At 37.7% G+C, this 144,179-nt stretch overlaps 5 protein-coding genes, 1 long non-coding RNA gene, 1 other non-coding gene and 1 pseudogene across 10 annotated transcripts; 4 read left to right on the top strand and 4 right to left on the bottom strand.

The window, feature by feature from the left end:
- Positions 1–23,212: 23,212 nt before the first annotated feature.
- LOC131941515 (U6 spliceosomal RNA) lies at positions 23,213–23,314 on the bottom strand. The gene has a single exon (XR_009386652.1). It is a non-coding gene; the product is annotated as a U6 spliceosomal RNA (small nuclear RNA).
- Positions 23,315–27,548: 4,234 nt separating this feature from the next.
- Positions 27,549–29,693, top strand: LOC131941498 (uncharacterized). The gene is made up of 3 exons (XR_009386650.1): positions 27,549–27,651; positions 29,142–29,233; positions 29,616–29,693. It is a non-coding gene; the product is annotated as an uncharacterized LOC131941498 (long non-coding RNA).
- Positions 29,694–29,926: 233 nt separating this feature from the next.
- On the top strand, positions 29,927–30,800 carry LOC131941480 (uncharacterized). Its single transcript, XM_059300755.1, has 2 exons — positions 29,927–29,942; positions 30,376–30,800. The coding sequence occupies exons 1-2, from the start codon at positions 29,927–29,929 to the stop codon at positions 30,798–30,800; spliced, it is 441 nt and encodes a 146-aa protein (XP_059156738.1).
- A 7,301-nt stretch (positions 30,801–38,101) lies between these two features.
- On the top strand, positions 38,102–45,653 carry LOC131941479 (pre-mRNA-splicing factor SYF2-like; annotated as a pseudogene).
- Positions 45,654–66,632: 20,979 nt separating this feature from the next.
- On the top strand, positions 66,633–75,169 carry LOC131941495 (uncharacterized protein DDB_G0290587). The gene is made up of 5 exons (XM_059300767.1): positions 66,633–66,747; positions 69,536–69,612; positions 72,311–72,398; positions 73,366–73,584; positions 74,192–75,169. Exons 1-5 carry the CDS (start codon positions 66,681–66,683, stop codon positions 75,049–75,051), a joined length of 1,311 nt encoding a protein of 436 aa, XP_059156750.1. The 5' UTR covers positions 66,633–66,680; the 3' UTR covers positions 75,052–75,169.
- A 12,028-nt stretch (positions 75,170–87,197) lies between these two features.
- Positions 87,198–96,761, bottom strand: LOC131941478 (uncharacterized). The gene is made up of 5 exons (XM_059300754.1): positions 96,701–96,761; positions 92,833–93,153; positions 90,685–90,783; positions 90,104–90,181; positions 87,198–88,156 (listed from the first exon to the last, which is right to left on the bottom strand). The coding sequence occupies exons 1-5, from the start codon at positions 96,759–96,761 to the stop codon at positions 88,107–88,109; spliced, it is 609 nt and encodes a 202-aa protein (XP_059156737.1). The 3' UTR covers positions 87,198–88,106.
- A 3,708-nt stretch (positions 96,762–100,469) lies between these two features.
- LOC131941477 (uncharacterized) lies at positions 100,470–105,245 on the bottom strand. The gene is made up of 3 exons (XM_059300753.1): positions 105,185–105,245; positions 102,965–103,285; positions 100,470–100,573 (listed from the first exon to the last, which is right to left on the bottom strand). The coding sequence occupies exons 1-3, from the start codon at positions 105,243–105,245 to the stop codon at positions 100,470–100,472; spliced, it is 486 nt and encodes a 161-aa protein (XP_059156736.1).
- Positions 105,246–112,649: 7,404 nt separating this feature from the next.
- Positions 112,650–143,083, bottom strand: LOC131941502 (uncharacterized). 4 transcript variants are annotated; one of them, XM_059300771.1, is made up of 9 exons: positions 142,986–143,083; positions 139,184–139,296; positions 129,586–129,658; positions 122,232–122,428; positions 120,159–120,366; positions 118,883–119,188; positions 117,924–118,017; positions 117,292–117,320; positions 112,650–115,941 (listed from the first exon to the last, which is right to left on the bottom strand). In XM_059300771.1, the coding sequence occupies exons 2-9, from the start codon at positions 139,211–139,213 to the stop codon at positions 115,886–115,888; spliced, it is 993 nt and encodes a 330-aa protein (XP_059156754.1). In that variant the 5' UTR covers positions 139,214–139,296; positions 142,986–143,083; the 3' UTR covers positions 112,650–115,885. The 4 variants fall into 4 exon arrangements, with proteins under 4 accessions (XP_059156754.1, XP_059156756.1, XP_059156755.1 ...); XM_059300773.1 differs by having other exon boundaries at positions 118,904–119,188; XM_059300772.1 differs by having other exon boundaries at positions 139,184–139,283.
- Between the last annotated feature and the right edge of the window lie 1,096 nt (positions 143,084–144,179).

Here is a 144,179-nt window from a genome sequence, read left to right as displayed (position 1 = left end):
AGCCCAGTCCCACATATTGCCCCATATTGCCCAGTCCCACATCAAGCCCAGTCCCACATATTGCCCAGTCCCATATCTAGCCCAGTCCCACATATTGCCCAGTCCCATATCTAGCCCAGTCCCACATATTGCCCCATATTGCCCAGTCCCACATATTTCCCAGTCCCATATCTAGCCCAGTCCCACATATTGCCCCATATTGCCCAGTCCCACATATTTTCCAGTCCCATGTCTAGCCCAGTCCCACATATTGCCCCATATTGCCCAGTCCCACATATTGTCCAGTCCCACATCTAGCCCAGTCCCACATATTGCCCCATATTGCCCAGTCCCACATATTGCCCCATATTGCCCAGTCCCACATATTGCCCAGTACCACATATTGCCCAGTCCCACATCTAGCCCAGTCACACATATTGCCCAGTCCCTCAAATTGCCCAGTCATACTTATTGCCCAGTCCCACATCTATCCCAGTCCTACATATTGCCCCATATTGCCCATTCCCACATATTGCCCAATCCCACAAATTGCCCAGTCCCACATCTAGCCCAGTCCCACACATTGCCCCATATTGCCCAGTCCCACAAATTTTCCAGTCATACATATTGCCCAGTCCCACATCTAGCCCAGTCCTACATATTGCCCCATATTGCCGAGTCCCCATATTGCCCAATCTAGCCCACTCCCATATATTACCACATATTGCCCAGTCCTACATATTGCCCAGTCCAACATATTGCCCAGTCCCAAATATTTCCCAGTCCCACATATTGCCCAGTCCCACATATTGCCCAGTCCCACATATTGCCCAGTCCCACATATTGCCCCATATTGCCCAGTCCCACATCTTGCCCAGTCCCACATATTGCCCAGTCCCACATCTAGCCCAATCACACATATTGCCCAGTCCCACATATTGCCCAGTCATACATATTGCCCAGTCCCACATCTAGCCCAGTCCCACAAATTGCCCAGTGCCACATCGAGCCCAGTCCCGAATTGCCCAGTCCCAAATATTGCCCAGTCCCACATATTGCCCAGTCCCACATATTGCCCAGTCCCACATATTGCCCAGTCCCACATATTGCCCAGTCCCAGATATTGCCCCATATTGCCCAGTCCCACATAATGCCCAGTCCCCCATATTGCCCAGTCCCACATCTAGCCCAGTCACACATATTGCCCAGTCCCTCAACTTGCCCAGTCATACATATTGCCCAGTCCCACATCTAGCCCAGTCCTACATATTGCCCCATATTGCCGAGTCCCACATATTGCCCCATATTGCCCAATCCCACATATTGCCCAGTCCCACATATTACCCAGTCCCACATATTGCCCAGTCCCACATATAGCCCAGTCCCACATATTTCCCAGTTTGACATATTGCCCAGTCCCACATATTGCCCCATATTGCCCAGTCCTACTTATTTCCCAGTCCCACATATTGCCCAGTCCCACATATTGCCCAGTACCACATCTAGCCCAGTCCCACATATTGCCCAGCCCTACATATTGCCCAGTCCCACATATTGCCCAGTCCTACATATTGCCCAGTCCCACATATTGCCCAACCCACATATTGCCCAGTCCCACATATTGCCCAGTACCACATATTGCCCAGTCCCACATCTAGCCCAGTCACACATATTGCCCAGTCCCACAAATTGCCCAGTCATACTTATTGCCCAGTCCCACATCTATCCCAGTCCTACATATTGCCCCATATTGCCCATTCCCACATATTGCCCAATCCCACAAATTGCCCAGTCCCACATCTAGCCCAGTCCCACACATTGCCCCATATTGCCCAGTCCCACAAATTTTCCAGTCATACATATTGCCCAGTCCCACATCTAGCCCAGTCCTACATATTGCCCCATATTGCCGAGTCCCCATATTGCCCAATCTAGCCCACTCCCATATATTACCACATATTGCCCAGTCCTACATATTGCCCAGTCCAACATATTGCCCAGTCCCAAATATTTCCCAGTCCCACATATTGCCCAGTCCCACATATTGCCCAGTCCCACATATTGCCCAGTCCCACATATTGCCCAGTCCCACATATTGCCTCATATTGCCCAGTCCCACATCTTGCCCAGTCCCACATATTGCCCAGTCCCACATCTAGCCCAATCACACATATTGCCCAGTCCCACATATTGCCCAGTCATACATATTGCCCAGTCCCACATCTAGCCCAGTCCCACATATTGCCCAGTGCCACATCGAGCCCAGTCCCGAATTGCCCAGTCCCAAATATTGCCCAGTCCCACATATTGCCCAGTCCCACATATTGCCCAGTCCCACATATTTCCCAGTCCCACATATTGCCCAGTCCCAGATATTGCCCCATATTGCCCAGTCCCACATATTGCCCAGTCCCCCATATTGCCCAGTCCCACATCTAGCCCAGTCACACATATTGCCCAGTCCCACAACTTGCCCAGTCATACATATTGCCCAGTCCCACATCTAGCCCAGTCCTACATATTGCCCCATATTGCCGAGTCCCACATATTGCCCCATATTGCCCAATCCCACATATTGCCCAGTCCCACATATTGCCCAGTCCCACATATTGCCCAGTCCCACATATTGCCCAGTCCCACATATTTCCCAGTCCCACATATTGCCCAGTCCCACATATTGCCCCATATTGCCCAGTCCTACATATTTCCCAGTCCCACATATTGCCCAGTCCAACATATTGCCCAGTACCACATCTAGCCCAGTCCCACATATTGCCCAGCCCTACATATTGCCCAGTCCCACATATTGCCCAGTCCTACATATTGCCCAGTCCCACATATTGCCCAACCCACATATTGCCCAGTCCCACATATTGCCCAGTCCCACATATTGCCCAGTCCCACAAATTGCCCCATATTGCCCAGTCCCACATATTTCCCAGTCCCATATTTAGCCCAGTCCCACATATTGCCCCATATTGCCCAGTCCCACATCAAGCCCAGTCCCACATATTGCCCAGTCCCATATCTAGCCCAGTCCCACATATTGCCCAGTCCCATATCTAGCCCAGTCCCACATATTGCCCCATATTGCCCAGTCCCACATATTTCCCAGTCCCATATCTAGCCCAGTCCCACATATTGTCCCATATTGCCCAGTCCCACATATTTCCCAGTCCCATGTCTAGCCCAGTCCCACATATTGCCCCATATTGCCCAGTCCCACATATTGCCCAGTCCCACATCTAGCCCAGTCCCACATATTGCCCCATATTGCCCAGTCCCACATATTGCCCCATATTGCCCAGTCCCACAAATTGCCCAGTCATACATATTGCCCAGTCCCACATCTATCCCAGTCCTACATATTGCCCCATATTGCCCATTACAACCTATTGCCCAATCCCACAAATTGCCCAGTCCCACATCTAGCCCAGTCCCACACATTGCCCCATATTGCCCATTCCCACAAATTTCCCAGTCATACATATTGCCCAGTCCCACATCTAGCCCAGTCCTATATATTGCCCCATCTAGCCCACTCCTATATATTACCACATATTGCCCAGTCCTACATATTGCCCAGTCCAACATATTGCCCAGTCCCAAATATTTCCCAGTCCCACATATTGCCCAGTCCCACATATTGCCCAGTACCACATATTGCCCAGTCCCACATATTGCCCCATATTGCCCAGTCCCACATCTTGCCCAGTCCCACATATTGCCCAGTCCCACATCTAGCCCAATCACACATATTGCCCAGTCCCCCAAATTGCCCAGTCATACATATTGCCCAGTCCCACATCTAGCCCAGTCCCACATATTGCCCAGTGCCACATCGAGCCCAGTCCCGCATATTGCCCAGTCCCAAATAATGCCCAGTCCCACATATTGCCCAGTCCCACATATTGCCCAGTCCCACATATTGCCCAGTCCCACATATTGCCCCATATTGCCCAGTCCCACATATTGCCCAGTCCCACATATTGCCCAGTCCCACATCTAGCCCAATCACACATATTGCCCAGTCCCACAAATTGCCCAGTCATACATATTGCCCAGTCCCACATCTAGTCCAGTCCCACTTATTGCCCCATATTGCCCAGTCACACATATTGCCCAGTCCCACATATTGCCCCATATTGCCCAGTCCCACATATTGCCCAGTCCCACATATTGCCCAGTTCCACATCTAGCCCAATCACACATATTGCCCAGTCCCACAAATTGCCCAGTCATACATATTGCCCAGTCCCGCATCTAGCCCAGTCCTACATATTTCCCCATATTGCCGAGTCCTACATACTGCCCCATATTTCACAGTCACACATATTGCCCAGTCCCACATATTGCCCCATATTGCCCAGTCCCACATATTGCCCAGTCCCACATATTGCCCAGTCCCACATATTGCCCAGTCCCACATATTGACCAGTCACACATATTGCCCAGTCCCACATTTAGCCCAGTCCCACATATTGCCCAGTCCCACATCTAGCACAGTCCCACATATTGCCCAGTCACAGATATTGCCCAGTCTCACATATTGCCCATTCCCACATATTGCCCAGTCACACATATTGCCCAGTCCCACATATTGCCCAGTCCTACATATTGCCCAGTCCCACAACTTTCCCAGTCACACATATTGCCCCATATTGCCCAGTCCCACATATTGCCCAGTCCCACATATTGCCCAGTCCCACATATTTCCCAGTCCCACATATTGCCCAGTCCCACTTATTGCCCAGTCCCGCATATTGCCCCATATTGCACAGTCCCACATATTGCACAGTCCCACATATTGCCCAGTCCCACATATTTCCCAGTCCCACATATTGCCCAGTCCCACATATTGCCCCATATTGCCCAGTCCCACATCTAGCCCAGTCCCACATATTGCCCAGTCCCACATATTGCCCAGTCCCACATATTGCCCAGTCCCACATATTGCCCCATATCGCCCAGTCCCACATATTGCCCAGTCCTACATATTGCCCAGTCCCACATATTTCCCAGTCCCACATAATGCCCAGTCCCACATATTGCCCAGTCCCACATATTGCCGAGTCCCCATATTTCCCAGTCCCACATAATGCCCAGTCCCACATATTGCCAAGTCTCACATATTGCCCAGTCACAGATATTGCCCAGTCTCCCATATTGCCCATTCCCACATATTGCCCAGTCACACATATTGCCCCATATTGCCCAGTCCCACATATTGCCCAGTCCCACATATTGCCCAGTCCCACATATTGCCCAGTCCCACATATTGCCCAGTCCCGCATATTGCCCCATATTGCCCAGTCCCACATATTGCCCAGTCCCACATATTGCCCAGTCCCACATATTGCCCCATATTACCCAGTCCCACATATTGCCCAGTCCTACATATTGCCCAGTCCCACATATTGCCCAGTCCCACATATTTCCCAGTCCCACATATTGCCCAGTCCCACATCCAGCCCAGTCCCACATATTGCCCAGTCCCACATATTTCCCAGTCCCACATATTTCCCAGTCCCACATATTGCCCAGTCCCACATATTGCCCAGTCCCACATATTGCCCAGTCCCACATATTTCCCAGTCACACATATTGCCCCATATTGCCCAGTCCCACATATTGCCCAGTCCCACATCTAGCCCAGTCCCACATATTGCCCCATATTGCCCAGTCCCACATATTGCCCCATATTGCCCAGTCCCACAAATTGCCCAGTCATACATATTGCCCAGTCCCACATCTATCCCAGTCCTACATATTGCCCCATATTGCCCATTACAACATATTGCCCAATCCCACAAATTGCCCAGTCCCACATCTAGCCCAGTCCCACACATTGCCCCATATTGCCCAGTCCCACAAATTGCCCAGTCATACATATTGCCCAGTCCCACATCTAGCCCAGTCCTACATATTGCCCCATCTAGCCCACTCCTATATATTACCACATATTGCCCAGTCCTACATATTGCCCAGTCCAACATATTGCCCAGTCCCAAATATTTCCCAGTCCCACATATTGCCCAGTCCCACATATTGCCCAGTACCACATATTGCCCAGTCCCACATATTGCCCCATATTGCCCAGTCCCACATCTTGCCCAGTCCCACATATTGCCCAGTCGCACATCTAGCCCAATCACACATATTGCCCAGTCCCACAAATTGCCCAGTCATACATATTGCCCAGTCCCACATCTAGCCCAGTCCCACATATTGCCCAGTGCCACATCGAGCCCAGTCCCGCATATTGCCCAGTCCCAAATAATGCCCAGTCCCACATATTGCCCAGTCCCACATATTGCCCAGTCCCACATATTGCCCAGTCCCACATATTGCCCCATATTGCCCAGTCCCACATATTGCCCAGTCCCACATATTGCCCAGTCCCACATCTAGCCCAATCACACATATTGCCCAGTCCCACAAATTGCCCAGTCATACATATTGCCCAGTCCCACATCTAGTCCATTCCCACTTATTGCCCCATATTGCCCAGTCACACATATTGCCCAGTCCCACATATTGCCCCATATTGCCCAGTCCCACATATTGCCCAGTCCCACATATTGCCCAGTCCCACAACTAGCCCAATCACACATATTGCCCAGTCCCACAAATTGCCCAGTCATACATATTGCCCAGTCCCGCATCTAGCCCAGTCCTACATATTTCCCCATATTGCCGAGTCCTACATACTGCCCCATATTTCACAGTCACACATATTGCCCAGTCCCACATATTGCCCCATATTGCCCAGTCCCACATATTGCCCAGTCCCACATATTGCCCAGTCCCACATATTGCCCAGTCCCACATATTGACCAGTCACACATATTGCCCAGTCCCACATTTAGCCCAATCCCACATATTGCCCAGTCCCACATCTAGCACAGTCCCACATATTGCCCAGTCACAGATATTGCCCAGTCTCACATATTGCCCATTCCCACATATTGCCCAGTCACACATATTGCCCAGTCCCAATTATTGCCCAGTCCTACATATTGCCCAGTCCCACAACTTTCCCAGTCACACATATTGCCCCATATTGCCCAGTCCCACATATTGCCCAGTCCCACATATTTCCCAGTCCCACATATTGCCCAGTCCCACATATTGCCCAGTCCCGCATATTGCCCCATATTGCACAGTCCCACATATTGCACAGTCCCACATATTGCCCAGTCCCACATATTTCCCAGTCCCACATATTGCCCATTCCCACATATTGCCCCATATTGCCCAGTCCCACATCTAGCCCAGTCCCACATATTGCCCAGTCCCACATATTGCCCAGTCCCACATATTGCCCAGTCCCACATCTAGCCCAGTCCCACATATCGCCCAGTCCCACATATTGCCCAGTCCTACATATTGCCCAGTCCCACATATTTCCCAGTCCCACATAATGCCCAGTCCCACATATTGCCCAGTCCCACATATTGCCGAGTCCCCATATTTCCCAGTCCCACATAATGCCCAGTCCCACATATTGCCAAGTCTCACATATTGCCCAGTCACAGATATTGCCCAGTCTCACATATTGCCCATTCCCACATATTGCCCAGTCACACATATTGCCCCATATTGCCCAGTCCCACATATTGCCCAGTCCCACATATTGCCCAGTCCCACATATTGCCCAGTCCCGCATATTGCCCCATATTGCCCAGTCCCACATATTGCCCAGTCCCACATATTGCCCAGTCCCACATATTGCCCCATATTACCCAGTCCCACATATTGCCCAGTCCTACATATTGCCCAGTCCCACATATTGCCCAGTCCCACATATTTCCCAGTCCCACATATTGCCCAGTCCCACATCTAGCCCAGTCCCACATATTGCCCAGTCCCACATATTTCCCAGTCCCACATATTTCCCAGTCCCACATATTGCCCAGTCCCACATATTGCCCAGTCCCACATATTGCCCAGTCCCACATATTTCCCAGTCACACATATTGCCCCATATTGCCCAGTCCCACATATTGCCCATTCCCACATATTGCCCAGTCCCAAATATTGCCCAGTCCCACATATTGCCCAGTCCCACATATTGCCCAGTCCCACATATTGCCCAGTCCCACATATTGCCCAGTCCTAAAACTTTCCCAGTCCCACATATTGCCCAGTCCCACATATTGCCCAGTCTCACATATTGCCCAGTCCCACATATTGCCCAGTCCCACAACTTTCCCAGTCACACATATTGCCCAGTCCCACAACTTTCCCAATCACACATATTGCCCAGTCTCGCATATTGCCCCATATTGACCAGTCCCACATATTGCCCAGTCCCGCATATTGCCCCATATTGCCCAGTCCCTCATATTGCCCAGTCCCACATATTGCCCAGTCCCACATATTGCCCAGTCGCACATATTGCCCAGTCCTACAACTTTCCCAGTCCCACATATTGCCCAGTCCCAAATATTGCCCAGTCCCACAAATTGCCCAGTTATACATATTGCCCAGTCCCACATCTAGCCCAGTCCCACATATTGCCCCATATTGCCCAGTCCCACAAATTGCCAAGTCATACATATTGCCCAGTCCCACATCTAGCCCAGTCCTACATATGGCCCCATATTGCCGAGTCCCCATATTGCCCAGTCCCACATATTGCCCAGTCCCACATATTGCCCAGTCCCACATATTACCCAGTCCCACATATTGCCCAGTCCCACATATTGCCCAGTCCCACATCTAGCCCAGTCACACATATTACCCAGTCCCACATATTGCCGAGTCCCAAATATTGCCCAGTCCCACATATTGCCCAGTCCCAAATATTGCCCAATCCCACATATTGCCCAGTCCCACATATTGCCCAGGCCAACATATTGCCCAGTCCAAAATATTGCCCAGTCCCACATATTGCCCAGTCCCACATATTGCCCAGTCCCACATATTGCCCAGTCCCACATCTAGCCCAGTCCCACATATTGCCCAGTCACACATATTACCCAGTCCTACAAATTGCCCAGTCATACATATTGCCCAGTCCCACATCTAGCCCAGTCCCACATATTGCCCCTTATTGCTTAGTCCCACAAATTGCCCAGTCATACATATTGCCCAGTCCCACATCTAGTCCAGTCCTACATATTGCCCCATATTGCCGAGTGCCACATATTGCCCCATATTGCCCAATCCCACATATTGCCCAGTCCCACATATTGCCCAGTCCCACATATTGCCCAGTCCCACATATTGCCCAGTCCCACATATTTCCCAGTCCCACATATTGCCCAGTCCCACATATTGCCCAGTCCCACATATTGCCCAGTCCCACATCTAGCCCAGTCCCACATTTTGCTCAGTCCCACATATTGCCCAGTCCCACATATTGCCCCATATTGCCCAGTCCCACATATTGCCCAGTCCCACATATTGCCCAGTCCCACATCTAGCCCAGTCCCACATATTGCCCCATATTGCCCAGTCCCACATATTTCCCCATATTCCCATATTGCCCAGTCCCACATATTGCCCAGTCCCACATATTGCCCCATATTGCCCAGTCCCACATATTGCCCAGTCCCACATATTGCCCAGTCCCACATCTAGCCCAGTCCCACATATTGCCCCATATTGCCCAGTCTCACATATTGCCAAGTCCCACATATTGCCCAGTCCCAGATATTGCCCAGTCCCCATATTTCCCAGTCCCACATATTGCCCATTCCCACATATTGCCCAGTCCCACATATTGCCCAGTTACACATCTAGCCCAGTCCCACATATTACCCAGTCACACATATTGCCCCATATTGCCGAGTCCCACATATTGCCCAGTCCCACATATTGCCCAGTCCCACATATTGCCCAGTCCCTTATATTGCCCAGTCCCACATATTGCCCAGTCCCACATATTGCCCAGTCACACATAGTGCCCAGTCATCTTCACATTTGGTACCATCACACCCCCCACCCTTTCTCCCTTTCTCTTTTTCTCTTCGAAAAGTCGCGGAATATATCTCGTGTCTATAATAACTAAGATATTTTACAATTTCATTGCCAAGAAAATCTTTTTAAAGGCCGATTATTTTAGTAAATGTTTTACATTCTTCTGTGCAGACATCAGACATCAGACATCATACATCAGACATCAGACATCAAACATCAGACATCAGACATCAAACATCAGACATCAGACATCAGACATCAGACATTAGACATCAGACATCAGACATCAGACATCAGACATCAGACATCAGACATCAGACATCAGACATCAGACATCAGACATCAGACATCAGACATCAGACATCAGACATCAGACATCAGACATCAGACATCAGACATCAGACATCAGACAACAGACATCAGACATCAGACATCAGACATCAGACATCAGACATTAGACATCAGACATCAGACATCAGACATCAGACATCAGACATCAGACATCAGACATCAGACATCAGACATCAGACATCAGACATCAGACATCAGACATCAGACAACAGACAACTAATTTGTATGACCCGTATCCGGAGGTCTTTATAAATATCTAGAAAATACCATAAGTGTATGACAAAAATACATTGTTAAGCTCCTTTTCTGCTATATGTAGCTTGATTGCCATTATAAGAAGAAAGTTTAACACTCGAAAATTTACAAAAAGATATACTTCCCGTTTTAAATATATATATAAATAAATTTTTGAATCTTTTTTCAAGTGTCCCTTAAGTGGAAAGCTAGCAGGATAGAAAACTTCCCCATGAATCACCATGTCCTAAATGTAATTTTTACATATGCAATCAAGTTAGGTAAAATATTTTAGTCGTAGCCTATGTAGTGGCAATTTAATTTCAAACAAGTGAATGAAGGTTTAAAATAAAACATTTTAAAAACTTCTTTGTAGCAAGCTTTTACACGCAATAAAAATTAGTAAAAAAAAACATACTTTCTCTTTTTAATACATGTTTGGTCCCTAAAATATATAAGCGGTCTCATGAGCGTCAATAAATCAAAATTGTTTTCCTTTCTTATTTTCCCACGTTTTCTTTAACATGCTTTCGCCTCTGTTTGTTTGATTGTTTGTTTTTCCAATCAAATCTTGCGATCGAAATTTCGGGCACTTCCCAGTTAGCTAGCGCGCTGAAATTTTCAGGGAAGCTTTGTTTCCGATGACAATAGAATATTCAATTGTTATTTACAAGCTTTTATTTAGGGTGCGGCTATTCGTAGTGAACTACAAATAGCCCTACTCTGACCAATCAGCGTGCGACATTTTTTTTATTCTTGAATTCCCTTTTTCATCTTTTACAATCTGTATAGATATAGAACTAATTATTTTTTTGATCTCCCTAACCATAACCCTAACCCTAACCCTAACCCTAACCCTAACCCTAACCCTAACCCTAACCATCTCCCAAATTTGTTGAAAGGCAGAGCCTGATTTAATTACTTCAGCAACTAAATGCAAACTGCAATTAAAAAATGTAAGCACTTCATTAAGGTAGCCAATATATAACTCTAGTTGCGCAACCATCTCTCCTTCTCACCTATCCCCTCTCAATTCTCGCTCTGTATGTCAATGCCAGTGACCACACCACCATGACATAACTATATGAGAACCACAAACCTAGACACCCTGACGGCCAGACAAGTAAACATCCCGATACCTACACACATACACCTAGATAAAAAGTTGCATAGACAGTCAGAAACTGAGGAAATCGAAGTATTAGAATTAAATGGGCCTATACAAATACAAAAGAACACCCATCATATAAAGTCCACACGCGTAGATACATACGACTACACCAATAAAAGCCTACATACTAGCACACCAAAAAAAAATAGAAAAATAGAAAGCCAATCGCCTATACACCTACACATATACAAATATCCTAAAAAAAACTTGCTATAACAAATCTAAACCGGGTCTACGACAAATGCCCGAATGCCACTTGCCCGAAGTCTGTTTGCCCGAGAAATGTTAATATTAGATAACAAATAATATTACTAAATAGAGATTCTTTATTAATTTAAGTTTAAAAATGTTGATAATAAACACAATTCTAAGCATAAAAGCAAAGTTGTTTATAATTTTAAAAGTTTGATTTTTTTTTTTTAAATTGAGAAAGTGCAGTAAGAAAAACTCTGTTCTTTAATAAATGTAAGGTGATGTTGGTGGCGGTGTTCTAACATTCTTTTGATGAATGTTTTGAACACCTTGTTTAGCCGACGTGTTGCGGTGGTTATATTGCGCTTATGACACGGTGTAGGCGGCGCGGCGTCTCGCAAAATTGAACAGAGGCGCGTTTGTTTAATTTTTTTGTTATTTTTCTTGTTATGCTAAACTTGTGTGATGATAACTTCACAACAGAACGAGGTGTGGTGTAGGCGGCGAATTTAAATAAACCGGGAGTGATCTCCCCTAAACTTTCTCGAATATTCTTATATAACTCGGAATATAGACATGATTTTAAATTACTTAAACTTTTAAAAATAGAATAGAATCTCGTAGACAAAAAAGAATATTATTAGTACTTTATAAATTTACATGCGTTTTTTGAGAAATCGGAAATAGCCTAAAGTAGTACTTCCGTTCAACAGAAATTACTCAAAATTGAAAGAAGGTAGAAAATTAGAGCTTTTACTTACATGTGAAATTTGATTTATCTATCTGATATAGTACTCAAGTTATAGGCTTTTTAAAAATTCAAAGTAGAAAAAGTACCACTTCCGGTTATCGGAAATCGCTCAAAAGTTGATACGGATCTACGATTTTGATAAAATACTTATATATGAAACTTCATCAACCTAGCTGTAACGGTACTCAAGTAATCGTGTTTACACACAGACACACAGACACAAAGACACACACACAGACACACAGACATACGGACAAGATTGCAAAATTATGTCTTTCCGTATCAGTGAGGTGCACGATTACAATACTTTCTCTATACTTCGTATATACGAGAAAGTAAAACTAAAAGTAGTCAAATGCGTTTGATCTTCATTTAATGCACCTTGTTTAGACAATGTTTTGAAGCGAATACTTAATAAAGAAAGCAAAATTCATTTTAAAAACTTGTGATAAACGGAAATGGTATTTTTTGTCTTGTTTTATAGATGGAAGACAAACTATGTTTCTACACTTTTTATAGAGCAAATACAAATTAATTTAAAATATCTGCGTGGTAATATAAAATATTATTTTCTCCGTTCTTTTTTCGTAGATATGTTTTGTTTATCAATATTTTTATTCAATTTAAATTGATTACGAATGATTATTAGGTAATATATAATGTTAACCTTTTTCGGGCAAACGGCCCACGGGTAAGTGGCATTCGGGCATTTGTCGTATTCAGGCAAGAGTTCATTCGGGCATTTGTCGCATTCGGGCATTTGTCGCATTCAGGCAAGTGTCCATTCGGGAAATCGGCCTTCGGACAAACGGCATTCGGGCAATTGTCTTTCGGGAAAACGTCCGGCTCCCATCTAAACCATACCTTTTATTATGCCAATAGACAAACGTTACAAGAACTTGCCAAACTTAAGACTGGTGTGTTGTGTGGCAAGACTGGTGTGTTGAGAGAGGCTGGTCTCTTGTGTGGTAAGACTAGTGTGTTGAGAGAGGCTGGTATGTTGAGAGAGGCTGGTCTGTTGTAAAGCAAGACTGGTCTGTTGTGTGGTAAGACTAGTGTGTTGTGTGGTAAGACTGGTCTGTTGTGTGGTAAGACTAGTGTGTTGTGTGGTAAGACTGGTCTGTTGTGTGGTAAGACTGGTGTGTTGAGAGAGGCTGGGCTGATGTCTGGCCCACCCAACCCACCCCCCATTCACCTTTTATTTGGGTGACTATTCTACAGACTTTGGATCTGATATTCAACAGTCGTCGCGGCAGGTAAAGCACACGAACATCACGGCAGTCAGGTCACGCAATGGACAATTGCCCGAATGCGACAAATTCTGAAATAAACCGGGAGTGATCTCCCATAAACTTTCTCGAATATTCTTATATAAAACAACAAGGGACGGGAACTCGGAATATAGACATGACTTTTAATTCATTTTAAATACTTAAACTTTTTAAAATAGAATAAAATCTCGTAGAAAAAACAATTGCACACCAATTGAACGCCAAATAAAATGTGCATAATAGTGCGCAATATTTTTAGTACTTTATAAATTTATATTAGTTTTTTGATAAATCAGAAATAGCGGAAATTAATATTTCCGGTCAACGGAAATTACTCAAAATTTAATAGAATGCAGAAAATTAGATGTTTAACTGACATGTGAAATTTCATTTATCTATGTGAAATAGTACTCAAGTTATAGGCTTTTGAAAAAATCAAAGTAGAAAAAGTACCACTTCCGGTTTATCGGAAATCGCTCAAAAGTTGATACGGATCTACGATTTTGATATAATACTTATATATGACATTTTATCAACCAGGCTGTAACGGTACTCAAGTTATCGTGTTTACACACACACACACACAGACACATACAGACAGACACACATACACACAGACATACGGACAAGATTGCAAAAATATGTTTTTCCGACTCCGAGAGCCCTAAAACGTCGAGATTTGCAAAAATCTCGGTTTTTTTTTTTTTTTTTTTTTTTTTTTGCACGATTACTATACTTTCTCTATACTTCGTAAATAAAGTAAAAAGCATAAAATTGGTTCATTCATTATGTAATTATGCACTTTAAAAGAGAAAATAATTGGTTTTCTTACAATGTTATAATATACTAGCAAGTAAATTACTATAAAGAAAAGCGTGGGTGTCTTCCTAAATATTAGTAAACGTATCCAAGCCTAATAAGTAATAGCCGATGTGTGCACTTCTTTCTCTCTCTCTCTCTCTCTCTCTCTCTCTCTCTCTCTCTCTCTCTCTCTCTCTCTATCTCTCTCTCTCTCCGAATGTCCAGAGCCACAGAGATGAGTATCTTCAGTAGTATATGGAAAACTTAAAGATACAAACTTTTGTTGAAAATAATTATAATAAAAATATGATGGATTCTTCAACTATATAAACAAAATTTTATTTGAAGAAAAAAAAATGTAATAGGCGATGTTCAAATGCAGAAACACATTTTTTAAAATTATACAACCGGAAAAGTGTTTATTTTTGTGACAAGAATGCTAAAAAAAATTACGTTATATGTCACATATTTATCTACGGAAAATACACAACACTAATGGCAACATTTTCCAATTTTACATTATGAAGAAATGAACTATCTCATTCAAATTTAATTCAGATCTAGATCTAGATTCTATGAGTCTGCTTATATCTTTAAGCCCGTAATTATTTTCACGTTTTACCGGAAATATTTTTTTAACTCATTTTTTTCAGCACCCCTGCGGCTAAATGACCCATATCTTTTTACCCGTTAATTTAAACCCCACACATTATTGATAAAAAATAATCATAACTGAATACCCTACACACTGATATAAGTTTTAGGAAATTATTTATTTACTGAACAAAGATAATTGCTTAGTTTTAAAGAAGAAAAAATAAAAAGCTGATTTTTTCGTGCAAAAATTACGCTTCTGTCGGAAAAATTAATAAAAAGAATTAATTTTCATTAGTTCTTATTAATAGAAAACGAAAGTATGTCCATTTTTCTACAAAAATCATGGATCGGATTAGTCTTAGTATAAATATTTTAATTTTGGTTAATTTTATAATGCGGAGACGTAAACGTATAGACGCGGCCGCTGAACGGCATTCCGCAGTGTTAAAAATGCCGTTTTTCGAGTTGTTTTACAAAATAAATTCTATAAAATACAAAATCAATCTAACGAGAAAAAAAAATGAAGCAAATACAACGAAAAAATGGCCGCTCTAGCGTTATCATGACCTAGATTTACGATTAAAAACTTGGATCCCGAAAAACAAGGAATTAAATAGACAAAATTTGATCGAACGCTCGGAGCGTCGTTAGGGTATGGCAGGCCGGCGGACCGACCGCTGGGAGCGTCTTACAATGACCCCACTGAGAGTCCTGAGACTAGGATATTCAAACCGTAACAAGTAACAATTCACACATTCAAAATGAGATTAAAATGAATTATACAGTGGCTTAGATTAATTTGCTGAATAAACCCCGTCGTGTACTTTATTGAATAAAGCAATTAAGTTATTGATAATTAAAGCAATTAAGACGGGCGTCTGGGGTTAAGGCATTAGTAGGATCAGGATATCAAGCATTATATAGATCTAGTTTGTTTCTATACGGTCGAGGATTTTAGAGTGGGTGACAGGACAAACAAATGGTTTCAGATAAAATATCCTAGATCCAATACCCCAGACAAAATGCCCTAGATCAAATATCCCACACAACATACCGTAGATCAAATACCTCAGACAAAATACCTCAGACAAAATACTCAAGATAAATACCCAAGACAAAATACCCAGACCAAATACCCCAGAAAAAATACTTTAGACAAAATACCCCAGACAATATACACAGAAATAATACCCCAGACAAAATACCCCAGACAAAATACACAGAAATAATACCCCAGACAAAATACCCCAGACAATATACACAGAAATAATACCCCAGACAAAATACCCCAGACAAAGTACTAAGACGAAAATACTCGAGACGAAAAACCCATGCAAAATACCTCCGACAAACTATCCCTCACAAAATAACCCACACAGAATATCTCAGAATCACCTATCTCTGACAAAATATACAAAAACAAAATATCTCTAGGATGATCACATGACAAAATATCTTTAAAAAAGATGTCATGAACAATCTACACATAAACGTTTACAAAATTATGTCGTGTACAAATCTCTATAAGAAACATGTTTGGAGAAATGACTCACTATGGTTGTGCGCAGCGTAGCAAGGTAGTTATGTAACCTTTGGTATTGTTTGTTTAAGTGAGTAAGGTGCAAGAGTTAGTAAAACAGAAAAATAAGAGACGCAAAAATAAAGCGGTCGTTAACTTTATCACGCCAGAATAAGGAAATTGTTAACTTTAACATGCCAAAATAGAGCAATCGTTAAATTTAGAACGGGTTGCGCCCCTACAGTGTGCAATATGGCGGCTCGAGCTATCCCGTGAACGCTAAGGCGCCTACGTTTGTTTTAAGAAGTGCGATAGACTATGAATACAATAGGGCGTTATAGTCTTTTACTAAACTGAATTAGACGCGTTCGAGGACGACCCGGTAGTGTGCGATTTGGTGCACCAAATATAAGCAAGTAGCATTATAGTCCTTCACAAAATTGAATCAGGCGGGTCTGACAGCGCACAAGCAGGGTGCGATTTGCCACTGGCTATCTGTGATGACGCAATTTTAGGTTATAGAGGTCAATTAGAAGATAGCAGAAACAGAGCATAGCGTAGGTAGGTAGGCCAATAGAAATACAGGAGATGGCCGGTCACGTGAGACGGTCAGATGACCAGTGAAGCGTGGGTCAGAAGTCGGTGATAGGTAGCGGTAGGGAACGGTCAGAGATATGTTCGGTTAGGTGGAGTTAGATAGAGGTAGCGCTAGGGGAAAGACGTAGAGAGTTAGATAGAGGTAGCGCCAGGGGAAAGACGTAGAGAGTTAGATAGAAGTAGCGCTAGGGGATAGACGTAGAGAGTTAGACAGAGGTAGCGCTAGGGGAAAGACGTAGAGAGTTAGACAGAGGTAGCGCTAGGGGAAAGACGTAGAGAGTTAGACAGAGGTAGCGCTAGGGGAAAGACGTAGAGAGTTAGACAGAGGTAGCGCTAGGGGAAAGACGTAGAGAGTTAGATAGAAGTAGCGCTAGGGGAAAGACGTAGAGAGTTAGACAGAGGTAGCGCTAGGGGAAAGACGAAGAGAGTTAGACAGAGGTAGCGCTAGGGGAAAGACGTAGAGAGTTAGACAGAGGTAGCGCTAGGGGAAAGACGTAGAGAGTTAGACAGAGGTAGCGCTAGGGAAAAGACGTAGAGAGTTAGACAGAGGTAGCGCTAGGGGAAAGACGTAGAGAGTTAGACAGAGGTAGCGCTAGGGGAAAGACGTAGAGGGTTAGACAGAGGTAGCGCTAGGGGAAAGACGTAGAGAGTTAGACAGAGGTAGCGCTAGGGGAAAGACGTAGAGAGTTAGACAGAGGTAGCGCTAGGGGAAAGACGTAGAGAGTTAGACAGAGGTAGCGCTAGGGGAAAGACGTAGAGAGTTAGACAGAGGTAGCGCTAGGGGAAAGACGTAGAGAGTTAGACAGAGGTAGCGCTAGGGGAAAGACGTAGAGAGTTAGACAGAGGTAGCGCTAGGGGAAAGACGTAGAGAGTTAGACAGAGGTAGCGCTAGGGGAAAGACGTAGAGAGTTAGACAGAGGTAGCGCTAGGGGAAAGACGTAGAGAGTTAGACAGAGGTAGCGCTAGGGGAAAGACGTAGAGAGTTAGACAGAGGTAGCGCTAGGGGAAAGACGTAGAGAGTTAGACAGAGGTAGCGCTAGGGGAAAGACGTAGAGAGTTAGACAGAGGTAGCGCTAGGGGAAAGACGTAGAGAGTTAGACAGAGGTAGCGCTAGGGGAAAGACGTAGAGAGTTAGACAGAGGTAGCGCTAGGGGAAAGACGTAGAGATTTAGACAGAGGTAGCGCTAGGGGAAAGACGTAGAGAGTTAGACAGAGGTAGCGCTAGGGGAAAGACGTAGAGAGTTAGACAGAGGTAGCGCTAGGGGAAAGACGTAGAGAGTTAGACAGAGGTAGCGCTAGGGGAAAGACGTAGAGAGTTAGACAGAGGTAGCGCTAGGGGAAAGACGTAGAGAGTTAGACAGAGGTAGCGCTAGGGGAAAGACGTAGAGAGTTAGACAGAGGTAGCGCTAGGGGAAAGACGTAGAGAGTTAGACAGAGGTAGCGCTAGGGGAAAGACGTAGAGAGTTAGACAGAGGTAGCGCTAGGGGAAAGACGTAGAGAGTTAGACAGAGGTAGCGATAGGGGAAAGACGTAGAGATTTAGACAGAGGTAGCGCTAGGGGAAAGACGTAGAGATTTAGACAGAGGTAGCGCTAGGGGAAAGACGTAGAAGTTGAAAATAAATGTAGTGTTAGAGTTTGGAAGTGTAGTTGAAGTTAGATAGTGTAATAAACAATTAGATCTTAAGACGTAGTTAGGGTAAGTGGAGGAGATTGATTTGTGTTGAATAAAGAAACATTATAGAATATCTTGAATTGGCCTTGTATTGATTTCACTAAGCTGTACCAGGCGAACGTAAGAAAGGCGATCCCAGTAGAGAGTATATATATAATTTATAGAATACAAACTTTACACAACCTGCACTACATTTTGAAGAGTTATGGTTTCCTACAATCACCACCCTCACAACTGGTGTTTCTTCGTAAACCCACCCTCAGATTGTCCTCAAATTTTCTTCTAACCCCGCGGCTATGCGCGGAAACGGGCACACTAGTATAATTATAATAATCATCACTTTTAATAATTTTTCACACTTTGTGTTACGGAAAAAAAATATTTTTGTTACATAAATTATCGATTGTCGCAGTTACTTCCCATACTTAAATACTTTACATTGAGGGGAAATAGCTAATAACAATTCATTTTAAAAGCTAAAAAAGTTAGAAATAAAGATTTTGATAAAATTTTAGCGTATTTTTTGTTTTATAGATAATATGCATACATATACGCATAAAAGTTTTATATAAATTTATATAAGTCTTGTCAATCATAGAATAAAAATATATTTTTTTACAGCAACTTAAAAATAAAAACACTGGCTATGTAAAATATGTAATTGCTTTTGAATTTAAACATTCGCTATCTGTCATTATGTTCAGGAATGAGACCAAAAACGTGGAAAATATTTTATTTCATTAACAATTCTGCCATTTTATTTTCTCCTTTTGATTATTAGATTTTCAATTGATGTTCATTGTTCATGTCTTTGATGCTGTGTAAAATCTATCAAATATATTATTATTACTGATTTAAATGTTTAAAACAATTGAGTTAATAAAAAAAAAAAAAAAAAAAAAAAAAAAAAATTAACAATTCTGGAAAATAAAAACAGTGTAAGAAGACACAAGGGAAATTACTGCTTAAATATTCCACAATAATAAAATCTAAAATTGTCTCTTACCAAATCAACATAAGTATTGTTCGTTGTCGCTCAACGTCCTTAACGACCAACGATCACAATTTCACACCCACGCACACACACACATATACATACACACACAAACACACAAACACTAACATACACACAAACACAAACACAAACACAAACACACAAAAACACACACACTCAAATAGTATTGCCAGAAATATTAATTATACAAAAAAAAAGTTCTTTCATTTTATTTTTAAAAAATACTTTTATATTCCATTTTAAAATAATTAAATCAACATGCTTTTAATATTTACAAACAGGAAAAAAACAAGTTTAATTATGGCTTATCATAGCAAATGTGATGGACAAGAAGTGATGTATAAATAATTAAAGAGGAGTAAACATAATAATCAAGACATGAGATAAATTGTGAGTGAATACAATGTTAGTAACCATAATACCAGAAATCTAGTTTGGCGATGAGGCAACATTTTTTCGCGGTCTTGTCCCTTTACGTGGATAGTACTTGACATACTTGATTTGATCCTTTGTGGCCCCTGGGTAGCCAAGGGCTGCAATCACACTCGGTTTTGGGCTGCTCCCCTTATCTGCGCCCACGTGGGCCCAGCGGCCTTTTACCTCTTCTCCTACCGTTCTTCTCAGAGTTTCTTTCAGGCATCTCCGCCCCCCTTCCCCCGAACGAGAGTTAATTTATATAGTAAACATATACTTTTACTAGTGTCCGCTCCCCCCCCCCCCCCCGGAAATATCAAGTGCACCGTGCACCCCCGGAGAAAAAAGTCTGGAAGAAACACTGATTTAAAAAATAAACCGGGAGTAATATCCCCTAAACTTTCTCGAATATTCTTATATAAAACTAAAGGGGATGGGAACTCGGAATATAGACATGATTTTTAATTCATTTTTAATTACTTAAACTTTGTAAAAGAGAATAGAATCTCGTAGAAATTGAATTGCGCACTATATGAACGGCAAACAATATGTTATAAAATTATTTTCTGTACAAGCCTACGAGAAAGTTAAAATGACAAACATCGATGAAAAAAAAAGCATCAAACAGGAAAGTAAAAACATAATTATAAAGGTAAATGACGATGGAACTGGTTACTGTTAGTGTGTTTACATTTCTCTCTCTAATAATAAACATTTTGTTATTAGCATTTACGCAATGTTTATAACACTTAAACCCAGAAATCTATCTAAAGTAAAATATAAATATGTCGGTCCAAAGTTGAATCCCCCTCCCCTTCCCAGTTATGCCCCTTTCTGTTGATATTTTAGATTGTCGTTTTTTTAGGTTTTATAATCAATTTTCTTATAATACGAAATAAATGGCCCGTTGAGGAAGGATACAACGGGCGCTAGGTTTGAATGTGTTGTCTCTTTTCTCTAAACCAAAACCAAAACTAAAGACACCACTTCAACTTCAAATTGAACCGGAAACGAAAAAAATCAGTATTTTAATCGGATTTAAGCTTGATCTTCACGCAGTTACTGCACATTGGCACATTGAAACTAAATATAGTTGTAAACACCCCCCCCCCCATTCTTGCAATTAATCGCAATCATTACAAACTTCGCATTTAGATTTTCTTTTAGGCGACCCGAAAAACACCCACACACACCCCAAAACACGTCTACAGTCCCATTTAACGAATTAGAATTATAAATTTTTACCAGTGTCCCCCCTCTCTCCAGAAAATTTAATCCACCACCACCCCCGACAATTTTAAGAACCCCCCCCTCCCCCCTCTTCCGGGAAGGATAAGGTCTGAAAGTAACACTGGTCGCATTTGTAGATCATACAAACTTAAGTTAGAGCCTACTTCTATAGTATGGACCCGTTTCCAACTTTTTGCCGATAAACCTCACTCTCGCAGACAGTGTTTATTTCAGGGGCGAATACAATTATCCGGGGCATGAAAGAAACTCTGCACGCAAAACACTTTTAAGAATAGCCAAATGCATTAGTCGGTAATGCCAGTTTTTTTGTTATAAGAGTATCAGTGACGTCATTAATTTCGGCATTAGCTTTTTAATTCATTTCTTACTCGAGAATAAATGACGTCATATTAATGAGTGCACTTTTTTCCGGCTTTAGACTATTTGCTACTATATGTTCCTTGTGACGTCACGTTTTGATTTGCGTATGACTGTGCTTGTTTTAACTTTGCTTGTGTTTTCTCTATAGTAAAAGCGTTCCCAACAGAAAGATACATACAATGACAGCGAAATTATTATTATAGATCAAGGTGGAATATTTAGGCAGTTATTTCCCTTTCGTCTTATGCAATATATTTTTCTCTGAGTTGTAAATAGGTAGGAGATAGTTTGTTTATATAAATTTAGGGTTGGGGTCGTAGAGGGGGGAGTGGGGCTTAGCCATTAATTAAAGATACAATGGGATGAGGGAGAGTACGAGGGAGATAGTGATGTGTATCCAATTAGAGTCATTTAATTATTGTGTATGTTTGAAGACAAATTTTCATGACAAGAAATGACAAGAAATGACAAGAAATGACAAGAAATGACAAGAAATGACAAGAAATGACAAGAACTGACAAGAAATGACAAGAAATGACAAAAAATGACAAGAAATGACAAGAACTGACAAGAAATGACAAGAACTGACAAGAAATGGCAAGAAATGACAAAAATGACAAGAAATGACAAGAAATGACAAGAAATGGCAAGAAATGACAAGAAATGACAAGAACTGACAAGAACTGACAAGAAATGGCAAGAAATGACACTGTTTTCACCACACAACATTCCTCCTTGTTCACACACCTGCCCTCTCCAGCACACCACTTTCAGGGGGAGGGCACTCTCGCAGAGCGGTAAAATACATCGAATGGGGGGGGGGTGGGGGATGGTTGATGTGGGGCAGTGATTTGTATTCTAGTACTACCAGTAGAGACAATGTTTATGTTTGTACGGTGCATGACTTTTAAGCGAGAATATTTGTATCAAAGTGTTGACAGTGTTTATATTTGTAGAGTGTTTGACTCTACAGTGTGAAAGGGGAATGCTAGATCGCGGCGCAGGGGAGAAGATTGTTCCGCTGATTTGTTTTATAGAGTTTTGTTGCTTTTGGGGGAAGATGGGTGTGTTACAGTATGTGCGCAGAATGTGAAGAATTTTCTATTCTTTAAATTTTGAAAAACTTCACGACTCTTCGAGTCGTCACCCGCGAGGGCCATGCTAATCTTCTCTGTATTGTTCCAATTTATGTGTATGTATTTCGTGAACAGTGGAAGAAAATATTGTATTCGGCATGCATTCGGGTTTCATTACAAACATTGAGTTTAAAGAGTATGCTCCATTTTAAAATAAATCAATTTTGTATTTAATATAACCAGTACTTTTACTTTTAAATTGGAGTCCAAAATAAATGTTTCATTATAATTAATTAAGTTTATACATATTTTATATAAACGTTTTATGCGTATATTTATTTAAAAAAATACAAATTCTTTTTAAATTTTAATTCTTTATTTCTAACTGTTTCTTAATTTTGAATTAAATAATATTAACTATTTACCCTGGATCTCATTTATTACAACGTGGGAATTAACAAATACAATCCGTATTCTATAAAATATAGATGATTTTTTTTCGCAGCGCATTACAATATTTCAAACATACCAGACGAGAATAAGACGATTATTACAATCACACTGGTACATCATATACTTGCATAGACCAACCTAAGGCAACCAATTACCCTCCTTAGTTCTAAATTTTCCTCAATCTAATGACCTTCCTGTGCATAAATTAGATTACAACTTCAATCGATAAGAAATTTTGATCAATTGTAACAGCTACTGCTCAAAATTTACCATCAAGTCATACTAAAACAACATAATTGAAGCAAATAATTTAAATGTACCGTATAACTGCAGTTTCTTATTTGAATGGCTCATAACTTGTAGTTTTCAGTTTCAAACACGCCTCTGGATTTGTATTTGTTAACTTACGTCTTACTCAAACTTTTTATTATATTCATATACAAGAACTCGCATGACTATGTTGACCTAAAGATCTTCAGCACTCCAAAATCCAACTTCTTCACCTCACTGTAGCATTCTGGAAAACTATTCCATGCGTCATATGTGAGTGCCTCAACTCGAGGCTTTCTTTTAGAGCTGTGCAGTTGTGCAGAAAAACGTGTATGTTTTACTGGACCTTCAACTATTTTTACTTGGTCTTTGGGTTGTATGAATTTACCGCTCCATATTTGTGTCGTTTTAAATCCAACAATTGCATTTGAATCGAGCCATTAAAAAGCGCAAAATTAAATTAATCTCATTTGTTTTTGTGTTGAGAGAATCTACTATGAACGTCAGAGAACTTGCATTTGTTTTGAATTGCTCAAATCTCTCAGTGAATCCATCCTTCATTTTGTTTATTGTTATGTTGAAGTAGTTCATGTTAATAGTTGATTGGTTTCATCACGATATTTTTTTCAGTTTTACGAAATTAAGTAATTTACCGCTCTCCGTGTCTTCAACAAACAAATGTATTTTTTTTCGAAACAATCCACTTCTTCAAGCACGGCATAGGCAGGGTTTTCCTTTCTTTGCAGTATTACATTTATAGCTTGTTATTTTCTTTGTGATATCCACCATGAACTTGAAAGTTTCAGTTCGGGATCATAGTTTCTTCGAGGCATCTCTTCGGTTTATTGCTTATATTTATTATTATATCGTTTTGAAAACAATAAAATGTTATACATTTCGAGATATAAAATAAAATAATCTATATCTATATATATAATTCTCGTCTTGGAGACCATAGAAAAAAACAATCTTTAAGCGCCTAGCAGCCCCCTCTCTTCCTCTCTAGGCATATCGCTACCACCCCCATCTTCACATGGTCTGCTGAGCTTTGGTTCACGCTAAATGTTTACAATCGTAGAGCCGGGTTTAGTGACCTCTATTAGGGGCAGCTAATTTAATTTGAAACGTTTTTAAACTTAGGGGAGGTAACTAAGAGGAGGCTCCTTTCACGGGGGGGGGGGGTGTAGGGTTGGGGAAAGGAGGGTTGGGGTTATCGTCCTTAACGATCTACTGATAGTATTTAAAAGCAAATATTTTCAGTGGCAGGATAAGTACAGTCGAATTCACAAATTATGAATTACTGAAAAGTAGAGAATAAAACAACTGAGTATGATACGCCGCGGGTCGGCTCGTATATATAATTATCTTCATGGAGACTATAGAAAACACCACGCAGCTTAGCCACCACCCTCATCCCCACCTGTCAGGTGAGCTTTAGTTCACACTGAATGTTTACAATCGTAGAGCCGGGTTAGTGACGGCTATTAGGGGCAGATAATTTAGTACTAAACTGTTTGAAACGAAGGGGAGGTAACAATTTATGATTGATCTTTTCTTTGTCTGTATACGGCTACTTTCATTGGGCGGGAGGGGGAAGGGAGGGCGGGAGGGGGTAGTGTTGAATTCACAAATTATGAATTGCTGATAAGCGGAAAATAAAACATCTTGATGGCGGCGTATACTACGTAGCGGGTCGACTCGCTATTATTTTTTGTGCATGGAGCTGAAGAGCCGCATCTTGCTATCTCGTAGATTGCCGACCCCGGGCCTACACTAGTAATACTTCTTTCTTATAGTTAGAAAATAATATACTTGACACGTACTAGGTTTCTATCACGTGCATTGGAGTTTAGGTGAAAACTTCATCCTAAAATCTATTTATTATTTAATATAACTAGTGCTTATTCTTTTTAATTCGGGTACAAAATAAAAGTTTTTTAAGATTATTAATTAATAAAGTATACCTTTTTTTATAAAGTACTTAATGCATTTATTAACAAAATAAAAAAAAAACAGTTTTAATTTTAAATACTTTTTTCTTTGTTCTTTCTAAGTTTTAAATTAAACCTTATTAGCTATTTACCTTTGAATTTATGTATTATAATATGGGAAGTAACAAAAAAAATAATTTTTTTGTAACAATGAATAAGCAAATCAAATGTTCTTTTCTTAGATCTGTGGTTTGTACAGCGATCCGGTGTGCATAAAGTTAGCAATGGTTTTATAAACACGGGTCTACATTCGTATACCAGTAGTTAGCAATGGTTTTATAAACACGGGTTAACATCCGGATACTATTAAATCTAAACATATTTCTGTTCTCGTGAATATTTTATTTCGTATGATCTATTCCGAGAGGACAGTGAAGTAGATCTAAAGCCTTTTTTTTACCGTAAGCGTGTCATTTCATATGGTCTTTGAAGCTTAGGAATGTTGGAACAACATGCCCCCCCCCCCCCTAAAAACTGCTACCGTCATGGTGCCACCTCCTTTATTGATTTGTTTGCTTACCTTACGTTAAATGCTGAACATAGATGGGACTGTATAGATAACACCGTGACGTTAGTTTGATGACATCAGATATGCAGGTGTTAATGCAACCGGTCATGCAACATTGCACGCAGACATGTAAGGAACACGTCTAAGATCAGTGCCGTAACACATGCATGTCAGCTAATTATTTCTCGCTTGGTTGAATCCGGTTTCAAGGTTAGTAGAACGTCACCGAGTCTACGCAGCTCTGATGGGTACCTAACTCATGTTAGGGAAAGTCAAGTAAAGTCGGCTGGTCTAAGTGCTGACTACACCTTCCCTTCATATGCTGAGGTTAAGAAACATAGGAACTCTACTTCATCTGGCAAATGCAAAAGAGGATTTGTGTTTGAATAGCAGTATGAGAACATTCATGTTAGTTGTGGGAGAGGAAGGGAGGGGGGCGGACGACATAAAGTAATTTATAAGGACCTGAACTTCAAGTTTTTGATTTAAAATATACACCTATAAATGACCATAACGTGAAATTTCAACTGCTACATATCATCTCATCATCGCTTCCGTTTTATGTCCAAGACAAAATGGGGCCGCCACAGAAAGCTCCCTCCACTTTGTCGGTCTCCAGCAGAGGCGTAGCGAAGGGGGGGGGGGGGAGCGGGTACATATGTCCCCGGGCGCCAAACCTATGGGCGCCAAACCTATGGGCGCCAAAATGGGTTGGAAAATAAATTAGAAGCTCATTTGAGCTGTGGTTTGGAATCATAAATATAAAAAATATATGGGGGGGGGGGGCAAATTGAAAGTTTGTCCCCGGGCGCCGGGAAGGGTCGCTACGCCCCTGGTCTCCAGCAATATTCCTGGCAGTCCCCCATGACAGTCCTGCCTCTGTCGTGCGCCTCCACGTCTCTCTTGACCCCACCCCCCTGCTACACACATATCAGTGCTAACTTCTATGTAAATTACACATCGTGTCACAAACCCGTCTGACCGATTTTCAAAATGTAATAAACCGAATTTTTTACGTCACGAGATATATTTTCTGCCGTGATAACAATGTGGTATCTTCTTGTGATTGAGATCATGTTGATTGTATGATGTTTCGTTGACACCTTTGAAGATTTATAACAGGTAGTTTTTTTATATCCATCACGTGTTTGCATTTGCTAGATTGGTTTATAAGCAACGTACAGACTTCAGTGTACTCGACACTTTGGTTTAGTCGGCTGTTTAAAATCAGCATTTTAATTAAAATTCAGGTGAGTTTTTGTTTAGTTCGATATGTTATTTATGTTGACCATACTTGATTATGTGTGCAAGGTCAATGCTTTAATGTATTGATTATGTTCCTTGCTTGAAAGTTTGTGTCACTTAAAATAAATAGATGAGGTAGCAGCAGAGGTGAGGGGGTGTTAGAAGAGGTGGGTGGGTGTTCGAAGAGGTGGGGGGGGGGGGTGTTAGAAGAGGTGAGTGGGTGTTCGAAGAGGTGGGGGGGGGGGGGTGTTAGAAGAGGTGGGGATTTTTTAAGATGACTATGGGAGTGGGGAGGTAACAAAAGGAGAGATCTTAGATCGGCGTGGTCGAGTCGATAAAGCTCATGGTTGCTAAACCGAAAAGTCTCGAGTTCGAACCCTCGGGCAGATGAGGCTCGTTAGCTGGGGACAGACAACTCCAAAAATAAAACAAACTGCTGCCTTGTAGCTGTTCTTGGTTGGAGAAAGGCTATGGAAGCAAATCCAAAAAGAAAAGCAGGCTGAAATCGGAGTCAACATAACCAGTTGACACGTAAATCTTAATTGTGTTGGAAAGGGGTCTCGAGTTCGATCCCTTCCAACACTAAACAAGTAATTAAAAAGTCTAGTGACAATTTTAGTGCAATTTCCTTATGTTATCTAAAAATAGCTCTGTTGTAGCGTAAATCAAGAGCAGGGTTAGTAAAACCATTGGTTAGTTATTAAAACGTTTTTTATTAAAAAAAAATTCAGTATTTTACATGTTTTATTTACAATAGAGTTGCATGACTTAAAACCATTGCGCGCCTAGCTACTGAACGTGATGACGCAGCCATTGAACGTGATGGCGCAGCTATTGAACGTGATGACGCGTGTGGTGTGGTTGGATAAATATGCCTACTAATTCGGTCCAAATTTTAATTAATTAAAAAAAAACTTTGTGACCGAACGAAAGGTTATTTTTGAAAACTTTCTTCGGCAATATTGTTCTAATTTATGGCAGAAATCGATTGGTAAATCGTTCAAGTCGCTAAGTGGTCTGGTTGCCGAGATATGGGCCAAAAACTGCATTTTTTCGAGGTTTTTTGGCTTTTCCGGGAAATCCATGAAAGAAACCCGGAATTTTTTTGGCCTATGTTCATCCTCGTAACTTGCTTAACATAATTGCTTTGGAACTAGTCCTCGATATTGCTTCGTTGAGGAGGAGATACGCCTTAAAGCTGCGGACACACATCCTTCCATCCATCCATCCATTCATTCATTCATTCATACATCCAGAAATGACGGGTTAATAAACGCAATTCTCCAGAATGGAAATTGCGCTAAAAATTAAGAATAAAGAAGAAGAAGATGTAGAAATGGAGATGGGAGGTGAGAGGGGGAGGAAACATGGCAGGGGAGGTGAGCGGGTAGAAATAAGGTGGGAGGTTGGAGGGGGTGATGGATGGGACCTGACTGAACGTCATTTTTGTTGTTGTTGTAATGATAAAATATTATTTTCATTTATTTTTTGGAAGAAAATACACTCTACATCCGTTATAAATGGCGATGTCAAATATTCGGCTATTTATAGCAGCTCTGATGCTCGTAAATATGGGTAGTACACAAGGTTAGTATAATCAAATTCATAGACATATTTTTGCATATTACTTATGTTTATATATATATATATATATATATATATATATATATATATATATATATATATTTATATATATATATATATATGTGTGTGTATTTATATATATATATATATATATATATATATATATATATATATATATATATATATATATATATATATATGATATTTTTGCGGTATTTTAAAAAGTATAATGGTACTTAAAAAAATTACTCCTAACGAAAAGTGAAAGGTTTGGGATTAGGATTAGATGTAGATATATGTTTAAGATTATGTTTATACTTAGGTGTGATGTTAGTTTAAACGTATTGTTAAATTAGATATTGACTTAATGTATTGACTCCCATAGAATGGATTGGCTCACGTGTAGTAGATGGAAGGTGTTTTCTGTATGTTGATGATGCGAAGGAATGGGATCAGGCGTTGGTAAGTTGGGGTCGTCTCACATATTGATGGGATCAGCGCTGGTAAGTTGGGGTCGTGTCACATATTGATGGGATCAGGCGTTGGTAAGTTGGGGTCGTGTCACATATTGATGGGATCAGCGCTGGTAAGTTGGGGTCGTCTCACATATTGATGGGATCAGGCTTTGGTAAGTTGGGGTCGTGTCACATATTGATGGGATCAGGCGTTGGTAAGTTGGGGTCGTGTCACATATTGATGGGATCAGGCGCTGGTAAGTTGGGGTCGTCTCACATATTGATGGATCAGGCGCTGGTAAGTTGGGGTCGTGTCACATATTGATGGGATCAGCGCGGGTAAGTAGGGGTCGCCTGAGTCATGTGACCTGTAGGGTAGGCGCGCCACAGTTTAGTCACTTGCTCCCGAAATCTGGGGTGCACGTATTTTTTTATACTACGGCACTTTCTAATATAAAATTATAATTATCCTGATGCTAGGGCATTTATTTATCTCAAAGAAAGTTAATGTTATAGTTGGCCTCATTTATAATTGTAATATAGTGTGAGTCACTCTCCACGTCTTCTTTCTCCAGGGAGAGGGTGAATAGTACAACATTTGATTTTTCTATTTTTTATTTTAATGTGGGTGTTGAGTCCTGACTACTTATAGATTGCAGAATCGCCAATATATAACATTGCTTATCTTAGACGGCAGCCATTTCAGTGAGCGCTTTACCCACGTCAAAGATACCCGCAGTGTTGACGTCAACCAAATAGACACCCACTTCAAAGATACCCACATTGTTGACGCCAATCAAACAGACACCCACTTCAAAGATACCCACAGTGTTGACGCCAATCAAATAGACACCCACTTCAAAGATACCCACATTGTTGACGCCAATCAAACAGACACCAACTTCAAAGATACCCACAGTGTTGACGCCAATCAAACAGACACCCACTTCAAAGATACCCACAGTGTTGACGCCAATCAAACAGACACCCACGTCAAAGATACCCACAGTGTTGACGCCAATCAAACAGACACCCACTTCAAAGATACCCTCAGTGTTGACGCCAATCAAATAGACACCCACTTCAAAGATACCCTCAGTGTTGACGCCTATTAAATAGACACCCACTTCAAAGATACCCACAGTGTTGACGCCAATTAAATAGACACCCACTTCAAAGATACCCATAGTGTTGACGCCAATCAAATAGACACCCACTTCAAAGATACCCACAGTGTTGACGCCAAATAGACACCCACTTCAAAGATACCCACAGTATTGACGCCAATCAAATAGACACCCACTTCAAAGATACCCACAGTGTTGACGCCAAATAGACACCCACTTCAAAGATACCCACAGTGTTGACGCCAAATAGACACCCACTTCAAAGATACCCACACGACGTAGAGAATTATATATATGGAAGAAGATAGTACAAGACAATTATTTTCACTCTTTAAAGAAGCACTACAAAACGTTCATGTATTACATTTTTTTATTTTTTTCATTTTCATTTTTTTAATGAACAAAGTAAAGGCTCATTTTATAAGTTTCAGAGTATAGTTTTGTTTTGGTAGTGTCACATGTTGCATATCTAGCAAAAAATGTAAGTCCTACAAAGTATTGTGAAATAAAACAAGTTTTTAGACTTTAAAAAACTCGTTGCACTTTAAAAGTGCCCAAGATTGAAAGGTTGTTTTTTTTTAAATAGGTGACCAGAAAAAAAATATACTAGAATTTCATACGGTTGCTTTTTGCCGCACGTACGCACGCACACGCTGTGGCGCCTACCTTCGTTTAAGTGAGTGCACAAAAGACTGGATAAGTTGTGGTATTATAGTCGTTTACTAAGTTGAATCAAGCGTTTAAGGCGGCGCCCCGGAAAGGAGGGATGTGGCGCCCTAGAGTAGAATGTGAGCACTATACGATTAAGTTTGCATTTTAGTATGTAACGTTTCTGTTTCTATTTGTGTTTGTGTTTGTGTTTGCCTTTGCGTTTGTGTTTGCGTTTGTATTTTTTTAGTTTTCGTTTGTGTTTGAGTTTGTGTTTGCTTTTTTGTTTGTGTTTGTGTTTGAGGTGTTTGTGTTTGTGTTTGCGTTTCGGTTTGTGTTTGAGTTATTTTTTGCGTTATATGTGCGTTTTTTTTGTGTGTTTTGGTTTTGGTTGGTTGTGATTAGGGTTAGTTAGAAAGGTAATGTAGATTTCCTAAACCGAGGCAAGAAACTGTATACAGAAACTAAAAAGAAAGAACTAAAAATTTTCAAAACAATAAAATTTACATAATCATAAATCAGTGGGTATATTCGAAGATAATTATGTATATTTAAAAGAGATTAAAATACATCCACTTAATATTTAAAAAGATATTATTATATACAATTTTTGACAATTATAATTTAAATTTAGCAGATGTTTGCCAGTAGAGATACGATAAGGAGAGGGAGAAATAAAACAATGGACGGCATGATCAGAGCTGAGCCTTGTGTCGTTGTAGGGAAAGATTGCATGTGTTGTGGGGTGGTCACGATAGCTGAGGTTGCTGTGGTTTCAGCTGGTGTCATTGTGGCTGGTGTTGATGTGACTGACGTGGTTGCGGCATCAGTTGTTGTAGTCGTTGTGCTTGTAGGTTCTGTGGTTATACCCACTGTGGTTGTTTGCACTAAGGTGAGAATAATATAATTATAACCACATGTATGTGTAATATAAACAAAGCATTGACAACTTTTACAACATAGATGATCATGAATTTCCTTGTAGATCCCCGCTGAATAAATTTACAAATAAAAAATATCAATACCTGACATACTTACTCTTTACTATCTTCTGAACATCATTCACCATGTTACGTGAATAATTTTACATTCAACAAGTTTTAAGAGTCTTAAGAAAGCACGAATAGATTACAATTTGTCAATCCAGTATAAGATTGATGAAGTGATTATCAACTTGAATACCGTGATAGTTACATATATGTAACTAACATATATATGCGCTTTTTTTTCAATTTAGGAAAATTATATAAAACATAACAGAGGAGATATGAAAACTAAACTAGCTTGGCAAGTCAATCTTTTTAAAATGCCACCCCTTCATGCCTACACCCACTGCCGGAAAAAACTGTTTCAAATAAAAACTTCATTTCTGTCGCAAAATTATTTTAATACATGTTTATTGTCGTGTTTTAAAGTGGTGTAGTATTATATGTGCTCCCATGTATATGCTGTCTAATGTGGCTGTCAAAATATGGCTTTTAGTTTTTACGTTTTTAGTTCAACATTTATTTAAAATTTAATTGTGAAATTAATTTTCATGTTTTGTTATGTTATTGCCTGGTCGTGTTATTAATGACTTTTTAAATTTGAACCTGTCTATTGATAAGCTCAACTCGACGAGCTAAACTTTTAAATACGGCTGAGTTCAGGTTGTGACAGACACAGTATATATACTTACAGGGTTCCATACACACGATATATAGTTTAATATTGCAAGAGTTGTCTACGAGCATGTTGTTGAAAGCACACACACAATCGAAATCATTAGGGGAATAGGAAGAGGGGCTGTCACTTCGCCACAAGTTGTTGGCTGCGATCTGGGTGGCGATACTGTTGTCTTCAGCCCACACAAAGGTCCCATCGATATCAATGTCGTTGGCGCCGGTCCAGACTGGACATACATTTGTAACATGCATATATATATATATATATATATATATATATATATATATATATATATATATATATATATATACGATAAAGTCCTAGTAATTGTGTTTTTAAATCCGACAAAGACTACTGTTATATTTGGCATTGTTATTCTTTATTCTGTTTGTGTTGAATACGGGTTTTCTTAAGAAATCAAGAAATATAAATAGACACGAACAAATTCATATGGCACCCTGTAAATTTTGTCTACTACCTACACAATGGTTTTTATTACTTATTACCTCGACTGTAGTTGATGAAATATTTTCATTTATTTTATTTTTTATTTTTTGAAATAGGTCTAAATAAGCAACTGCTGTCGATCTTGTTTCAAGAATTTGTTTAAAAGCACTTTGTGAAAATCAGCGGGTAACAATTTTATGGTTAATCACTTTTTACAAGCTTTTATTTAACTCACTTCATCTGTCGTCAGTCTGTCTAGACGGAAACGCAGAAGTGAAAATTCGGACAGTTCTACTTGACCGATACGATTCACAGTTGGCACGTGGGTCAAGACATGAAGACAATGCAATCTGAAACTAAATTTGACTTAATTGGATGCCTAATTAATTTTTTATGAATTAATAAAAATTTGGACCGAATTAGTAGGCATGTCTAGCCAACCACACCACACGCGTCATCACCTTCAATAGCTGCGCCATCACGTAATGGCTGCGTTCAAAAACCATTGCGCGCCTACTGAACGTGATGTTCAGTAGGCGCGCAATGGTTTTTAGTCATGTAGCTCTATTGTAAATAAAACATGTAAAGTACTGAAAAAAAAATTCATAAAAAACGTTTTAATAACAAGCTTTTATGTAATGATGCACTAAAAAGTAGAAAATAAATTATAGACTACTATTTAAATAACTATAAAGAAAAGCGTGGGTCACTTTAGTATCTATTGGATACCTTTACTAATGTTAAGGAAGACACCCACGCTTTTCTTTATAGTTATTTAAATAGTAGTCTATAATTTATTTTCTACTTTTTAGTGCATCATTACATAAAAACATGTTATTAAAACGTTTTTTATGAATTTTTTTTAAAGTTAGCCAACTTAAACAATATGTTGAAATAAATTATGAACTAGGTACTATATACTTCTGCGTTGTCATCGAAATATATCTGTATAAGATAACTATAGCGTCGTAATCCAATGGTGTATATTAATTACACGCTTTATGTCAACAGATACTGTGATGAAAAGATGTAGCGTTAAAAAAACACAACGTACTATCTTTATCGAAGGTTGAGGCTAGGGCGTCGAGCTGTGTTCGTGTTGTAATCGTGGGCAAAGATCCACCTAGAGACACACACGATGCCTGTAATGAAAGGAATATCGTTTAGCATAATAAGTTAGACAGTTGCAATGTGGGCTCTGAAAAGATACACTGTTGTAGAAATAACGGGTAACTTAATGTAGAAATAACGGGTAAATTAAGTTACCTGTCCCTGAAACCATGTAGCATCTGTGTCGAGTAATTTATAGCATCTTCCTTCTACATCGACTGAGCCAGTCCACATGCAAGCACCTGTGGTGGCAAAAAAAAACTAACATGTGTAAACCCAAAATATATGTTTGGCTTCTCAACCAACTAAATAGGTACGTGCATCTAAACCTGGGTTCTATCGAAATCCAGGGGTTGCGGTGATTCAGTTTTAGGGGGGGGGGTCGGCAGATGTCAAGACACATACCCGACTCATATAATTCACGATAGTGTTTTGTCAGTCCTTTTAGGAGGGGTCGATAAATGCGTATATGAAACTGTTGGGGTTCGGAAATTTCAAAAAGGTTAAAAGCCAGTAAATATTATCTTAACCATTATTGGGCTAATTTGGGGAAACAAAAGGTGGTATGTCTAAGTCTCTCCCTGCCTGACCACAGCCGGATGCCTCATTCTTTGTGGTGCCCACCCCTCTCCATGCCTGACCACAGCCGGATGCCTCATTCTTGGTGGTGCCCACCCCTCTCCATGCCTGACCACAGCCGGATGCCTCCATCTACGTGGTGCCCTCTCCTCTCCATGCCTGACCACAGCCGGATGCCTCCATCTACGTGGTGCCCACCCCTCTCCATGCCTTACCACAGACAGATGCCTCCATCTACGTGGTGCCCACCCCTCTCCATGCCTGACCACAGCCGGATGCCTCCATCTACGAGGCTTCCCTTGGTCACGAACACGTGACCGTTGAAATTCATTTAGGAACTTTAGCTCCATGGCCGGTGACCTTTACTGGCCAGTTGATTGATTTTGAATTAGTTTGCTAACCCATAATTAGAACCTCATATGCCCGTGGTTTCGAACACAGGGCTTTCGGTTTTGCAACCACGAGCTTTACTCACCAGACTACGATGACAAAAACCGTCAAAGTACCGTAAAATGTATTGGTTAGAAGTATTTAACTTTGTTAATTAACTTAACAAACGACCATATTTTTTTATTCTTTTGAAAAAGATAATTTAAATCAGTTAGAAAATTTTCTTTTTGTTTTCCTCCAAACTATTAATTTTTCTCGATATTTTCAGAAGCCATTGATAATTTGACAACGTTGCATTCTGTTATTTTAGGGATAATAATTTATAATAGTTTGTCTATTTAAGTCTTTGATAAAAATTTGTCAATTGGCAACAACTCATCGAGCCTGACACGTATTTTACGTTGTATTCTATTCACGATACCCTGGCGTAATAAATTCAACCACCCCAGGCAGCGGAAAGTACCCAGAAATTAACTTTGGTAATGGTTGATCACACATTTTTGTATCAAATTGTAACTTACCAGTAGGTGAGGACTTGATAGACAAAGCAATCATTAAACACAGCAAGAGATGCTTGTCTTTGTTCAACATCTCCCGAATTTGTTGAAAGGCAAAGCCTGATTTAATTACTTTAGCAACTAAAAGCAAATTGCAATTCAAAAAATTAAGTACTTCATTAAGGTAGCCAATATAAAACTCTAATTGCGCAACCATCTCTCCTTCTCACCTATCCCCTCTCAATTCTCGCTCTTTATATCAATGCCAGTGACGACACCAACATGACATAACTATATGAGAACCACAAACCTAGACACCCTGACGGCCAGACAAGTAAACATCCAGATACCTACACACATACACCTTGTCACAGAGACACATAGATAAAAAGTTGCATAGACAGTCAAAAAATGAGGATATCGAAGTATTAGAACTAAATACACAAGCACAACCATCATATAAAGTCCACACGCGTAGATAATACGACTACACGAATAAACGCCTACATACTAACACGCCTAAAAAATAGAAAGCCAATCGCATATACACCTACACCTACACAAATATCCTAATAAACTTACTTTAACAAATCTAAACCGGTCTACGACAAATACCGAAGTCTGTTTGCCCGAAAAATGTTAATATTAGATAATAAATAATATTACTAAATAGAGATTCTTGATCAATTTAAGTTTGAAATTTTGATAATAAACACAAATTTAAGCATAAAAGCAAAGTTTTTTATAATTTTAAAATTTAGATTTTTTTTTTTTTCAAAATTGAGAATTGGCTGTAAAAAATCTTTATTCTTTAATTAATAAATGTAAAGTGATGTTGGCGGCGATGCCCTAACATGTAAGTTTGAACACCTTGTTTAGCCGACGTATTGCAGTGGCTTTATAGCGCTTATGACACGGTGTGGGCGGCGCGGCGTCTCGCAACATTGAACAGAGGCGCGTTTGTTTGATTTTTCTTGTTATTTTCTTGTTATGCTAAACTTGTGGGGTGATAACTTCACAACAGAACGAGGTGTGGTGTAGGCGGCGAATTTAAATAAACCGGGAGTGATCTCCCCTAAACTTTCTCGAATATTCTTATATAACTCGGAATATAGACATGATTTTAAATTACTTAAACTTTTAAAAATAGAATAGAATCTCGCAGAAAAAAAAAGAATATTATTAGTACTTTATAAATTTACATGCGTTTTTTGAGAAATCGGAAATAGCCTAAAGTAGTACTTCCGGTCAACAGAAATAACTCAAAATTTGAAAGAAGGTAGAGAATTAGATCTTTTACTTACATGTGAAATTTCATTTATCTATCTGAAATAGTACTCAAGTTATAGGCTTTTTAAAAATTCAAGGTAGAAAAGGTACCACTTCCGGTTATCGGAAATCGCTCAAAAGTTGATACGGATCTACGATTTTGATAAAATACTTATATATGAAACTTCATCAACCTAGCTGTAACGGTACTCAAGTAATCTTGTTTACACACACACACACAGACACACACACACACACAGCCACACAGACATACGGACAAGATTGCAAAATTATGTCTTTCCGTATCAGTGAGGTGCACGCTTACAATACTTTCTCTAAACTTCGTATATACGAGAAAGTGAAACTATAAGTAGTCAAATACGCTTGTTCTTCATTTAATGCACCTTGTTTAGACAATGTTTTGAAGCGATTACTTAATAAAGAAAGCAAAATTCATTTTAAAAACTTGTGATAAACGTAAACAAAAATGGTATTTTTTGTCTTGTTTTATAGATGGGAAACAAAGTATGTTTCTACACTTTTTATATAGCAAATAAAAATTAATTTAAAATATCTGCGTGGTAATATAAAATATTATTTTTTCCGTTCTTTTTGCGTAGATATGTATTATTTATCAACATTTTCAATTTAAATTGATTACGAATGATTATTTGGTAATATATAATGTTAACCTTTTTCTGGCAAACTGCCTTCAGGTAAGTGGCATTCGGGCATTTGTCGCATTCGGGCAAGTGTCCATTCGGGCATTTGTCGCATTCGGGCAAGTGTCCATTCGGGCATTTGTCGCATTCGGGCATTTGTCGCATTCGGGCAAGTGTCCATTCGGGAAATCGGACTTCGGGAAAACGGCATTCGGGCAAGTGTCTTTCGGGAAATCGGTCTTCGGGCAAACGGCAATTGTGTAAGTGTCTTTCGGGAAAACGTCCGGCTCCCATCTAAACCATACCTTTTATTATGCCAATAGACCAACGTTAGAAGAACTTGCCAAACTTAAGACTGGTGTGTTGAGAGAGGCTGGTCTGTTGTGTGGTAAGACTGGTGTGCTGTGTGGTAAGACTGGTGTGTTGAGAGAGGCTGGTCTGTTGTGTGGTAAGACTGGTGTGTTGTGTGGTAAGACTAGTGTGTTGTGTGGTAAGACTGGTGTGTTAAGAGAGGCTGGTCTGTTGTGTGGTAAGACTAGTGTGTTGAGAGAGGCTGGTCTGTTGTGTGGTAAGACTGGTGTGTTGTGTGGTACGACTGGTGTGTTGTGTGGTAAGACTGGTCTGTTGTGTGGTAAGACTGTTGTGCTGTGTGGTAAGACTGGTGTGTTGTGTGGTAAGACTGGTGTGTTGTGTGGTAAGACTGGTCTGTTGTGTGGTAAGACTGGTGTGTTGAGAGAGGCTGGTCTTTTGTGTGGTAAGACTAGTGTGTTGAGAGAGGCTGGTTTGTTGTGTGGTACGACTGGTGTGTTGTGTGGTAAGACTAGTTTGTTGAGTGGTAAGACTGGTGTGTTGTGTGGTAAGACTGGTGTGTTGTGTGGTAAGACTGGTGTGTTGTGTGGTAAGACTGGTGTGCTGTGTAGTAAGACTGTTGTGCTGTGTGGTAAGACTGGTGTGTTGTGTGGTAAGACTGGTGTGTTATGTGGTAAGACTGGTGTGTTGTGTGGTAAGACTGGTGTGTTGAGAGAGGCTGGTCTGTTGTGTGGTAAGACTAGTGTGTTGAGAGAGGCTGGTTTGTTGTGTGGTAAGACTGGTGTGTTGTGTGGTAAGACTAGTTTGTTGAGTGGTAAGACTGGTGTGTTGTGTGGTAAGACTGGTGTGTTGAGAGAGGCTGGTCTGTTGTGTGGTAAGACTGGTGTGTTGTGTGGTAAGACTAGTGTGTTGTGTGGTAAGACTGGTGTGTTGAGAGAGGCTGGTCTGTTGTGTGGTAAGACTAGTGTGTTGAGAGAGGTTGGTCTGTTATGTCGTAAGACTGGTGTGTTGTGTGGTAAGACTGGTGTGTTGAGAGAGGCTGGTCTGTTGTGTGGTAAGACTGGTGTGTTGAGAGAGGCTGGTCTGTTGAGAGAGGCTGGGCTGATGTCTAGCCCACCCAACCCATCCCCCTTTCAACTTTTGTTTGGGTGACTACTCTACAGACTTTGGATCTGATATTCAACAGTCGTCGCGACAGGTAAAGCACACGAACATCACGGCAGTCAGGTCACTCAATGGACACTTGCCCGAATGCGACAAATGCTTTATAAGAAACATTAGCTACTTGACTAACCTGGTTCAGTTAGAAAATAAAGCGTACATGTCTAACACGCAATTCATGTTTCGATTAAAATGTCTTTTGATTCAAAACAGATTTGGCGTGGGTTGAATAAGTTATTTGTTAGGACACACCTTGAATGAAATAAAATTGGATTTCAACGAACACAAGTTCGTTGCGTTCCTATTATGTTGCGTTGAATCATGCATTCTATTTAAAGGGGCTGTGAGCAGCAATTGTTACTAACATTATTGATTACAAGCCGTATTGACAAATAACGGAAATCTAAATCCAATAAACCGGGAGTGATCTCCCCTAAACTTTCTCGAATATTCTTCTATAAAACAACAGGGGATGGGAACTTTGGATATAGTTATGATTTTTAATCCATTTTAAATACTTAAACTTTTTAAAATATAATAGAATCTCATAGAAAAAAGAACGCCAAAACAAAATGTAATAGAAATTTATTAAAATACTCTATTTTTGGTAGAGTTCAGACAAGATTTTAGAAAAATATCGATGTTATGAAAAATATTCAACTGCAATTTTGAGGGGGTTGTAGGCTAAGGTGTGACGTCATTTTAGGGGGGTCTGGCTTTTTTGTGACGACGTATGACGAAGGGGAGGGGGGAGGTAAAAATCGTCCAAAAAAGCGTGACGTCATTTATGAATGACCCCCAACACAAAATATCCAAGACAAAATATTCTCACCGACAAATCATCTCAGGACAAAATATATCAGCACAAATAATTTCATGTTCAAATGATCTCACGGACAATAGATACGATGACAAAAAATATCAGGATTAATGATACAATTGACAAATTATATCAGACAAAATATCTTAGACAAAATATCTCACAGAAATTTTTTATAATATTAAATTATTTTGATTAAACTGAGCATTTAAAAAATTGATTCTCATTTGGTTTTTATATACTTTTTTGTACACATAATAACTGTAAAAAAAAGATTTCGCATAGGTTTGTCACGTTACATTAAATTTATTAAATTTGGAATTATCAATATAATATTAAATTCGAACCTTTGTCCGCTATAAACAAAAGTTAACGTTGTTGTTAACATGATGCGTCATGCAAATATCAATCGATTGCATTCGTGTTATTGGGTGGTTGTGTAACCAATAGGTGTTTAATATAAACCTGTCCCATTCGTCTGCCCACGTACCCTGCGTATGTTGTGTGAACTTCCTAGTTTGACAAGCCTTTCTAGGAATACCTGTTTGTAAAAAGCTTTAGTTTACATTGCTTCGTCTGTCTCTCATAATGCTATCTGTCTAGATCGAATCCTGAGAGCGAAAAGTCGGGCTTTTCTAACCGATCCTTTTCTCTGTAAATTAAACACTCGGGTCAAGATTAAATGCCAAAGCAACATGAAATTAAATTTGACTTAGTGGATGCGTAATCAATTTATTATGAATTAATTTACATTTTTTGAAATTAGTAGGCCGTCTTACAACTACTATTCCGCGCTATTATCCGCGCGTTATCATGTTCATTTGGTGCGCAGCTTTATTGTGAAAATAAATACTGAAAAAAGCATAAAATTCATTATGTAATAATGCACTATAAAAGAGAACAAAATTGGTTTTCTTAAAATGTTATAATACTCTAGCATTTAAATTACTATTAAGATAAGCATGGGTCTCTTACGCAAATGCTTGTTTGTTTAATTTTATTTGTAAAGCTATCGGCTAATTTGGCAGGAAATGATCACGTGATCATATTTATGACAATGTTCATAAAATTCACCTTGTGTGTAATGTTAATGACAAAATTAAACAACAATAGTGTGATGTATACCTTAACAGTATTTTGACCGAAGTCGTTGTGTAATAAATATTTGCATTCTTCGTAAACAGAGTTTCTTCAAGGCATCTCGGGCTACGCCGTCCCCCCCCCCCCCTCCCCCGAAGAAAGTCTTCCGCCCCCCCCCCCCCCCCACCGAACGAGATGGAATTTATATAGTAAACATATACTTTTACTAGTGTCCGCCCCCCCCCCCCCCTGAAAATGTTAACCGCCCCCCCCCCCATATCAAGTCCCCCCCCCCCCCCGGAGAAAAAGTCTGGAAGAAACACTGTTCGTAAACAATAATACGACTGTATACTTTATATCTAATTTACATCTTACAATGACCCCGCTGAGACTAGTGTATTCAAACCGTAACAAGTAACAATTCACACATTCAAAATGAGATTAAAATGAATTAGACAGTGGCTTAGATTAACTTGCTGAATAAACCCCGTCGTGTACTTTATTGAATAAAGTAATTAAGTTATTGATTATTAAAGCAATTAAGTTACTGATTATTAAAGCAATTAAGTTATTGATAATTAAAGTAATTAAGACGGGCGTCTAGGGTTAAGGCATTAGTAGGATCAGGATATCAAGCATTACATATTTTGTTTCTATACGGTCGAGGATTTGTAGAGTGGATGACAGGACAAAACAAATGATCTCAGATAACATACCCTAGATCAAATGCCCCAGACAAAATACCCTAGATCAAATATCCCACACAACATACCGTAGATGAAATACCTCAGACAAAATACCTCAGACAAAATACTCAAGATAAATACCCAAGACAAAATACCCAGACCAAATACCCCAGAAGAAATACTTTAGACAAAATACCCCAGACAATATACACAGAAATAATACCCCAGACAAAATAACCCAGACAAAATACCTCAGACAAAATACTCAAGATAAATACCCAAGACAAAATACCCAGACTTAATACCCCAGAAGAAATACTTTAGACAAAATACCCCAGACAATATACACAGAAATAATACCCCAGACCAAATACCCCAGAAGAAATACTTTAGACAAAATACCCCAGAAAATATAAACAGAAATAATACCCCAGACAAAATACCCCAGACAAAGTACTAAGACGAAAATACCCGAGACAAAAAAACCCATACCCCGACAAACTATCCCACACAAAATAACCCACACAGAATATCTCAGAATCACCTATCTCTGACAAAATATACAAAAACAAAATATCTCTAGGATGATCACATGACAAAATATCTTTAAAAAAGATGTCATGAACAATCTACACATAAACGTTTACAAAATTATGTCGTGTACAAATCTCTATAAGAAACATGTTTGGAGAAATGACTCACTATGGTTGTGCGTAGCGTAGCAAGGTAGTTATGTAACCTTTGGTATTGTTTGTTTAAGTGAGTAAGGTGCAAGAGTTAGTAAAACAGAAAAATAAGAGACGCAAAAATAAAGCGGTCGTTAACTTTATCACGCCAGAATAAGGAAATTGTTAACTTTAGCATGCCAAAATAGAGCAATCGTTAAATTTAGAACGGGTTGCGCCCCTACAGTGTGCAATATGGCGGCTCGAGCTATCCCGTGAACGCTAAGGTGCCTACGTTTGTTTTAAGAAGTGCGATAGACTATGAATACAATATGGCGTTATAGTCTTTTACTAAACTGAATTAGACGCGTTCGAGGACGACCCGGTAGTGTGCGATTTGGTGCACCAAATATAAGCAAGTAGCATTATAGTCCTTCACAAAATTGAATCAGGCGGGTCTGCCAGCGCACAAGCAGGGTGCGATTTGCCACGGGCTATCTGTGATGACGCAATTTTAGGTTATAGAGGTCAATTAGAAGATAGCAGAAACAGAGCATAGCGTAGGTAGGTAGGCCAATAGAAATACAGAAGATGGCCGGTCACGTGAGACGGTCAGATGACCAGTGAAGCGTGGGTCAGAAGTCGGTGATAGGTAGCGGTAGAGAACGGTCAGAGATATGTTCGGTTAGGTGGAGTTAGATAGAAGTAGCGCTAGGGGAAAGACGTAGAGAGTTAGATAGAAGTAGCGCTAGGGGAAAGACGTAAAGAGTTAGACAGAGGTAGCGCTAGGGGAAAGACGTAAAGAGTTAGACAGAGGTAGCGCTAGGGGAAAGACGTAAAGAGTTAGACAGAGGTAGCGCTAGGGGAAAGACGTAGAGAGTTAGATAGAAGTAGCGCTAGGGGAAAGACGTAGAGAGTTAGATAGAAGTAGCGCTAGGGGAAAGACGTAAAGAGTTAGACAGAGGTAGCGCTAGGGGAAAGACGTAGAGAGTTAGACAGAGGTAGCGCTAGGGGAAAGACGTAGAGAGTTAGACAGAGGTAGCGCTAGGGGAAAGACGTAGAGTGTTAGACAGAGGTAGCGCTAGGGGAAAGACGTAGAAGTTGAAATTAAATGTAGTGTTAGAGTTTGGAAGTGTAGTTGTAGTTAGATAGTGTAATAAACAATTAGATCTTAAGACGTAGTTAGGATAAGTGGAGGAGATTGATTTGTGTTGAATAAGGAAACATTATAGACTATCTTGAAATAGTCTTGTGTTGATTTCACTAAGATGTACCAGGCGAACGTAAGAAAGGCGATCCCAGTAGAGAGTATATATATATAATATAGAATACAAACTTTCTACAGCCTTGCATTACATTTTGAAGAGTTATGGTTTCCTACAATCACCACCCTCATAACTGGTGTTTCTTCGTAAACCACCCTCAAACTATGATCAAATTTTCTTCTTACCCCGCGGCTATGCGCGGAAACGGGCACACTAGTATAATTATAATAATCATCACTTTTAATTATTTTTAATACTTTGTGTTACGGAAAAAAAATATTTTTGTTACATAAATTATCGATTGTCGCAGTTACTTCCCATACTTAAATACTTTACATTGAGGGGAAATAGCTAATAACAATTCATTTTAAAAGCTAAAAAAAGTTAGAAATAAAGATTTTGATAAAATTTTAGCGTATTTTTTGTTTTATAGATAATATGCATACATATACGCATAAAGTTGTTTATATAAATTTATACAAGTTTGTCAATCATAGAATAAAATATATTTTTGTACAGCAATTTAAAAGTAAAAACACTGGCTACATAAAATAAGTAATTGCTTTTGAAGTAAAGTTTTAACATTCGCTATCTGTCATTATGTTCATGAATGAGACCAAGAACGTGGAAAATATTTTATTTCATTAACCATTCTGGAAAATAAAAACAGTTTAAGGGCAGTATCACACAGACTAAGGGAGGGAAACAAAAACTATCACCAAAAAAAAACTATTCGACATACACATGTCAAATTTTTACAGCACTAGTAACGTTTCTTCTGCTATAATACAGTATATAAATTGTAGGGTATATGTATGGCAATAAATTGTCAAAAAAATATTTTGTTAATATTGTATTAAATTTTGAATTTTTTTTGTAAATACTTTTTCGAAACCATAAGTAAAGTACTTAAAATTTGGTATAAATCTTCCTTGCGTTATTGGCTATGTCCGGGATTAAGATTATAGAATTCTATTGAGAGATAAATTTATTTGGAAATTTCAATAAAATGACGTCTGAAGTAAAGAGTGGCCCATCAAGTTCTGGAACCAACATGGCATCCAGCAAATCAGTTGAAACGCTTGCGGGACCTGGAGTTGAAAATGAATGAGGCCAGAAAAATGAACCACGCAGAGGTTGTTGCTGAAGATGAAAGGAAAAAAAGACCCCAGAATTTTGAAGCTAAACGTAAGCGCCTGGAGTGGAAACAAGAGCAAGCTGAGAAGAAAAAGGAGTGTGTGGCTAAGGGAGAGAACTGTGACAGGGTCAAGCTGCTTGAGGTGGGAGCTGATGAAGCTGAGAGGTGGGAGAGGAAAAAGAAGAAGAAAAACCCAGACACTTTGCTGACTATGAGCAGGCAACATTCCGCCAGTACCAGAGGCTGACCAAACAGATTCAACAAGATCCCAAAAACTTTGAGAAGGAGAGAGAACAGCTAGGTAATGACTTTTATGCATCAGCTGATACATTAGGCCTTCATCAGCGCAAAGATTCTGAGGATGCCATAGACAGGATGGTCACAGACTTAGAGAAACAGATTGACAAAAGATCTAAATACAGCCGTAGAGTGTTTGACTCGACAGTGTGAAAGGGGAATGCTCGATCGCAGTGCAGTTTAGATGATTGTCCATGATTTGTTTTATATTTTTTCTGCTTTTGGGGAAGATGGGTGTGTTATAGTATATGCTCAGAATCTAAATAATGGTTGTTGTTTTTTTAATTTAGAAACACTTCACAATTCTTCGTGTCATCTCTACGTGAGCGCCATTCCAATCTTTACTGTACAGTTTCAATTTATTTGTATGTACTTCGTGAAAAGTGGAAGAAAATATTGTATTCGGCATGCACTTGTGTTTTATCACGAACATTGAGCTTAAAATAAAACTTTCATTATAATTAATTAAGTTTATACATATTTTATATAACTGTTTTATGCATATATTTATAAAAACTAAAAAAAATATTAATTCTTTTTCAATTTTAAGTTTTTAATTCATGTTTCTTAATTTTGAATTAATCAATATTAGCTATTTACCCTGGATCTCATTTAGTACAATGTGGGAAGTAACAAATACAATCGGTGTTCTATAAAATATAGATATTTTTTCGCAACGCATTACAATGTTTCAAACATATCAGACGAGATGATTATTACAATCACACTCGTGCAGCTGACTTGCGGACCACCTAGAGGCAACCAATTACCCTTCATAGTTCTAAATTTTCATCAATCTAATGACCTTCCTTCGCATAAATTATCCGAACAAATTCGATCGATAAGAAATTTTTATCAACCATAACAGCTACGGCTCAAGATTTACTCTTAAGTCATACTACAACAACATCATTGAGGCAACTATTTAAATGGGCCGTATAACTTTAGATTCCTCTTAGACTTGTCGCGATTAAATTCACTATGTCTCAATGCCAATCTTTTATAACCTCTGCCAGGATTTAACAAGCGTCTTTCTGATGTACAACTGGACGTTAGCATATCAAGATAAACATTTTAACCAGCTCTGTTTTCTCATAAACAGTGTGAATACAAAATGTTGTGTTACATTACATGTTGTAATATCAGAGAAAAAAAACAGCAACAATATATATATATATATATATATATATATATATATATATATATATATATATATATATATATATATATATATATATGACAGGCGGCTGGGTAAAAATTAGACCAATATATATATATATAGGCATATATATATATATATATATATATATATGTAACTGGGGTAGGCCTAACTACCAGTTACAAATGATAACGAACGAGAAGCCGCGACGCAGTATGAAATCTGACGCAACTATAACAGGTGGCTTATTGGATCGGTCTGATAACAATCTCAAAGCCAACGCGTGCTATTTTGGGAAACGGTACGAGAAGTTTCAGACGAGCTGTCAACTTTGATGGATAGGATGCAGGTGTTTTATTAGTCGGACTGTACGTAGAACTGCGCAACTAGTATTCGGAGACATCGATTACAAGTATCGATTACGGAAATGGATACAAGTACGACTACGATTTCAAGGGATAAATAGGGGGGGGACGGCGGAGCTCGACCCTTTTCCCCTCTTGCCTCTTTCATCGCTCGCTTAGATCAGTCAGTCTGTGTGACTATGTCAAGTCGGTTATAGAACGGGTTAGCCGTATTGTGTTAAGGAGGATTATAGACATGTGGATTCAGTTATATGAAGCCTAGTGAAGGACTGTTAGGGGTCAGTTGATTCAGACTATTATTGAGAAGCATTCCTGTTGATTTATTGTGTTATTATGAAGCATTTCTTGATTCATGTAATAAAGGATCAATAGCGAACCTGCATCTTGAGTATCTATACTGTGGTCAATGTTGTCTAGAATGAGTGGTTAAACTCGTTAACACGTGGCACTACGGGCAATTAGGTCTCATTACATGTGGCGTTGCGAGCATGGTAACTGTTGGCTCGTTACAATTGGCGTTGTCGGCAGGATAAATGTTCGCTCGTCACAATTGGCGCTGCGATCAGGATGAATTCAACTAGACTTGCCGTTTAAGGCACCTATAGTCAACCTTGTGCATAACTGTGTTTAGTGTGTGTGTGAATTCGGACATTCAGGAACTGTGAAAATTGAGGAACGAGGAAAAATTTTTCATACACACACGGTAAGAAAGAACTCTTTTTTTTTAGTACTTAAGGAAGAAAATGTCTACTCTGGACGAGAAGCAGACCCATATAGTGGTCCTACCCAGAGAGTCCCATATTAACAAATTTTACGGGGACGGAGATCCAACTTTAACCAACAGGTTCAGTGAAGAGGTCAAAGCGGCCTGGGCCTCGAGACATATGTCACCAGAGGAAAGATTAAGACTGCTGATGGGCAGTATAGGTGAAACGGTTAGGGCAGAGGTTAAGTGCCACGATAGGACCGTCCAATCAGATCCAGATAAGGTGCTAGATCTGATTATGGAGACCTTTGGGGAGAGACGGTCGGGAGTGCAACTGCTATCGGGATTCGTGGGCTTAAAGCAGAGAATGGCGGAGAGTGTGATGGAGTACTCACACAGGATGAACAGGGCCTTTGATTTGGTAAAGGGCAAATCACCGGACATTGATGTACGCCTACTGAGGGACCATTTCATCGAGGGGCTAGCAACCCCGATCTTAAGGAGAGAGTTGAAAGAGGAGGTCCACAGAGACCAGCAGTTGACCTTCCTTCAGGTCAGGAACTCAGCGATCCGCAGGTCCGAGGATGAGGACCAATCGAACTGTTCGGTGGACAAAGTCTCTGTGCCTGAACAGAGACAATCCCCACCCACAGGGGCCGACACGATGGAGACCATGATGGCTCAACTGTTGGCCCACCTAGAGAAGGTTGACCAACGCTTGAAGTGGTTGGAAAGCAGGTCAACAGCTGAGAATCAGGAAAAGAACGGTACAAAACAGGGACGGGTTGGACGGCCGCGTCCTGCCAAGCCATCACTCCAATGGACGGCAGACGGTCGACCAATTTGTTTGTCTTGTTCACAACCCGGACATATGGCACGGTACTGCCAGGGAAACGGTCGTCCTCTGTAAGGCAGGGCCAGGCTACAGAGGGGCGAGGTTATGGCCCAAGAAGCAAAATGATGGGAGTCTGTCCCGAAATGGTGATTACGATTGGGGACATCGCGGTGAAGGCAATTGTGGATACAGGCTCCCAGGTGACGACAATTACGGAAAATTTTTACACCAAATGGATGAAAGGAAAAGACCATGGGTTGAGGTCTGACACAGGCATGCGCCTAACGGCAGCTAATGGACTAACCATTCCATACTGTGGTTATTTTCTGGCGGATGTCGTGGTGGCAGGACATAGGTTGAAGCAGGTTGGGGTGTTCGTTACGAAACACAACCTAGAGACAAATGTGTCAAATATACCTTGCCTGTTGGGCATGAATATTCTTGGCCAGTTGCCAGAATTTCTTACAAATATTGTCGGATCGACCACACCAGGTCGGGGATCCAAGTTGGCCAGGTTTGCCAAGACCAGAGGAAAGACAGCAGTCCCGGCAAACACGGTCAAGGCAATCACATTAAAAATTGGTGATAGAAGCGTGAATGGTGATGTGATGATAGAACCATGTGGCGCCGCACTGAGGGCAGGCGTCGTGTTACTGCGGACATACACATCAGCGGAAAACGGACTAGTTCAAGGGTTGGTAGCTAATGTTTTGGATGAGGAAATTTTTATACCGCCTAACACTCTGGTAGGAGTACCACAGAACGTCGAGGTACAAAGGTCGGCACAGTGCATCGAACTGATCAATACCAGTAGTAATGAAGTAACAATTAGGTCGGTCAATGTGACGGCCGAGGTGAAGAAAAAGGGTGGCCGATCATATATATTCCCGGAAACTGAAGACCCAAAATTAAATGAATTACTGAATAAATACAGGGATGTATTTGCCTCGTATGAGGGTGATTTGGGGTACACGGAAGTAATCAAACACCAGATACCCTTACTACAAGACAAGCCGGTGGCGCAACCTTATCGAAGATTACCACCGAGTCACTACTCGGCGGTGAAGGCACACCTGAATGATCTACTAGAAAAGGGAATTATTACAACTAGTACAAGCCCGTATGCGGCACCGATTGTAGTGGTAAAAAAGAAGTCAGGGGAGATAAGACTGTGTTGTGATTACCGGAAATTGAACAATATCACAAGAAGGGATGCATTCCCCTTGCCTCGTATTGATGAATGTCTTGATGCGTTGGGGGGAGCAAGATTTTTTTCTACCTTGGATTTGGCCAGTGGCTACCACCAAGTGGCCATGCACCCCAACGATCAACATAAAACTGCATTTATTTCTCCACTGGGACTGTACGAGTGGACCCGTATGCCGTTTGGTCTAACTAATGCACCTGCTACATTCCAGCGAGTAATGCAGAGTGCTATGAGTGACTTTCTATTTCAAATAATGTTGGTGTATTTGGATGATATTCTAGTTTACTCAAAAACTTGGGAGGACCATCTAAAAAGATTAGAACAAGTGTTTCTCCGTCTTAGGGAGATAGGAGTAAAGCTGAACCCAGACAAATGCTGCTTTGGTTTGAAATCGGTACATTTTTTGGGTTACGTGATTTCGTCGGATGGCATCGCCACTGACCCAGATAAAATTGCAGCTGTTAAAGAATGGAAACAACCAACAACTACGGTAGAGGTCAGGTCATTCTTGGGCTTTGCTTCCTATTATAGAAAATTTGTGCCGGGTTTTGCAAAAATTGCCGCACCATTGCATGACTTGGTAAACAAAATGACAAAGAAACACAGTAAGGAGAAAAAGAAAGGTAAAACACAACTGATAGGTGAATTATGGACTGATGAATGCCTGAACTCGTTTAAGCTCTTGAAAAAGGCTTTGACAGAGGCACCGATATTGGGATACGCGGACTTTGACAAACCATTTCGGTTAGAAATCGACGCCAGCTCTAAAGGTCTGGGAGCTGTGCTATCACAACAACAAAAGCAAGGTTTCAGGGTTATTGCGTATGCCAGTCGAGCTCTGAAGGGATCAGAGAGAAACATGACAAATTACAGCGCCATGAAACTAGAACTTTTGACATTAAAATGGGCTGTGACTGAGAAATTCAGGGACTATCTATTAGGTGCTAAATGTGTGGTATACACTGACAATAACCCCTTGAGTCACCTAAAGACAGCAAAGTTGGGATCCATCGAACAGCGATGGGCAGCAGAATTGGCACTCTTTGACCTAGAGATAAAGTATCGCCCGGGGCGGTCCAATGGCAATGCGGACGCCTTATCAAGGAATCCTTACGAGAGACCGGGTGATGAGGAGGAAACACTGACAGGAATATGTGAGGTCAGAGCGTCAACAGATATCCCTCATGGGGTACAAGTGATGCAGAACGGGCAGACCGGGGTGGAGCACATATCCACGGAACCCGAACATATGGACAGTAGTGATTTTATTTGCCTTAATCACAAAAAGATAAGAGATGCCCAGAGAACGGATAGTGGCTTACAACCGCTATTGAAATACGTCCAGGAACAAAAATTCCCAGGAAGAAGGGAAAGAGAACAATTTGGTCGAGAAACAAAGAAAATACTGAGTCAGTGGGACCGTCTCAGTATAGAGGATGGTGTTCTCATACGGAGAATTCATGACCAAATTGATGGGACAATACACCAGGTGGTGGTGCCTGGACAGTTAAGAGAAGAAGTGCTAAGGTTGGCACATGACAGGGCAGGACACCAGGGTCAGGACAGGACGCACAAAATATTACGACGGAGGTGTTACTGGCCCAATATGGAAATGGAGGTCAAACGCCATTGTGAGGCTTGTGTGAGGTGTCAGCATGCGAAAATGCCAGTTGTCAAAATGAGACAGCCATCAGGACACCTACTAGCGACAAAACCACTAGAGATTGTGGCGATGGACTTTACGTCGTTGGAGCAATCATCGGATGGGACGGAACATGTGTTGGTAATGACTGATGTATTCACCAAATGGACTGTGGCGGTGCCCACACGAGATCAGACTGCCAAAACAGTGGCAAAGGTATTAATAGAACATTGGTTCATCAAATATGGCATACCAAGACAATTACACTCTGACCAAGGAAGGGCTTTCGAGTCAGAAGTAATTAACCAACTGTGCAGCCACTACGGGATCAACAAATCTAGAACAACCACATTTAATCCGAAGGGAAACGGACAGTGTGAACGGTTCAACCGCAGCATGCATGATTTGCTGCGTACGCTAGAACCTGAACAGAAAAAACGTTGGCCTGATTTTCTCCCAGAGTTGGTATATCTATACAACTGCACACCCCATGCCACAACCGGCTTTACGCCATACATGTTGCTGTTCGGACGAGAGGCTCGACTCCCTCTTGATTTGTTCCTAGGAAAAAGGGAGAGTATGACTGGCTCATACACCGCACTGGAATATGTGAATGAACATATGAGAAGAATTAGAGAAATGTACAGGGTAGTACAGGAAAGACTAGAACATGAATCTCGGCGAAGGGAACCGCCGATACAGACGAAGGACCCGCCACTCAAACTGAATGACAAGGTATTACTGCGTAGCCACCCGTTAGGCAGAAACAAAATCCACGATCTCTGGGGACAGGAGATATGGCAAGTCGTGGAGATGCCTAAAGCAGCAGGTGGCCCCTTTAAGATAAGACCCATCGATCACGCCAAACCGGATCGGTGGGCGAATATTGCTCAATTAAAGAAATATTGGAATAGGCAAGAAGAGCAGTTACACACAGAGAAACCCAAGACAATTAGGGAACCGGAAGTTATAACGGAAATTCACATACCCATTCCGGAACCATATCACCATCAACAGAACAAACGCGATATACAAGTGGAGGATACCGGCAACAATGAGGATCCCGGTCCCTCCAGAAGCAGAGAGACAGTAGACCATCGGATAAGTGGTCCGCGGAGAAGTTTAAGGAACAGAAGGAATACGAAATTTTTTGTCAGCAACCATCAATTCTTTCATGGTCGCGCTGGTATGAAAACAGACTGTTCAAAGAGCTATAGAAGTGAACTGGTGAAGGCACCAAATGGAAAGGGTGGATGTGAATTCTAGAACTGTTTTGTGTCTCAGGAAGATGATGTAGACACAGTTGATATGTGAAATAGGTAGAACTGTCAATCGTATACGAATGGAACGTCGTGGACAGTGAGTGGAACAATAATTTTTTTTTTTTTACGACTGTGCGATTGACTTTGGAGGAGTGCACCTGCCAGGCGTTGTTTGTGGTTGAAAACACACAAAAAAAGCAGGGGTGGATGTAACTGGGGTAGGCCTAACTACCAGTTACAAATGATAACGAACGAGAAGCCGCGACGCAGTATGAAATCTGACGCAACTATAACAGGTGGCTTATTGGATCGGTCTGATAACAATCTCAAAGCCAACGCGTGCTATTTTGGGAAACGGTACGAGAAGTTTCAGACGAGCTGTCAACTTTGATGGATAGGATGCAGGTGTTTTATTAGTCGGACTGTACGTAGAACTGCGCAACTAGTATTCGGAGACATCGATTACAAGTATCGATTACGGAAATGGATACAAGTACGACTACGATTTCAAGGGATAAATAGGGGGGGGGACGGCGGAGCTCGACCCTTTTCCCCTCTTGCCTCTTTCATCGCTCGCTTAGATCAGTCAGTCTGTGTGACTATGTCAAGTCGGTTATAGAACGGGTTAGCCGTATTGTGTTAAGGAGGATTATAGACATGTGGATTCAGTTATATGAAGCCTAGTGAAGGACTGTTAGGGGTCAGTTGATTCAGACTATTATTGAGAAGCATTCCTGTTGATTTATTGTGTTATTATGAAGCATTTCTTGATTCATGTAATAAAGGATCAATAGCGAACCTGCATCTTGAGTATCTATACTGTGGTCAATGTTGTCTAGAATGAGTGGTTAAACTCGTTAACACGTGGCACTACGGGCAATTAGGTCTCATTACATGTGGCGTTGCGAGCATGGTAACTGTTGGCTCGTTACAATTGGCGTTGTCGGCAGGATAAATGTTCGCTCGTCACATATATATATATATATATATATATATATATATATATATATATATATATATATATATATGTATATATGTATATATATATATATATATATATATATATATATATATATATATATATATATATATATATATATATATATATATATATATATATATATATATATATATATATATATATATGCCTATATATGCCTATATATATATATATATATATAGGCATATATATATATATATATATATATATATATATATATATATATATATATATATATATATATATATATGTATATATATATATATATATATATATATATATATATATGTATATATGTATATATATATATATATATATATATATATATATATATATATATATATATATATATATATATATGTATATATATATATATATATATATATATATATATATATATATATATATATATATATATATATATGCCTATATATATATATATATATATAGGCATATATATATATATATATATATATATATATATATATATATATATATATATATATATATATATATATATATATATGTGTGTGTGTGTGTGCGTGTGCGTGACCAAGTGGGGAAGCAGCATGTGTGACGTTGTTTTTTTAGATCTTGTACGACCCTTTCTCGCAGCACCCAAATGCAACAGACGTGTACAGCCTCCTGTCTATAAATATTCGTCAACGGCTTAGGAATTCTCTAGACCGAAGACACCTCATTTGTCACCGATCCACCCAGCTGTACACCCGCTATTGTCAACAACGTCTATCAAGGTCAAACTATTCTATTTCGGTACCAACTATTGCATATTTCTATTAATAGCATGTTCATTTGTCTTTAAGTTTACAAGTCAAATTCTATTTTAGTAACACCAGCTACGTCACAACAGTTTCATAATATCTATAAATAACTCAGTTCAGTTATGGCCTTGACCTTGTTTAAACAAATTGGAAGTTTCGTAGATTGTAACGTTTGGCTCTTACGTAACAAAAGGTTGCCAACGTCTGTTCTAGCAGAAGTTGTCGGAGAGCGAATGTGCTTTTTGTTGCATGAAAAAGCGTTGGTGGTGGGCAGCATTATGCAAGATAAACTGTTACGTTTGATGGATATATATTTTTTTTTGTTTTTGAAAAAACAAAAAAAAATTGGATAGGGATATAACAGGGGTCGGCAACCTGCGGCTCGCGAGCCGCATGCGGCTCTTTTGATGTTAAGTGGCGGCTCTCGAGTTCCATGTACACATATTAGAAATTATTTTTTTTTTCAAAAACCATAAACATAATAAAAACACTAATCAGCGAACAATGAGAATAGGTGGGAATAGATAGAGAGTATTCGGACAGCTGCCAGCCGCTTGGGCACCAAGTCCAGCCCCACAGCCGTGCAATGCTTGCCACTTCCCAAGTGCGTGCCGACTTTTTCGAATATCGTTAAATGGAGAATGTTATTTTATTCAGAATGTATTTCCCCATCTGTCAGTAATCATCAATTTGACTTAAGTGACGTAGTTTTATTTTGGTTGTTAGCTTCCTTCTTTTGAGCCGGGTACGGGACGGTGGGGTACGAGTTTACCCTGCGTTCAGGGTGGTGGAAGATAAGCTAGGTGAGAACCAAAGGACAAAAGTGACTAATACAGTAATCAAACCGATATCCTAGCCAGTTAGTCGAAGTTTGTCGTGTTTATGCCTACCTGGCTAATGGGTGATGTGAGTAAAGAAAAAAAAAGTTAAGAGCCACTAAAGTGGATTGGGATAGTCCTATAGTTTTATTATTTGATAACTAAATGTATCATAGCAGAGCTAGCTAAAATAATTTAATTTTTAATGTTTTGTGCGAAACATACGTGTGATAGATTGGAATCTCTGACGAGAAGCCACATTGATTGTTAACAGTAGTTTATTCACACCATGAGGAAAGAGAGAGAGAGGGCGGAAGTGACGAGACACTTATATACATAAAATGTAAGGGACATCACTCAAGATAACAATATAAATATAATACTAATACAGAAGAGTGAGTTCCCTTGACCTCACAAATCCCAATATGTTACATCCCTTTACCCTTAGTAAACACAACACATCTCTCAATAGAACAATTTACAGTATCTTAAAATCACCAATTATATTGTAACATGAACACTATGGTAGATTACATCCTTACAAACAATGCACAATATGTTACAACATAATTAAAATACAAAACAATGATGTCAAAGTCCTTTTGACCTTTAAAATCATAGGTCTAACTTATTTGGGACTTTGATTGTCCTGTTTGACCTTCTCAGTGGCTTTTGATTTGGTGACTCAATATTCTGACCATTTGGATTCTCTATCTCAGGAGGTCTAGGATTTAAGTCATTAACTCCAGAATTTACATTTTCTGACTCCAGACAACTTGGTTCACTCATATCAACAGAACTTGGTTGTGGAACAAACTGAGCTGGTGTGAACTGTTCAGATTTGGTGGGATTGACAGATTCACACTTATTATCTGCACAAGTTATTTTTAACTGGTCTGCATGTCTACGGACAATAAGTCCATCATTTGTTTTTACTTTATAAGACACAGGTCCTGTACATTGAACGATTTGACCTGGTATCCATTTTTCATTTCTCCCATAATTTCTTAGATACACATTCTCATTATATCCAAATTCTCTTCAATGGATGTTTTGTCATGATTTACTTTTTGTGTATGTTGATGTTGGGAAACAGACCTTTGAACAGTTGGATGTAGTAGGTCAAGATGAGTTTTAATTTTCCTACCACATAGCAATTCGCATGGTGCAACATCTGTTGTTATACGAGGAGTTGTGCGGTATTTGGCTAATAACCTGTTTACTCTTTCATTGTCACATTTAGCTTCTTCTGTTTGGTATTTACTTTTGATGTTACCCTTTTAGTTTCTTTTAGTTTCTGTAAGTGCTAATGATGTTAGCAAAGTTGTTTGATGATCACATTCCTTCTTACTAATGTATTCTCTTTAAAAGCATTTGAAATTGCCATATTACCATAATCATTTATTAAGTTACAAATACTTTGTTTAGGCAACTCTGACTGATAATGGACTGCATCTTCTCCATCTTTTATATTATCTTCACAAAGGTTTTTATTTCTTATTTAATATGGCCTTAAGTCATCATTCACAGACTCTTCAGGCCAACCATTCTTACAGTACTCATATACTTTTATTAAGCACTCATCTTTTGTGTTTCTCTTTTAATATCATTCACATTTATGTTGGAGTTATCCATGATAGTGAAGAGAACAAATACATCTTCTGGTATATAGCTAAGGCTTTGGTTTTTTAAAGGTAATCTACTAAGACTATCTGCACTATTCTCAGATCCAGGTTTGTATTTCAATTCATAATTGTATGCAGTTAGTGTGATAGCCCATCTTTGAATTCTTGGTGAGGCATGCTCAGGTAGGGTTTTGTTTTCTCCAAATAAACCTAGCAATGGTTTATGATCTGTAAAGATGGTGAACTTCCTACCAAACAGAAACTTATGAAATTTCTTAACACCAAAAATGATGCCTAAGCCTTCCCTATCTAACTGAGAATAATTTTTCTCAGCCTGGTTCAAAGATCTACTGGCAAAAGCAATGGGTCTGTCACCCTTCTCATCCATGTGGGACAAGACTGCTCCTACACCATCTGGTGAAGCATCACATGTTAATATAAGTCTTTTCCCTGGGTCATAGTCAGTTAGTAAGGTGTCAGAAGACAAAGCCTCTTTTGCTGTATTAAAAGCAGTATCTTGTTGTTTACCCCAGTGCCAAGTTGCATTTTTCTGTAGCAGCTTGTACAGTGGTGATAGTTTACCAGACAGATTCCCTATGCACTTTGCATAGTAATTTATCAAGCCCAAAAAAGCTCTTAGTTGTTGGGTATTTTCAGGTTTGGGTGCTTCTTTAATGGCTTTTGTTTTCTCAGGTTGAGGTCTGATACCTTGCTTGCTTAATATATAACCAAGAAAACTAATTTCTGTCAGCATGAATTGACATTTATCTTTGTTTATCTTTAAACCTTTTTCACCAACATTTTTCAAGACTTTATCAAGTGTTTTAAGATGTTCAGTGTCATTCTTACCAGTTATGTACACATTGTCAAAGTAAACACAAACATTTGGAATATCCTTAAAAATACTGTCCATGACAGCCTGGAAAATTCCAGGGCTAGATGATATGCCAAAACATAGTCTTTCATATTGGTAGAGTCCTTTATGTGTGTTTATTGTCGTATAGACTTTTGAATCTGGATGCAGTTCTAGTTGAGTGTAAGCATGACTAAAGTCTAATTCAGTGAATTTGTCTCCTCCTGCCAAATTCAAAGAAATTTCCTCAATGTTAGGAATAGGGTACCTATTTAGCTCTATTTGTTTATTCAGTGTAGTTTTATAATCTCCACAAATTCTTATAGAACCATCCTTCTTTAACACTGGCACAATGGGCGTTGCCCAATCGGAATAGTCTACCTTCTTTATGATGCCATTAGATTCCAATCTACTTAGCTCATTTTCAATTTTATTCCTCATTGCATAAGGTGGAACTCTAGCTTTGCAGTATCTTGGATTTGTGTCTTTAATGCTTATCTTCACTGTTCTATCATTTAGTAAACCTGAATTGCCAAAAACACTTTTATTTTCAGATATTACTTTATCTATTGAAGTAAGACTAGATTCTCTTACATTCTTCAATGAACATATATTCTCCCAATTTAACTTAAGATCACTTAACCAGTTCCTACCTAGTAATGGTGGTCCATTTCCTTCAACCACAAGAAGAGGAAGTTTAACACTTTGACCATTATAACTTACATGAACCATACACTCTCCTATTACCGGAACATTGTCACCAGTGTATGTTGTTAGACACTTGTGACATGGTTGTAGAGGCACTGATCCTCCTGTGACAGCGTCAAAGTCCTTCTTTGTGATGACTGTTAGAGATGCTCCAGTGTCAAGTTGGAAGCTGATGCTCTTACCGTTGATATAAACTGGTACATTGATGGGAGCATGACTTATTGATTTCACAGAGAACAGGTTGAAATCCGGCTGCGAATCAGTTTGAGCATTTTCACAGGTAGAGTGGTTCATTGGTTGGGTTAGGTAGTCTTGGTGAGAGTTAACATAGTGCTGCTTTTGGTTGCGGTACTGTCTTGACTGGCTAGATTTAGCAACAGACGAAGACTTTGCAAAGCAGGCCTTGGCAATGTGACCTTGCTTACTGCACTTATAACAAGTTGCAGACTTGAACTTTCACCGATGAGATGCATGGGGACCTTTGCATAGATGACATTTTTGATAATTATTACTAGATTTAGATCTAGGCTTTAAACGTGCAGGCTGTTTAGCATAAGTTGAAATGCTCTGATAGGGTTGGTGTTTGTTGACTAACCTGCTGTTTACTGCATGGATCTCTGAAGGTGCTAGAGATCTCGCCGCCTCGGATGACTGCTGGAATGAAGTTGCAAGTTGTATTGCTTTTTCTAATGTTAGATCTGACTCGAGCAGCAACTTTCTTTGAACATCAGGGCTGTTTACACCTGTCACAAACTTTTCACATAGTCTGTCAGACAGCGTTTCTCCAAATTCACAAAATCTACTTAAATGACGTAAAGCAGCAACATATTCTGATATTGACTCGTTTGGTTGACGAGTCCTACCGTCAAATCTAGCTCTACATAGAAACTTTGATGGGGTAGGCGCATGGTGGTCTGTTAGCAATTTGCTCAGCTCGTTAAAGCTCTTGGTAGTTAGACTAGCTGGTGCGCATAAGTCCTTTAGTAGCCTAAATTGTTGAGGCCCTATGACTGTTAACAAAACAGCTCTCTTTTTGGCTTCTATCGTCACGTCGTTAGCTTCAAGGTAAAAGCTTAACCTATCTAGGTAATCCTGAATGATTTCATCATTCGAATCAAATTCTTTTATTTGGCCATACAGCGCCATTATTCTAGAAATGCTTAGCTAATATGCTCTAGCAAACCTCCTTTTTGCGTAAGTAGGTGCTCTTTCTAGTGGATTATTTATCCTTCGTCGCCAATGTGATAGATTGGAATCTCTGACGAGAAGCCACATTGATTGTTAACAGTAGTTTATTCACACCATGAGGAAAGAGAGAGAGAGGGCGGAAGTGACGAGACACTTACATACATAAAATGTAAGGGACATCACTCAAGATAACAATATAAATATAATACTAATACAGAAGAGTGAGTTCCCTTGACCTCACAAATCCCAATATGTTACAATACGTATGTTTTTATATGAATACATATTATTTAATATTTAAAGCTATTTATTTTAATTTAAAAAAAAATAACTTATTTACTTAATCCTAATGTCAGTGGCTCTTTAAAAACTGGAAAATTTTGTAAATTGTAAATTTTGGCTCTTCCGTCTCAAAAGGTTGCCGACCCCTGGGATATAACTTATAGATTACATACCATTGGACTCATTCATGAGCATTAAAGTACGATAGAATGCTTCAAATTAAAATTAATGTTGTATTTAATATAATTAGTATTTGTAAATTATAATTGGAGTCAAACAATAAATAGTTGCAATACAATTCATTATGAATATACAACTGTTTTTATTATTCTAGTAATATATATATATATATATATATATATATATATATATATATATATATATATATATATATATATATTGACGTAAATAAAAAAACAATAGGTTTTCATTTTAAGTCTTTGTTTCTGACTTTTTTTTTTGAATTTTAAATGAACCAATATTAGTTATTTACCTTTGACCTTATTTTTTATACTATGGGAAGTAACACATACAATTGATATTCGACAAAACAGGAGTAATATATTTTCCCCACGTATTACAATGTTTGAAACATATCAGACAGATACTGTTGCATAAACCAATTAGAGGCAACCCATTAGCCTGTACAGTGATTAAGTTTTCTCAGTCTAATAACTTTCCGCAAAACCAGAAGAAAAAAAATCTGAACGTCAGTATGTAAAAAAAAAACACCTAACCATCTATGTAATGGCATAAATGAATATGTTTTCTTCTTTTAAGACCATAGAACAAAAAAAAAAATTCCTTAGCCGGTTATTCAGCCACACGGCTAAGGAAAGTGAAAATATATTTAAGTGACACTGTTAGTTACATAGATAGAACCAGTGTTTCGTTTTTTTTTCAAGGGGGGAAGTGTTGCACTGCAAATTTTCGGCGGAAGGTGATGGGGTAAGGCCTACTAAATTTTTCGGTGGGGGCGGGGGAGCGCGGACGCTGTTAAAAGTTTATATTTCCTACGTCAATTATATTTCGTTCATGGCAACCCCACACGTGGTTCAGATGTTGCGGGTGGGGGAAAGGAGGTGTGGGGGAATGCCCCAGCCCCCCAAGAGATTACTGAAGAAAATGCTGGAAAGAAAATTACACATAGAGTTAAACCGTATATTTGAAAAAGGAATCAGTAGAGCAGGGGTTCCCAACCTTTTTTTACTCTAGAGCACATTCTAAAATATCGGTAGGGTGGAGGGCACCACCTATTTTAAATCGACAAACTCCTTCCAGGGGCGTAGCGACCCTTCCCGTCACCCGGGGACAAAACTTTCGACTTGCACCCCCCCCCCCCCCCCCGCTCAAACTTTCGATTTTCACCCCCCCTCAAATTTTCAATTTGCACCCCTCCCCTCAAATTTTCGATTTCCATCCCCTTCAACCTTTTCAATAATGTTTATGAAAAAAATTCTGTCTCTGTCGAATAGTGAGAGGCGGGCACATACGAATCGTTCGGCGCCATGGCGCCCGCGGGCACGGGGTTGGGAACCCCTGTAGTAGAGGAAGAAGAATTAAAACAGAGTAAACGAAATATTAAAAAAAATTATTTTCCTTATTTCAACAACCGTTAAGGTCAGCTCGATCTTTTGCACTAACTGAGACAATTATTTCAGATAGTTTTGTGAGTATTTCTTTACCCGGCAGTGTAATGAGCGTGTGCACTGAATCAAACGTTTGCTTACACAGTACTTGGATTAGTAATGAAATATCTTCCGATGTTGTAAATGCTGATTACAAGTAACTGTTGCAATTTAGATGTATATATATATATATATATATATATATATATATATATATATATATATATATATATATGTATGTATATATATATATGTAAATATATATATACAATGCTTAGTCAGAATTTAAAAGACGATAAAAGCGTTTGGCTTATAAAACTATCTAGGTCTCTTCCAGGCATTTCTTCGAAGAAAGTCTACGGTCCCCAGAACGAAATAGAGTTTATATAGCAGCTATATACTTTCAACAATATCCTCCTTTACCCCCCCCCCCCCCCCTCTCCTGGAGATTTTAGTACCTCCCTCCCTCCCCCCCCCCTCCGAAAATGTCATATGCCGCCCCCTCCCCCTCACTTTCGGAGAAAAAAAGTCTGGAATAAACACTGATTGCATCGTTTTCTATTGAGCAAAGCAACACAGTAAAGACAAGCCTGCTACATAGTATGAACTTACAAATAGTGAAAAAACGATGTGGAATATATAATTCGCGCTTATTGTATTTCATTCTAGTGACGTCGTAATAAAAAAAAATTAAATTAGATGCACACAATAACAACATCATTGTCACCAGTGAAAAAAATGTAACAATTGCGTTATTTATAAACCACTGGTATACATGTTTTACATGTAAATTATCAGTTTATTTATACAATGAATAGACCCAGATCAAGTTGACATAAACCATCATGGATCAGTTCATGTACATGACGAATAGATTCCTATTACATTCAACCTAGGTCAATTTGACATAAACCAGCCTGGATCAGTTCATGGTCTGATAGATGGTATGCATAGCGCGATAACTCAAGCGAAACTTTTAAACATGAAGGCGTGGATTTTTAAGTTCTTGGAGATGACACTGATAGATTATGCTGTGAGACAAGAAACATTTCAACACTTACCTTTTTTAACAACACTATTTTTAACATAATTGTGAACACGCCGACTCATAACTTGTATGAACACAAGAACAAAATAACAGAAATCACTTATTTAAACAAAGAAGTATCGTTGAACAAAACAACAATATAAACTTGATTAAACTATTCACATTACTATTTTATGTATAACACGTGTTAATACACTATCTACACAAATACAACGGGATCCGGACAAAAGGCCGACATGGATAAAGGACCGACAAAACAAATGGCCTACAGGAAATAAGGCCTACAGCTAAAAGGCCGAAATCCAAAAGGCCGCCTATAAAAAGGCCGACTGGAAAAAAGGCCGACGAGGCAAAAGGCCGATAATACAACATTACTAATGCGATAACTACTAGAGGTTACTTTTCCTAATGTAATCAATACCAAAATCCCAGACTTATTCACAATGCCTTATTTTTCTTTCTTCCCAGCCCTCTCCTGCATTGTTTGAGTGACGAAGACATTCTGTGCCAGTCCCCAATGTCATGAGACATCTTCTCTTTTGAGTTCCTCGCCTTCAGCCTCTCGCCCCCTCCCCCTCCCCCCCCCCCCCACACACACACATACACACCGTCACTATACCCTGAATGATTGCCTTCTTTTAAGAAAAAAAAAGAAAGTATTATTGAAAACTGTTTATTAGAACTATTTCCTTTTTTTTTTCTTTTTTTTTTTCGCCTCAGACATGTAATTTACAGCTTCAGTTGTGTGTTCGCTTTAGTATGACAGTTTTCATCATCGGCTTGTGAGGACTGATACAGATTTACAATAGTAATATTTCTTTCTTACTTATTAGAACTATTTCCATACCAACAATTTAAAGATTTAACAAAAACGTTACAATAATAAAGCAAATCCAATATTCGAGTCCAAGATCTGTCGTTTGTACAGCGATCTAGTGTACAGAAAATTAGTCATGGTTTTATAAACACATGTGAACATCGTTATACTAGGAGCTAGATTTTTTATATCATATCGTCTGTTTTTAGAGGACAGTTAAGTAGATCTATACAAGTTATTTTACTGTCAGCATGTTATTTCTTATGGTTTGTAGCACGGGTACTGTCGAGTTGTTTCCCATCTAAGCTGCGTTACCTTCAAGATGCCACCAGTGACGTAGCGAGGTCGGGTGTCACCCGGTGCGGCACTTAATGGTGTCACCCCCAGAGGTGTAGCGACCCTCCCCGGGGACAAACTTTCAAATTGTAGATTTGCACCCCCCCCCCCCCCTCAAGTTTTCGACTTGCACCCCCCCCCCCTCAAACTTTCGATTTGCACCCCCCCCCTCAAGTTTTTCTATATATATTTTGCTATTTTTTGCCTTGGTGTCACCCCCCTAAATGGTGTCACCCGATGAGCTCCGCAACCCCCGCCCCCCCCCCCCTCGCTACGCCCCTGGGTGCCACCTCTTTTATTGATTTGTTTGCTTACCTTACGTACAACGTATAAATAACACCGTGACGTTAGTTTGATGACATCAGATCTGCAGACGTTAGAGCAACCTGTCACGCAACATTGCACGCAGACATGTAAGGAACACGTCTAAGATCAGTGCCGCAAAACATGCATGTCAGCAAATTATTTCTCGCTTGGTTGAATTCGGTTTCTAGTTCAGTAGAACGTCACCGTGTCCACCCAGCTCTGATGGGCACCTAACTCATGTTAGGGAAACAAAGGCGGCTGGGCTAAGTGCTGACTACACCTTCCCTTCATATGCTGAGGTTAATAAACATAGGAACTCTACTTCATCTGGCAAATGCAAAAGAGGATTCGTGTTTGAATATCAGTACGAGAACATTCATGTTAGTTGTGGGAGAGGAAGAGAGGGGGGGGGGCGACATAAATTAATTTTATAAGGACCTAAACTTCAAGTCTGTGATTTAAAAACATGCACCTATAAATGATCATAACGTGGAATTTTAACTGCTACATCATCTCATAATCGCTTCCGCTTTATGTCCAAGACACAAAGGGGGCGCCACAGAAAGCTCCCTCCACTTTGTCGGTCTCCAGCAGAGGCATAGAGAAGGGGGGGGGGGCGGGTACATATGTTCCCGAGCGCCAAATCTTTGGGCGCCAAAATGGGTTGGAAAATAAATTTGAAGCTCATTTTAGCTGTAGTTTGGAATCAGAAATATAAAAAAAATTTATGGGGGGCATATTGAAAGTTTGTCCCCTGGCGCCGGGAAGGGTCGCTACGCCTCTGATCTCCAGCAATATTCCTGGCAGTCCCCCATGACAGTCCTGCTTCTGTCGTGCGCTTCCACGTCTCTCTTGACCCCTCCCCCTGCTACACACATATCAGTGCTAACCTCTATGTAAATTACACATCGTGTCACAAACCCCTTTAACCGGTTTTTCAAATGTAATAAACCGATTTTTTTACGTCACGCGGTATATATTTTCTGCCGTTATAAAAATGTGGTTTCATGTTGCGATTGAGATCTTGTTGATTGTATGATGTTTCGTTGACACCTTTGAAGATTTATAACAGGTAGTTTTTATATCCATCACGTGTTTGCATTGGTTACATGGGTTTATAAGGAACGTACAGACCTCATTGTAATCGACACTTTGGTTTAGTCGGCTGTTTAAAAAAAAAATTATTAAAATTCAGGTGAGTTTTTGTTTAGTTCGATATGTTATTTATGTTGACGATACTTGAATATGTGTGCAAGGTCATTGCTTTAATGTATTGATTATGTTCCTTGCTTGAATGTTTGTGTCACTTAAAATAAATAGATGAGGTAGCATCAGAGGTGAGGGGGTGTTAGAAGAGGTGGGGATTTTTTAAGATGACTATGGGAGTGGGGAGGTAACAAAAGGAGATATCTTAGATCGGCGTGGTCGAGTCGATAAAGCTCATGGTTGCAAAACCGAAAAGTCTCGAGTTCGAACCCTCGGGCAGATGAGGCTCGTTAGCTAGGGACAGCCACTCTTCTTGGAGAGACAACTCCAAAAATAAAACAAACTGCTGCCTTGTAGCTGTTCTTGGTTGGAGAAAGGCTATGGAAGCAAATCCAAAACGAAAAGCAGGCTGAAATCGGAGTCAACATAACCAGTTGACACGTAAATCTTAATTGTGTTGGAAAGGGGTCTCGAGTTCGATCCCTTCCAACACTAAACAAGTAATTAAAAAGTCTAGTGACAATTTTAGTGCAATTTCCTTATGTTATCTAAAAATAGCTCTGTTGTAGCGTAAATCAAGAGCAGGGTTAGTAAAACCATTGGTTAGTTATTAAAACGTTTTTTATTTTAAAAAAATTCAGTATTTTACATGTTTTATTTACAATAGAGTTGCATGACTTAAAACCATTGCGCGCCTAGCTACTGAACGTGATGACGCAGCCATTGAACGTGATGACGCGTGTGGTGTGGTTGGATAAAAATGCCTACTAATTCGGTCCAAATTTTAATTAATTAAAAAAAAAATTGTGACCGAACGAAAGGTTATTTTGGAAAACTTTCTTCGGCAATATTGTTCTAATTTATGGCAGAAATCGATTGGTAAATCTTTCAAGTCGCTAAATGGTCTGGTTGCCGAGAAATGGGCCAAAAACTGCATTTTTTCGAGGTTTTTTGGCTTTTTCGGGAAATCCATGACAGAAACCCGGAATTTTTTTGGCCTATGTTCATCCTCGTAACTTGCTTAACATAATTGCTTTGGAACTAGTCTTCGATATTGCTTCGTTGAGGAGGAGATACGACTTAAAGCTGCGGACACACATCCTTCCATCCATCCATCCATTCATTCATTCATTCATACATCCAGAAATAACGGGTTAATAAACGCAATTCTCCAGAATGGAAATTGCGCTAAAAATTAAGAATAAAGAAGAAGAAGAAGAAGATGTAGAAATGGAGATGGGAGGTGAGAGGGGGAGGAAACATGGCAGGGGAGGTGAGCGGGTAGAAATAAGGTGGGAGGTTAGAGGGGGTGATGGGACCTGACTGAACGTCATTGTTGTTGTTGTAATGATAAAATATTATTTTCATTTATTTTTTGGAAGGAAATACACTCTACATCCGTTACAAATGGCGATGTCAAATATTCGGCTATTTATAGCAGCTCTGATGCTCGTGAATATGGGTAGTACACAAGGTTAGTATAATCAAATTCATAGACATATTTTTGCATATATATATATATATATATATTAATACTAATAGTTTCGCTGTCTCTCTATCTATCTATCTGTCTGACAAGAACGCTCTAGAGAAAACACAAGGAATTTAAAAACCTGCACAGTAATTCGAAAAACGAAATATGACGTCGACACATTTAGCGTAGAGTAGAACATAATCTCAAACCAGAGAGTGCACACAGTAATGTAATGACGTCATTGAAACATTGAAAAAAAGGAAATGTTGTCTAATCTAAATGGTTTGCGTGAAGAGTTTCTTGCATACAATTCTTCGGGTAGGGGCGAAGCCCCATCCCCGCGTAAGAACGTCTGAGGGGGGTGGGGGTGGGGGGGGGGGGGTTGAGTGGGGGGGTGGTTTTAATTTAGACTTTTTCCTCCCCGGAGAGGGGTGGGGGTACTTGAAATTTTCGGGGGCGGGGGTAGAATTATCGGGGAGGGGCGGACACTGGAAAAAGTATATAATTATATTTCGTTGAATGGGACGGTAGACATGTTTTTTTAGGGGGGGGGGGTTGTGGGTGGGGGGTGGGGGGAGGGGGGGTGTGTGGGGGGGATGGGGGGTGAGTGGGGGGGGGTGGTTTTAATTTAGACTTTTTCCTCCCCGGAGAGGGGTGGGGGGTACTTGAAATTTTCGGGGGCGGGGGTAGAATTTTCGGGGAGGGGGCGGACACTGGAAAAAGTATATAATTATATTTTGTTGAATGGGACGGTAGACATGCTTTTTTTTTGGGGGGGGGGGGGGGGGGGGGGTGGGGGGGGGGGGGTGGGGGGGGGGTGGTGTGTGTGTGTGGGGGGGGGGGTGGGGGTGAGTGGGGGGTGGTTTTAATTTAGACTTTTTCCTCCCCGGAGAGGGGTGAGGGTACTTGAAATTTTCGGGGGCGGGTGTAGAATTTTCGGGGAGGGGGCGGACACTGGAAAAAGTATATAATTATATTTCGTTGAATGGGACGGTAGACATGTTTTTTTTTGGGGGGGGGGGGGTGGGGGTGGGGGGTGGTGTGTGTGTGGGGTGGTGTGTGTGTGGGGTGGTGTGTGTAGGGGTGGGGGTGGGGGGGTGGTGTGTGGGGGGGTGGTGTGTGGGGGGGGGGTGGGGGTGGGGGGTGGGGGGTGGTGTGTGTGTGGGGTGGTGTGTGTAGGGGTGGGGGGTGGGGGGGTGGTGTGTGGGGGGTGGTGTGTGGGGGGGGGGGTGGGGGGTGGGGGGTGGGGGGTGGGGGGTGGTGTGTGTGTGGGGTGGTGTGTGTAGGGGTGGGGGTGGGGGGGGTGGTGTGTGGGGGGGTGGTGTGTGGGGGGGGGGGGGTGGGGGGTTGGGGTGGTGTGGGTGGGGGTGTGGGTGGGGGTGGGGGTGGTGTGTGTGGGGGGGTGGTTTTTGTTTAGAGAAAAGAGACAGCACTATCAACCTAGCGCCCGGTGTATCCTTCCTCAACGGGCCATTTTTCTCGTATATATATATTTATATATATATATATATATATATATATATATATATATATATATATATGATACTAGCCGTCCCGGCCAGGCCCTGCTCTGGCTTCTGTGAAAAACCTTTCTGTTAAAGACCATTACCTGTGTGTTTAGTAATCATCATAAACCCGGCATTGCCCACCCAAACCACAACCAACCAAAACCAAAACAACAAAACGCAAACATAACGCTAACACAATTACAAATACAAACGAAAACAAAAACTTAACAACAAACACAACCACACCCACAAACACCAATACAAACACAAAGAAAAAACAAACAAAAAAGCAAACGAAAACAAAAACCTAACAACAAACCCAACCACAAACACCAATACCAACAAAAAAAAATCAACGAAAAAAGCAAACGAAAACAAACCAAATCCAAACGCAAAACCAACCAAAAACACAAATACAAACCCAAACAAAAAAAACACAAACAAAAACGAAAAAAGAAAGAACAAAAACGAACCAAATTAAAACGCAACCACTAACGCAAACCCACCTAAACACAAAGAAAACACTAACGCGAACATAAACGCCCGGGGCGGAATCACCTGTTTTAGCTTAATGAACGACTATAGTACCCCAACTTATTCACAGTCTTTTGCACTCACTTAAACGAACGCGCCTGTTTCAATTTAATAAACAATTTTAATACTCCAAGCTTATCCGTAAAATACCTACAACATTTGCACTTGATCAATCCCCGCTAATTATGTAATTATTTTTTTTCCCAACACCAAAACAAAGTAATTAAAAAGTAAATTATTTTCACGGAATGCAATGGTTTTATAAAGGGAAGTAATTGTGTTTTTCCTAATTTATCAAAGGGAAGTAAGTGCTATAGGACTAAATAAAGACATAATTAGAATTTTTGTAAAAGATGATATTTTTTTAAAAACTTGTGTTGAATGAACATGCCGACAATTATTACTATAATTTGAAAAATGAAAATTATTTCCCAACACTTTCAATGGTAATTTCTTAGCTCATAAATTTAGACAAATGCGCACGCTAATTTTCTAACACTTAAATTCGTACAATTCCAACGACATACAAATGCATTACATACAGAACTGAGCTTTATATATTAGATTTTTGCGGTATTTTAAAAAGTATAATGGTACTTAAAAAAATTACTCCTAACGAAAAGTGAAAGGTTTGGGATTAGGATTAGATGTAGATATATGTTTAAGATTATGTTTATACTTAGGTGTGATGTTGGTTTAGACGTATTTTTAAATAAGATGTTGACTTAATTTATTGACTTCCATAGAATGGATTGGCTCGCGTGTAGTAGATGGACGGTGTTTTCTGTATGTTTATGCTTGGACGGAATGGGATCAGGCGTTGGTAAGTTGGGGTCGTCTCACTTATTGATGGGATCAGCGCTGGTAAGTTGGGGTCGTCTCACATATTGATGGGATCAGCGCGGGTAAGTTGGGGTCGTCTCACATATTGATGGAATCAGGCGCTGGTAAGTTGGGGTCGTGTCACATATTGATGGGATCAGCGCTGGTAAGTTGGGGTCGTCTCACTTATTGATGGGATCAGCGCTGGTAAGTTGGGGTCGTGTCACATATTGATGGGATCAGCGCTGGTAGGTTGGGGTCGTCTCACATATTGATGGGATCAGCGCTGGTAAGTTGGGGTCGTCTCACTTATTGATGGGATCAGGTGCTGGTAAACTGGGGTCGTGTCACATATTGATGGGATCAGCGCGGGTAAGTTGGGGTCGTCTCACAAGTTGATAGGATCAGCGCGGGTAAGTTGGGGTCGTCTCACATATTGATAGGATCAGCGCGGGTAAGTTGGGGTCGTGTCACATATTGATGTGATCAGCGCTGGTAAGTTGGGGTCGTCTCACATATTGATAGGATCAGCGCGGGTAAGTTGGGGTCGTCTCATATATTGATGGGATAATAAGCTGGTGGTTGGTTTAATGCTAGGGTCCAGGCTAGTTTTTGAAGGGTTAGCTGGTTGACGTCAGTGTATAGAATGAATACAATGAAGCAACTGTGCCTTTATTTTTGGGGTATGAAACGCGTTAAGTCTTGAGAGCTGTTACAGGTTTCGTTCATGAAATATGTGGATTTGTTACGTTTTTTTGGCAAAATTATGCGTTTGTTTCTGGTAGGATGTGTACTAGTAAAATTCTAAGGTGATACTCCGGTACTTTTTGATGAGACGTGGTATGTTGATCATTGGATAGGGCGCTGGTATGTTTAACATTAGATTGGGCGCTCATATGTTTAACATTGGATGGGGCGCTTGATTATTTATCATTGGATAGGGCGCTGGTATGTTTAACATTAGATGGGGCGCTGATATGTTTAACATTGGATGGGCGCTTGATTATTTATCACTGGATAGGGCGCTTGATTATTTATCATTGGATGGGGCGCTTGTGTGATTATCATTGGATGGGGCGCTTGTTTATTTATCATTGGATGGGGCGCAGGTATCTTTATGATTTTAACCCTTTATTTACGGAATTATGTTCTGAATGAAATTTTTTCTTAAACAATGTGTTATCATATTGCTTTTGGCACATTTAAAGCATATGTCGAAGGAAATTTTGTTTCATAAATTTTTAAGGGCCCAAACATGTATTGGTACTTATAAGTACCGTCAGGAATGTAGGACATTTTTTCCAAAAAATAAAAAATTTACAAAACAGGAAAAAACGATACAACTTATTAAATAATAACATGGCAATCATTATAACAATCATTTTTTGTAATTTCCACAATAAACACAGCACAAAAGTATATTTTGAGTACGATTTTTACTGGATTTTCTATCGGAACACATCTTAGACCTCAAACACAGCTAAAGGTGCCGACATGTCATGCTCCCTCATTCCTCATTCCTAAGACATTCTTGTCTGTTGTCTTTCTGGTGTGGCAACAGTTGCCGGACTGAACCTGCTTTTGCCTGAGGCTTCCAATAGACATTACAATGAGCCGCATAAACAAATATTTTGAAAACGAAATCCTAGTCATTAGTACACTACTACTAGTAATACTAGTATAATTGTAGCCTACTAGAAAGTTATGACTAGTCTACACTACAGTGTAAAGTTCATAAATAGAAGTGAGCTCAATGTGTTTTGAATAGCGTAGTGGCCTACTGTTTTGTGTTTACTGATTCAAAATTACAAAACGATCTATGCTACATGCAGATGTATGGACTATTACTAGTCTACATGTATACATTACGTACACGCCAGCTATTGTATGCTAGACAGTTTTTTGCAACAAATATAACTTACAAATCTTACTTCTAGAACTAGACTTTGGTATATAAATAACGTATACTAAACCTAGAAACGAGCCTGCAACTGCCACCTCTATTCTTGTTATTCTTATACTACTAGAAATCTGCAATTAATTACAATATTTCTGAAGAAAACCCTATGCTAACCTTCTTATAAATGCATAAATATATATTTTTAAGTACATTTCGATAATTAATTATCAAAATAATATTTATGGCACTCCACATCGAAAATCAGCAATTTCCAAGAAATCCTAAAAAAATGTCCGTGTGCCCTGACGGTACTTATAAGTCCACTTGTAAACATCGATCTATTACAAAGACAATTTGATAAAAATTGTATAACTATAAGTTAGATGCATTTGCTTGACTATTGAAGATGCCAATAAAAAATATTCGGTGTTGAAAACGTGAAGAATAAGGTAAAACAAAGGGAAATCAGGAACACATGTGAGATATGCACAGAACAATTGTGAACTACCGATACAGGTAGAGATTGAAAGTGGCGCCACACCAGAAATTTTCAAAAAACATTGATCCCTCCACCTACCTGTGACTCAGTGGAGATCATACTATCAATTACATCAATAATTTTTAAAATTCGTTTTAAATTAAAAATAATACAGGCGCTTAATTAAAGTGGTACTTATAAGTACCGTCAGTAGATAAAGGGTTAAAAGATGCTGATGAGATTTTAATGAGCCCGTACATTTCTGTGATGGTGATGATTGTATCGAATATTTTAATCATTAAAATGTCTTATCCATCAAAGGCGGAATGCGGCAAAATTGGGGGAACACTGGCTACAATAATATCACGTGACCAGCTCAACAAAATCGTCTCAGCATTGGCCATTAATCGTAAGTCAATACGTTTATTTTTAAAATGTTCGTTTATTTTAAAAATATTTGTTTATATTTAAAATATTTATTTATTTTAAAATATAAATACATGCAACCAGATATTCTTGAAAGCGTTTCCTCCGATTTTATGTTTAGACCAAATAAAACACCCGTTACCTTCAAGATGAATGTATCCTTAGACAAGTGAAAAGATATTATCCAATTTTAAACTCACAAACAAATATTTCAAAACTCCATTTATTGTTTTGATAGTTAATGTTAAGATTAGCCTACTATGTGTATTTTTCCGCTTCGATATATGAAAAGTAGTCGATAGAAAAGGTTAATTAAAAAAATTAACTAGATTAGCAATATACATTTGATTGCAAACTATCAAGTTTTTTTTCGAAACCAATAGAAAATATCGAGTGGCATCGCGTGGTCAATCGGTAGAGCACATGATTGACATCTGGAAAAATTGGTTCTAGTCCATATGGCGTCATTGAATCCAGCTATTGCTAGGTTGTCTTGGGCGTCTCTAGGTAGCTGGTCACGTTGCACGCCACACTGTCTATTCAGGTTTTACTGAACTTCTAATAGGATTGGATAAATAAGCATTAACTAACTAGGTCATGACCCTGTTAATTAAACTAATGTATCTAACGACTTTCCCCTTGTGCATTTAAATACAACGGTGATCGTCAGAAATTATGGTTAAGCAACACAATATATAATTCTAACAAAAAGATTCAAAACATCAAACATAAGCCAACTACAAAAGTACTAATTTTAAGGGTGTATAGATTTTAAACGTACTCTATTTCTACAAAAAAGTAACGACATAGTTGATTCTTGTTCATAATTATGTAAGTATTTTCTTACATTTTGCTAACATGTGTTACATTTTGCTAACTTCTGTTCCATTTTGCTAACTGTTGTTACTTTTTGGCTAACTTTTATTACATTTTGAATTGGACAACAACAGCCGAAGACTTTGTCTGGATCGGTGCCAACGATAAAGTCACAGAAGGAACTTTCGTGTGGACGGAGACGAACCAACAGGCCCCTGACATACCACGCGACTTATGGGACCAACACTACCCCGCAGACAGGGACGGAACAAACGACTGTGTTTACTTTCGGCATGGGGTAATTGTGAACGATTATTGTGAGAACCCGTCATCATACCTGTGCATGGAGCCTAGTGAGTATATTCCCTGTGCTTAAGTTAAAACATTCGTTTCTCAGTTAGTGATAGATTGTATACATTAACAACTGAAGATACTGTACACTATTCGGATAGTTTCAATGGGCGGTAGCCAGCTATAATTGTGGTATATATCAATGATGTGATATTTGAACGGGGTCGGCGTGGTTGAGCCGGTTAAGCTCTTGGTTGCTACACCAATTCAAGTTTGAACCCCCGGGCAGATGAGGCTCGATTGCTGGGGACAGCAACTCTTCTAGGAGAGACAACTCCAAAATCAAACAACTGATGCCTTGTAGTTTGTTCTCGGTTGGACAAAGGCTGTGGAAGCAAATCCAAAAAGAAAAGCTGCTGAAATCGGAGTCAATGGCCTATAAGGTGACAGGCAATACTTAATTGTGTTGAAGGGAATACCTTTTATTATTACAATTAAGAACGAAGAAGAAGAACAAAGATATTTTAAGATAGCGAATGGCATATATATTCATCAAAACTAGTGTAACACATGCAATAAGTAGCAATTAAATGGTTTTAAAATTACAACCAAAATTAAACACCAGGTACTATTGTAGTATAGGTCATAGATTATATTTTTATTTTTCAGATTTTACAACTACAAAGTGCCCACCTTCTACACCTTCATCAGAGACTACCTCCATATCTGCTACAACTATACCAACTACAACCACACTACCTACAACCACATCAACAACAACCACACTGCCTACAAGCACACTACCCACAACCATACCAACTACAACCAGACTACCTACAACCACATCAACAACAACCACACTGCCTACAAGCACACTACCCACAACCATACCAACTACAACCACACTACCTACAACCACATCAACAACAACCACACTGCCTACAAGCACACTACCCACAACCATACCAACTACAACCACACTACCTACAAGCACACTACCCACAACCATACCAACTACAACCACACTACCCACAACCACACCGACTACAACCACACTACCTACAACCATACCAACAACAAGCACACTGCCTACAAGCACACTACCCACAACCATACAAACTACAACCACACTACCTACAACCACACCGACTACTATCACGCCATCCACAACTAGACCGTCTACAACCATAGAGACAAAAACAACACAAACTGAAACCACACCAGTTACAACCACAGCAACTACAACCACACTGAGTATAACAACACCAACTACAAACATACTGACTTCATCCACAATGTTTACAACAAAACGGCCACAAACACACAGGCATTCATCACCGTGCCAACAGCGACGAAAAAAATCTTCCCACAAGTCAGTGCACTCACACCATCGCCAACAACGCCGGCTACAACCACACATTTCACAACCACAACATCAACAATTATTTCGTTCAAATACACTACGTCAACAACCACGTAGGTCGCAACCACACTTGCCACAATCACGACGTCACATGAATTATAACTAGGCTGACCAGTGCTGAAGTTCTCTCGACTATTTCTACCGTCGCTTATCTCCCATCTACCAACCAACAAGATCCTTGTATTAGGCCAACTTGCGATTTATTAAAGTAGAGCTTACATTTGATATTGTGTTTTTACGACTCAAGTTTGTGTTTAGGCGCTTGTATGTTGTTCCTTATTACTTAGATGTAACGTTTAATCTCTCCTTTTAACTGTGTTTAGTCATTATTTTTAGTACTATATTCCAATTATATCATGTTGGTACTTGTGAAAGAAAACGCATTGATTTAATACATACATTATATATATATATATATATATATATATATATATATATATATATATATATATAAATATACATGTATGTGTGAAATATACAATTGCCCCATTGCCATTATCGTTTCTATATTCATAGAGAAATATTCGTGCTTAAGTTTGAAAATACAAAGAAACATGAAATTTCTAATAAAATATAGCAAGACTATCAATTTAATATTGTTATCGGGATGTTATGTATGGTTGTTTTGTTTACAAAAATAAAAATATTAACCAATACCTCACTACATTTATCACTGTCTTAACACTTGACCACAACTTTAACACATTGACCACTACCTTAACACATTGACCACTATCTTAATACAATTATCACTATATTGACACTTAAACACTACCTTAACACATTGACCACTACCCCAACACATTGAACACCATCTAAACATATTTACCACTACCCTAACACATTGACCACTACCTTAACACAATGACAACTGTATTTGATGATTTTTTTTCTTAATTTAAAATGCAATCGTATTACACATCGCTACATCAATGTTCCAATTTAGAATTGCCCAATGACAATAAACGTTTACAAATAGGCCTACTAATTCAGAAAAAAACCACATCCCATAACTAATTCGGTGTGAATGTTTACTTTAAACAAAACGCGCCAATCAAAAATGTCTTGTCCTCAGCTGTTTATATACTTCTCAGCTTATACATTCGTAAATTAAAAATTAATCCCGTTAAGCCCAGCCAGACGATTAAACCCAAGATAAACACACAGTGTTAAGTTAACCTCAGTTGAGATTCCCGGATAAGACGTCTGGCTGTAAGATGGCCTCCGACAAGAAATGGGAGAATACAAAAGGGTTCCTAAATCTGAAACCTCTCGGCTTAAATGATATCATCTTAATTAACATCGACAGCTGAATGTGTGGCAGTGGGGAGTTAAGTTTATGACAAGAGTTAAGTTTATGACAAGAGTTAAGTTTATGACAAGAGTTAAGTTTATGACAAGAGTTAAGTTTATGACAAGAGTTAAGTTTATGACAAGAGTTTGCTATACGATAAGTGTTTATTATGAGGCGGGGAGTTAGTAAATAATACGTTTTTAACAGTAAGTGGAAGATTAATATAAAGCTTAAGCTACTTCGGGGTGGACCGGAGTTTACGGATGGAGCTTAGGATTGGTCAGGTAAGGTAGGTTTTTTTGTATCCTAGTTAGGTAGAATAATATGCTATGGTTATAGGTTTATAAAGTTCTGAATCTTGTATACGGCTGGAGCTACTTTTATATAACTGTACAAAGAATGTATTATAGCGAATGAGTTTCAGCTATGGTGGGGGCTTAAATAAAGCAGTCAGCTGAACATACAACGATATCTAAATTTTGTAATGGCGGATAACTTGAGAACAGACCTTGAGCAATGTAGATAATCGATTACTCAACCAAAACATAGAGGACTACCAGAGTTTTGATCACGTGATCTATTTACACGTCTATTTTTATTTTGTCAGGGGCCGTAACTGGAAAATCCTTCTGACGGGATGTAATTTCAGACGAACCCTGTTATGAATCCGTAAACGTGACGTCAGTCTAGCTGCCTTTTGTGACCGAATTTATTTAACTTGATCGATTAGGGACGGTCCCTTTCATATGCAAATGCCAAGAAATACATGTAATCTACTTCAAATATCCAGTGTATCGTTAGATCTAAAGATGAGCTTTACTGATAGTCCGACGACTCGAAATATTATACAACGATGATTTAAAAAGTTATTCTAGTTTATTTCTGCTCATGAATGCTACCATTAAGCTGATATAATGATAAGCTTCATTGGCCTATGGAGGAATATGAGAAAATATGAATATGTTAATATACATTGGAAGCCTCTATATGTCCCGAGCTCAGAATCGAAAAGATTATGTTCAATATACATAGTAGTCATAGTATAGGCATTAATCGCTTCTTCTATTCCGAGATGTTACATTGGTTTTTTTTTTTAGAGTTTTTGTGATTGTGATAGATATTCGAATGTCGTTGCTTTAATAATTGTGTAAAAAATGTATGTTGAAGTATGGTGTTGTAGAAATGTATAACCATGCTGAAAAATTCATTTAGTGTTTATGGCAAATTGATTTGTTAAGCATTCGTTTATAATTGGATTTTAGTTTGTCAACCGAGACCATAATTCATATGAATTTGCTACGAATGGCAGTTAAAGTATATTAGTGTACGGCATTTTTCGTGAAATAAGGTATGCCGGATATTGAAAACAAAAGGAATTTAATCTGGTATAGCTTGGCCTAAACTATGGTGCAAACGGTAAAGTAGATTGTATTGTTATTGTTACTACATAGCAAGACTGGTAAAGTAGCTATGATTGTTATTAACACTAATAAGACTAGTAAAGTAAGTTGTATCGTTATCGTTACTACTTAGGTGTTACAAGTCCAGCTGTCTACCTACCGCTAGGCCACTCCGTCCCCATATATATATATATATATATATATATATATATATATATATATATATATATATATATATATATATATATATATATATAATTTAAAATAGCTAAGTTTTTCATTATTAAAAACCATGTATATGATAATTATTTTATTTAAACTTGGACAAATCAGAAAATACAAAAATAACAATTTTTAATATGCAAAAGTAAGAATTTTTAATATACAAATATAAGAATTTTTAATATACTATTAGTGTCTTTATTAGTGACCAAAATAAGTCAATTCAATTTCTATTGCTGTTTAATTTCTCTTTATTTCTCACGCGTTTTAGGAGCATTGAAATAGGTTGCTTTCAACAAGCGTGAAGAATAGGCTCCAATTTTTAATGGGGTTTTGGGTCAAGTAGAATCTATCTAAAAAATTGCGTTCTAAGTTTTAAATTGCAACAACATGACCGATAAAGCATGTCATTGATTAGTCTAATTACTTAATTATACTTGGGAGCTTCTTAATTTAGGCGTGTTTCAAATTTCAAAATCCGTAAAATATAGGTTGTGTTTAAGAAAGGCTAAATATTTAATGCATGTATCGTTACGTGTAGTGTTATGTGTCTGTGAATGTCCGTATATATATATATATATATATATATATATATATATATATATATATATATATATATATATATGATTGTGTGTCTCTGTGTGTGTATGTGTTTAATCGGATCACAATATTATTAATTTTATATATATTATATATATATATATATATAAAATATAAAATTAATAATAAAAATATATATTATATTTTTTATATATTATTATTATTATATATAATAATGCCCCTCATTTTATAATAATTCAATTTTGTACTCTGCTTTTTCAAACGTAATGTGTTTATATACAAGGCTATATATTGTAAAATGAAACAAACTGGATTTTTGTGATCTATCTTCACCGTCATTTTACAGAACAATATTTTTACTTACCTTGATCAATACACATGAGCGATTTAAGATATTCTGAGAGGGATACGTTCACTTTTAAGTTATTTGTCTACTGTAACTGTTAATTAAAATTACGCAATCAACACTGGTACATTAATCCAGTTTTAAAGCAGTCTAATAATAAAACGAAACCATTTTCTTTTAGCATCGGACCAAAATCTTCTCAGAAAAAGATATCGGAAAATGGCACTTGGAATTATTATACTAATTAAAGTGGTTATTCTGATAATCCACGTATGTGATGGACAAGGTAGGTAATGATATAACAAAGTATATCCCACAAATATGGAAACAAATTGTCATAAATAATACTGAAATATAAAATGACAGGCGGCTGGGTAAAAACAAGACCAATATATATAGGCATATATATATATATATATATATATATATATATATATATATATATATATATATATATATATATATATATATATATATATATATATATATTCTTCTAAAAATAAAGTATAATAATTTCTTCACTTTAAGACAGTTGTATCGCCTACAGTTCTATCAATTCCACAACAACGACAATTTCAGTGTCCACTCCATCTGTAAGTAGCTTTTTTTCAGTATTATAGTATTTGATTAGGATTAGGTAAATAGATTTCAAATGAATGGGTTTAAGAGAAAAAATATGTATTAAAATTAAAACATACACGTGTTTTGCACAAAACATAATAAAGTATTTAACTAGCTTTGCTAGGATGCTAGGATAACACAATCGAACTATATACTACTGTAGCACTATTCCTAATTTAGAAACTACTACCTAAAAAACCATGTCAAATTAATGCACACTGACACATAATAAATTTCCTTCTGAATAAAATAAAATAAAATAAAGTAAATACAATTGAAAATATTCGAAAAAAATGTGCACTTTGGTAGTGGAAAACATGGAACTACTGCTGGGGGCTGGTAACATCAGTTGTGGAGCTGGGCCTAGTACCCAAGCAGCTGTCAGCTGTCTGTATACACTCAACCCCACCAATTCTTAGTGTTTTTATCTTGTTTAAAGTTGTTTTACAGTATAATATTTTTATGAATTAATATAATAATTATGAAAATATAATATTTAATTATTACGGAAATAGATAGCCGCATCCTGACATTGAAATAGCCGCATGCGGCTCGCGAGCCGCAGGTTGCCGACCTCTGCGTAAAAGTATGATCTTTTACAAGGCGAACCAATTTTTTTTTTTTTTTAAATTCTCAGGTTTAATAAAACACTTAAATAATTATATCTGATAGGAACGACACATGCTATGTCCATTATGTACATCACAATATAAACATTTTCTAAACAAGACCATTTTCATGTACTAAGCTAATATCCTAATTGAATCATTGAACTTAATTTAGATTCTAATAATCTGGCTTCAAAATATAAATAGTAATAGCCTATAGCTATTAAGAAACATTACAAAAATGATATTATAAATTGCAGACTTTACTAAAAAAAACTTTTTAAATGTCTTCTAAATCAACACTTGACTGTAACAACCAGAAATAATCTCCAATTATGAAACAATTTAACACAGAATCCAAACTGAATGAGCCAATGAAAACTATAAACATCCAAACAGCAAAGTTTTCAAGAATTAAGATGCCTTTTCATTTGCAGAAGGTTGAGATTTCCTATAGGATTTCATTTGAGTTTCTAGTTCGTAAAAGCTGTATGAATCAAAGTTGAAGTAAGTTTCTCCAGCCTTGTATGTGTCTCCCTTTTCGACGACTTGGGGTTCAGAAACTTTAGAAGCAGCTACTGAAGCTTTAGAAGGGGAAATAGTGGCTTGTGATGTTGGTTCTTTTTAATCTGCAGCTTTAGAGGTTTTTGGTTTCCCATCTTTAGAAGTTGAACAGTAGCTCCTTGATAACTGAGGAGAAACTGATCGGGTGATCCTTGGAAGTAGTCGAAAAGAGAAAGACATTGTTGCCGATGGCTGTTGTCGTTCAGAACAGGCGAACCAAAATTAATTGTAAAGATTTGCCAACACATCAGACTTATTAATGGCGTTACATATTTACTTAATGTAATATTGAATGAAAATCAATAAGTTAAAGAGTTTGGCTTTCGTTTAATATTTTAATGTATGTATAAAATTTAATATAAATTATTACACATTTTTTGTACACTTTTATTAATTTAATTTATATTTTATACACAACAATCGGTTATTGTTTTTTTTCTTTACAGAATTGTATTTTAATATACAATATTTATAATTTGTGTATTGGTTTTTATAGTTATCTCCCTTAGCATTTTATTTACGCTTGAGATTATGTACCTTTGTGAAACATAATTAACGAGCCGGCCCGCGGCATAAGATACACCGCTATTTAGTTGTTGTTTTTTCTACTTTTCAGTAATTCATAATTTGTGAATTCGACAGCACCAACGCTGCCACTGAAAATATTTCTTTAAAACACTATAATTAGCTCGTTAAGGACCATAACCCCCCCCCCCCCTTCCCCCCCAAACGTTTAAAATCGTTTCAAACTAAATTATCTGCCCCTAATAGTCGTCAATAAACCCGGCTCTGTTTGTAAACATTTAGAGTGAACCACAGCTCACTAAGACCATGTAGGGGTGGGGGTGGTAGGGAGCGCGTTTACAGCTTGTTTTCTAGCGTCTCCCAGAAGAGAATTATATATATAGATCGTCAAATATTTTTTTTTAATTTATCAAAATGGAAATTCCATTGGAATGTTGTTTAGTGGTAAAGATCATTGAAAATTTCAAACTAAACTATTGTCTTTGACAATGTAATTAAAAACATAGATATATATATCTTAAAGTCGAAAATTACATAGCCCTAGATCATTTTATTTGATTAGTGCATGTGATTTTTGCGCATGATATTGTGCTGTATAAACTCATTTTCATGTAAGAAGTGCAAGTTTTAAGGTTTTCGAGTCTTTACAACTACAGAGGCGTAGCGAAGGGGGGGGGGGGGGGGGGCAGGAGGGTACATATGTCCCCGGGCGCCGACCTTAGGTGCAAATGGAAAGTTTGAGAGGGGGTTGCAAATTGAAAATTGAAGGTTTGTTCCCAAAGGGGGCGCCAAATTGAAAGTTTGTCCCCGGGCGCAGGGAAGGGTCACTACGCCTCTGCATTTTAATGTTTGTAAAGACTCTTAACAATTTTAGAAAACACGAAAACCTGAGAAAATGACATTATCGATTACTCGTGATCCTGTAAATAACAAGTTATTAAGCTGGACATAGGTTTCTAAACATTAATATAGGCCTACATGAAACAAAACTATCAGGAACTTGCATTTAATGATTACTAACCAACATTATTTTTAAACGGTTTTATATAGTGGAAGCAATTATAAGGTATTGTAATTTTTGTGACAATACGGAACACTAGTGATGTTTTTATTTTGTTTACTCTCAGGAATGTTACACGTCATGTGTAGAAAACACAACATGCTACTACTACGTTTATCAAGACAGCTGCACACTGACTGTGTTAAACACATTAACCAGTACTGCTCTAAGTACTTCCCCCTTCAGCGCCGTGATCTGCGTAAATACTTTGAGTAAGTTAATCTTTTAAAAAAGTTAGATACATTTTTTTTCAAAAGTAGATGTTTAAAGAAAATATTTTCCGGCTTTTTAATCTGCATCATTAACTATTACACATGTTCTAAAACAATTTGTAAACCACAATTGAATTATTGTGTCAAGTAAATTAAAATAAAGATAAAACCTGTCGAGAATGAAACGAACATTATCGGATTTACTTATAAGAAATAGATTTATTATTTGAAGAATTGTTGCAAATGTGTTATGCTTTATATATTTATGACAACTGCCTATTCGATTAAAAACAATTTGAGGGCACTATAAAATGTTTTAGCGATTAAATATATGATCCTTTAAATAACTAGAACATATATACACTTTTGTGATTTATATACATCTTTTCAAGATTCCTGTCAAGTGTACTCAAATTTCACTGCCGGTAACATTGTCACTACCACCCATGAGGTACGTCAACATTTCACATTTTTCAATATTTAATGAATCTTTAATGAATATTTAATGAATATTTAATGAATATTTAATGAATATTTAATGAATATTTAATGAATATTTAATTAAATTGTATTAATATTTAATTAAATTGTATTAATATTTAATTAATGTTTAATAAATATTTAATGCAGATAAAAAGTACTAACTTTTAATATTTTTCACCACCAAAACATTTTAAAGGGAAATACTTTATTTTAATTTGCCCCCCCCCCTCCCCTTAATATTTGGGATACGGTCAAGTCCTTGCAACTCTTTTATTTAGCCAACACGGCTATTGGTGACTGTGACGGAGAGATCTGTTACAGTAACGCGTTACCTCTGTAAAAATATAACATATTCCTTGCTGTACGTCTTTGATCTTAAGGCTTAAACACCTTTCAAAACTGTGTACTTGAATATTTTACGTCTCCTCTAAATCAATGTAAAGTTAAGAGGATAAACCAGTTGTCACAGTTTTCTACTTATTATTTGTGTGAACCATTATGCACGGTTTTACAATCCTAAATAATGTAGTGATGAAGACCGTTTTACGGTTTCTTGTTGTTAACGCGATAAACATGCACCTGTACTTGGTGAATAGAGCGCTAAGTCAGACATTCCAAAAAGTGGACGTCTGAAATTTATCACCTTTGGGTGATCATTTGCTTATCCGTGAAATAGTTTGCATGTTTTATTGGGATAAACCTTTTACTAAATGTTTTGCTTTGATAAACGCAAAATTAAAAAAAAAAATGCGTTGATAGCTAGCCGTGCTCCAACTGGGTAAAATAAGACCAAATATAACTCCCAAGTTCACTCACTCTTACTCTTCTCGGTCTCCTTTTTGCATCTCCAAAATTTCTTTTGCCAAGTTGTTTCCCTTAATTCAAACTAAGGGCCGACAACCTGTATAGTAAGACATGGCCTCAATAAGAGAAGAATTTTTTTTCTAATGCCAGCCGAATTAATACTTTGTAAACAATTACATAAATAAAATTATAGTGTCTTGTACCTTTGTTGATTTTTAAAAGCAAGTTGATGAATATCCTCATTATATTTTTTTTTTTCAGAAACTCTTTACTATATTCTGTAAAAGGAAGTGATTCAATGGTTTTAAAATAATATATGCCCTGAACAATGTACGCTTATGTAAATAGAGAACTATAAATATATATGTAGTATTTGTTTCACCAATGTTATGTTGATACCCGCAGGCATGTCTACAGCTCTGTATAGACGATAACTACTGTATTGGTTATGAATATGCCAATGGCAGATGTACACCTCAGTTGGTGAAAGAAATGGTCGACACTTCAGTACCAGGGATGGGTTATGTACGCTGCGATAAAAGTACGTATGTATTAAGTGTAGATGTTTTAATATTTTTCAAATGTTCCTTAAGTCTCAATGTGTTAATGGTTTGTCATCATTTGGATCTCACTTTGACTCAGTTCTAATGCACTGATTTGGTGTTTTCAGAATCATATAGCCTATTTCAGAGGATATTACAAAAAAAACCAATATTTTACAATCTAAATAGATATAAAATTATTCCTTGAAAATATTAATCTAAAGAATATTATATTCACTAACAAATGGGAGATAACAGGATGAAGTTCTGGCGATCTATAAGCCATGTTATCTTGGTGAGCTGTATTCACGGGTGTGTTTACACTTTCCAAATGCTGAGTACTTTTAAAAAAATAATTGTGTAGAGATTTTCACTAGTGTGAATGTATTTTTTATTCATAAAATGTGATGCATTGGGAAAATGTTTAAATAAATGATATATATATATATATATATAAATAAATAAATAAATAAATAAATAAATAAATAAATATATATATATATATATATATATATATATATATATATATATATATATATATATATATATATATATATATATATTGCTGACCCCCCCTCCCGCTGCTCCATATTCAAAGCAATTGACAAACATTGATGCCATAAATCATCGTAACAGAGGAATGCCAGGCTTTAGAGCTTAGCTTAAGATTTTTGTATTAGCTTGAAGTTGCAGAGTCAGTTGATCCCAGTGACTTCTAATCTAACAAAATATACAGGAGCCACAACTCCTTCTGTCTCAGGTAGCAGCACTGATGTTTCAACTTCAGGAGCCACAACTCCTTCTGTCTCAGGTAGCAGCACTGATGTTTCAACTTCAGGAGCCACAACTCCTTCAGTCACAGCTACCAGCACTGATGCTTCAACTACAGGTGCCACAAATACACAAGCGACAACAACACAATTTACAACAGCAGCAGCAACAGCAGATACAACAACAGCTACATCAACCATTAAGGCCCCAACTACAGACGGCTCAGCTACCACCATCCAGTCCACAGTTGTGTTGGTGTATCTATTCCCCACTTTACTTCTTCGTTACTTGTAAGCTGAGGCCCCCTAACATTTGAAATAATAGCACACTTATACTTTAACACGGTAATCGGACTCCACTTTAAAAATAAAACGTGATTTTACTACTGCAGTTTCTTCGTCCTAACATTTGGAGCAAAGTACGGTAGTATCCTTTGGTTTTTCACACTTTGCATTAAAACAAAATAAGTTTTCTCAACCTTTGATTACCATTGTGAAGTTAACAAATCTTAAGATAGTTATCATACCCAAAAGTACACATATTAAATAATTATTGTTGTAGTTTTACTATTGGAAATATTTCATAAATTATATTTTTAAAATATTTGTAATATGTTTTTAAATTATTAAATTAATTACACGAAGTATGCCTACATTTTTTGACTAGCTTTTATAACTAACTTTTTTCCTCTGTCTGACTGCCGTGCTTTTGTTTTGCTTTTTGTAGTCATGGATCAAAACTCGCGAGCGAAATTTTGACAATATTCTAAACGAGCAATTTCTCTGAAACTTGGCAATGGGTAAAGGCCAGACGACATCGCAATCTGACATCAGATTTGACTTAATTGTATGCTTAATTATTTTTAAATGATTAATTAAACTTAAATTTCTAATATACACTACTATTTAACGCGCTATTATAAGTATATTTTTCGTGTTCATTTAGTGCGCCTTTGTTTTAGTTAGTCTTCCAACTCTTTTGTATTAACACATTTTTAACAACTAAAAAAATTCCATAAAAATGTTTTAATATCAAGGTTTTACTTTACCACAGCCATTTATAGCCATTCCCAAATAAAAATGTCAAAATGCATATAAATGTGTTGTTTTTTTAAATAATTTTTAAAGAAAAAAATAAAGAGCATTACAAAATGCCGCCATTTCCCAATATCACAGTTCGTTACACACATATAATAAGCATTAGAGTAAAATAAATAAAAAATGAAATCTAATTGTTAATTGTTTTCACTCTCCTTGTGAGCAACAAACCAAAATTATAGAATTAAAATGTACAAACAATAAAATATTAGAATAATATCATGTAAGAATATATAGCTTTTTACACCATACATGAAAACAATTGTAAAGCGTAACAAAGTAAACGTTAACGAAAAAAAAAATGAAAAAAATATCAGAAGTTATGCAGCATACTTAATATCAACTACACAAACAAAAGCTACCAGAGTGTATACAATGTTAAATAATTTGTGCATAATCGTCGATAATATTTAAACTCTAACTTAAAATTAAGCATAGAACTAGAATTCTTCTCTAATTGTATCCGAAATGTGACATCATTAATCTAGGTGTAAGAGTGTTGCCCCTACTACACCATCCCTGGATGAAAGTCGTTAACCCCTCCCCCTGCCTTCATTCAATCAGTAGCCCCAAGATCAGTTACCTCCTGTCAATTACCACCTGTGTAATTAATTACCCCACTGCACAATACATATTATACCAATACCTATCCCTTTTTTTTCCCAATAGCCATATCCAAAGCCTTAACTCTATTCCTGACCAAAACCATATGCTTATTTTTAATCTTCACTCTACATATTCTTTATCATATCCTATCATTACCGTTACCGCTCTCGTTATCCTAACCGGTGGGTAGGGATAATGTCCTGGGAGGTGGGATAATTAACAAGGGGGTAATTGAACTGGGGGTTATGACGTTGGTAAAATAGCCGAGGGTAATTAATTAACAGGAATGGAGTAGTGTCATACCCTGGTGCACGAATCGCACTTATGAACTTTATTGTTTATCTGTGACGTTTTCGCTTTGTTTACACCAGCCATCATTCAACAATTTAATTATTATTAAATTATTAATTAATTTTTAACAGCTATTTTAAAAACAATTAAGAATAAATTTGAAATCATTTTTTTTTCTTTTACCCAATTTTTTTTTCGTTAATTTTTATGTTATCAAAGAACGGGGGAAATAAATCTAGCGGTTTAACAAGTTAATTTTCAACCCCGTAATGTGATACTTGTGAATTTTTTAAATATTTTTCCAGGTACTTACGGGATTAGAGCTATCTCCATACGAAATATTTAGTTTAGGTCGCTTCTGAAAGTGGATGATCTAATTCAATCACTTTAAAAATATATAGTTAAAATAAGGCCGCGGTCAGTCTAGGTCAGTTGTCGGTCATTATTGAGATGGCTATAGTTTTCCCGTTATATTGAATTTAAATAGCCTACTTTGTCACGAACAATTTCCCAAATACTTGGCTGTACGTGTTCGATCTAATTTAGGCTGTGAGGGGAAAAACTCTCTATAGATATAGATACACTAAAAGGGAAAAATATGCATGAATTTCTTTAAATATATAAAATGAGCTACTATTTAAAAAAATAAAAGCTTGGGTCACTTCTTAAATCCTAGTGAATCTATTCAATGCTTAATAAAGAAAACCACCCAAAATCAATTTAATTGGATGCATAATTAATTTTTAAAGAATTAATTAAAATTTCCATTACAAAGTGATTTTATCGCGCTATTTTTTCGTGTTCATCTAGTGCGCAATAATTTGGCAACTCAATTGTATTAAAAATTTTCAAAGTGCTAAGATAAAATGCATAAAAAATCGTTTTAATAACAAAGAAAATAAAAGTTTTTTCTTTAAATATTTTGACGCTTCTTAAATTCTAGTCAGGTACTAGATGCATAATATAACGGCCAAAGCTTTTCTTATTAGTTTTTAAAATTCAAATTTAAATTCTGATCCATTGCTCGGTCAACCCTTTCTTTTCATGATTACTCTCTTCTTGTTGTATCTTTCATTGTATCCTCTCTCGCTCCCTATTTCCTTCTCCACACTCTGTTTACGTGTTTCCTCCTTCCTTCACTGTAAACTCTGGTTTCATATAGTTCTAAGTGGCGATGTATCGTGTCTGGTATTCTTAGTTTGCACTGTAAGCAATTGTATTAGTTATGAGAAAGGATTAATTTGCCAATAATGTTTTAAAAAAGGCTTACAACATAAAACCAGTGGAGTAACAAATATGTAACTAATGTGGGCCACGGTCCCTGAAGTACCGGGGTCACACGCAGTGGCGTAGCAAGGTCAGGTGTCACCCGATGCGGCACTTAATGGTGTCACCCCACCCCCCCCCAAGTTTTCGATTTGCACTCCCCCCCCCCCCTCAAACTTTCGGTTTGCACCCCCCCCCCCCTCAAGTTTTCGATTTGCACCCCCCCTCAAACTTTCGATTTCCCCTCAAGCTTTTCTCTATATATTTTGCAATTTTTTGCCTTGGTGTCACCCCCCTAAATGGTGTCACCAGATGCGGTCCGCAACCCCCGCCCCCACCCCTCGCTACGCCCCTGGTCGCACGTACTTTTTAAGTGAATAAATCGAACATTCTGCTGACCAGTTGATTTTTTATTTTGCTTTTTTTAAAATTATTCTGAAGAAGAGAAAAGCACCCGGAGTCATACTTTATTCCATCAATGTTGAGCACATAGAGTTGGATTTCGTCCAATTCTTCTTCTACCTTTGAGAGTGATTTATTTAGATGGCCCTACAGAATTCCATTTTTTAAAACTCTGATGTGTCATAACTAGCAGGAACTTGACTGGTCAGGTCTTTCTATATGGCATCATGTCATCATGTATATGTGAACTTAATTATAGGTGGACTGGTTCAGAAAGCTTATGCAAATATATGGGGTGTGGGGGGAGATGGTATCGAAGTATACGTACAGAAAAATAACATTCATTCACACTTTTAGGATTTAATGTGGATCAACATAGTAGGTACGCTCAAATGCTTTAAATACATTTTTCCGCCATCAATACGATAGATAATAAGTGTGTTAAAATACTAGGTAATTAACGAAGCACCGTGAAAACATAATAAAATACATCATGGAAACTCAGTTAAATGTTGGTGTGGACGTAAAATGTTCACACAAATTGTGATTTTAAAAAAAAATGTTTTAACTAAAAAAATATATACTTTAACCAGCGTCCCTATCCCCGGAAAGTTTAAGTGCCCGATCCCTTGAGAAAAATGTCTGAAAGAAACCCTATACTCTACACGTTGTCTTGGCAACCACCGGCTGACTGCATTACTAGTCGAGTCTGATTAGTATTTTCTATGGCAGTAAAAGAGACGACGCGTTTTGTGTGCTGGTCGTATTTTGACAAAAAAATATTAACTAGATACACCTACTGTACAATACAAAGGTATTGAGCATGCGGTATAATTAATAACACTACCATTGTAATGCCATATGCAATATGTGATTTAGGTAAGATATAAAATGTACATCTTGTTATGGCTAAAGCCACCCCCCAACCAACAACACGCACACATAAGAAGCATAGCAAAGATAAACTTAAACATTAAACTCGATAAAGTCGTGTTATTAAAACCTCACCACCTCTATTATATACATCTACCACCTGCAATATATTCATCTACCACCTCTAATATATTCATCCACCACCTCTATTCATCCACCACCTCTAATATATTCATACACCACCTCTAATATATTCATCTACCACCTCTAATATATTCATCTACCACCTCTAATATATTCATCTAAAACCTCTAATATATTCATCTACCACCTCTAATATATTCATCTACCACCTCTAATATATCCATCTTCCACCACTAATATATTCATCTTCCACCTCTAATATATCCATCTACCACCTCTAATAAACTCATCTACCACCCCTAATATACTCATCTTCCACCACTAATATATTCATCTTCCACCTCTAATATACTCATCTACCACCTCTAATATATTCATCTTCCACCTCTAATATACTCATCTACCACCTCTAATATACTCATCTACCACCTCTAACATATCCATCTACCACCCCTAATATACTCACCTTGTGTATATTGAAGTTTCTTGTCTTTTACAAAAATCTGCCTCACCCAATTTGTGACTTTCGGATGGCAACAGAGAACTGAAAAAATAAATTATTAACTAATAACTCCTGAAATTGAAGTATTAACTGCCTTTTAATGGGAGAAATGTTTTCAATAAAGACGAAAACAAAACACACACACAAAGACAATACAGATCAGAACATACACACCGGTATTCCTATCCAACGATTTGTGTAACTTTCGATAATTTAAAAAAAAAATTAATATAGGTTCTGAAATAATATTTTTAAAAATTAATTAATTTTTCAAAAATAGATTTTGACGGCAAATATTAGGAAAATTAAAAAAACAACAGAAAATCTAACACAATAAATATGTGACTCTTAGTAATACCATTATTATTTAAGTAAAGATCAGTTCAAGCCTAACGGCCCATGGAACAAGCGATGTGACGACCAAATCACAAACAAATTTCTTGGTATTCCCCTAATTATAAGCAGAATTTAAGCTTATCTATTTCTATTCCTCAAAATGATCTACTTTCTCTCCGCTCCGTGATTTAATTTTGTCTCACACTAACCTTTCTCGTTGATTATACACGCCATGAATAAAACAAACAGCAGACAACCTCCCGTGTAAAGGTAGACGGTTAGAAATTCGGTCCAATCACCGTCATAATCTGTGGGATGGTTTAATAAAGGTGGTGATGACAGGAGTAAGAAAGGGTGGGGGTGGGGGGGGGGGGGGGGAATTACTTGATAACAGAAGGGTGAAACAAAATTGCGGAAAGTCTGTGGTGTAAAGAAATGTGCTACAATGTATATGATACTTTCATAAATGTTTAAATTCCTATATAAAGTAAATGTATTAAAAGCTGATTTAATGATAGGTTACGGACGAATCTTCTAAATACGACTAGACGGTGATGTTATATTAAGAGAAATAACCAATTGAAACAGAAGGGTTGGACTGCATCTAAATCTTATTCTATTCTTATAACCAATTGAAACAGAAGGGTTGGACTGCATCTAGATCTTATCCTATTCTGATAACCAATTGAAACAGAAGGGTTGGACTGCATCTAAATCTTATTCTATTCTGATAACCAATTGAAACAGAAGGGTTAGACTGCATCTAAATCTTATCCTATTCTGATAACCAATTGAAACAGAAGGGTTGGACTGCATCTAAATCTTATTCTATTCTGATAACCAATTGAAACAGAAGGGTTAGACTGCGTCTAAATCTTATCCTATTCTGATAACCAATTGAAACAGAAGGGTTAGACTGCATCTAAATCTTATCCTATTCTGATAACCAATTGAAACAGAAGGGTTAGACTGCATCTAAATCTTATCCTATTCTGATAACCAATTGAAACAGAAGGGTTAGACTGCATCTAAATCTTATCCTATTCTGATAACCAATTGAAACAGAAGGGTTAGACTGCATCTAAATCTTATCCTATTCTGATAACCAATTGAAACAGAAGGGTTAGACTGCATCTAAATCTTATCCTATTCTGATAACCAATTGAAACAGAAGGGTTAGACTGCATCTAAATCTTATCCTATTCTGATAACCAATTGAAACAGAAGGGTTAGACTGCATCTAAATCTTATCCTATTCTGATAACCAATTGAAACAGAAGGGTTAGACTGCATCTAAATCTTATCCTATTCTGATAACCAATTGAAACAGAAGGGTTAGACTGCATCTAAATCTTATCCTATTCTGATAACCAATTGAAACAGAAGGGTTGGACTGCATCTAAATCTTATCCTATTCTGATAACCAATTGAAACAGAAGGGTTAGACTGCATCTAAATCTTATCCTATTCTGATAACCAATTGAAACAGAAGGGTTAGACTGCATCTAAATCTTATCCTATTCTGATAACCAATTGAAACAGAAGGGTTAGACTGCATCTAAATCTTATCCTATTCTGATAACCAATTGAAACAGAAGGGTTAGACTGCATCTAAATCTTATCCTATTCTGATAACCAATTGAAACAGAAGGGTTAGACTGCATCTAAATCTTATCCTATTCTGATAACCAATTGAAACAGAAGGGTTAGACTGCATCTAAATCTTATCCTATTCTCATAAGGCGGTAAACAGCTATCACATTAAAACTAACAAAAGTCAAAAAAGTACCGACCGTGTGGCTAAAGCTGCAAACACGAAAGACTCCAGTTCGATTCGGGGTTGAAGTGAGTAGAACGTCCGGGTGCCCAGCATGTTCACTAACTCACTTTAGGGAAAATAAAGGCGACTGGGCACACCCTCCCATCATATACCGAGGTCAAGAAACATATAAACTATACTTCATATGCCCAAAGGCAAAAAACTAATAGGAACTCAAAAAGCAACAAATAATAATGTTTGTATACAAATATGTAAACTTCTTGTATGTATGACCTCATATGTTGACTGTATGACCTTACATATATAGTGTATGACCTCACCTGTCAGCTTTATGACCTCACCTGTGACTATATGACCTCCCCTGTCTATGACCTCACCTATGACCTCACCTGTCGGCTGTATGACCTCACCTGTCTATGACCTCACCTGTCGGCTGTATGACCTCACCTGTCTATGACCTCACCTATGACCTCACATGTCGGCTGTATGACCTCACCTGTCTATGACCTCACCTATGACCTCACATGTCGGCTGTATGACCTCACCTGTCTATGACCTCACCTGTCTATGACCTCACCTGTCGGCTGTATGAAGACGTCCACCATCACCGGCACCTGACCTATGTTGTAAATGACCACACGATGCAACTTGTAGTCCTGTACGGAGATGTTTTTAAAATAAAGTCGGTACAGGTCGCGGGAAGCGGTGCTGTTGTCGACAGTGAAGTAGAACCCGCTAGAGTTGCTGTTCTGTGTGTAGTTGCTGTTGTCGTACCTCACCACGGGCTGGAGTGGGTTGTTTTTAGTCGCGCGAAGGCATATTGTTGTGGTTGGATTCTTTCCTAGCTCCGTCTGAATCAGTTTAAAACCTTCTTTCCTATGACACAGCTTTGATTTTGCTAAAAAGGTAAAAAATTATTTTTCTCTTTATTCTGTTTATTGAGATATACTTCCAAAAAAGATAATTAAGTTAAAAACCTTTTGCGATTACTTTCCCCTGTTTTGAATTCGATTTCTCAAAACATACATGTTAGTGATAGATATGTTACGGTGGAAAAGGAAACGACACCTTTTCAAACAATTGGTTTAATCTACATACCGTTATTTAGTATGCTAAATTAGCCTACATTTAGAATTAAATGTTATAGTTGAAAAAAAATAGTAGAAGCTAAACGTATGTTACAGGTAGGCTAGGTTTTGCTACATAAAGAAAAAAAAAATCAATAAATTAGTAAACAGATGGGATGAGTTCACCTGATAAGATCTAAAATTTAGTCGTTCTTACCAAGTCAACCTATTTGAAGTGTCTTGCTATGTTAATTTTATACAACAGGTGTTGTCAAATTGTTAATGTTGTAAGTACTGATGGTATTGTGGTTGTTTAGTACTAAAACGCGACATATGTTAAGACACATGTTGCGATAAAAACATCTGGCAATAGGCAAGACACGTGACTCAAGACACCAGCTACAAGACACCTGATAAAACATAGCACCTGACTCAAGACACCTGACACAAGACACACGACTAAAGACACCTGACACAAGACACACGACTAAAGACACCTGACACAAGACACATGACTAAAGACACCTGACTATACACATGACTTAAGACAACTGACTCAAAACAACTGACTCAAGAGACATGACTCAAGACACCTGACACAAGACACATGACTAGAGACACCAGACTCTAGACACATGAATTAAGACAACTGACTCAAGACAGCTGACTCAACAGGCACGACGAGACACATGACACAAGACACATACAACCACAGACAAGACACCTGACTCAAGACACCTGGCCCAAGACACCTGACTCAAGACAGCTGACTCAACAGGCACGACGAGACACATGACACAAGACACATACAACCACAGACAAGGCATCTGACTCAAGACACCTGGCCCAAGACACCTGACACAAGACACCTGACACAAGACAAAAGACACCTGGCACAAGACAAAAGACACCTGGCATAAGACACAATAAAGTAAACACAATGCTCCTGATAAAACACAACACCTGATACCTGACACGAAGCGACACAGTCGATTCTTAAGACAGTTTCTATCCGTGCTTGTCACTTTCTCATGACGTCACCTAGCCTGACCTACTGACAGCCTGTACTTTGTGTATTGCATAAATTAATTGATCGCTATCTGACGCCACACTGCTGTATCAGCTACCTGGTGCTACCCTGCTACACATCAGCTACCCTGCTACACATCAGCTACCTGGTGCTACCCTGCGACACATTAGCTACCTGGTGCTACCCTGCTACACATCAGCTACCTGGTGTTACCCTGCTACACAACAGCTACCTGGTGCTACCCTGCTACACATCAGCTACCTGGGGCTACCCTGCTACACATCAGCTACCCTGCTACACATCAGCTACCTGGTGCTACCCTACTACACATCAGCTACCCTGCTACACATCAGCTAGCTGGTGCTACCCTGCTACACATAAGCTACCTGGTGCTACCCTGCTACACATCAGCTACCTGTTGCTACCCTGCTACACATCAGCTAGCTGGTGCTACCCTGCTACACATCAGCTACCCTGCTACCCTGCTACACATCAGCTACCTGGTGCTACCCTGCTACACATCAGCTAACTAGTTCTACCCTGCTACACATCAGCTACCTGGTGCTACCCTGCTACACATCAGCTACCTGGTGCTACCCTGCTACACATCAGCTAACTAGTTCTACCCTGCTACACATCAGCTACCTGGTGCTACCCTGCTACACATTAGCTACCTGTGGCTACCCTGCTACACATTAGCTACCTGGTGCTACCCTGCTACACATTAGCTACCTGGTGCTACCCTGCTACACATTAGCTACCTGGTGCTACCCTACTACACATTAGCTACCTGGTGCTACCCTGCTACATCTGACGCCACACTGCTACCCTGCTACACATCAGCTACCCTGCTACACATCAGCTACCCTGCTACACATCAGCTACCTGGGGCTACCCAGCTACGCTTGACGTTTAACCAGTTCACATGGCTTAGACTAGTGGATCAGCTTTGGCTACTATCTAGTTTACACAGCTAAATAACATATCGTTCTATCCTTGCTATTTTTGGGGGGAAAATGCTTACTACAGATTTGTTAGTGGGACAGTGAGGCATAGAGGTAGAGCGCTAGACTGCTAACCCGTGAGTTCGAATCCTGGTTTAAATTAGTAGAAATGTATGATGTGTACTGGCGAGCATCGAACTCACGTTAGGGAAAGTAAAGTCGGCTGGGTACAGCGCTGACTGTACAAAGAGGTTAACTCTACTTCACTTGTAAAATGGACTGTCAGGTTTGAAAAGGGAACTATGGATAATCTTCAAATACATGTTAAAGGGAAGCAACCAAAGTTCCCTATAACATAGCTGAAAGCTAATTTGACGTATACGTTTTAACCAATACCCCTGAAAAATCAATCATGATCACTTTAAGCTCGATCTAGTTTATTTTTTCAAAAAGTCAATGTATTCATAACATATGTTGTGACACAATGGTCGTACGATAAAGTAATGAATGATTTATTCTCAATTAACTAAAACATGCTTGTAGTGCATCTATCAATAAATGAATCATACATAAATAAACCGGGAGTGATCTCCCCTAAACTTTCTCAAATATTCTTATATAAAACAACAGGGGATTGGAACTTCATTTTAAATACTTAAAGTTTTTAAAATAGAATAAAATCTCGTAGAAATAAGAATTGCACACCAAGTGAACGCCAAATGAATGTGCATAATAGTGCGCTATATTATTAGTTCTTTATAAATTTACATGCGTTTTTTGAGAAATCGGAAATAGCGTAAATTAGTACTTCCCGTCAACGGAAATTACTCAAAATCTGACAGAAGGTAGAGAATTAAATCTTTTACTTAGATGTGAAATTTCATTTATCTATCTGAAATAGTACTCAAGTTATAGGCTTTTGAAAAATTCAAAGTAGAAAAAGTACCACTTCCGGTTATCGGAAATCGCTCAAAAGTTGATCAGTATCTACGATTTTGATAAAATACTTATATATGAAATTTCATCAACCTAGCTGTAACGGTACTCAAGTTATCGTGTTTACACACAGACAGACACACAGACACACAGACAGACACACAGACATACGGACAAGATTGCAAAATTATGTTTTTTCCGTATCAGTGAGGTGTAAAACGTCGAGATTTGTAAAAATCTCGATTTTTTTTTTTTTTTTTTTGCACGATTACAAGACTTTCTCTATACGAGAAAGTAAAAATGGATCATTGTATGTAGGTGATCATAATGTTATGAAACGGATGTCGTTTATACGTTGTGTTTTTAGAACATACATTTTAAAGTAATGCATTAATTTATCACTTAATAATTATATGTTGACATATGTCTTCTAAGTAGGTCTATTTAACGATACTCTAAAATTCCTACCTTGTGTAAGTGAAAATAAACTCATCAGGAAAAACAGGCTTTGCATATCAGGTATTAACATTTTGACTTGCGGTTCTCGATTAGAAAAGTACTTTAACTATATCCATTGATAAAACCTCCAAGTTGTAATTCTACATTTAAAGTAGGCGTATAGTGACACATCTAAAACACATGTTCCTGTTTCTGAGTTACAAGATTTGAAGACATGTAAGTGTTTAAGCACTGAACACACAACTTGCTGAATATAACCGACAACAGACACGCTTGGGTGAACGCCGTACATGTGACTAGAGTTATAAGATAAACAAGTATGTCTAGTGCTAGCGATATACAGCAGTGTTAATTAGAGCATGCGGCAATACAACTGTTTTCTTTCTACCTGCTGTGCTGTCGACTTCAAAGAGAAGTCAGTCACATTAAAGTGCCATGAATAGTATATAACCCGTGTCTTTAAAAAAATCGATAAAGGATATTCGACTTGTTACACTCGAAATACAAAAAAAAATGTTTTAAGTATACCTAAAGTGAACAGTTAAAGCTCTAACGTGACTCGTGAGACAGGGGTGGAATCTTTGGGGTGGCACCAGATACTTAGATGATAGGTCATGGACAAGGTTTCTTTCAGACATTTATTTCCCATGGGGGGGGGGAATAGACGGCGACTTAAAACATAAATAGGATGCACTTAAAATTCCGTAGGCGAATGAAACAGGTAAAAGTATATATTTTTTTCATTCGGCGAGGGGGGGGGGGGAGGACGGCGACTTAAAACATAAAAAGTATGCACTTAAAATTCCGTAGGGGAATGAAAGAGGTAAAAGTATTCTCTAATGAAGACTACACAGCTTGACATGAAAAAACGGTAAAAATGGCAGCAGAGGGCTTGAGTGATCAAAGAACACAATCTGCAGCGGCTGTTGTTTTTTTTTTAAAGGATTAACACAACTTATGTTTAATTAATGCATTTCATGTTGTAGGCCTATTTATAGGGGTAAGGGGTGAAATTCCATACGAAAAACATTTAACATATTTGAATAAAGCATGGTTAGTTGTTCTTTTAAGGCCGTTTATTAAAACAAATAGCAATGAATATTTAACATGATCATTAAAATGCATTATATTTCTAAAAACGAAGAGTTTAAATTACGCTCGTCTAACTCACTGAGTCCACACAGCCCTACGGGTACCCAACATCAGATGGAGAACGTAAAGATACCGGTGAATAGTGCATAGTCCCGTATCTCTGCATATGTTCATATACTGAATTCAGAGAAACTAGGGCACTATGTCTTTCACATAGGGTGCTTGAACATCAGTAATACGTATAGATATCTATGGCTAATGATTGTAGATAAAACAAAATAAATGTATAACTCAGAAAGCAAAAAGTGTATCTTATGTGAGCTAGACTGACAATTCAGCTAATGACTGACTTTAAACAAAAAGAGATGACAAATTACACATTAACATCAGACGCTGCTTCGATGAGACAAAATATATACAGAAAATCCTCTAGGAAATTTGAAATGATTGTTTTGTGGATGTATGATATGCTTCGCTAGTTATCATTGTCTCAAAGCTTTTTGTGCTATCTGATAGAGCTCAATCATTCACACATTTCTCTAACTCTCAAACGTTGCTCCAACATTGAGCACCTGTTTCAATGCTCCATTATTCACTATCTGTTTCAATGCTCCATCATTCATTGCCAATCTGAATACTTTATTATTGACAGTTTTTTCATCGTCAACTCATTATGTTCATGTTTCACTTTTCGCTAACTTCCTGCATTCAGTTGTCATCGATCACTCCCTCTTTCCATATTTACTCTGCCTGTTGTACCTCATTTCTTCCCATTCCCACCCTTGGGTTCTATATTTCTATCTCTGCTGTACAGCAAACTATCTTCTCACTGACGTGTTAGGGGTAAAGTATCCTGTCCGTTGGTCATAGTTTGCACTGTAAACAAATGTACAAGTAAAGAGATGTGATTCATTTAGAAAATATTGAAAATAAAATAGCCTTCAATATAACACGTACACACAATTACTCGTTCAACTGAAACATTTAATTCTCCGAAGAAATAACAACAAGCTCATTAAAATGTGTTTTAATAAATCACCGATTATTATAATCTCACAAAATCGTATGTGCTGTATATCAGAATTTGTATCACTAGTTCCGAATCAGTGATCTTGTGTGCACATATTCTGTCAGACACACTAACTTACAAACGCTGATATTTTCACGGCTCATAAAACAAGTCAGTATTTTGTTGCACATTACGTTTATTTAAGTCAAACGATTTGGATCAAATAAATCAAAATTTGGAATAGAAAACAGGGGACACGTTTAGCTTGTATCAAAATACGAATATTTTGTGTCACATTACGATTTCTTGCGGCACTGTCATCAAAATGTTGTTGTTGTGGTTGTTGTTGGTGTTGTTGTTGGTGTTGTTGTGATTGTTGTTAGTATTGTGGTTGTTGGACGACGAAGCTCGCCAACGACTTTACTCCGCCCCCCCCCCCCCCCAACACTTTCCTCTACAAGATGTCTGATCTAAGACAATTAGACTGAAGTATTAGTCGAGACTGAACGTAATTTAATCTGGCAACAATAGATCCAGCATGCGGTGTATGCAAGTTTGTATTGATTATAACAATATTGACTACGTATAGCTGTGGTAGAACAGAACTGTATGACGTATACTTTGTAATTAATTACATTGCCTTTCTTATATCACATACCGTAACTATGTAATTTAGGTATGGTATCAACTCTTTCTTCTTGAGGTGTTACCCCCCCCCCCTCCCCCTTTCTCCAGCAGTAACATTCACACACGAAAACACAACAACGATCAAGTTTAACATTCATCAACACAACATCACGCCAATAAAGCCTTACTACCATCAATATATTTACCTTGTGTATAGTGAAGCTTCTTGTCGTGTACCCTGACCTGTCTTTGCTTGTTTCTGACTTTTTTATTGAAGCAGAGCGCTGGAAAAAAAAACACACCATATTTCTAAATTCGTAACAATCTTTATTTTGTTAGAAGTTTTTAATTACGACAAACGAAAACACACACACACGCTCACGCACACAAGCACACACTAAGAACTACTTAAGAAAACAAACACTGATATTCTAAAGCAATAATTGTGTAGCTTTCTATAACAGAATAATAGAAAATGAAACACATTAAATCGGTGGCTCCTTGTAATGCCATAATAAAGTTTCTTTCTAACTTAGCGGCCCATAGGGCAAGTAAAGTGTAAATATATCATTTGGGCTTCTTTTAATAACAAACTTAATATATGAGTTGATCCATTTCTAGTCCTAAAAATTATGTACTTTCTCGACGCTCCATATCTTTATTACGAATTTTTCTTCTTCGTTCTTAAATGTTAGTATTGAAAGGGTTTCCCTCTAACACAATAAAGTATACGTGTCAACTGGGTATGCCCCATATAGACTATTGACTCCGATTTCAGCCTGCTTTTTTTTAGGATTTGCTTCCATAGCCTTTGTCCAATCAAGAACAAATTACAAGGCAGCAGTTGTTTGATTTTGGAGTTGTCTCCAGGCTCATTTGCCCGAGGGTTCGAACTCAAGACTTTTTGGTTTAGCAACCATGAACTTTACCACCGACCTTTTTTTATTTCAACTGAACTAACCTTTCTCGTGGAGGGTACATGCCAGTGTGAGTACTGCCATCACTAACCTTTCTCGTGGAGGGTACATGCCAGTGTGAGTACTGCCATCACTAACCTTTCTCGTGGAGGGTACATGCCAGTGTGAGTACTGCCATCAGGAAAAATCCAGTGGTCAGATAGACAGCCAGGAACATCGACCAGTCGCCATCATAATCTGTTGGATGGTTTTAGACAAGGTGTAATGACTAGTGTAAGTGGCGGGGGGAATGGGGGGGGGGGGGGGGGGGATCACGTGATGACCATAAGGTGAAACAAAGAATCAAACTGCAATATGTTTGTCAATTTCATTAATGACAAGAGTTTGTTCCTCTTTAATAAAATGAAAAGCTAAAAACGTACTCAAAATGCTACATTACCGTTTAATACCTCACATTATATATATAAGACCTGTATGACCTCACCTTTAAGTTGTATGACCTCACCTGTCATCTGTATGACCTCACCTATGACCTCACCTGTCGGCTGTATGACCTCACCTGTCGGCTGTATGACCTCACCTATGACCTCACCTGTCGGCTGTATGACCTTACCTGTCGGATGTATGACCTACCCTGTCGGCTGTATGACCTCACCTGTCGGCTGTATGACCTCACCTGTCTATGGCCTCACCTGTCTATGACCTCACCTGTCTATGACCTCACCTGTCTATGACCTCACCTGTCTATGACCTCACCTGTCGGCTGTATGACCTTACCTGTCGGCTGTATGACCTCACCTGTCGGCTGTATGACCTCACCTGTCGGCTGTATGACCTCACCTGTCGGCTGTATGACCTCACCTTTAAGTTGTATGACCTCACCTGTCATCTGTATGACCTCACCTATGACCTCACCTGTCGGCTACATGACCTCACCTGTCGGCTGTATGACCTCACCTATGACCTCACCTGTCGGCTGTATGACCTAACCTGTCGGCTGTATGACCTCACCTGTCGGCTGTATGACCTCACCTGTCGGCTGTATGACCTCACCTGTCGGCTGTATGACCTCACCTTTAAGTTGTATGACCTCAACTGTCATCTGTATGACCTCACCTATGACCTCACCTGTCGGCTACATGACCTCACCTGTCGGCTGTATGACCTCACCTATGACCTCACCTGTCGGCTGTATGACCTAACCTGTCGGCTGTATGACCTCACCTGTCGGCTGTATGACCTCACCTGTCTATGGCCTCACCTGTCTATGACCTCACCTGTCTATGACCTCACCTTTAAGTTGTATGACCTCACCTGTCATCTGTATGACCTCACCTATGACCTCACCTGTCGGCTGTATGACCTCACCTGTCGGCTGTATGACCTCACCTATGACCTCACCTGTCGGCTGTATGACCTTACCTGTCGGATGTATGACCTACCCTGTCGGCTGTATGACCTCACCTGTCGGCTGTATGACCTCACCTGTCTATGGCCTCACCTGTCTATGACCTCACCTGTCTATGACCTCACCTGTCTATGACCTCACCTGTCTATGACCTCACCTGTCGGCTGTATGACCTTACCTGTCGGCTGTATGACCTCACCTGTCGGCTGTATGACCTCACCTGTCGGCTGTATGACCTCACCTGTCGGCTGTATGACCTCACCTGAAGCTGTATGACCTCACCTGTCTATGACCTCACCTGTCTATGGCCTCACCTGTCGGCTGTATGACCTTACCTGTCGGCTGTATGACCTCACCTGTCGGCTGTATAACCTCACCTGTCTATGACCTCACCTATGACCTCACCTGTCGGCTGTATGACCTCACCTGTCTATGACCTCACCTGTCTATAACCTCACCTGAAGCTGTATGACCTCACCTGTCTATGACCTCACCTGTCTATGGCCTCACCTGTCGGCTGTATGACCTTACCTGTCGGCTGTATGACCTCACCTGTCGGCTGTATGACCTCACCTGTCGGCTGTATGACCTCACCTGTCGGCTGTATGACCTCACCTGTCTATGACCTCACCTGTCTATGACCTCACCTGTCTATGACCTCACCTGTCTATGACCTCACCTGTCTATGACCTCACCTGTCTATGGCCTCACCTGTCGGCTGTATGACCTCACCTGTCGGCTGTATGACCTCACCTGTCTATGGCCTCACCTGTCTATGACCTCACCTGTCTATGACCTCACCTGTCTATGACCTCACCTGTCTATGACCTCACCTGTCTATGACCTCACCTGTCGGCTGTATGACCTCACGTGTCTATGACCTCACCTGTCGGCTGTATGACCTCACCTGTCTATGACCTCACCTGTCTATGAACTCACATGTCTATGACCTCACCTGTCTGCTGTATGACCTCACCTGTCTATGACCTCACCTGTCTATGACCTCACCTGTCGGCTGTATGACCTCACCTGTCTATGACCTCACCTGTCTATGACCTCACCTGTCGGCTGTATGACCTCACCTGTCTATGACCTCACCTGTCGGCTGTATGACCTCACCTGTCTATGACCTCACCTGTCTATGACCTCACCTGTCGGCTGTATGACCTCACCTGTCTATGACCTCACCTGTCTATGACCTCACCTGTCTATGACCTCACCTGTCGGCTGTATGAAGACGTCCACCACCACCGGCTCCTGGCCCAGGTTGTAGATGATCACGTGATGTAGCCTGTAGTCCAGCACTGAGATGTTCTTAAAGTGCAGGTGGTACAGATGGTGTGAGGATGTGTTGTTGTCGATGGTGAAGTGGAACCCGCTAGAGTTGGTGTATTCTGTGTAGTTGGTGTTGTCGTAGCTCACTATAGGCTGGTGATGGCTGTGGTTAGTCGTGTGAACACATATTGTCGCGCTTGGATTCGTTCCTAGCTCCGTCTCAATCAGTTTAAAATCGTCTTTTCTGTGACATAATTTTGATTTTGCTAAAAAAAGAAACAAATAGTTTTAATTTTATTTTTACTTTCTTGTACACGAAGTATAGAGGAAGTATTGTTATCGTTCGAAAAATCGAAATCGAGATTTCACAAATCTCGATGTTTTGCACTTCCCAGTGTAAAAAAAAATCGTTTCCAATTTTTTCAGTGTGTCTGACTTTAGGCTGACTTTAGGCTGTTTCAGAATTCTTAAAAGCTTTTCACGTAGTCCTAGACTCGATGACAAAGCATTGTGACATTTAATTTGGCTAATTATAAGCTAAATTATTTTTTTTTAAATAAATCAATGTTTGCTTTGTAAAGCACAAATGGTCCACTCTATTATACACACTTACGTTCCTTTGGTGCGTAGTTGTTTTTTTTATACACATATCTATTTTTAAAATGTGTAATATATAAGAAAGTTTAGGGCATAATACTTTTGCTTTACTAAAGTTAGGATTAATCCAACGGCAATATTTTTCTATAAATATTTTGCAATTACTTCCCCTTATTTCATTTGATTTCTCAAAACATAAATAATAAATGAAAGATTTTAGATATGTTACAATGGATAAGAAAACAGAGGTTTGTTGATGAAAATCATTCAATAAGGAAATGTTAGGGGTGTGATCCAAAATTCAGTATTTTATTAAAAATCTCTATGTTAATTGTAATACATCAGTGCAAACGTTTACACGTAAGTGTTGTTGGTGTTGTGGTTGGTGTTGTTGTTGTTGTTGTTGTTGTGGGTGTTGTGTTTGTTGTTGGTGTTGTGGTTGTTGTTGCAGTGGGTGGTGTGTTTGTTGTTGGTGTTGTTGTTGGTGTTGTTGTTGTTGTTGGTGTTATGGTTGGTGTTGTGGTTGGTGTTGTTGTTGTTGTTTGTGTTGTGATTGTTGTTGCTGTCAGCCAACTGCCATTAAATACCTGTTACAACATAACACCTGACTCCTCACTCAAGACATTGACACAGCATACAAGACACCAGACTCAAGACACATGCCTGAAGACATTCCCAAGTCACGTAACTCGAGACACATGACACAGAGGTTAAGACAACTGCCACAACACACCTGTCAAAACATAACACCTGACACGACACTGCCGATTCTTGCGACACTTCCTATCCCCCGTGCTTGTCACAACCTGATGACGTCACCTAACCTGACCTACTAGCCTGTACCTGTGATATATTTATCGATCGATACCTGACGCTACACTGTTTTAGCCACCGTCCAGTTTACAACAGCGAAATAACCAGTTGTTGCTAGTATACAGGAAATACTGCTGACTAGAGATAAGCTTATAGGACAGCGTGGCCTAGCGGTAGAGCGCTAGACTGCTAACACGACAGTCAGTAGAACGTCCCTTAGTTCACCCAGCTCTGATAAGCACCGAACTAGCGAAAATAAAGTCTGCTGAGCATAGTGCTGACCATATTTTTTTTTTTTTATATGTCGAGGTCACAGAAACATGTGAACTTTACTTCACTTGCCAAATGGAATGTCAGGTTAGAAAATGGAAACAAGAGATAAGCTTTAAATACATGCTAAAGGGAAACAACCGAAGTTCACTATAACTAATATCAACACTAACTCATCCGTTTTAATCAATACTCATAATAAATCAATCACGATCAATCGATGTTCGTGCTAGGTGGTTTTCTGTGTAATGTGCTCGTGACTATATGTGTTGTGACTCAAATGTCGTGAAATAAACCAACGAATCATTGTCTAAATGTAGGTGAACATAATGTAATGTAACTGTTGTATTTAAATATATTTTAAACCAACACGTTAATTTTTAATTAATTTGTAACTTTAAAGTGTATATAGACATTATAAGCATATCTTCTAAAATACTTTCATACTTTATTTTAGGTATTTAACGCTTTTCTAAAACTCTTACCTTGAGTAAGTAAAAATAAACACATCAGAAAAAACAAGCTTTCCTTATCAGGTATTAACATTTTGACTTGCAATTCTCGATTATAAAAATACTTTCACTACATTGTTTCTTAAAATAATCCCTTCAAGTTGTAATCATACATATCAGGTAGAGCTAAGGTGACACATCTAAAACACATTTTCCTGTTCCTGAGTTAGACATATGACGACATTCGAGTGTTTCACAACATAACGCAAGACTTCCTACGTGTACCCTTCATCATACACACTAGGGAAGTATTTCACAACTTAACGCAAGACTTCGTGTTAGTACCATACAACATACACTTGTGTGAACCTCGCCATGTGAATAGTCTTATAAGACAAACACTTAAGTCTTATGTCTCTGCCTAGCCGTGCTAATCAGAGCATGCGGAACTAACACGTTTATTTCTACCTGCCGTGGTATCGATTTCAGGTAGTTGTCATTCACACATAAGCGACCAGTCTATATATAACCTGTGTGTAAAAAAATCGATATCGGGTATTTGAAATACTTACGACGTGTTATTACTAAAATCGCACGTCTTTAATTAAAGTCAATCTGAACTTACGATTTGTATACCCGTGCGTAGCTATGTTGTGAAAATAAACACAAAACAAAATAAACAATTTTTCACAATAAACCCCACACCACCCTACAACCCACCCCATAACTAAGATGACACCTTGAAATATACACCGCACAGTGAAACACACATCTAGTTTTTCTTTAAGATATTTTATAAACTTTGGGGGGGGGGGGGGGGTTGAGGGGTAAAAATATAAAAGCAAAGTTCCCTCTTTAAACCTGACGGTCTATAGGGCAAGTGAAGTAGAGTTCACTTGTTTCTGTGACCTTTACTTTTTCTAACGTGAGTTAGGTGCCCATCAGAGTTGGGTGGACTCAGGGACGGTCTACTGACTTGAACCCGGATTCAAACTCGAGACTTACGGGTTAGCAGACCAGCTCTCTACCACTCCGTCCGGTTGAGGGGTCAGTGCAGTTAAATTTCTGTGGAAGCGGCCACAGGTTAACGTATATATTTTCTATTTAAATTATAATATTTTTATATGTAGTCCGAAGTGGTGGATTTTATTTACCCGTAGGTTTTCATCCCCCCCCCCCAGTAGCGAAAGGGGGGGGGGGGGCGGGGGCGGGGACATATGTCCCCGGGCGCCGACCTTAGGGGGCGCCAAAATGGGTTGAAAAAATAAATTGAAAGGTTGAGGGGGGTGTAAATCGAAAGTTTGAGGGGGTGGGGGGGTGCAAACAGAAAATTTGAGGGGGTGGGGGGGGGGTGCAAATCGAAATCTTGAGGGGGGGAGGGTGCAAATCGAAAAGTTTGTCCCCGGACGCCGGGAAGGGTCGCTACGCCTCTGATCCCCCCTTTGAAAATATTAATCACCCCTATAGTACACACCACCCTACATCCCACACATATACCATACAACAGTGTAAACCAAATCACACACCACTCTGCAACAGAATACCAAAACGTACAGAACACATTAAAACTATAAACCACACTCCAGGCCATACACCAATACATCATCACATGAACCATACTACCCCCCCACCCCCAGTAACTCATCTCACACCATACATAACACGCCCCATATACCCCATCCAAAACACCCACATCGTACACCGTCCGCAACTCACGCTAGTCAAAGGGGAGGGGTGAACTCAGGGTAAACGGAAAAAAAGTCACAGGAAAAAAAACACAGAAAAAAAGTCACAGTTTTTGCTAGGAAAAAAAGTCACAATGGAAAAATTTTATCGGAAAAAAAAGTCACAGAAATAAAGTCACAGAAAAAAAGCCACAGAAATTTTTTTAGAAATATTTTGATTTATTTGTTAAGAATTGTAAAATTGTGTATGTTTATTGTTGTGGGTTGTATTTTTTGATAGCTTAAATTATTTATAGACGTTAAAAGCATTATGGTTTATACAAATAGTAAGTAAAAATACTCTAAGATAATTTACACAACAATCTTAACTTTTGTTACGTATTTAGTTACATACGCGGTAGAAAAGTTAACTATAAAAGAAATTTTTTGCATAGGTTTTGCAGTAGCCTATTCTATAGTCGGCCTCTCCTCAGTCGGCATTGTCCGAACATATTTTGTGTTGTTGACGTTTTGTGTCAATGACAGCCTTTGAACCTTGTCGGCTCTCTGGTTTGATCATAAGTTTTGTTATGTAATGAGCGTGATAAATGTGGGCAGTAAAGGTGGTTGAACTAAACGTAACTATTGTTGCGATAAGTTGAGGGCAGTAATTCAGATAACCTTACCATTTCACGGTAATTTAATTTAAAAAAACACGATGAAAACCGTGGACATTTTATTAAATGCTATAAATATTATGTTTAACATAATTACAATCTACATAATTCATACTAAATATTTTTAGATGAATTATAAAAATTACTATACGTATACAACCTACACACATTACATTACATTTAATTAATCCTAAGTTAATTTGCACTCTCTGAATATTTAATACACAAAAGTATTAACAAATCCCATGCAAATATATATTTGTGACTTTTTTTCCTGTGACTTTTTTTCCTGTGACTTTTTTTCTGTGTTTTTTTTTTCTGTGACTTTTTTTCCTACAATCGAACTCAGTACACTGTTAAATAGAAAGGATCGCATTTAGTTCACTGTTTTATGGAGAGGACCGGCCTTAGTTCTCTGTTTTATGGAGAGGATCGGCCTTAGTTCACTGTTTTATGGAGAGGACCGGCCTTAGTTCTCTGTTTTATGGAGAGGATCGGCCTTAGTTCACTGTTTTATGGAGAGGATCGCCTTAGTTCACTGTTTTATGGAGAGGACCGGCCTTAGTTCACTGTTTTATGGAGAGGATCGGCTTTAGTTCCCTGTTAAACACAGGGCTGATAAAATTAGGGGGTGATACAAGTGCACTGGTATAAGGGGTGGGGTAATCAAATTACACTTAAGATATTATATGAGAAGTGATAGCGAGGATGAATTGATAGATGGGGTAGGGCTAAACTTGATGTTTTTTTCCCTTTCCTTATGCGTACATGTTTTTAACCCCAGGGAAAAAGATACTTATGTAAGCCCTGCTAGGGGGGGATATCTTAAAATCTATCCTTCTAGGCTTATCTAACTACTTCTGTCCGGTCAGTGCAAGTCCGGTAACCCAGACTGGTTAATAACCTAACCTTAGTCTAAATTAAAAACAAAAAAACTTTTAACAATAATATAAATTTTATTTAACAAAATAATAAATATGGAACCAAAAGTTATTATAAAAAAAAACCAGAATCTAGATCTAGACAAAACACTCAAGACATAGATTCTAGATCTACAAAACAAACAGAACTCAACGAAACAAAACACCCAATTTCGGACCACCGTCCTAGAAAGAGGAAAAATAAGACAAATCAATTTAAAATGTAAAAAAAAGTCATACACAAGGCAGTAAGCTGACACAATTGTCAGCCTAAACAAGAGGCTCTCATAAATGAAAGTAAAATCTACAATAATCCATGACTAAACCCAGGCCATCGTGCTACCACGTGGTCTGGATAAAACAAACATTGAAACTTCTCAAAGTCAAGACTAAGTAGATCTAGTAAATAGTCACTTTGTATACAAAATAAGCAACCAAAAATATGGAAAACATAATAAAACACTATAAAAATAACCCTACGTTACCATACACCACATAAACGTGACACAGAAACTCTTCAACACACAGGCCTCGACATTCCAGCAGAATGTCCCTCCATGTCGACACACCACATTCACGGACAAAGAAACCAATACTACGAACAAAGAAACCAATGCTACGCACAAGAAAATAGTCCCTAATACAATAATAAGTAACATTCAGGACATAAAGCAAAGTGGAGCAACAATTCAAAACAAAGTTTGCATAAATAATAACATTAAAATATAAACAAGACACAATAACCAGGCTACAAACCATTGTAAAATCGAAATCATATCAGCGCCATAATAGCGGACTACTTAACTAAAAACCACAACAATCCTCAAAGGAACATAAAAAGCGACATTCGCCTTCTTAGTTACAAATAATTATAATAACAGATAAACACACTCCAGCCGCTCACATACACGCCCCTTAAAGCTTGCGGTCACCGCAAGCTAAAAAACCTGAAAAAAATCAGCCCACAGGGCACAATCATAAATGTTACAAAAAAACAAAAAAACTTTGCAAAAAAAACCAGCCCACAGGACATAAACTGTCGGGCCGTCCAGGTCTGCTACTTTGCGTCTGCCAATTGGGGGTTGTCTCAGAAGGACCAGGTCGCCTATGGCCAGTTCAGCTACAGGTGCCTTTTTGACCAGTTTGTCCTTCTTGCTTGACTCTGTCTGGGGGCATGCCCCAGCACCACCACCCGGTGCCTTAATTAAGGATGGGTTAGGTGGAACCATTGCCTCTAGTTCCTCAGATTGGTCCACCTTTACACTGGTTATGCTGGCGCGTAGGCAGGATGTTGGGCCTGATACCACTGACGGATCTGGGTGAAAAGGTTGGTCTAATGGCTGTACCACCTTGTCGTCTTTCATTCTGGGGTCTCCTTCCGTCGCCTGAATGGTTGGTACACCCTTGGCAGGCACCAGAGTCCTTTCGCGGGGGCGTAGGACCTTGTCCCCTCGCCATACCTTCGGTGTCACTTGATTCCCTTTGGTCTCATATTTCTTTGCCATATGGCAATGACGGGCGAGGTGACCCCTCTGGTGACAGTTATAGCAGCCCTTTGATTGGACCTCCGCGCGCTTGCGAGGTGCTTGGCGCACATTGGAAAATTTGGGGTCCCGCGTAAAGTGCTTCAGCAGAGCAGCAAGCTGCTCGGTGAGCCTGTTGACTTTGTCCTCCAGCTTGGACCTGAACGAACATTTTTCAATGGGCCTGGCATTTATTGCTGCCACGTAGGCAGGTTCAGCAAGAGGGTCCTCGTCTCCAGACCATCGAATGGCCGCATCACGTATGGCCAGGAAGGGGATCTTGGGGTCCCGAAAAATCAGCTCATGCAGATGGCGTCTGACTGTGGCCTGGCTCAGGTTTTCCACAAACTGGTCTCGAAGAAACCCTGCATCAGTCTGTGGGACCTGCAGGGCACTCTGCCTCGTAACCAGGGTCTTGAAGGCCCTGTGCAGTCGGTGCGAGTAGGCCCTCACCGACTCGTGTTGGCCCTGTACAACCATCTGAAACTGGGCCATGAGCTGCGGTACTCTCCTCTTCTCGCCGTACACCTCTCTGAGGAGCCTGAGGGTGGCTTCTGGGTCGTGCTGCAGGTCATCACCCCTGCAGCTCAGCTCCTCTCTCACCGCTTCCCCCAGGTACTGCCAGAGGAGGTCCTTCCTCTCTTCTACTGAGAGGTTTCCCCTGGCCCTCCAGAGGGACTGGACCTCTTTGATGAACCGGTCCACCTCATAGCCATGGCTGTCCCCATGGAACCTCCGGATTAGGATCTCCCTGGGTGGAACGATGATGATGGTTGGTGCCACCTCCGCCATCTCGTCCGAATTGGGTGTTTTAAACAACAAACGATTCCTACACTAAACAAAAATTAAACACATATGGTTCCATAAAGGGCCTATCAAGAAAACAATTTAACTAAGCTACACCTAGCCCTAGCAAAAAAAAAAAAAAATTTAACTAGACTAAAGCACTGACCCCACTCGTGCTACCAATTTGTAAGCCCTGCTAGGGGGGGGATATCTTAAAATCTATCCTTCTAGGCTTATCTAACTACTTCTGTCCGGTCAGTGCAAGTCCGGTAACCCAGACTGGTTAATAACCTAACCTTAGTCTAAATTAAAAACAAAAAAACTTTTAACAATAATATAAAATTTATTTAACAAAATAATAAATATGGAACCAAAAGTTATTATAAAAAAAAACCAGAATCTAGATCTAGACAAAACACTCAAGACATAGATTCTAGATCTACAAAACAAACAGAACTCAACGAAACAAAACACCCAATTTCGGACCACCGTCCTAGAAAGAGGAAAAATAAGACAAATCAATTTAAAATGTAAAAAAAGTCATACACAAGGCAGTAAGCTGACACAATTGTCAGCCTAAACAAGAGGCTCTCATAAATGAAAGTAAAATCTACAATAATCCATGACTAAACCCAGGCCATCGTGCTACCACGTGGTCTGGATAAAACAAACATTGAAACTTCTCAAAGTCAAGACTAAGTAGATCTAGTAAATAGTCACTTTGTATACAAAATAAGCAACCAAAAATATGGAAAACATAATAAAACACTATAAAAATAACCCTACGTTACCATACACCACATAAACGTGACACAGAAACTCTTCAACACACAGGCCTCGACATTCCAGCAGAATGTCCCTCCATGTCGACACACCACATTCACGAACAAAGAAACCAATACTAAGAACAAAGAAACCAATGCTACGCACAAGAAAATAGTCCCTAATACAATAATAAGTAACATTCAGGACATAAAGCAAAGTGGAGCAACAATTCAAAACAAAGTTTGCATAAATAATAACATTAAAATATAAACAAGACACAATAACCAGGCTACAAACCATTGTAAAATCGAAATCATATCAGCGCCATAATAGCGGACTACTTAACTAAAAACCACAACAATCCTCAAAGGAACATAAAAAGCGACATTCGCCTTCTTAGTTACAAATAATTATAATAACAGATAAACACACTCCAGCCGCTCACACTTAGGTCGGCAAAAACATTCCCGGAGGACAGTGGAAAGAGAAGCAAGGGCTGCCGGACTTACGTGGGCTCAACTAAAGAGAGCTGCCCAAAACAAAGTGAAAAGGTGTGGCTACAGCCCTTTGTTCCCTAGGGGTCCCAGAGGAATAAGTCATTAGTCGCTAGGTTCTAGATGGTGCATATTTACTAGTTGTTGTCCTATATTCAATATAACGGATACGTTTGAGAGAAGAAAAAAATGAATATTTAATACATTGATTACATGGAGATACATAAAATGTAAATTTCAAATTAGGTGGGATTTTTAAAAATAATTATTTCATACAGTTGTGAGTTTTGAATGCTTCTTGCATATTTAGACTAGTTAAGCATCAACGAATGACAACATATTTATTTTATCGCTAGGTAAATTAAATCTATAATAAATGTTTTCTATTATATTATATAAGAAAATGTACTCAAAAACTATGTGGTGTGGCTCAGATTAGTAGCATCCTTTCTAAATAAACTTTTGACTTTTTATTATTTGTTTTGGTATTTGAAATCTTTCAGTTTCAGCGTGAATCATCTTAACTATCTAGTAGCTCCAAAGCTGTATTGCACACGGACACGCCTTTACGTGTGATCCAGTGCTTCATGCAGCATACAAGAAAGCAACCACACACTAGTTACAAAACACCAGACTAAATAAAACAAAGGCTCGATGAACACTCAAAAGAGTTTAATCAAACTACACAAGCACAGGCTATTTAAAATACTAACTCAAATTACTACACAGAGCTATGATACAGTGACTATAGAAAAGTACACAGAACTAGCCTACACCTTAGATAACCATACCTCTTTTAATTAAATTTTTAAACAACATATATACAGCCTACTTCTAACCTATCTCACAAAGCAAATTACAACATTTTCTTTTTCTGTTTAGTAATGAATCAGCATATATGAACAATGTAGTCTCATTTTCTGGCCTCTATAGAGGTTAACGTCTTGAGTATTTAAGTCCGAAATACCACCACTCACAACACACATTCATCTTCCACACTAGGATTGACATGTCATTTCTGAACAGAATTTATACATAAATTAAAAATAAAATGACAGCTTATTAAAAAAAACAGGAAAATATTTTTTTTGTTTACAAAAAAAAGCCAACATCCACATTCATGTATATATTTACAATTAGCGTACAATCAAGCATGATTTGATTATTGGTAACAGGTAACAGTAGATAATAAATGCAGTCAACAAGGGATTCAGCACCATTTAAATAAACCGGGAGTGATCTCCCCTAAACTTTCTCGAATATTCTTATATAAAATAACAGGGGATGGGAACTCGGGCTATAGACATGATTTTTAATCCATTTTAAATACTTAAAGTTTTAAAAATAGAATAAAATCTCGTAGACAAATTAATTGCACACCAAGTAAACGCCAAATAAAAAAGTGCATAATAGTGCGCAATATTATTAGTACTTTAAAAATTTACATTAGTTTTTTTAGAAATCGGAAGTAGCGTAAATTACTACTTCCGGTCAACGGAAATTACTCAAAATTTAACAGAAGGTAGAGAATCAGATCTGTTACTTACATGTGGAATTTCATTTATCTATCTGAAATAGTACTCAAGTTACAGGCTTTTGAAAAATTCAAAGTAGAAAAAGTACCACTTCCGGTTATCGGAAATCGCTCAAAAGTTGATACGGATCTACGATTTTGATAAAATAATTATATATGAAATTTCATCAACCTAGCTGTAACGGTACTCAAGTTATCGTGTTTACACACGGACACACACACACACACACACACACAGACATACGGACACGATTGCAAAAATATGTTTTTCCGTATCAGTGAGGTGTAAAACGTCGAGATTTGTAAAAATCTCGATTTTTTTTTTGCACGATTACAAGACTTTCTCTATACTTCGTATATACGAGAAAGTAAAAAGTCAACTCATACATTATGATCACAGGTAAATTTAGTTGTAACAGATTTGAAGTAAAGGTAAAGATAAGAAGTGTCTGTAATCAATTGACAGATGTAAAATTATATATACAGTCGTTGATAAATCATATACAGAACTCAAGAAGAAACAAAGTAACAAATAAAAATTCACTTATGGACCAAGACACACCCAGTCCACATAATTAAACAAAAATACAGTGATGTTAAATTGTACAGGAGTGTAGTGGTTTGAAAAACAACAGCTCAAAGGAAATAATTCAGTCAAACCATTGATATGTACTAATTTGGATCTATGCAGGTGGCAAGCATTTAATGAAAACAGAAAAACCGCTATGAATCTGATTAGGCCTTTCAACTAACCAAGCACATACTCATGTAAAAAATTGCAAACAAATGAAGCAAATTATACTTTCCAAACATGTCTTTTTATAAAAAATACAGATTTAGTTTTCTTCATCAGTGTTTTGTTGATTTGGAGTTAATAATTACTAAAAAAAGAGAGTCACATATTTTTTTTACTAGACAATTTAATTATATGTTTTAGAATACATTTTAGATAATGCCTTCACTGTTTAAAACCAGAGACATTTCTGAAAGAATAAATGCTACATACATCGTGAGCAATTAGGTTTTGAGAAATCTTAAATTTTTGTTGAAATTCAGAGGGGTTTAAATTTCATTTTTTTTCAATGTAACAAATTGATAACCTCTGTTCTTATTATATCAAAAAGAAAATGATATATCTTTATGCAGCACTTATATAATAGACACATTAATTACAAAAACTGATTTGCTACAACTACAAGAAGATGAGGTAGCTAAGTTTTAACAAGCCTATTAGTATTACATCCACACTATTGCTTAGACATAGTATAACTTTTTAATGTTAATACAACATATTTAAAATAATCATACAATAATAAAGAATATTCTTTACCAGTTTAGAGAATAAACATATGACATACTGGACCTGAATAAACACACTTCTCAAAAACTTCTCAATTGATGTGATGTTAAGGCTAAGGCCTAAATCCAAAATTTGAAGTAAATTAAAATGTTATTAGCGTTATCATCATAGTATTGACTAAGTTTAGTAATATTATATACAAGTTTTTTTTTACAATATCTTTTCCTCATTCCCTCTGTTAGTTACACATTATCACAAAAATATCAGCCTACCCCCAGCCTAAAATCTGCTATTTCTTTCAAAAAGAAATTACACCAAAAAAAAAAGAATGACATTATTGATTGCAGAATAAAAAATAGGATTAAAAATAAAATATTGAAAAGAATACACAATAATGACAACATTGATAAAAGTAATAAATTTCTCAATAAATGCTAAAATTTTGTTTTTGTTTCAATATATTTTCTGAAACATCACCCGCATTGCAAAGATCTGAATTCCCCAACCTCTATGTGATTCTGATTATGGATGACCCCTCAGAGTAAGGGCAGTATATAAACTTAGTGTAGAATATTAAACAGTATACTTAGGCTTAATAAATGTATGAATTATTATAGAACATTAAATGGTGAACATTTGTTAAATATGCCAAATTGAGAATTTTAATGGAATTAAGCAGGCCTATAATCATGCTCTGCTACTGTAATGGTAAACTGAAAGTGATGATAATTACCTTTTCTTCATTTACATTTTAACTAAAGACATTAGTTATGACTAGTAGATTGTTTACCAAATCAAATTGTAAAAGTAAATAAAAGTGATACATTTTCTTCTGCAGCACTGACATACATGGATTGCTAAAAAAATGATTAACATCCTATTGTATTTTCTTCTCCAGTTAACATAGTTTGTGGAGTGTATTTTGAATTTTATTCTTGGTCTCCCTGACCAAACTCAAATTGCGATCCTAATCCAGTCTTTTCTTGATTTCAGTTGTAAATATGGACAGTTTGCCAGTTAGTTCTATCCATTGGATGTGTCTATTTTGCCTTTTTGTCAGAAAATTTAATATTAAATTGATGCATTCTCATTCAGAGAAAACTGTTGTTCTGTGAACTGGATGTGATCTGTAAAATATTGGAGAACCCAAAGTAATCAATGGGGTAAAAGTACAAACTCATAAAACAAAACAGATTTTCAATGGCTAATCAACTAGTCATTATCATAAAAAATTAAATAAAAAATAGAAATAATGTTGTTTACTTATAACAAGACATAATATTCTCACTAGTAACTACATCCTATAATCAAAGGATAATTTTAAAAAGTTATGTTTGTATAATGCAAACATAGTTCTAGTGGCCCATAAATAATGTGAGCACAATAACTTGAGTACCATTATAGTTTGACAAGATTTCACAAATAAGGATTATATTAAAGTTGTAATTTTCAATCAAGCAATTTCTGGTAACCGGAAAACATACTTTCTATACTTCTGATTTCTCAAAAGCCTATAACTAGTGGTCCTACGCTTTATTTCAAGTAAGGTGGATGAAATTTCATATATAAGTAAAAGATGTAATACTTGGATAACTCTCACATTTTGAGTGATTTCTTATATATCTGAAAGTGGTACTTTACTCTGTTTCTGGTTTCTAAAATACTGATAAATTCAAAAAAAATTATTTACGTAGGTGGATAAAATTTCATACTTAATTTAAAGATCTTATTCACTGATAGTTGTCATATTTTGAATAATTTCCGGTGACAGGAAGTAGTACTTTACACTATTTCTAATTTCTCAAAAAACCAGAAGAATTTGATACCTTTTTGTTTGCAATTTTTTTTCTATGAAATTCTAATCAATTTAAAGTAAGTATAAGAGAGAGATAAATGAGTGCTTTACAAAGGGGTATTTCACTCTAATGCTATTTCTCAAAAACCCTTAAGAATCCTACGATTTTATATCTTATTCTGGTAATGCATGAAAAATGAGCAGCTTTGTCAGACATCTATATTTCTATAACCTGTCTGAACTGGAAGTGCAATCATCCTTACTTCTACATACAAGAAAGGTTAGGAAGATCACACCCATTTTTTTTTTTTTTTGCACAAAAGTTTTCTTTTTAAGTATAGAATTTGAGTTATTACAACTGCATTTTATCAACTAATTATCCTTCATTATAACACTTTGAAGATTATTATATTTTCCTTAAAAATATAATTTAAAGCAATAAAATAAGAAAGATTTTGATGTACTTGATGCTTCTTGTTTTTTCTTATTTGTAATATTGGAAGGAATTTCCTTCAACACAATAAAGTATATTGTGTCAACATGTTATTCTCCAGATAGGCTGATTTCAGCATACTTTCTGGATTTGCTTCCATAGACCACAAGGTAGTAATAGATAATTCAATAAAAAATTACATTTTCTAATGCTTTAGTTAAAAATTTAAAAAGTTAAACATGTATTTACCTGATACCTTCTTCTGCAATTGTCGATGCCTAGAAAAGAAATTATGCAATAAAAAGCATTTATAATCAATAATTTCACAAAGTGTGATTATGTATGTTTAACTAATAATATATAAACACCCCACAACTTCCAAATATATCAAATTATTTTAAATGATTGTTATTATGCATCTATTTAATACAATCTCAAAGTTAAAAAAAATCATTGAATTCTATTATATTGTTGTCATAATACTTCAGTATAGTAGAAATCAATGAGGAATATATTCCAGGAAAATAAGCATAGAAAATTGTGAAAAGGAAATAGCAATGTCTGTGTTACCATGTATATAATTTATTGATGCTTTATAAATTCTTTAAAGATAAATGGGTATTAAGATTTAAATACACATAAAATAAACTACAACTACCCTGGAAACTAATGATCAAAATAAACCTCAGTTGCCTCCTCTCATAGCTGATTGAAATTTATTGCTGTTGCTGTGTAATTGTTTTGTGATCACAATACAGCATCCAAGGAAAATCAAATGAATATTCTGTTATTTATGTTTGACCAAGTTGACAGTCATGGCTATCAACAAAACTAAAATGTTATAATATGTGTTACGTTTTCAAAGTGTGAAAATGATTTACCTTATAATCAAATAAGGAAACATCCCTACAGTCTGTACAATCAGCAATAGAAAACTGACAATTAATATGCCACTTTGCCAATCCATATTTTTCTCTGTGCAAAAGTTTAAACATATGTTTTATAATAACATGATTATCAATTATTTTGTTACATTTATTATATTTTTATTTATTTGTTTTCATATACACACTTATGCATACTGCGTATATACACTTTTAATTCTTTAAAAAGTTTAACGTAAGAGTCTATTGGAAATTTTTTATGCGCCAAACATTAACGCTATAAGACAGAAATGACACTGGGAGCTTTAGAATGGCCATTCCCAATAAATGAAATAATAATTTCACAATTTACTGTTTTTTGTTGAACCAAAGTTTTTAATCACACAGGTAGGTAATGATAGTTAGATAGACTATATTAAGTTGTTTTTAATTCTTGAAGCTTTTCTGTAAAATAGATTTTTGTAATGTTTAAAATATATATGTTTGTAGAACTACTAGCAAAACGGTAGTTATTTTACATTGTAGAACAACATTCAGTTGGTATTTCTTAACACTTACACCTTGTCATAAAATAGTTTAGAGAAAACAGTAGTTTTGCTAATACAAATCTAATCGCGGGTATAAAAGAAAAAAAAAAGAAATCAAGCAAACAGTGTAAAATAATTCTATGTTGTAAAAGTAATTTTTTTTTATATTATTTTTTTTTTAAAAAGGCATTTGAAAAAGTTAAATAAATTAAATTCGTCATTTAATTAAGAAAAGCACATCTACTTTGTTTAAAAAATAAGGACATGCAATTGAAATTTAAAAAAAAAATCTACTATAACTAAAAAATGGTAAATCATTACTTGTTGAGCAAGGAAAAATGACACTAAATTTCCTATACTGTCTATAACTGAACAGAAATCTAATGAAACTAATTGAACATAGATTTAGAAATTATGGGATTACTATACCTAAGGTTTTACATGGCTCACCCCTAACAAAGATGCATGAGCTTAATGTCTGTTCATAATCCTCATCACAAACAGAGCTTCGAAATATGAACTCCGTAACACGATTGTCCCCACTGCTGGCTGTGTAACTGGTGCTCATACTCCCTGAGGCCACCACAGTACCTTTCTGGTAGATTTTGGTGAAACAGGGGGAGGGGGTGTTCAAACAGGAGAATACCACCTGGTCTTCATTTGCATTCATTTCAACATAGCAGTTTGGACCAATATAGCTTTTCCCATTGATTTGCAGTAATCTTGAAGTACTACCTCAAAACAGGGTTAATAAAATACAAATTATTTTAGTTTAGTTATTTTTCTATCATTCTTTCTACTGCAAATGGATATGTGAAATTGTAACTGGTTTGTTCCTTACACCTGTATTAGACTGGATACTTGCACAAAAATTTTGGATGTTGATTTTAGCCCAGGTTTTACACTCAAACCCCAAGAATATTATAACTATCTCAATAATTTTAATTCATCTAAATTGGATCAAGACTGACTGTCATTAGAATGTGGCTGTGTGGGTAGTAATAAATCACTGCAAGTAAGTTTTAATAAAATAACAATAGAATCACTTTTTACAAATGTTTATATAGCATTTATATATATATATATATATATATATATATATATATATATATATATATATATATATATATATATATATATATATATATATCAATATATATATATATATTGCTTCCATAGTACCAGACTGCTTCAACTCCTTATTTGCACAAATGCTCAGAAGGCTTTCACAATTTGTTTTCCCTAACATTTCATTAAGTGCTCAATGAAATGTATATATTTTTTAAAGATGATGAGAAACACAGCCTTGAAATTTTTTCTTAAATTCCATGCTGGATTTAGAACCCAATTGTGTATATAGCTCAAAGAAATACATGCAATGGACACGGAGCAGTCTGGTTCTAGGAAAGTGATATATATATATATATATATATATATATATATCTATATATATATATATATCTATATATATATATATATATATATATATATATATATATATATATATATATATATATATATATATATATATATATATATATATATATATATATATATATATATATATATATATATGGGTTAAGCCAAGCAATCTCTATTGAATATTTGAGTGAAAGAAGTTAATGTAATATTGAGCTCTCCCCATGCCTGATTGTAGTCTACAAGCCAAATGACTTAAAATAACATCAAATAAAACTGATCTTACTGTAGACTGTGGGGAGTGTCTGGACTGAGCTGTAGAGCTTGTTAGAGCTGATGTGGTACAAGTATCCTCGTATTTCTGCTTCACTGTCCATTTGAAGAACTGTTCTGTTGATAAAGATATGATGCACATCCTGGGCATCTGTGTGGTTACAGTAACAATCTCTGTCTTCAAAGCCCTGGCAGCCTTGATTAATGCTCACAGTACAAAGCTAAAAATGGAGAAAGAATTTTTTTACAACTCAAGCATCATATATATATATATATATATATATATATATATATATATATATATATATATATATATATATATATATATATATATATATATATATAAACCATCTGAATAAATGATGTCAAACATTTTTGATTTTTACCTCCCCCACCCCTTACCCTACGTCACACATCGTCACAAAATGCCAGACCCCCCTAAAATGACATCACACCTCAGCCTACAACCCCCCCCTTCAAAATTGCAGTTGAATTTTTCTTAAAGTACAATATTTTTCCAAAATCTTGTCTCAACTCTGTCAACATAGAGTATTTTAATAAATTCTTATTACAATTTATTAAAACAGTTTACTAAAACACGCAATAACGACTAAAATTCGTTTTCTTACAATCCTTTTTTACAATGCAAAAGTGTGACGGCACACCATATGAGCCCCCCCTCCCCTCATCACACACCATCACAAAATTACCGACCCCCCTTCCCCCTACGAGTGTGACGTCATTTATGGACGACCCCTTACCACTCAATACACAAAATATAACACATGCATCTGAAATATTTATAGTGTAAAGAATAAAGCTATGATAAATAATGGCATAACTTCTTATGTCCTTCAATTGTTTATGTTATTTTTTGACTAACTAGGGTAAGTATTTAAATTTTGTGCGGTGCTTAAATTAAGGGGGACATTTAAAATGTCATGTGCTTCTTTTAAGCTACTTGACAGTGACAAGGTTTTGGGATTAAGATTTATATTTGACAAATTCTAAGTTTGCGTTATCATTAGTTTTAGTCAAGGTGTTAAATTTTAGGGTTGCTACTATTATTAAAATTAGACTTTGGTTTAGTAATAAGTTTTATTTTTAGCTTTCACTTTCATATTAATGCTATATTTGGGTCTAGTATTACACTAGATGTATTACTAATACTAGGTATTTGGGTTCTGAGATAGGGTTATATGATGACTAGAGATCAGTTAGAGCCAGTGTTTGATTAGTGGAAAGTTTAGCATTAATGTTAGGTTAGCTAGTTTAGGTTTAAGGCAAAGTTATTCTTTAACTTAAGATTTATGTAAAGAGCCTCAATCCTGACATTTGGAGCTTGCTAACTATATTAACACTATGCTTAAATGTTTATAATAATTGTGTCACTACAACCACTATTTAACAGGCATATCATATATAAAAAAAACAATATTTTTAAGCCATCAACACCAAAGAATATTTCATATCGCACCACTTTTAATATTTTATAACAAATCCAGAACCTTTCACAGTGGTGTTTTATAAAACAGCCTCTGACCACTATCCTACCAAATATAATAAAACGAGCCGACCCGCGGCGTATCATACGCCGCTATTTAGTTGATTTATTTTCTACTTTTCAGTAATTCATAATTTGTGAATTCGACAGTACCAATGCTGCCACTGAAAATATTTGCTTTAAAACACTAACCCCCCTCCTTTCCCCTAACCCCGACCCTACACCCCCCCCCCCGTGAAAGCAGCCTCCTCTTAGTTACCTCCTGTAAGTTTAAAGTCGGTTCAAACTTAATTATCTGCCCCTAATAGCCGTCACTAAACCTGGCTGTACGGTTTGTAAACATTAACGTGACCACAGCTCAGCAGACCATGTGGGGGTGGGGTAGGGTGGTAGTGATAGTGATAGAGAGAAAGAGAGGGGACTGTAAGGAGGCGCTTGCAGCTTGTTTTCTAATGACTCGCAGAGGAGAATTATATATATAGATATGAAGGAATAATAAGCTAACCACTTTCGTGTTATATGTGCATAATCCTGCATTAGCCAATATACGTAATACAGGCAAATAAATTTAAGCTTACTCACAAGGGAGAAAGATGCTTCAGAATGTCTTTTAATTTCATATGATATTATTCTGGTATAGTCTGTGGTGTTACTGTCAAATTTAACTTCACTGGTGAAAACAGCTTTGTCTTTTTGCTCCCTCAATCCTTTGGTACATGATGTGATGCTGTCTCGTTGGTTATGTGGACTCAGTTTAATATACTCACTTAAAGTATACACTTTAAAACAAGAGGTTTCTATTAGAGGGTTTATTTAGCAAGCAAGCTCAATATTTTAAACATATTTACAGCTTTAAGTACATAGTAGGCCTATTTGTTTAAAAACACTTTGGATATAATTTAAATTACATACAACTGGCTTGAATCAAATACCTCACTGAAATTGCAAGTTAAGTTACGCTGTTGGTAAGTTACATGAAATACTGAAACAATTTTCTTTTGATTTTATTATATGTATAACTTTAAATAATTCCAGTGTATGATGATTTCTTATTTTATTTGTTTTTATTTACATGATCATTCATATTTTTACATCTTGATGTATTAAAATAGTAAAATTAGTCTGAATTTGAAAGAAAATGACCAAAAAAAAATTGACTTAAATGAATACAACATATATTGCGGGATTATAACATATCGATGGGATGACACGGCCTTGCAGTGGACTGCTAAAAAAAATATCCATAAATTAAAGAGACCAGGAGGTTGTTTTATATACAAATCATACGGTCATTGCCTTTTAAATTAGCAGGTCGGGAAATGATATGAGCACTTCTAGTACAAATTATTGCTCTTACCTTAAATATGTTTCATAGTTAAGCATAACTTAATATATACAGCAAGGTTTGGCAGTGTAACTATGATAGATATATATTAAACCAATTATTTCATGTATTTCTACACACAATACCACAAGTACTAACTTTGTCAATCGAGTAAAAAACTTAGGTGTTTAAATAAAAAGGTTATAAAATACAATTCAATCCTTTGCAATGCTGCAGTAAAAGCACAAATAGTAATAGAAATTATAAGTAGGGACACATTTGCATAGAAGAAATAACATATCAATATCACTTCTAAAGAGAAAAAAAAATTTAAAAAAAAGAAGAACATGAAATTTCCTCATATATTTATTATTTTACTGTAAATATGTCTATGTCAGGGGTCGGCAACCTTTTGAGGCGGGAGAGCCAAAAGTTACAATTTACAAAATCTCCCAGCTTTTAAAGAGCCACTTAGAAAGATATATTTTTTAATATTATGGTATTTGATTACAATTAGGTAAATAAAATTAAAATAAATTGGTTTAAGTAAGAAATAATAATTATATTCATATAAAACATACACATGTTTCGCACGATATTATGAAACTGGCGAGCCGCATCTTGACACCAAAAGAGCCGCATGCGGCTCGCGAGCCGCAGGTTGCCGACCCCTGGTCTATGTTCTTTGACTGAGTTAAACTGCAAAATAGTTTATCTCATTTTACTAAGTGAATAATAGCCAAATTAAATAAACGACATTCTATTTATATATTATTTATTATTTGCTTGAGTTTGAACACTAAAATGAAAAGGGGCATTGTGATAAATTATCTAAAAATATATATATTTTTAACTTGAATTAAAACCATGGGGGTAAAACAATCTTCTTATTACAGCCATTGGGAACTTCTGTACATGTACGTTTATGAGCACTGAAGCATGCATGACATACCATTACAATAAACATCAATTGCTTTTAAAGAGCAAGTGGCAGAGCTACTTTCTTGCCGAACCCATGGACACCCACAATTTGAACATAAATAAAATTTTAAATTGTATTTCAAAATATGTTCAAAATTATTTTGCCTTGATAGTGATTTCTTTTTTTTTTTCCATTTGTAGTTGTGGTCAAGTCATCATTATTCTATAATTGCTGATGTGTGGAGCATTTTAAAGAGGCATTTTACGCCTTTATATAGCCAAATCTAGCAAAGTGTTGACCATACCTTCCCTTCATTCGACAAGTTCAAGAAACATATGAACTCTACTTCAACTACCCAATGGATCTCTAGGTCTAAAGTGGATTCTTTAAAGATAAATGGGGGGGGGGGGGGAAACAAAACATCTGCCTAAATTGTTGAAAAAAAAGTAGGGCAAGACTAAAAATGGGAAGAGCCAATAGTATTATGGTTGGGGGAACACACAAATCAGCTTAATTACAATTTTTAAGTTTATTAACTACCTTAATTATTGTGTAATAAATATTAGTGGTACTATCAGAAGTAAATATTAGAGATTGAGTTACTGCATAAAAAAAATATTGAACATTTTCATATAAATTGGGTATCATAAACACATTATTTCTGTATGATTTTCTTTCAATAATAAGAAGGAATAAATAAGAAAATTGAAAATTTAGACTAGGGATCATGCACATATTATATAAAACAAAAAATGACACATTTTTTTCCCCACCATGTATCATATAGTGTTTTACTGCTTATAGCTGAATTAAAATAAAAAATATAGTTGAGTCGACTCATTTACTAACTACACAAAAGGCTAACACATTGTAAAGCTAAGAATAAAAATATCAATGTCTGTATGCTATAACTTTGCTAGATAACATCACCCTACCACATATAATACAATATATAACAAAATAATGCACCCCCCTCCATCAGTTCTTCATATTAATTATATAACATGTGCATGATTGTTACATACATATTTCAATAGATGTTTTAACATAAAATAAATATAAGCAGTAACATGCAGGTAATAACATAAGTAAAAGCTAATTCTAATCTACTGAGTGTGCAATCAACCAAACAAAAAAAAAAACCTAATCAATTAAACAGTTTCTATTTCATGTTATGCTTATTAAAGTAATGTTAGTTTTAATTTTGCCGTGTTGAAAATATTTAACCATGTTTTATTATATCTTTACATTAAAATACATGAGTTGTTTTCACTCAGGACAAACTACTAGAGTTTAAGATGAATGTAAGACTAAACAAAATTACTTGAACTTCTACTTACATTATTCAATTTACCTAAAAGCATTTGAATACAAATATTTAAAAGCTGTAATTTAATGGTAAAACATTACATACTAAGAACATAGTCTAATTATCAATTAGAAAAGCCTGTAATGTAAAATAATATATTAAATAAGGTGATATAATCTAATTTAATGTCAGTGATGCATTCCTTTTACACTATTTACTATGGAAGCACTAAGGATGAAACAAATATGTGAATTAACTTCAGAGATTTTTAAAAAAGCAAACCTCTACTCTACACAGACCAAAATCAAGAATAAAAATCCAGCTCCCATCCCCTACTTATGTTTTCAAATTTTTTACATATCTTCTTTTATTCAACTGCTGATTGACTGTGAAATACAAATTTGTAGAGTTGTTTGTGAGTGTTTCTATTGATACAAGAAGGATTGCCAGTGGAATCAAGCAGTAGCACATCATTAGCTAGACATGGTATTGTTTAACAGGTTACGTGAATAACAAAAATTCATCCTCAATTTTTAATTTAAGCAATTGCCCATCTAATACCTTGCAAATTTTGAATCATTTGTATTCAGAAAAAAAGATATCAGGTTTTTTTTTTTAACTTTCCCCCCCCCCCCCCCCCCCACCCCCATGAAATCACACTTAAGCCCAAAATACTCCCCTCAAATTTTTTTTTTTTTAAACATCAATGTATTACTAAAATTGTAACTGAATTTGGTCAACAAAAAGTATATTAATTTATTACAATTTTCAAAAACATTCTTTTAAATGTGAAACTACAGTTAAATGCAATAGTGCTACATTGCACTTTCTGAATACCCCCCTCCTTTCACACAATTCTGAACCTCTCTCCTCCCTATGAGTCTGATGTCATTTATATAAATGGCAAAGGCCCATCCATCATCTAAAAGTACTATTCCTACATTTCTGGTATTTGGGTTGTACCTTAATCGGCATTGCTCTCTCTAGCATTTAAAAAAAATATTCCACTTAGTATTTGCAATCAATATCGCTATGATCAAAACTATTGCAAGAATAATTAGTAAAGGTAGTTGCAACAACCAAGACATGTCAACAGCTTGAGCAGCTTCAACAATAGCTATTTACATGCAAATGTGTACAACAGTTTGCCTAAAGCTACAACTATTCTACATCTATTATTCGTGGTTTGTTGCATATGTGATCAAATTTTATAAATATAGACCTTGAAAACCTACATTAATCAAAATGAAACATTTGGAACATTATTTCCCCACCAGAGGCGTATACAGGTTTTCGTTGTAGGGGGAGCGAAATGAGCAAAAAAAAGTCGCCGAATTTTTAACACGTTCTATATACGTGTATTATATATATATATATATATATATATATATATATATATATATATATATAATTACTAGCTGTATGTCATTACTTCGCTATGATGTAAAATAAATTGAAAAGTAGCACTCTGGAGAAATAAGAAAAAAAACACAACGTAGGGCGACAAAACAATAATTGTGTCAATCTAAACATATATATATATATATATATATATATATATATATATATATATATATATATATATATATATATATATATATATATATATATATATATTTACACACTACAACCAAAAACAATGAACGTAACACAATCTGTCTTGTAATTCTTGTAAAAAAAAGTTCTTACATAATAATTCCTGGAAAATTATTTAAAACAAGTGAAATAGGGGAAATAATCATTCTCTTAATATAAATATGTATATATCTACACATTTAATTTTAAATGTCAAAACAAATAAATAATTACTTAAGAATAAAATAAAATTGTTTAACACTATTCGTGTTTACAAAATGTTTTTGTCTATAATCAGAATTTAATATATCGTCATCATAAATGCTAATGTATTACAGCATAATGAAAGTTTTTAAAATCAGAGTTGGTATAAAACCACACTTTTCGTTGTAATAGAAAAATATTCGGAATACAGCCCACATTTAACTAAGGACCGATCTTTTAGTTCAGAGCATATATTTTAATAAACTACTGCTTCTTTGTGTTCTTTAAAGATCATTTTTTAAACATAGTGATAGGTATGGGTTAGATCACTGTATTGATCACACACCTTTTTGCTGGTAATTGCAAAAACAATATTCACAGAGTTTTACGTTTAAAAAGCTAATTTTCTGGCGGCATGATACTTTGGTACATCATTACGCGTTTTTATACATGTACTTAACAGATCAGTTCGGGGTGAGTTGGGGGGTTCAAATTCATTCACCACTGTCCGTTCACTTTAGGTCAATTATCCAACCCAGTGTATACCTAGGTGTGACATTAATGTCGCTCTACACAATTGTCGTGGTGGGGTGTGTGTGTGTGTGTTGGGGGGGGGGGGGGGGGGAAGATAACCAACTCAGAGTGAACATAGCGTCAGTTTTTAGATGACTGTTCTAAACATACATATATGTTACACAAATATATATTACACAAATATATATTACAGAAATAGATTTAAATAAGTAGCAGTGGTATTATGACAATATTTTGTTTACAGAGGGGTCCATGGGGGATGGGGGTTGTAACTGTTTCATATAATTTGTAATCGTAATCACTATCGCCCAAACTGTAAGAATACTACTACTTCATCGTTATGACGTTGTTGGCCTTGTCAAAATTTCTCCACCACTAGGCAGTTTGCTCATAAGTAAATTTAAATAGAGATGCCACATCAGTTGTATTTGTTTCTGTATTGTAATTTTTTTTAATTAATCACACGATTCAAACTGTATATATAAAGTAATTATGTGTGAAGTTTTATGTATAACATTTTCTAATTCAATTATTCGTAAGCTAATACATTATACAGTTGCCTTAAACTTAACACCCCTCTTGCCAAGTGGTACTACCGTAGAGGTTTTTTAAACCTTGCAATGCATCGTAATGGTTATTTTTAGAATGGCAAACTGATGCAGCTGTTAATACGTGTTGTAAACGTAGACACTACTAAACTAGTACAATAATGCTTTATTGCTGCATGAAAAGAAATCTTGTGATTTACATAGATGTGCCGACCAAAACTATTTTTGTAACAAATATCATTGTTTAAAACTTTGAGTTTAAAAAGTTTCCAAAAAAGGCGCCACTTTACTGAAAATGGCCAGAGGGGGAGCGGCCGCTCCCCCTGCTCCTCCCTTGCGTACGCTACTGTTCCCCACCCTCTCTGATATTTGTTACACTCAAACTTTTAATTTTCACTTTCTCATATAGGGAGGACAGAGAAAGTATTATTATTGTGCACATAAATTAAATGGCGTTTTGACAGTTTAACACCTCCCTACTTTATTGTATATGGAATATAAAGGAGGTATTGTAATTGTGAAAAAAAATCTAATTGTGATTTTGATAATTGTTTTAATGTTTTACAAGCTTCCAGTGCAGGAAAAACTTAGTATTTGCAATCCTGTCCTTCTATGTGTGTGTGTGTGTGTGTAAACATGATAACTTGTATTGGTTTTATATTTCACTAGAATTTCACATACAAGCATTTGCTGGTTTCTGTAAACTTTTGAACAATATCCAGTATACCCAGTAATCGGAAATAGTACTTAACTCTTTATAGTGATTTCTGATAACTTGAATTGGTACTTTATTTGTGGTTTCTGAAATATTAACATACCAAATAACTTGAGTATTGTTAAATTATTTCAAGACTGGAATTAGTACATACGGCCATTTCTGATTTCTCAACTAAAGGTTATCAATGCTTCCTTTATAAAGTACTAATCTACTCTACTGGCTTGAAAAGTAGTTCAAAATCTATGTAAATTAAATAATTCTAATATTTTTAAAAATTATTTGAGAAAAAATGCCCAGCAATAAAATTATGGTTACATTTTAAAAATTAAAGCAGTTTGGGAACCTTAATTTTTTTTCATATTAACGTTCCCTAACGTGAGTTAGGTACCCATTATTAATTAACGGATTTGATGAACATATTTGGAATAATTAAGCCTGTGTAAGACTTTTTATACTAGCAATTAAAAAAAACCATTGTGATTATATTTTCCTCAAATTGACATTGAACTGTGTAGTCGTTAGTCCCAAAAAGAGTTAAGAACTAGGTTGAGAAGCTAACAAGTTAATGTTTTAGAAGAATCCTGATGTTACATTTGTAGGGTCTCTACTATCAATTATTAAACTGTATTTGAGGTGTTAGTTTATGGTATTTCTGAAGAAAACAGATACTATAGTAAAAAGATTCAAACATACTTAAGGATGTATAGCAGATGGTAGCTAAATATTATGATTGAAAATTGCACTACAGGCAGACTCAAAGTTAAAATATATAGTGACTACCAAGAAATAAAAAATTACTTACTTGGAAAAATAAAAACAGTATTTAGCACCAAATATTTGAAATAGTACATACTCTGTATACAGCGGAATAAATTCTGAAATTGAGATTAGAAATAGAAGGGAAAATTGACAGGAAAAATTACATTGAACTAAAAGAATTAATTTTCATAATTCTTTACCACCTGTGTACATGAGTAAGCATAAAATTGAAACCACATCTGTGTGAGATTAGGTTTGATTCATCCATTACATAAAAAAAGAAGTGAGTCATTAGAAAAAAATTGCATTAATTTTAAAGCTATAACTTTCTCTATCTATTGCCTTAGAACAACCATTGTATTTTATTAAGTTTCAGTATCCATGACATCTAAGAGCATTATTTTAATTTTTAATACTATTAATTATTATTATAATTAGGCCTGGCTTATCAACAGGCACTTAGATAAGTGAAATAATAAATGGATAACAAATATTGCAAAATGGCACTTCATATGTTTATTTTCAAACAATTAAATATGTGTTTGATTCACACATAACTATTATAGTACATTTTCAATTAAAATATATCAATATATCATAAAAATATATATATATATATATATATATATATATATATATATATGTAACTAGTGTAGGCCTAGTTACTAGTCACTATTGTTAAGAACGCAATAGTGCAGGTGTTGGACTGATAAGCCAACTGATAACGATCATAAAGCCACGGCGTATTTTGGGAAGGATACGACAAGCCGCTGTCAACTTTGACACGACTTGGCTGATGTAACAGTGCAGGTGTTCTATTGATCGGACTGATGAGACAACTGCGTAGTAATCGGAAGGCGAGATATTCGGATTGAACATAACTATGATAGAACCGAATACGATTACGAATACGAAGGGGATATATAGGAAGGCGAGAGTTGAGAACTGAAGCCGAACTGTAGAGACATGATCAGTGAGGATCAGTCAGTGGCAGTATCAAGTTGGTTACTGAACGTTGTAGACGTATTGTGTTAATAAGGGACGATAGACATGTGCATTCGGTTATGTGAAGACTAGTGAGGACAGTGGGGGTCAGTTGACTCATTATATTATTGTGAAGCATTTCTTTTTGATTCATGTAATAAAAGGATCAATGGTAAACCTGCATCTTCGAGTATCTATATTGTGGTCGATGTTGTGTAGAATGAGTAAATACACTCGTTAACATTTGGCACTACAAGCAGATAGACATCGTTACATTTGGCGTTGTCGAGCAGAAGATGCAACTAGCCTCGGTCACATTTGGCGCTGCGAGCAGGGTCACATTTGGCGCTGCTGGCAGGATGATTCAATTAGACTCGGTCACATTTGGCGCTGCGAGCAGGGTGAGTCAATTAGACTTGCCGCTTTAGGCACCCATAGTCAACCTAGTTCATAACTGTGTTTCGTGTGTGTGAATTCGGACATTCAGGAACAGTGAAAATTGAGGAACGAGGAAAATTTTTCATACATACACGGTAGGAAAGGTCTTCTTTTTTTTTTACTCAAGGAATAAAATGTCTACTCTGGACGAGAAGCAGACCCATATTGTGGTCCTGCCCAGAGAGTCCCACATTAACAAATTTTACGGGGACGGTGATCCAACTTTAACCAACAGGTTCAGTGAAGAGGTCAAAGCGGCCTGGGCCTCGAGATACATGTCACCAGAGGAAAGATTAAGACTGCTGATGGGCAGTATAGGAGAGACGGTTAGGGCAGAGGTCAAATGCCACGATAAAACCATCCAATCAGATCCAGATAAGGTGCTGGATCTAATTATGGAGACCTTTGGGGAGAGACGGTCGGGATCGCAACTGCTATCGGGGTTCGTAGGCTTAAAGCAGAGAATGGCGGAGAGTGTGATGGAGTATTCACACCGAATGAACAGGGCCTTTGATTCGGTAAAGGGCAAAACACCTGACATTGATGTACGCCTACTGAGGGACCATTTCATCGAGGGGCTAGCAACCCCGATCGTAAGGAGAGAGTTGAAGGAAGAGGTCTACAAAGACCCACAGTTGACCTTCCTTCAGGTCAGGAACTCAGCGATCCGCAGGTCCGAGGATGAGGACCAATCGAACTGTTCGGTAGACAAAGTCTCTGTGCCGGAACAGAAACAATCCCCACCCACAGGGACCGGCACGGTGGAAACCATGATGGCTCAACTGTTGGCTCACCTGGATAAGGTTGACCAACGATTGGAGAGGTTAGAAAGCAGGTCAACAGCTGAGAATCAGGGCAAAAACGGGACAAAACAGAGACAGGTTGGACAGCCGCGACCTGCCGGTCCATCGCTCCGGTGGACGGCTGACGGTAGACCAATTTGCTTGTCCTGCTCACAACCCGGACATATGGCACGGTACTGTCCGGTGAAACGATCGCACTCTGTAAGGCAGGGTCAGGCTACAGAGGGGCGAGGTTATGGCCCAAGAAACAAAATGATGGGAGTCTGTCCCGAAATGGTGATTACGATTGGGGACATCGCGGTGAAGGCAATTGTGGATACAGGCTCCCAGGTGCCGACAATTACGGAAAATTTTTACACCAAATGGATGAAAGGAAAAGACCATAGGTTAAGGTCTGACACATGCATGCGCCTGACGGCAGCTAACGGACTAACCATTCCATACTGCGGTTATTTTCTGGCGGATGTCGTGGTGGCGGGACATAGGTTGAAGCAGGTTGGGGTGTTCGTTACGAAACAAAACCTAGAGACAAATGTGTCAAATATACCTTGCCTGTTGGGCATGAATATTCTTGGCCAGTTGCCAGAATTTCTTACAAATATTGTCGGATCGACCACACCAGGTCGGGGATCCAAGTTGGCCAGGTTTGCCAAGACCAGAGGAAGGATATCAGTCCCGGCAAACACGGTCAAGGCAGTCACATTACAAATTGGTGATAGAAGCGTGAATGGTGATGTGATGATAGAACCATGTGGCGCCGCACTGAGGGCAGGCGTCGTGTTACTGCGGACATACACATCAGCGGAAAATGGACTAGTTCAAGGATTAGTGGCAAATGTTTTGGATGAGGAAATTTTTATACCGCCTAACACTCTGGTAGGAGTACCACAGAACGTCGAGGTACAAAAGTCGGCACAGTGCATCGAACTGATCAATACCAGCAGTAATGAAGTAACAATTAGGTCGGTCAATGTGACGGCCGAGGTGAAGAAAGAGGATGGCCGATCATATACATTCCCGGAAACGGAGGACCCAAAACTAAAGGAATTGCTTAATAAGTACAGGGATATATTTGCCTCGTACGAGGGTGATTTGGGTTACACGGAAGTAATAAAACACCAGATACCCTTACTACAAGACAAGCCTGTGGCGCAACCTTATCGAAGATTACCACCAAGTCACTACTCGGCGGTGAAAGCACACCTGAACGATCTACTAAAAAAGGGAATTATTACAACCAGCACTAGCCCGTATGCGGCACCGATAGTAGTGGTAAAAAAGAAGTCAGGGGAGATAAGACTGTGTTGTGATTACCGGAAATTGAACAATATCACAAGAAGGGATGCATTCCCCTTGCCTCGTATTGATGAATGTCTTGATGCGTTGGGGGGAGCAAGATTTTTTTCTACCTTGGATTTGGCTAGTGGCTACCACCAAGTGGCCATGCACCCCAACGATCAACATAAGACTGCATTTATTTCTCCACTAGGACTGTACGAGTGGACCCGTATGCCGTTTGGTCTAACTAATGCGCCTGCTACATTCCAGCGAGTAATGCAGAGTGCTATGAGTGACTTTCTATTTCAAATAATGTTGGTGTACTTGGATGATATACTAGTTTACTCAAAAACTTGGGAGGACCATCTAGAAAGATTAGAACAAGTGTTTCTCCGTCTTAGGGAGATAGGAGTAAAGCTGAACCCAGACAAATGCTGCTTCGGTCTGAAATCGGTACATTTTTTGGGTTATGTGATTTCGTCGGATGGCATCGCCACTGACCCAGATAAAATTGCAGCTGTTAAAGAATGGAAACAGCCAACAACCACAGTAGAGGTCAGATCATTCTTGGGCTTTGCTTCCTATTATAGAAAATTTGTACCTGGTTTTGCAAAAATTGCCGCACCATTGCATGACTTGGTAAACAAAATGACAAAGAAACACAGTAAGGAGAAAAAGAAAGGCAAAACACAACGGATAGGTGAATTATGGACTGAGGAATGCCTGAACTCGTTTAAGCTACTGAAAAAGGCTTTGACAGAGGCGCCGATATTAGGATACGCAGACTTTGACAAGCCATTTCGGCTAGAAATTGACGCCAGCTCTAAAGGTCTGGGAGCTGTGCTATCACAACAACAAGAGCAAAGTTTCAGGGTTATTGCGTATGCCAGTCGAGCTCTGAAGGAATCAGAGAAGAACATGATAAATTACAGCGCCATGAAACTAGAACTTTTGACATTAAAATGGGCTGTGACTGAAAAATTCAGGGACTATCTATTAGGTGCTAAATGTGTGGTATACACTGACAATAACCCCTTGAGTCACCTAAAGACAGCAAAGTTGGGATCCATCGAACAGCGATGGGCAGCAGAATTGGCACTCTTTGACCTAGAGATAAAATATCGCCCGGGGCGGTCCAATGGCAATGCGGACGCCTTATCAAGGAATCCTTACGAGAGACCGGGCGATGAGGAAGAAACGCTGACAGGAATATGTGAGGTCAGAGCGTCAACAGATATCCCTCACGGGGTGCAAGTGATGCAGAACGGACAGACCGGGGTGGAGCACATTTCCACAGAGCCCGGACATATGGACATTAGTGATTTTAATTGCCTTAATAATAAAGAGATACGAGATGCCCAGAGAACGGATAGCGGGTTACAGCCGCTATTGAAATACGTCCAGGAACAAAAATTCCCAAGAAGAAGGGAAAGAGAACAATTTGGTCGAGAAACAAAGAAAATACTGAGTCAGTGGGACCGTCTCAGTATAAAGGATGGTGTTCTCATGCGGAGAATTCATGACCAAATAGATGGGACAATACACCAGGTGGTGGTGCCTGGACAGTTACGAGAAGAAGTGCTAAGGTTGGCACATGACAGGGCAGGACACCAGGGTCAGGACAGGACGCACAAAATATTACGACGAAGGTGTTACTGGCCCAATATGGAGATGGAGGTCAAACGCCATTGTGAGGTTTGTGTGAGGTGTCAGCATGCGAAAATGCCAGTTGTCAAAATGAGACAGCCATCAGGACACCTACTAGCGACAAAACCACTAGAGATTGTGGCTATGGACTTTACGTCGTTGGAGCAATCATCGGATGGGACGGAACATGTGTTGGTAATGACTGATGTATTCACCAAATGGACTGTGGCGGTGCCCACACGAGATCAGACTGCCAAAACAGAGGCAAAGGTCTTAATAGAACATTGGTTCATCAAATATGGCATACCAAGACAATTACACTCTGACCAAGGAAGGGCCTTCGAGTCAGAAGTAATTAACCAACTGTGCAGCCACTACGGGATCAACAAATCTAGAACAACCACATTTAATCCGAAAGGAAACGGACAGTGCGAGCGGTTCAACCGCAGCATGCATCATTTGCTGCGTACGCTAGAACCTGAACAGAAAAAACGTTGGCCTGATTTTCTCCCAGAGTTGGTATATCTATACAACTGCACCCCCCATGCCACAACCGGCTTTTCGCCACACATGTTACTGTTCGGACGGGAGGCTCGACTCCCTCTTGACTTGTTCCTAGGAAAAAAGGAGAGTATGACTGGCTCATACACCGCACTGGAATATGTGAATGAACATATGAGACGAATTAGAGAAATGTACAGGGTAGTACAGGAAAGACTAGAACATGAAGCACGGCGAAGGGAACCGCCGGTACAGACAAAGGACCCGCCACTCAAACTGAACGACAGGGTATTACTGCGTAGCCACCCGTTAGGCAGAAACAAAATCCACGACCTCTGGGGACAGGAGATATGGCAAGTCGTGGAGATGCCTAAAGTAGCAGGTGGCCCCTTTAAGATAAGACCCATCAATCACACCAAACCGGATCGGTGGGCGAATATTGCTCAATTAAAGAAATATTGGGATAGGCAAGAAGAGCATTTACATACAAGGAAACCTAAGACAATTAGGGAACCGGAAACTATAACGGAAATTCACATACCCATCCCGGAACCAGGTCACCATCAACAGCACAACAGCGATACACAAGTGGAGGATAACGGCAACAAAGAGGATCCCGTTCCTCCCAGAAGCAGAGAGACAGTAGACCATCAGATAAGTGGTCCGCGGAGAAGTTTGAGAAACAGAAAGAATACGAAATTTTTCGTCAGCAACCATCAATTCTTTCATGGTCGCGCTGGTATGAGAACAGACTGTTCAAAAAGTTATAAAAGTGAACTGGTGAAGGCACCAAACGAAAAAAGGTGGATGTGAATTCTAGAACTGCTTTGTGTCTGAGGAATATGATGAAGACACATTTGATATGTGAAATAGGGATAACTGTCAATCTTTTACGAATGTGACGACATTGACAGTGAATGGAACAATACATTTTTTTACGATGGTGCGATTGACATTTAAGAAGTGCACCTACCAAGCGTTGTTTGTGGTTGAAAACACACAAAAAAAAGGCGGCGGTGGATGTAACTAGTGTAGGCCTAGTTACTAGTCACTATTGTTAAGAACGCAATAGTGCAGGTGTTGGACTGATAAGCCAACTGATAACGATCATAAAGCCACGGCGTATTTTGGGAAGGATACGACAAGCCGCTGTCAACTTTGACACGACTTGGCTGATGTAACAGTGCAGGTGTTCTATTGATCGGACTGATGAGACAACTGCGTAGTAATCGGAAGGCGAGATATTCGGATTGAACATAACTATGATAGAACCGAATACGATTACGAATACGAAGGGGATATATAGGAAGGCGAGAGTTGAGAACTGAAGCCGAACTGTAGAGACATGATCAGTGAGGATCAGTCAGTGGCAGTATCAAGTTGGTTACTGAACGTTGTAGACGTATTGTGTTAATAAGGGACGATAGACATGTGCATTCGGTTATGTGAAGACTAGTGAGGACAGTGGGGGTCAGTTGACTCATTATATTATTGTGAAGCATTTCTTTTTTATTCATGTAATAAAAGGATCAATGGTAAACCTGCATCTTCGAGTATCTATATTGTGGTCGATGTTGTGTAGAATGAGTAAATACAATCGTTAACATTTGGCACTACAAGCAGATAGACATCGTTACATTTGGCGTTGTCGAGCAGAAGATGCAACTAGCCTCGGTCACATTTGGCGCTGCGAGCAGGGTCACATTTGGCGCTGCTGGCAGGATGATTCAATTAGACTCGGTCACACACACATATATATATATATATATATATATATATATATATATATATATATATATATATAATGAATTGAAACCACTAAGTTTTAAACATTCCATTAATCAGATCACCATGAAACTTTGGGAAGTTGTTGAGTACACACCAGATAATGTTTCTGCCATTAAAAAATTTAAATATCAGAGGGATGATGCCATGGATGTAGCGTGCAGTTAGGCTCAAGTTTCTCAGTGGCCATCTTAAGACTAATTAAGTATCCTATTCAAAGGGGTCAGAGATACTACTTGAATTAGTGGTCAGAATGCACTTTGTGAGGCCTGGGGTATCATAGGTTCCCTCATGAGCACTATGGTGCTGACATTAGTTTAAAGAGTGCTCTACACTCAGAATACATTAAGTTACTGCAATTGATGACTATAAACAAAACCATATGTGACACTTGGCATTCCTGTTGAAGTGTAACTTGGATGTTTTACACCACCCTTGTTGAGGATTTTCAACATATCCTCAAGGTTTTCAAAGAGCATACCCAGAGGTGAATGGGGGTGTGGACAAACTCGCATCCCAAAACTAAGATCCAAAAATCCAGTGCCGGCATTATTTACATCTTAAGGAAAACCTCCTAACAGTTGGGCCAGTTTAGCAAGTAGGACTAAATTTATTTCTCCCATGGACAAATGCATGTTGCCAGCTAACGAATTGGAAAAACTTTAAATTTATTGGCACAGTTCTACGCACATGACAGAAAAAAAAACATGTGTATATCCACATGCACCCCAAGTAATAAATATATTTAGAATTAGTATTAAAATTGAAATTAATAAATACGTTTAGATAAAAATGAATATAATCCTTGAAATTGTCCTTAAATGTACCTATTCAGAGATCACAACAAGTGATTGGTAAGCTAACATGTACGTATATATATATATATATATATATATATATATATATATATATATATATATATATATATATATATATATATATATATATATATATATATATATATACCTATGCTGATGGTCATAAGAACAGAAAGGTATTGAAGTTGTTTTTTAGCTTTAAATTATTCACTTCAATTCAATCTTATTAATATGTGTTATTCCAGACGCTTATTAAGCTCTTACCTTCAAATTAATATTAAAACTTTAAAGTTTTTATTTTTTGGATAAACAGACCTAGCTTACATCTGCATAGTTATATAAGTGCAGCAAACTTTTGCAAAGTTAGAAATTAGCAATATCAAACAAAATGTCTTTTAATAGTAGAAAAATGAGTCTCAATAGTAGAAAAATGAGTCTCGATTATAGATGTGTGATCTACTTATGCAATCTTTGTCTAGGGTGAGCTAAGGTGCAAGGCTTAGGGGTAGGATGTAGCACTATATTTAGTATAAATGTGCACTTACTACATGTAGACGAAGGTTACCATTTAAAGTATTTGTGGTTGTGTCTAGATTTAGTGTCTGTACACAAAACCTATTGACACGATTAATTGTTTGATAAAAATTAGAATTAAAAATCAAAAGCTGTATAGGTTACACAATAATAATGACTTCATTTTTTATAGAGAGGAAAAATTATACACCTTATTTATTTGTCTAATTTTAGAAGTGTATGCGGATACACCGAAAAATAATATATTAAGTATTAGAATTGTGGTTGAGGTTAGGACTATTAGGGTTCCTACACCAAAGTAAACTTAAAATTCCAGGAGAATTCCAGGAGTTTTTCCAGGAGAAAAACCAAAATTTCAGGACATAATTTAAAGTTTTAACGACTGAACACCCCCCCCCCCTCTACTACTGAGAAACATATTAAGCCTAGCAATCATAGCAATACCCCATTGTCAAGTGACCAAACCCCTCTCCATCTCACTAATGTCAGCCTCTGTACTAACAATGTCAATAATAATAAACAAACAGAACTGCTGAAACCATGATTTATCTTTTAAAAATGGATCTGTATCATGATTTAAATGGAAATCTTCAAAAGTAAATAGCCTACTGTATTTTTAGCTTTTTACCATTTGATGAACAAGATATAGCCTACTAGAAATAAACTGTACTTTGAAAATAAAACTTGAAAATATAAAACATTTCAGCCAAAAATAGAATATAGTTTTCTGAAAAGTAACCTCAGTTGTTGTTTTTTTTTTTAAATTGCCAGTAGCATATCCACCCCCCCCCCCCTCAGCTAGACACGGGGGGGGGGGGTAGCACAGGGTCAGTTTGAGTTCATCTAAGCTTACCGTTGGCCTGTAGTATACTGCTGATGACATCACTAGGGGGTCACACAGAGTTCACTTCATATACCCAACCAGTGCTTTCCCCCAGCTTCCTCCACCCTGTCTTGGGAAATAAACTGATGAGGGATGGGAGGGTAGTAGTATTACAACACACATGTAAATAGAAAGTAGATATAGGGCCTATCGGACTATGTTTAAATACTTTCAAATTAGCTGGGCAAAAACTAAATTTGGGCCTACTTGAAATTTTTAATTAAAAAAAATGAGCAGCACTCACTCATAAAAGTGAGAAAAAAAATTAAACCAAACCTACAGGTTAAAAACAGCTATATATAGGTTTATAATTTGAAAAATATGCTGTGTATGTGCAGAATTGACAAAGCAGAACATTTTACTGGGGGAGGTCAGATCTGATTACCTAGAGATCTAACGCACGAAAAAAATATGCGCTAAAATTATCCATGCGAGTAAAATTTCAGGACATTTTACAAAATTTCAGGAGTAATGTTAAAATTCCAGGAGAATTCCAGGAGTTTTCTGGATTTTTACAATTCAAGGAGAATTCCAGGACATCCTGAAATTTCAGGAGGCCGTGGGAACCCTGTTAGAGGTTTTATTTTGGTTTAAATTTCAGTCTCTGGATAATTTCTGTATCCGGCTAAATTTATAAATGATAAAAAAGCTGATTTCCATGAAATTTTGTATTTTGTTAAATTTCTGTTTTTGTATCTGTTTATGTATCCATCAGGTAAAATTTCCATATCCTGTTATACTACAGACTCTGGATAAAAATCTGTTTTCAATGACATTTTTCATTTCAGGCTATATTAGTCTAAATGAAATTTGGTTGAAAATTTTTTTGTTTATAAGTAACTTTACACTTTTGGAACAAGGCTTCAAACAAGTCATCTTGCCTCTTACAGATGCCAAAAAATAGGTACCTACAGTACAATCCTATGAGGATATATATATGAATTGCTAAAGCATATAGCACTTCCTATATTTCTCTATTCTTCTATTAGAAAAATGTAGGAAGAACCTATAAATTATTATTTGTAAAAAAAATAAACTTATGTTGAATAACTGATTATTCATGGGATTTTTTTCATCTTTCAGGACTTTCAGGGTATGTCATCAGTAGTTAGATATTTTTTTATTTATTTATATCACTGACTCACTGATAGTGACACTATATGGATCTAGGCATAATCAGGCCTGATGGAATCTTTTTGAAATAGGGGTTTTAGGTTACTTGTGTTTAACTAAGTCATGAATAAATAGACTAAACGTATGGCAGCCCTAATTTCTAACCATAAAAAAAAAACTAGACTTAACATTACAATACTACTAAAAACCTAACACACCTTAGTTTAGGCCTATTTATTTTTTGGAATCTATTGTCGGACATCAGTAATTAAATTAAATCATTAAATCCAATTTAATGTGATGATACTGTACTGATAAAGCCATAGAGGTAATCTATCGTTTTAGGAATGTAAAATCGTTCGACGCTAGTATAGTAATTAGTAATATAATAATATATTTAAATATTTAAACGAAGCATCTATTCCCTAGCCGTATTAGGGCTATTCACAGTCGTGACTGTTTTTAATAGATTTTATGTTAAAAACACCAAATTAAGCTGTTGTATGGTCGAGTGGAAATGTGGGTGGCTGCTGTGCTGGAAAGTGCGGGTTCGAACCAGCCTTGTCTTTTTACACTAAATGTATGCCCCCTATTTCAAAATAATTAATACAGATATTCCCAACCGGCTGGGAATAGCCTTGGCCATACTTAAATATATTATGAAAGAGAGGTGACTCATTAATTAAATTTTAGTAATTATTTCACATTTCTAGCAGGATTTATGTTTTAAAATTACAAAAATGTTTCAAAGTTTCATTCATATAGATCTACTTATTTTTTAACAATTTTATTTAAACTTTTCAATAATAATTAAAAATTAGTGGTTTTCATTAAATGCAACCAAGCTCATTGGACATTTACTTTAGCAGATGATCTTGTTGGAATTTAAATAAAATGTGTAATAGATCAATTCTAGTTGTCGCACTTTAAGCAGCCATATTAGTAAAAGTTTTTTGGTAAAATTATAAATCTAGTTAGAGATTCAGGTAAAACCACACTAATTTACATATATATTATATACTATAGTATAGTATAGCCCATAGGAAATCTTGCTCTTAAACTGCTTAAACACTGCTGCTTAAAGTTAATTTCTGGCGTATACTCACCGTATAGGCCTATTCCACTATAAAAGTGACTATATTGATATATTTAGGAATTGATTTTGATTTATTATTCAATTATCCATAACATTTGACAAAAATATATCATAATATATTTTTTTTTTAAAGCTAGGCCTATATGACAATAATTGATAATAATGAGTCACCTTTTTTCACACTACTCTACAACTAACATGGTCTCGGCAGATTTTATCAAACGTTCCATAGAGTACTCAGTACCCTGACCTGATTCTGAGGATATCATTAAACTACTCGGAAAAAGATTTTTCACCCCAACGTCTCCACCTAGTCGGCAAAAGATAGTTCTGCGCATGCGCAGTGACCTATGGCTAGGGTTATGGTTAGAGATAGGGTTGGGGCTTGGATTAGGGTTAGGGTTGGGGATAGGGTTGGTGATAGGGTTAGGGTTAGGATTAGGGTTGGTGTTAGGGTTCTGCGGTTGTAAACACACGCATGCGCAGTACCATCGAAAACATCGCCGCGAAGGCAAGTCGTAGTTTCTCTCCATTGCGCATGCATATCTTTTTCTGGTTAGTATCGGCCATCATTAATAATAAATTAAGGTAATCTATCGTTTTGGGTACGTAAAATCACCCGCAGCTATTAATGTACGAAAACGTTACCTCATTGTCAAGGCTTAAATAGAAGTATAGTGGGATATGTTTGTGTCAAATATTATATATAAATAGATAATAAACCTAAATCAATGGTTAAATATATCAATATAGCCCAGAAATTAACTTTAAACAGCAGTGTCTGTGAGCAAGATTTGCTATATAAACAGCAGCCATTTGTAAAATAGAGTGGCTTCCCCCTGAATCTCGCGCTATAACTTTATAAAAATAAAACTTAAACAAGATGGCTGCTATAGTAATTGAGCATGGTTGCATCTGTTGGAAACATCACTAGTCTTCATTTATTACTGAAAAGTTTTAATTCAATTGTTAAACAACAGGTACATAGGCCTAAATGAAACAAGGAAACATTTTTGTATTTGAAAAAACATAAATCCTCCTCAAAATGTGAAATAATTATTAAAATTTAAGGAGTCACCTGTTTTTCACATTACAAGTTGCGGGCGATTTTACGTAGGCTACCTAAAACGATAGATTACCTAAATTAATTAAAATTGTCATTCACATTCAGTATGGTTCAGATAATTTATTAATTAATATTAATTAATAATTATGTTCCTCCTCCACCCCTGAATCCTCAGAGATTAAGATCATTAAGATTATTAGATTAAGAATGACTTGATCTAGATTTTAGGCCTAGAGTCTAGAATTTAATTAAATTAGTACATTTTAAACCACTTTCTTCTTTGGTCCTTTCTTCGCCATGGGCATTTGATCACAGACCGTTTTACCTTGGCTTTACCTTTGCTTTGCGGCTTTGTTACAAAGAAAGGCTTTGTTTTGTAAACTGACACTGGCACTGCCTTTGTTAAAATGTTAGATTTAGCAACATCAAAATGTGTATCAATAGGTCTAATAATAACCAATAATCTTGTGATTGCTAAAATGAAGTCATATCAATACCATTCTTAGATGATGAATCGTCTGACCAACAATTTTTGGTAAACTATCGATTTTTTGATTCGTCTACTTTCGATTTCATTGTTTATGATGTAGCACATTCCAAAATGGCTGCCTGTACCGTGTTGTTGTGTAGTTAGTAATGGGTTATTAAAAATGACTCTCCGGATCACGTGACGCGGAAGCAAAATCGGGTAAAGGTCCATTTCAAAGTGAAATGAAGTGTATAGGTTTAATGAGGGTTTATAAACATGTGCTCATAACCTAATTACCTTTTTGACGAACCTGGAGCATTCGAGAGAAAGTATATCTTAATTCTTAATTAGCGCGTGTTTCGAGCTTAATAAATTATAAACTGTGAGCAGAGCCGGCGTTAAGAATACGCGGGGCCTAGGGCCAACCATCCGCGCGGGGCCTTTCCATTATATATATATATATATATATATATATATATATATATATATATATATATATATATATATATATATATATATATATATCAGTGGCGTAGCGAGGTCGGGTGTCACCCGGTGCGGCACTTAATGGTGTCACCCCCCCCCCCCCCAGAGGCATAGAGACCCTTCCCAGGGACAAACTTTCAAACTTTCGATTTGCACCCCCCCCCCCCGTCGAGTTTTCGATTTGCACCCCCCCTCGAGTTTTTCTCTATATATTTTGCTATTTTTTGCCTTGGTGTCACCCCCCTAAATGGTGTCACCCGGTGCGGTCCGCACCCCCCGCCCCCCCCCCCCCCTCGCTACGCCCCTGATATATATATATATATATATATACATATATATATATATATATATATATATATATATATATATATATATATATATATATATATATATATATATATATATATATATGTATGTATAAAGGCCTATATAATGTGATGTACACATAATAACACAAATGTTTTGGAGTTTAAAAGCTAATGTCAAAATTTCCACTATAATAACAGATTTTTATCTCTCCCATGTATTAACCCAATGTTCGTAGTTTTTTTTTTTCCTTTGCTAAGATATTAAATCACTTTTAACAGTTATGTAACTCATACCAAATCACTTAAGAAAATTTAATCAAGTGCCGAATAATTAGGAAAATAAAGTTTACAATACAGCGAACTCGGCCTGATGAATCAAAACAGTATAGACTTCAAAAAATTTGTTTAGAATTCATACAATATTTTAA

The sequence above is a fragment of the Physella acuta genome, unplaced genomic scaffold, assembly GCF_028476545.2.
Source record: "Physella acuta isolate Inbredline_101_S28 unplaced genomic scaffold, ASM2847654v3 ptg000363l, whole genome shotgun sequence".
NCBI classification, from domain to species: domain Eukaryota; kingdom Metazoa; phylum Mollusca; class Gastropoda; family Physidae; genus Physella; species Physella acuta.
This window is presented reverse-complemented; position numbering and strand designations above follow the sequence as displayed.

What these genes read in the sequence shown, in the direction of transcription:
- LOC131941502 (XM_059300771.1), bottom strand. Translation starts at nt 139,213, where the DNA reads ATGTCATCAGCAGTATACTACAGGCCAACG. An exon ending in TACTGTTTTTATTTTTCCAA is followed by an intron (nt 122,429 to 129,585) that starts GTAAGTAATTTT and finishes CTTGTTTTAAAG; the next exon opens with TGTATACTTTAAGTGAGTAT. An exon ending in GACACTCCCCACAGTCTACA is followed by an intron (nt 119,189 to 120,158) that starts GTAAGATCAGTT and finishes CCCTGTTTTGAG; the next exon opens with GTAGTACTTCAAGATTACTG.
- LOC131941477 (XM_059300753.1), bottom strand. Translation starts at nt 105,245, where the DNA reads ATGTTAATACCTGATAAGGAAAGCTTGTTTTTTCTGATGTGTTTATTT. An exon ending in TTTATTTTTACTTACTCAAG is followed by an intron (nt 103,286 to 105,184) that starts GTAAGAGTTTTA and finishes TTCTTTTTTTAG; the next exon opens with CAAAATCAAAATTATGTCAC. An exon ending in CGTCTTCATACAGCCGACAG is followed by an intron (nt 100,574 to 102,964) that starts GTGAGGTCATAG and finishes ACCATCCAACAG; the next exon opens with ATTATGATGGCGACTGGTCG.
- LOC131941478 (XM_059300754.1), bottom strand. Translation starts at nt 96,761, where the DNA reads ATGTTAATACCTGATATGCAAAGCCTGTTTTTCCTGATGAGTTTATTT. An exon ending in CGTCTTCATACAGCCGACAG is followed by an intron (nt 90,784 to 92,832) that starts GTGAGGTCATAG and finishes ACCATCCCACAG; the next exon opens with ATTATGACGGTGATTGGACC. An exon ending in GTGTATAATCAACGAGAAAG is followed by an intron (nt 90,182 to 90,684) that starts GTTAGTGTGAGA and finishes TTATTTTTTCAG; the next exon opens with TTCTCTGTTGCCATCCGAAA.
- LOC131941495 (XM_059300767.1), top strand. Translation starts at nt 66,681, where the DNA reads ATGGCGATGTCAAATATTCGGCTATTTATAGCAGCTCTGATGCTCGTG. An exon ending in GAATATGGGTAGTACACAAG is followed by an intron (nt 66,748 to 69,535) that starts GTTAGTATAATC and finishes TGACTTCCATAG; the next exon opens with AATGGATTGGCTCGCGTGTA. An exon ending in CTCAGCATTGGCCATTAATC is followed by an intron (nt 72,399 to 73,365) that starts GTAAGTCAATAC and finishes GGACAACAACAG; the next exon opens with CCGAAGACTTTGTCTGGATC.